Source organism: Taudactylus pleione, unplaced genomic scaffold, assembly GCF_031769625.1.
Source record: "Taudactylus pleione unplaced genomic scaffold, aTauple2 ptg000205l, whole genome shotgun sequence".
Classification (NCBI taxonomy): domain Eukaryota; kingdom Metazoa; phylum Chordata; class Amphibia; order Anura; family Myobatrachidae; genus Taudactylus; species Taudactylus pleione.
The window spans coordinates 7,384,870-7,502,270 of record NW_028284607.1 but is presented as its reverse complement, the minus strand read 5'-3'; the positions used below and the strand labels follow the sequence as shown (position 1 = coordinate 7,502,270).

At 43.2% G+C, this 117,401-nt stretch overlaps 1 protein-coding gene across 2 annotated transcripts; it reads right to left on the bottom strand.

Annotated features, from left to right (window-relative positions):
- Positions 1-8,559: 8,559 nt before the first annotated feature.
- SPPL3 (signal peptide peptidase like 3) lies at positions 8,560-87,471 on the bottom strand. Of its 2 annotated transcripts, none has more exons than XM_088477928.1 (11): positions 87,179-87,471; positions 38,738-38,815; positions 36,536-36,624; positions 21,352-21,489; positions 21,196-21,274; positions 20,600-20,712; positions 19,486-19,592; positions 18,685-18,848; positions 17,467-17,666; positions 10,106-10,215; positions 8,560-9,692 (listed from the first exon to the last, which is right to left on the bottom strand). In XM_088477928.1, exons 1-11 carry the CDS (start codon positions 87,199-87,201, stop codon positions 9,621-9,623), a joined length of 1,173 nt encoding a protein of 390 aa, XP_088334054.1. In that variant the 5' UTR covers positions 87,202-87,471; the 3' UTR covers positions 8,560-9,620. The 2 variants fall into 2 exon arrangements, with proteins under 2 accessions (XP_088334054.1, XP_088334055.1); XM_088477929.1 differs by having other exon boundaries at positions 21,352-21,471.
- Between the last annotated feature and the right edge of the window lie 29,930 nt (positions 87,472-117,401).

The window sequence follows — 117,401 nt, the reverse complement described above, 5'->3', positions numbered from 1 at the left end:
GTAGGCCACGTTGGGGTCCCTTGTCCTGGCTCCGTACACTAGAAGTTTGTGGTGTCTTGAGGCCATGAGATCCACATCGTGACGGCTGAGGAAATCCGCTTCCCAATTGAGAATTCCTGGAATTAACACTGCAGAGATGGTGTTCGGTCCATGTGAGAATGCGGGACACTTCTGCCATTGCTGCCGACTTCAAGTGCCTCCTTGACGATTGAGGTAGGCCACTGCCGTGGCATTGTCGGACTGTACTTGTACTGGCCTATTCTGAAGGATAGCCAGAGTGAGAGTTCTGTAGATTGCTTGGAGTTCTAGGACATTGATTGGTTAGACGGCCTCGGCTGGAGTCCAGTGGCCCTGGAAGGAGTGCTGGCCGGTCACCACTCCCCACCAGCGGCGTCCATGGTTAGGAGAACCCATTCCAGGATTCGAAAAGGGGCATCCCTTGTTCAAGTGGACAGTCTGTAGGCTAGGGACAGGTGAACCTCTGGGGGGTGGGTAAGACATCATCTGGGATCTGAGTAGATGATGCAGCCCATTCCACCTGGAGAGGCTCAGGTGTTGTAGGAGCCTGGAGTGAAACTGAGCGAACTCCACCATGTCTAAGGTGGACACCATTGATCCCAGGGCCTGCATTGCAGAGTGAATTGACACCCGGTGCTGTAATACTGATATTTTTTTGTCGTTCGGAAGATTCTCTGAAGCTGAGAGTCTAGGAGGGTTCCCAGATGTACCATTGTTTGAGAAGGTGTCAAGGAAGATTTTTTTCCAGTTGATCTGCCAACCGTGCGTTTGTAGAAAGGCAATGGTTCTCTGGAGATGGCTGTGAAGAATTTCTGGGAAGCTGGCCAACAGCAAGAGATCATCTAAAGATGGGAGCAGTCTCATCCTTGACTACGAAGATAGGCTGCCATAATCTTGGTAAAGACCCGAGGAGCCGTTGAAAGGCCAAAAGTTAGAGTATGAAATTGGTAATGAGAAGGCGCTATAGGTACATGTAAGCAAGTGTCCTGAATGTCCAGAGACAACATAAAGTCCCCATGCCAGGATAATAGAGCGGAGGGTTTCCATACGAACCTGGGCACCCTGATAAAACTTGTTCAGAGACTTGAGGATAGGCCGATGAGACCCGTTGGGCTACTAAACTAAGAAAAGTGTAGAATAGCAGCTCTTCACTCGCTGTGCGGAGGGGACCGGGGGAGATAGGGAAGTCCGCCTCAGGAAGGATAGGGCATATCTGCTGGTGACCACTTCTCTTACCCAGGGGACCAGGGAGAGGCCCGCCTCGTCAGGCTGAAGGCTTGTCCTCAGATTTGGTAAATGGATGTCTAGTAGTCCGGGTCTGTTTAGTCCTAGGCTTGGAAGCCTTAGTTGATGCCTTGAAAGGGACTGACATTTAGCTTTTCCTTGAGGACGAAAAGATGACGTCCGAGGCTTGCATTATATGCAGAGAGCAGGAATGCCGTCTTGGAAGCTGCCAAGCTAGTCACAATATTGTCCAATTCTGGACTAAACAGGATATCTCCTAAATAAGGCAGAGACTCCAAAGCATTTTTAGAGTCGGCATCTGTCTTCCATGAGCGGAGACAAATACAGCGGGCTACTACAGAAGTGACAAATGCCATGGAGGCTAGAAGAGCTGTATCCATAGCTGCTTCACCCAAATAGGAGGCTGCATCTCCAATGTGAGATATGGAGGACAGCTGTTCCCTCAAAGCATCATAGGGAAATGTTTTTTTCTAGGGCCCAACACTCAGTAGCCCTACCAGGACGAGTAATAGCTCCTGCAAGAGAGAATATAGATTTTAGACGAGATTGCAGTAGCGGGAAGAGGGTAAAAGGAACTTAAATGTTTAGGCAGCTGAAATCTTACTCTGCATATTCCATGCTTCACACATATGATCAGATAGCTGATCAGGAGTGAGTAAATTCTGGTAAAATTACCTTCTGTTTAAGGGATGGCTGTTTTGCCTTAGGAGCAGTTTCTGTCTCTTCTATTTGAAGAATAGATTTTACAGCTCTTAAAAGTGCAGGTATATTCAGTTTAGAGTAGGGTTCCTAGTCTCCCGAGGGGAGTCAGTGAAAGAGGTCTGCATTTTCTGCCTCCCCAGATGATAAAGCAGAATCTGATAGCTGGGTGGACTGGGAAGATAACAGCACGCTTAGTAGGTTTACTAGATAAGGATCTCTTTTTGCAGCATTTGCTGAAAAGCTGCAGCGGTACAAAATATGTACCCATGGGGGAGGCAAAGGATTTGTAGGGAGTACCTGCTGTGGCCATCCCATAGGGCAGTGATTCCCAACCTCGGTCCTCAAGGCACACTAACAGTCCTGGTTTTAGTTATATCCATGATTGTGCACAGGTGATTACATCAAAATAACTGAGGTACTAATTAAGTCACTTGTGCTCAAGTATGGCTATCCCTAAAACCTGGACTGTTAGTGTGCCTTGAGGACCGTGGTTGGGAACCCCTGCCATAGGGGGAGCTACCACTGGGACCATTAGATGGTCCCCAATTTTTGCCAGCACTTGTGAAAAAGTAGTCCAGGGTGGGTCCTGAGGAGAGGATGCTGGGCTGTTGGGCCCGCGGCAGTATAATACGATGCACAAGACCATCCTGAATCCTCTGTGTCATGCCTGCTGAGCAGGACTTACAAGACACCAGAGTGGGAGGAGCAGGCTGCTTGTCAGTCTTGCCTCTGCCAGACATAAATGCAAGAATAATGTAAAACACAATGTGGTGCAATGAGCAACTCTGCTGTATGTGTAATATGGCACAGTGTAGTGCGCAATGGCGATATATAGTAGTGGATAGCCCTCACAAATATATGGAGATGTGAGGTACAATGAACCCCCTATACCTTTAGTAAGCCATGGTCATAGTAGAAGAAAAGGAAAGGTATAAGCTGACAGTGATTGAAAAAGGAAACAGACAGCAGCGCTAGCATAAGTCACATACAATATAACTGCAGTGGGCACTAAAATCAACTACACAGACCGCAGTGGCTGGTAGGCTATAGTGCTGTATAAACTGGTCCTTGGGAGAGGTATACAGGGAGATAGGATCCAGCATTCCCGGAGGCCTAAATGCAGAAAATGGCTGGTGTGCATCTCTGAGGGGGTGGAGGGTAAGGGAGGAGCAGCAAGACCACAGTGGAATGATGCCCCGAGCTGGGGGGAGGGCCGCAGGGAGAGCACCTTCTCCCCTATGCTGACTTTAACCACCAGGTCCCCTCGCCTTACATATGCCCTGCACCAGGGAATCAGTATAATGCGACTCAGACACGTGCAGATTTAAAACATTGGTCGTTTGCGTCCAATGCTGCATCCACCTCCGAACAAGGCCCGTTATATGTGTATGGGAATGTAGTGCTGACAGTTAAGGTACTGAAGAGGAAAAGCTACTTATCACCATTTGGAGATGGAGAGGTTTAAAAAAAAAAAAAAAAGATAAATCTCTATTCTCCAGTTTATATATATATATATCACTCCCAGAGAAAAATATTACATCAGTGATTCCTCCATACTTTTCACTGCACATATATATATATATGGAGAAAATAAATCACATTTTCCAGCTATTATGCTGGAAAAATAAGAATTGTGTTTATTAAATATCCCCCTATGTGCTGCAGTTACCTGTACTCCACATGCATTAATAGTTATGTATTAAATAATGAGGGCACATAGCGCCCATCATTTTAAGCACTACTGTTTTAAACATAAGAATTGACGTGGCTAGTATATGTAAGAATGGTCTGCAGCACTGACCGTTCCCATTCTTACCTTTATTGATTTTACCATCTCAGAGTGGCATTGGTGCAGACACCTCTTTTCTCCATCCGGTAGCCATCTTTTTTTTGTCTTGTTAGGAAAGTTTGCTGTGTTGTGGGCGTCTCTCAAAGATAAACGCACCTGCACAGTGCTAACTCAAGCACCCAAAGGGAGAGCTGAAAGTGGGTGGGTGCAGATCACCAGACAGGTGATTTAACACTCTCCCACTTCAAAACCAGATAGATTAATAAATGCAGCCGTTATCAAGACCCGTTTCACCATGATCTGTAGGCAAAGGGGGTCAACACAAAACAGCCGAAGCCTGCTGCTTAATCTACCCTCGGATATCACTGGGGACAGGACTTGGCGTGAGGAGATAAAAGTTTTGTTATATTATGCAGAGGGGCTAGATTAAAGCATACATAAAACAAACAAAATACGAGGGGTGTTTAAAATGTAATGCCTAAATGCTCATAACTCTGAAATATGCAATATTTATTTGAAACTTTGTCAGTTTATAGCTTAATATGTCTGCTAGCTAGATGAAACAAAGAGCAGTCATTGAATTTCTGGAAAAAGAAGGCTGCAGTGCTACAGAAATCCACAGAAGACAGAAAAAAGTGTATGGTGAGCGTACAATTGACTATAGCAATGTCAGAAGGTGGATGAAGTGTTTTCAATCGGGAGAATCGTCCGTGTGCGACAAACCTCGTGGTGGCAGACCATCAACTGCAGTGACAGCAGAGAACCGACACAAAGTCGATGCCATGATTCAGAAAGACCATCGTGTGACCATCAGAGATGTCAGTGATTAACTTGAATGTAACCATGGCACTGTAAAAACACTAATCAATGATTTGGGATATCGTAAAGTGTGTGCTAAATGGGTTCCAAAGCAATTAATCAGGGATCATAAGGCCCAGAGGGTGGAAGTGTGCAATGACCTTTTGACCAACTTTGAAGCAAACACTGAGACGTTTTTGGAAAATGTCATTACAGGAGATGAGACCTGGGTATTCCTTTATGACCCAGAAACGAAGGCCCAAACAAAGCAATGGAAACACCCAAGTTCACCTAGGCCAAAAAAGTTTAAATCACAGCGATCCGTAAGCAAAGTCATGGCCACATTCTTCTGGGATAGCCAAGGTGTTATTCTCATTGATTACTTGGAACCAAACCAATCAATCAACAGTGATCAATACATTATTACACTTAAGAAGCCATCCGCAAAAAAAGGTAAACAATTCCACTGTTAAATGTCATCTTACACCACGACAATGTCAGACCTCACACTTCGATGGCAACATCTGCGTCCATTGCCAAAATGGGGTGGGCAATAATGCCACATCCACCATACAGTCCTGATTTGGCCCCTTCTGACTCATCTGTTTGGCTCTCTCAAATACTGTCTCCGGGGTCAACATTTTGAAGACAGAGGTTGTTAAATACGCCATACGTTCCTGGGTCAAACACCAACCACTGGAATTTTTCCAAAGTGGATTCACAGCTTGGGTTGAGAGCTGGAGAAAATGTTTGAGGGCAGATGGTGAATTTTTTGAGTAGAGTCATTCTGTTACTAAGACTTCAAAGTATTTTACTGCAGATTTTCAAATCTGTATCTATAATAAATTTTGAGTTGTGAGCATTTTGGCATTACTTTTTGAACAACCCTCATACATTAGTTTTTACAATCACCTTTCATTTATGCATTGTGGTCAGTTAAGTTAGCTGTAAATTTATTAAGAGCACTGGTGTATATATCTGAAAGACACCAGTATGCTGCAGCTATCTCAGGACAGCTGTGTCTTACACCAGTACCCTAATTAGTAGAAATGTGCTGCCCACTTCTGTCTTTTATTATATATAATTATTATACATGGTTTACTGGCACCTGTACACAAGTTCAGTTTCTCCTGTATTTATCTTTTTAGTAATACTTTATCCCCCAAAATAGGATGGGTACTAACCAGCGGCAGCTCCTACCCGCTTAGAGGAGGGGGGCTGCCACCGCTGAGAAGAGCAGGAGACTGAAGAAAAAAACACTCACCACCGGCATCTGCAAAATCGATCTGACAGCTGCCAGGACCAGCGCATGCATACATCACCAGCTTCCAAAGGACTGCATCTTCTGCAGCCCCTAGGAGCAGAGTTGGGCTGGCTGAAAGACAGTAGAGAGTAGCGGCTTCCTACTGGAACCTAATAGCAGCCCGGACTGGCAGTCCCAGGGGGAGGCGTCTCCTTCCCTGTGTATCTTGACTGCCAGTCACAGTGTAGCCAGTGCTGTCACAGACTGCACTGATTACACCGAGGTGGCGGATTTTACTGGGAGGGCAGCAGCCCCTAGGTAAAATCTGCAACTGTTACTAACTGTACTGCATAAGAGGTTACAAAACTGTAGGACAGACTGCACCACTACAGTACCCAAGATCGGAACCAGTTATAAGTTTACCAACAACCCAAAATCATTTAGAATGTATCGGCCCATTTCTATTTCTTGTTATTACACGTGCCCAGAGACTAGTGTATGGATTTAGTAGTGTGGAAATGGTAGCAGACAGCCATAACTTGAAGTGAAACCACACCTATTTTACATCAACTGTTTTGGTACACAGTGGCCCCAGATTTTAGGACATTTAAAAGCAATTTGCATAATACAAGACAAAAATGTTACACTAATCTTGCATTTCAGAATAAATGCCTATAAAATATAAATGCACCTCTGCATAGTTTGCCCTCATAACACACAGCCTGCAGTGTGTGACTAAAGGACTACAGAGAATGGGAGAATAAAGTACAGAACTCACCAACATGCAGTGCCAGCACAGGCCATGAGATTTGCTGAGCAGGTCTCCACTCCATTTTATCATGCATAGTTCACTTTTTGCCAACTATATATAATTGTGTAAATAGTTGGTATTGTAATTTGCCATTACTCAAAAGTGCATGGAATAATGCATGTTGTATGGCGATTACTTGAATGTTCTTGTTCCTTCATTAAAAAATTAAATATGTCCCAAGTGATAAGCACACAGGAGACAACATAAGTTGCAGACTACATAGACCAATTGGTTCTTTCAGCTGTTTATTTTCTGTGTAAATTGCCTATGTCACCAGATACACTAATCATGACAATTTAATGTAAGTTTTATTTTCACCAACTGTTCTAATTTGGAATTTTATTTAATATAATGGTTTAGTACAATGTGTCTCCCATAACAGTATTCAATAAGTTTACTATAAAGCCTTCTGACCCAGTACAGAAAACTTTTACTTAGGTCTGCAGATTGTTTAGAGAATGGACACGTGCAAAATTGAATTCCATATTATGACCTATACAGGATTTTCAAAATAGAAAAATAAACTGGCTATAGTCCACCCCACGCATGTGCATTAGAATATTAGATCTGCTGGAACATGTTTTATACAACAGCTCAGTACTATAAAACAGACCTTTGATTTCCATAGAAGATATCTTAATAGATACAGCGTTTTGTAACTTTTCACACTTGAGATGGTTTTCAAGTGGACACCTCACTGATACCCCTTTTCCACTAGCAGCAAAAACCTGTGTTATTGCACATGAGCGTGCAGCAACCAGAATTACTGTGCAGTGTAAAAGGGCATGGTTGAAATAAGCGCATTTCAACCCTGGACATGAGAAGAGTTGAACGCGTGTTCAACCCTGCTAGTGGAGCATTGTGAACAGGTTACACCGGGTCGTGTGCGACCTGGGTCTCGTTCTCTGCATAGGAAAAGCCGACGCTTGGAGATGAGTTGTTCAAGCATTGGCTCATCGCGTGACGTCGATGGAGTCACCCAGGATGCCGGGTCGCACCTAGGATGCGTGTGAACATAATCCTGGTTGCGACCCGGCCAACAGATGCAAAATAGGTATGAGTGCACACATCTGGATGCTTCTTCTTGAAGATTGGTCTGCTTTATGTTCCTGTTCAGAAGATTAGTCACTGGTGGCTCTGTGTAGTCACCTGGCTCATTCTAACTTGGGAACAAGTGTATTTGGAACCTTTTAACTTGCATCCAGATAAGTTGATTTAATTAGTGTTTTGATGTACATAGATATTGGATTTAATGATATACTATATCTGCTTGGTGCTTCTTTTCGAGACCCTAAGAGATTTGGTATAAAAGTCTATTAAGCTACAGTGAACAACTTCAGGAAACAAGAGAAACAGCTAAACCTTTACAATTGTTAATTTGGTGTGAAATTACTATTACCTACTCCAATACACGAATGATACATCTATAAACAGAATTGTCCTACTAGATGCACCTACTGTATAATTTACCATTGCTCATAAGTGCATGGAATAAGGCATGTTGTATGGCAGTTGTTTGAATGGTCTTGTTGCTTCATTACAAAATGAAAACATGTCCCAAGTGGGAAGCACACTGGAGACGATATAAAGTTGAAGATTACATAGACCTGCCGGTTCTTTTCAGCAGTCCTGTTTATTTTTCTGTGTAAAATTGCCTATATTTCTCCTGATAAACTAATCAAGACATTTCAAAAGGCAGGGTTTTCATTGCCTCATTGTTCTAATTTAGAACTATACTATATATATATATATATTTAACTTTACATTTTTTATCAAACTCTTTGACCCAGTTCAGAAACCTTGTTCTTCGTACCATAAATGCACGTTTCAACTTTCCAGGTCAGTATAAGAGCAGGATAATGGAGAGTGTCACCCCACATTATCATTCACCTGCTAATGGGGCAGCAGGCTCAAAGGAAATGAACAGTAATAGAGGCAAAACATACAGCACCATATTTGGAGGTTTTTGTTTAGTTTTTCCCCACAGATGGGGTGGTCACATGAGGTTCAGAAATACAGCAGATAAATGAAAATACTAATACAAAAAAAAAAATAGAAAAAGAAAAATATGTATTTACAGGAAGGTAACATTATTAAGATGGAGGGAGCGATGAGCGCAGCAAGTCTGACATGCAAGAGTCCGGGGGTACCGCTAAAAAGGCTGCGCACAAATGAAAACAAAGGTTTGGGAACATTTCATCTGCCCTAAGGTCACTACATTGATCAGAACCAAATACAGTCACTAAAACAGCCCATGAGTACGTCAGAACGAGCACACAATACACTGGATTGGAACGGAGGCTTCACTTTGCTGGGATGGATTAGTCTTCTAAAGCCAAAGATGAAAGTGCAGGACATGCGACAGAATACAGAGCAGGCCTGGCCTGATCTGGCCCCTTATTCTGTGAATATTTAAACTATCCATAGAAAATATATATATATCATCATCTCAGACTTGCCCTCTGCAACATGAAACGGGTGAAATGGAATTAAATACGACAGACTATGTATATACTGCGAGTAACTCACACACTGGCTGAGATCTAAAAAGTCACTTCACACCACAGAAGATATTTAACTAAAAAACAAGAACAAGGAGGAGAGCTGGTAAGAGGGCTGCACTGCTCCCCCATTGGGTCTGGTCCCGCAGGTTTCCTGAAGCGGTAATAGTCCTTAGCTCTGAGGCCTTTAGAGTCACATGGTATACAGAGCTGCTCGCAGGCCAGACCGTAAAGGTTTCCAAGATTTACACTCCGAATGACCTCACAGACTCTCAGTTGGTTATATTTAGTCCGTACTCTGCTATTCCAACTGGATTTGAGGTCACTGCTGAGATCATGTTCCAGGGTTTAGGATCTCACGCAGAGGGCTCTCTATAAATGTTCTTTTATTTTACACAAAATCAGTTTATATGAGGTCCTTCAGTTGTAGCTGTGTCCATTACACACCAAGTTTATCCAGAATACAGAAAGCCAAAAGAATGGTCAGGTTTGGCTTTGTTTCTTCTGTTCCCATCATACCTCAAGGAAGCGGGAGCTGCTGGCCTTGGTGTGGAATGGTTCTGACCACATTCGGCGAAGGTCTCCCTGTGAGAGAAAGTACAATCAGCACTGTGTAGTGTCCGCTTTATAAGGAAGGAGGGGAAAAGCCTTAAATGTGTGCTGAAATACTGTAAAGTATGGGGATGGCCACTGGCGTTAGGTTAGTACAAAGGATACTGTAGCAATAAAACAAAAAAAAGTACACTGTCAAAAATTATTGTACACATTGGGGAACATTCTAGGAAAATAATCCAAACTTAAAAATCATGATGAAAATTACATGTTTAAGTTGTTTTTGCCATGATTTAAAAAAATAAATAAATAAATAAATAAATTTTTTTTAAAGAAGAGTGTGGCATATTTTGTATATTCAAAATGTAAACCAAACATAAGATATGTAAGTGGAAAAAAACAAACCAGAACTATAGTAATAAACAAAAAAGAGGAACATAGTATACCTTTAAGTAGGCCATAGTGAGAAGTGGTAATAAAGTAAAGGGAACCAAATACAGCAAAGCAGGCTGGGCAGCTCTGTGTATGCGGGAGGCCACTGTCGCTGTTAGCAGTCCTGTTAAGTAATAAAAGTAATGTTAAAATACAGTTTGTTTGTAGATGGCCCGCAAACCAAATTCAAGGTTGTCCCACAGGATAAACGAGAAAAAAAAAAAAAAATATATATATATATATATATATCCATCCATATCCATGCAAAATGTTGGCACATCTTTAAACTAGAGTTTCTTTTCATATTACGTTTGCTACATAGTTGATTGCAAATTTGTGTCAATTTGTTCACCATTTCACATTTAGAAAATATTACTGCAGTGTCCTACAATGGACTTAAATTGGTTTTCCAATTGAGCAATTCTTTTAAATAACCAATTCAACCACATACTATTTGCTGCACTTAATGTCTTATTACTTATGCTGGGCATACACTATACAATTATCTGTCAGATATCTGTCCAATCTGGCTGGTTGGAATGAAAACCTGGTAGTGTATGGGAGCAAATGAGATTCAACCATCAGGTCCCAAACACATGAAAATGGACAAAAAACGATTGTTCAAACTGGTTAAATGTTTGATTTAACTAATTTGTCTGCCAAACATTTTTGACTGTTTTCCAGTGTTCATGAGCAAATGGTCAATCATTTGCTCCCATACATTACCAGATTTTTATTCCAACCAGCCAAATTATACAATTAATTACCTGTCAGATATTTGTCCAGTGTATGCCCAGCATTAGACCAGTGGTCTCCAACCTTAATTGGGGTGGGAGTTACTTGAGAAAAATGAGATGTCTTGAAGAGCTGCATTTTATTTTTGAAAACGAAAATCTGTCTAATAACCAAATTTTTCATAGAGAAACCACAATGTATGTATTAATACAGTAATATTTATCACTGTATTAATAAATGCATTGTTTTTCTATGAAAAATTTGGTTATTAGACAGATTTTAGTTTACAAAAATAAAGTGTGGAGAGCTGTCAGCGGGGATCAGGGGGCTGCTGGATGGTTTGTGCAGGCAGGACAGTGGATGGCCAGGTCCCACACCGCCTTTCAAAGTGCCCAACTCTACTTCTGATGCTCAAGAGCTGTCAGGGGGCTACGATTGCCAGATGTTATTAACAGTATGGGGAGAAATCTCTCTGGCTTTAGAGAAACCTGAGCAGCGCATAAGCAATTGGCAGAAGTCTACATACATATAAATATACTAGATGTTCAGAATCCCAGATTTAAGGTGCATACACACTGGGCGATAAAGTGGACGACCGAACGATATCGTTATCGTTCAGTCGTCCACTTTATCGTCCATTTTTAACCCCAAAAAGATGAACGATAACGACGAAGCGCGTTCCCGCGGGTCGTTCGTCATTATCGTTCATCGGGCTGACATGCAGGCCAACCTGACGATCTCGTCAGGTTGCTGCATGTCAGGGAATGGGGGAGAGAGCCCGGCGCTGAACGATATCATTAATGATATCGTTCAGCAGCTGTGCTCAATGTCATGAACGACATTGAGCACAGCCTGCCAGGGACACACTACACGATATCGCTCAGGGAGCATATCGTCTAGTGTGTATGCACCATTAGTTTCAGGTCATGTTTGAAGATAATTTTTTTTTTTTTTTTTAAATCCTTTGGGGTCAATTCAATTAGGAAAGGAGCAAGTTCCCATTGCAACAGCATAGAAACGTAGGCAACAGCAGCTGAACTCAACCCCTTGCAGCCCGATCTTACCTCAGACTTGTGGATTTTTGTATGCAATCCTATGGGGGATGTGAGCAAATATCCACTAGTCTGACAGCACCCTAAGTCACCTGCCTAATTTAATTAACCCCTTTGACTGTTGGATTGAGCTTCAAAGTTGTGCAGCAGTATACGTATTAAGGATCCACACATACCACCGTACCAAACACCTACAATAACGCTATTCATTACACAGTGGGGGGGGAAGCTATGATGATAGGTCATTGATCAGATGGGCTAGGACAGTTGTAGCCAACCCTGTGCATGTTTTGCAGGTCTCCTCACAGAATCACAAGTGACATAATTAGCTCCACCTGTGGATCTTTTCAAATGTGTTAGTAATGAATACACCTGTGCACCTGCTAGGTGGTCTGGAAAACGTGAACTGTTGGTAGCTCACGAGGACAGAGGTTGGCTACCCCTGGGCTAAGACAAAGCAATCTGCAGCAAATAGTTATCAAGGTTCCGCCCACTTCACAAAAAGGAGCAGCGAGATTCAGGAGGGTGGTCTCCTGTCCCAGAAAGTCTATGGGGCAACATCAATTAGCGCGGGATTTACCTTGCGACTAATTACCGGCTTGAATTCCTGTGGCGTGGGGAAAAGATATTCAATTAAATAGCCTTTTTCCCGCGTCATAAAATTGGGACTCGCACGCAGAAACACTGATTCTGCGTAAACTGCAGAATCAATGTGGTTTTTCCTCGCACGCAAGGCCGATTTGGTAGTTTTGATACGGATTTTACCTCGCACCTACATGAGGTGCGAGGTAAAGGCTGACTGCGGGGTCTCGCGGACTCCTGCGTGATGAATCCTCGCTAATTGAATAGGTCCAGCGCGACAATTAGCCGCGGTGTTAATCCCACAGCTAATTGATTCTGCCCCTATTTCTACTGCAGATATTAGTGGAGAGTATGCAAGCACGAACACGGGCTGATGGTGGGGCAAATATAGGTTCTTTCATCTATGTCACTCTGTCGTCCTCTTCTACTCCCTCTGTCTCTTTCACCAACAGCTCCCAACACCTGCTTACAGACTTGGGACTCCTTGTAACGTCCTCCTCGAGTGTCCACTACAGTTATAGCTCCTCTAAGGAGAGTGAGGGACAGGACAGGGCTGAGAGGGGGAGGATTGGCTGATATTTTGTCAATCCCTGTGAATGTCAGGATTCTCGCTATGCATGTCATAGACACAAGTTTACACATTTGTAGATAAAAACACACATTTACTATTTTTCAATTGTGTAATATATCATTTGAATATATGGTATTAGTTACGACTATTTGGTATATAACACTGATGTTGGGCAAGATACTGTATGGTCATTAGAATTGCAGAGTTGCCACATTTCATTACATACTTGCAATTAGCATGCTTTGGTATATTACACAGACATGTGATAAGATATTGCATGGTCATTAGAAGTGTTGAACTGACGCACTTTCAAATTATACTTCCATAGATAAATTATATGAATGTGACTGGTTGTTGGATATCTTTTAATCTGAGTTATTATCTTATTTTATGCTTAATTTTCCCACACACAGTAAACAAGGACTATTTCCTTGTTGTCATGATCTTTATTTGTTTCAGATTATCTGCAGTCTTGACCTTTAAATGCCATCCAGGTCACTTTCCTGGAGACATTTAAACATAAATGTTGAGTCAGTTGTGTGTCCTCTGTTCATTGTCATTTTAAAGGCCATAACACAAATTAACCTACATATAAAATGTAAGTGCCCCAAACCCAAGAGTACGGTCTCTCTTCCTTTGTCTGTACATACACACATTTACACTCAGTGTATTGTGATAGAGCACAATATTTTAGTCTTTCATTTTCAAATTATTATTGTAGCTCCCCTCCCAATCCAGCTTGTGCCAGGTGATTAATTACTACGACCTGTAGATCTATTGTGTTAGTAAATTAACACAAAAGGTCTGTGCCCCAGCTAGAAGATCTGGAAAACAAGCACTGTTAAGAGGGGTATCCACTTGCCGATTTTCCAAAGCGATTGCACGATAACTATGTCATTATTGTGCAATCGCTCGCAAATCGTGCATGCATTGGGCATATTTTGGTCGGAAACAACCAGCGATGCATGTGCCCGCTGGTAGTTTCCAACATCATCACCCGTACATGCTGACGATCCCGTCAGGTTCAGCATGTGCAGGGATGATGGATGTGCCTAGACTGAACGAGTGAACATTCAGTCTAGCACATCATTAGACATGGAAACGACAGCACGATTACAATGTCGTAATCGTGCTGTCGTTTCCATGTCTACTAGTGGATAAGCGGCTTTAGGGTTCCCTGGGGACCAGGCTTGAGAAACACAGTTTTAGGGATTACTTGCCTTTAAAAACCTTGGGCAGGTAAGATTAAATGCAGTTAAAAGCACAGCAATGATCATGTTAAGATGTATTGCAATACACAGTACTTACAATACCTGTTTTTAATACAGAGCACAGCTTGAAGTAGTTTGTGGCCGGGGACCCGAGCCATGCAGGGCGGCACCATCAAGGAGATATATGTCAGCGCCGTGCGCACTTCTGGGTTGCATATAACGCTAATGCTACGCCAAGTATGTTTAAGGATGTGAAACTTTAATAAGTTATATTTAATAGGGGGCACTGCCATACCAAAGGGATTAATATTAGGCATGTGCACCTGTTGTATTGATTATGTGTATCGCCAAATTGATTACATTGCTTTGTGACACTCTGACATAGGAAGTCCAATTGTTAAATAATATGCCCTCAGTAAAGGGCTTTTAGTGTTAATTGCCCAAACACACATTTCTTTAGCTTGAATGCAGTTTCCGGTGTGTAGATGCTAGTGTGGAATTATCCCATTCATAAAGTTATGCTGATGCAATTACATTTGTGTAAATCCAAATAGAAAAAGTGATGTGTGGCAAGTATAGAGGATGAACTTTCAACTGAAGTTATACCTACATTTGGAATACATTGTTTCCTGATGCTAAATTTTAAAGGCAAGATTTGTGAGCTTATCTTAATGGTTTAAAGAGGCCGGGGCTGGCTAGTACCCTGCTGTACTGTGGGTCTTTACAGTATAAGAGGGTCGGATGAGTCTCTGAAACATACAGTGGTGGCCAAAATGTCTGACTTTTGGAAATTTGAATGGTTTTCAACTTTGACTGCTTCTAAAAACAGTTACACTTTATGCAGTGCAATGATTCATATATCAAATGAAAGGACATTTTATGCTGAATTCAACACAATAAACACAGATCAAATATTTGCATTACAAGGGAAGTTATGCAGTGAAAACAACACTTACGCTGAAAATCCCTGTGTACTTATAAAGAATACCCAACAAAATACTGATAGGACAGTAACATTTTTCAAGACAGCAGCACAGCGACATGGCATGGAGCCAACCAATGTTTGGAGCTCTTCCTTCTTTATTATGTGGTGCCATGAGACAATTATAGCCTCAATTGTCTCTTATTGGAAGGACGCCTCAGATGCACCAGTTTTTTTCAAACAGAACTACAAATGTTCTATGGGGTTCAGGTCTGGGCTGTTTCCTGGCCATCCCAGCACCCGTATGTCATTCTCCGTGAACCACTGTTTGCATATCCGTGCAGTGTGGCAGGGAGCTAAATCCTGCTGGAAAAAAAATGGGGCATTATCTGGACAAAGATCCCTGATAGAAGGTAGTAGTTTTGATTGTAGGATGGTGTCAATGTACTTTCTGCTGTTCAGTGTGCCATTTATGACATAAAGGCGGCCTACAGCATCTGCTGTCATACATGCCCAGATCATAACACTTGTAGGATTCTTTGTCGTCGCTTGAATGTAATCTGGACATACCTCTTCCCCGATGCGACGTCTCACATTTTCTATCACTACCAAAAATCAATATCTTCGTTTCATCACTCTATATCACTTGTTTCCACTGACCTTCTGTCCACGCAATGTGTTCTTTTGCCCACTGTATTCGTTTCTACCGCTGCTTTTTATTCAACAATGGCTTTATTCGGGGAAACCTACCTATTAGGCCAACCTCCGTTAGTGTAAGAACGGAACGGAGAAGACTAACAAAACCACCAGTTACACTCAGTTCATCCATCTGTCCCTGACATAAATTTGTTTATTCTCCTATCGACAGCTGTTGTGCACTTTTTCCGGCCTTTTCCTTCTTTGTTTTGTATAGATCAGTGTTGGCTAACCTTGACACTCCAGCTGTTGTGGAACTATATATCCCAGCATGCCCTGCCACAGTTTTAGCATGCCCTAATAGCAAAACTGTAGCAGTGCATGCTGGGTTATGTAGTTCTATAACAGCTGGAATGTCAAGGTTAGCCAACACTGGTATAGATAGTGTTTCCTGATAGCGTAAACAAAACTTTTACTCCTGATGTTGTCACATTCCCACCAACTTCTCTCGCAATTGCTGCATACCAAAGATCATTTTCACGTAACACCACAATCCTGGATCTCTTCCTGGGTGACCAGTCACCACTTTGCCTGGACGACATTGTTGTATTTGTTTTTTACACCGTCAATTGCACTAAACAATACACACAAACATCCAACCGTAATTGCACTTCATTAACCAACTTTATTCTGCCAAATTAAACAGCCAAACTGACCTTTCCCACCTTTAAACATGACCTTGTACCTGCTCATAAACGACAGCTGATAGGTTCTCAGAACGATTCCGATTGGCTGGTAGTAGCTGTTACTACAATCCGCTTCTTGAATCTCACGCACCTGTGTTTTACCTGACTGAAGGTAGCATAACTTCCCTTGTAATGCACATATTTGACCTGTTTATTGTGTTGAATTCAGCATTAAATTTCCTTTCATTTGATATATGAATCATTGCACTGCATGAAGTGTAACAGTTTTTATAAGCATTCAAAGATGAAAAACATTCAAATTTCAAAATGTGTGTCTGCAATTTTGGCCACCAGTGTATATACCATCTTGAACATAGTGTGTATCATGTAAACTTCTTATCACATTTGGATGCTGTGACGTTCCTAGCACCTTCAGCTAGAAATAAACTGGCTTTTAAACAAAAAAAAAAGTAACTTTACTGTAGCAAATACACATCTTCTTGCTTCGAAGATGCCTACATGTTTTTATGTATTGTGGCTACTAGATAAGAGCAAAACGGTCATCTGTTCTCTGGCTGTCCTGAGGTTGAAGCCAGATAATAGAATATAAATAAGTGTTTGTGCAATTCTAATATTATATCTACATACACTATTTTCTTGGACCTAGGCATAGGATTTAACGGTTAGGAAGGTTGATTCAATTAGCAGTCAGGAGAACAAGTTGTCGTTGCATTCTCTCACCCTGGACCTGCGGATTTTAGTACGCAGCCCTAAGGCAGTGAACAAAAATCAGCAAGTTTGGAGCTTCCATAAGTGTGGCATATAGCTGCACTTACTCACCCGGACTCACAGGCAATTCTCTTTGAATCAGCCCCTTGCAGTCTGGTGGCATACATGACCATGTATTTCACTCCTACTACAAGCAGAAACTACAACCGCACATACTGCTTAACAAGAACAAAATATGTTGCGATACTCACCCACAAAGTACCCAATAAGTGTACAATGAAAGTAGGAGACCTTCTGCATACGTCCAGAAATATTGGCCGGCCCTTGTGCGCCACACGAATCAGTGGTCGCCTGTTTTTTGTAATTATCATAACGTAGAACGAAGCACAGCAGCAGGCCCGGCATCACAATATCCCCTATCCCGAGCATGGAGAAATGACTGCCTGTAGAACTGCATATAAACCAGCATTAACGCCTAAATTATTGTTCATAAACAAATACATCCTAACAGATTAGCCATCACACACCTACATGGTCTACATAAAGCATATACCCACTTGCGATTTTTCACATTTCCTCAGGTGAGCTAGGCTGCAGTTGTCTGAGTATTGGAGAGTGCCAGTATCGCAGGTTCTCTCAGCCACGCTAGACAGGTTCTAATGAACCTAGGAATCCTAAGTGGCCAAACACTGCGGCAGAGCTTAATGAGTCAATGCTGCATGCCCAGGATCTAGAACCTTCTGCAACCAAATTCCACTCTGAGAGAGAGCTAGACATCAGTAACAAAGTCCTGGAGTTAAGCTTAAGCTTGGTTGGAGGAACAGAATTAGATCCCTCAGCACAGGTCAAGTTGCCAAGAAATGCTGAGCAGTCAAGGACAACTGTAACAATTAACAAAATATCCAAAACCTCAAGGATAGGCAATAGGCGGGGGGGAGAGATCCTATACATGATATATCCTTGAGACATGTGTGTAACCTCTTGGAACAAAACTTCTAGGATTTGATTGAGTCAATCAATGCAATTAACAATTTGTTGCCATAACATGAACAAGCAAGATCTATCACTGCGCTGTGACCAATAGATTAAAAGCTCACACTGTGATCCACCTCCTGGCTTTTACACATTAAGTCAGTGACTTGCCAGTTACCCAGCATCCCTGATAGACCAGTGAGCATCCAGAAAGGATTCAACCAAACTATCCAGCAAAGAAGTGCTTTAGTTAAAATAAAAGTAAGCTTCCCGAAACCCTCCTACAACTCTGGTGTGCAAATAACACCAGCTAACAGTGACTGGTGCTGCACCAGTAAAAGCAGATTTGAGATATCAGTGGTAAAAATTCCAAATAAAGAAATTTAAAATTTTGACCCGTAAAAAAGGGCGGTGCATACTGTTCATAGTCATAGCATAAACTTTCCAATACAAAGGAACTGTACCATTTACTATATGTAGAATCAGACATTTCTTACCTGGGGAACACTAATTTCCCTGGCAGTGACAGCCTAGGTACATCTCTTCCTACATTAGGGCCAAGGTGGAGCTTCCTAGACAAAACGTCCAGAGGATTGTCAGCAGGCTGGGTTGCCACTTTCACCATAACATTACTATTAAATATGTAGGCGGAAAAGAAGACCTGGGGAAGAATAGGAGACGTATGAGCAGAAAAACAAGGCCTAAGGATTTAAACGCTTTGCTTGTACTTCTTCATTCATAAAAAGACAGGGAAAATACACTCCAAATGCTCCTGTGACCAGAAGCCTTGATCCTAATAAACCGTTTTCTAATAATGTAACATATACATCTTTTCTCCAGTAATCTTGTATCTTTTTTTCTTTACTGCCCATTAGTGTCTTTGAATAATTTTGCTTTCTTGCAGGCAATGAATTAAACTACATAGCTCATTAACATAACTACAAAGCCGAAAATATATATTAGAAAGCAAAAAAATAACTTCCATTCTACAAGATTTGCTTGTTAATTGGACAGTAACATGAATGGGCTGTAATCTGTAAAACCTTACATTTGCATGCATTATACTGTACTTTAAGGGTCATTCCTCTGTAGCAAGGTACAGAATGAGCAAAAGATTGAAATGACAAAGTTCTAATTCCATAATAAAACACGTTTGATGCGGATGCTTAAACTTAGAAGCTAAAGTTCCACTTCAGATGCGGAATATGCCGACACAGTCAGGTGCGCACACTTTGTTCAAATAAGTTTCAGAAAACATTTCATCAGCAGGTACATAAGTAATCTACACTGCGACTTACCCAGAAGACATCATATATGAGGAGCCCTGATAGCAGGAGACAGGATACCTTTAGGCTAGGTAGACGCACAAAGGCAATCATCGCTACACAGAGTCCCATGGCAAGTGCTGGAAAAGGACAAACCATGCTTATTTCAATAGTAAAAATACTTTCTATTTAATCAATACTACAACATTGTCACCATGAATGTTATAACAAATGACTTTGAAGAGGGAACATACATATCACACCTTAAACAAGAATATATACCATGTGAATTCTTATAAATCAATAATACAATCATCAGTAAGGAATTGGAGAACACCAACTATGGGCCATATTAAATTAGTTTTCATACGCGATAAAGTTTTGCATGACGGAATTGCCTACATTTGGGGATCGATGTACTGCCCGATTAGTCCTAATAAAAAAGTTTGGGGTACTTAAGTTCGCACAATTGCCTCCAATTAGCGTCTCTGCACAAGTGGTGAAGAAAAGCATTAAGCAGTATTAAGACAAAATAAGTAGTCCTGTCAAATTTGGGGTACCTGAAAATGGGTGCTAGCATCTTTTAATGTCTGTAATGTGAAGTATTAATAAAAGTGAAATTCCTCCCTCATAAAAGCACCTGCAATCCCAAAAACACTTGACCCCTTCTTAGAGCCCCCCCACCAACCTTATTTCGATAGTTTACAAACATGTCCCCCCACTTTGTGAATTTATCCCCTTTTTTAGGGATTTTTAAACTCAGTTACCCTTTGGGGCTGTCCCAAGGGTTCCAAGTGGTTTCCCCAACTTTGCACCCCTAAATAAAAAATTTGCACTTCTTTTCTCCTGCTATTCTGAGACCAATATTTTTCGCCTATTACATTGCATTGACTTTCCGCGTACGAGAAAAGCGGATGGAATTGAATACGGAGACAAGTCCCCGACAGGTGAAAAGTCGCAATTGGCGATTCTTTTTCGGGGATCTCGGCTATTCACTTCTAATTGAACACGGCCCTATGTTGTTCAAGATACCTGGAGGTTCTATAAGCTGTACATAATCGCTGGATTATTGCTAATGTCACAGAACTTCTTGGTGACTTGTAATGTACCTTTAGGAGACCAGACAAGACTCTAAATATTAACTTACCATCCATGAGCAGCCAATGGCCAGTGAGCACCCAGATAAGAACTAGCATTACAGAGAGAGAAAAGGATAGCAGCTCTGCAAGTGTAAAACGACCACAGCATCCAAAAGAGATCCTGCAAACCAAAAAAAAGATAAAATGAACAAAACCTCACCAGACCACCCCGATAACACTACTTGCTGTGTACACCACAGACATCTTAATTTGATGGAAAAAGTAAAAAAAAAGTAAAAAGCAAAGTCTCTCTAAACAAATAATCAAATCTGAGTTAAACATTGTGATACATTTGAGAGAACAAGGGTTTGAATGACAATAGCACCCTTGATAATAAATAGGAATTTGTTAAACAAAAAAAAATCTCTTTGCAGTATGTTGTGGCTCATTTCTGTTTGTTGTCACCATTTCAGTCCTTTTTGTCTATTAAATAAAATGGGCATGCACAGTGCATCAGGTTTTTTATTACCTTTTTTTTTTAAACAAAAAACGGTTTTAGGACTATTTATAAAGCAAAAATACTAGGAATCAGAATAGATGTGGGTTTAGTGATTAAATAGGAAAGCATAATTCAAGTATAAACAGATGAAGAGCGTATACTCACTTATTCTGAGGAGAGCAGGGTCTGGTTAAATACTGGCACATAGGAAGCAAGAGAAATGCAAATGCTATCGTTGCAAGAACTGAAAGAGAAAAGGACCATTAGTACCACACAAGAACAGTCTCAGTGGTTACTGCACAGTGACAGAACAGCACTCACCTGCAGTGCAAATCGTGAACACCACCTGAACAGAGTCAAAGAAGAAGAACATGACCAGGAGAGACACTGAGGCTCCAATGGGAAGGAACAACGCCTGAGTGGAATCAATAGTCTGGATACCTGCAGAGAAGAGACTGTCTGTAAAGAAAGGAATTTATTAAGGGGCACTAGAAAGTCACTAGGGCTTATTTACGAACATGGCATTTCGGTCCAAAATTTACACAGAACAGCAAACAATCAGCATCGCTCTTTTGTTTATAGCACAAAGTTAAACAATGAAAAACTATGGGTTATTGCATATTATGCATCTAATAGCAATGTTAGTAAATGAGCCCTCCTATGTACCTACCACTATTATTATACTTAGCCCCCTCCTGTGATGACCCCCAAGCTAAATAGAAAGCCTGCTACAAGGCCTAGAAATTGTGTACTAGGTAACAATCAAGTTCAGTCTGCCAGGAGAGAATGTAATCCTTACCCACCAACCAGAAGGAGAGTTAAGGCCCCCCACCAGCATTAGTAACACAATATGGCATTACTACAGAACTGGCATAATGTAGAAATCAGGAGTCAGCTGGAAGATGTGCAACCAATCAGCAATATAGCTGTAACGATCAAAAGCCAAGTAGTAATTATATAGGGGTGCTGGTTAGCTGGCTCCTGGGATTTGTCCAGCTCTGCATAAGAGAATTTTAAAATATCACCCATATTTAATTGACTAATATAAATAGTAGAAAGAACAAGCGAGTAACACATATTGACTTAAATTACCAAGATAATCATTACAACAAGAGGCAACCATTTTCTGCTTTAATCAGCAATTATCGAGCCCTGGCACTCCCAACAATGTGCTTGTATTCATAATTCTCCAGCATGTCAAGTCAGGAAAAATATTCAATAAAATCAGTTTTATTTCATGTGGAGGTTTGTTAGGACAACTTTTTGGCTGTATTTCCCCTTTAAAGTCAGTGAAATTATAAAAGGTCCCTATGTTTTTCTTTTAAAGGCTAATTAAAATTACTTACAGTAACTATTGCTGAGAAAATAACTGATTCAACTGCTAACCGAATAATCTAGTTGAACTTCAATCAGCACTGAACAAACCCAGGTCACTGGTGCAACAAAGAAATGCACACACCTGACAAACAGTGCATGACCGCTCTCTGTGTACACCTCCTCTGGATTACACACCCCTGCCCCTGTACTAACAGCAGACAAGATCCATTACAATTGGCTCCAGAAGTTTAAACCTCCCATGTACTGTGTTCTGTAATACTGAATATAATGTGACATGACATTCATATGACATTTAAAAGTTTATAGCCTCCTGCATTTATCCTCCTGGCTATTATAACCATTTATTTATACTCCACATTTATGCTAACTGACCCCAATGTGCTCCATACACTATATACACAATTGTAGCCATAAAAAATAATAAAAATAAAAAAAACAACATGCAATACTTTGAGAACATTAAGGGGTCTATTTACTAAGCAGTGTTAGGACACAGTGAAAACTGATAAGATGCCAGCCAATCAGCTCCCAACTGTCATTTTTCAAACACAGCCTGTGAGATGACAGTTGGGAGCTGATTGGCTGGCACCTTATCACTCTGTCTCCTAACACTGCTTAAGTAAATAGACCCCTAAGTCACAAGGAAGCCAGAAACGTATAGCAATGAACATTTGGGCACGTACAAGCCAATAAAGGCAGCTGAAGGTGGAAACTCCCTTTAACCGCTGCCATATGTCCATGCCAAAATTGAACTTCAGAAGGCACCACAATTTTTCCAAGTTATTGTTTATACTGGAAATATATAGCATTCTGAGCAAAATATATTTAATTTTTGTGCAAATAATTGCATCTAAAGCCAAAAATAAAAAAATATGAAAATCTGTTTGTGCACTGTTTTTTTTTTTTTTTTTTTTTTATACTTTTTACTACTTTGAGGGCGATTCAATTCAGTTGAATAGCGCCGGGAGGGAGCTCCCGAAGCTATTCAGTTCACTGCGATGTTTACTCCGACGGGAAACAGTTAGGTCGGAGAATGCCGGTTCTCACAACTTCATTTGAGTGTTTAGCTGCAAGAACCAGCATTCTCCGACCAAGGGCCGTATTCAATTAGCAGCGAAAAGTCAGAATCCGCTGAAAAGTATCGTGGATGACGTCATATTGCCAGGTGGAAAAGTACCGCCGTATTCAATTGCAAAGACTTTTCGCGTTAGCAGAAAGTCAATGCAATGTAATAGGCGAAAAAGATTCACCTATGAATATCAGGCGGAAAAAAGTACTGAATTGAGGTTTTGGGGTGCAGACTTCGGGAAACCCCCCTGCACCCTTGGGACAGTCCCCTAAAGATAAGCGGTGTAAAAAAAAAAAACTTCCGAAAACCCCCAAAAAGTACTTTCATTTTGGGGGCGAAAAAGTACAAGGTTGGGGGACAAACATAAAAACTAGCAAAAGACTCCTGGGGTGTCCCCAAGGACTGGGGAGGTGTTTTTTGGACTGCAGGCGCATTTTTTTAAAAAACCACTTATGCGACTTTAAACCATGCTTGCACCCATTTTCAAGTACCCCAAACTTGCTGGGACTAGTTATTTTCTCCCCCAAAAACTACTCAATGCTATTCTTCACCACTTGTGCAAAGACGCTAATTAGAAGCAACTGACAGCACTTAAGTACCCAAAATAGCTTCAGTAGGGCTATTCGGGGACATCTATATTGATCCCTAATGTTATTGCATCTTTTGGGGGGTGTCAGGACCGATTTTTAAATTTTTGACAACAGCCTGTTTAAGTATCGCCGGGATGTGTTTTCGCATCCTTTGGAATAGAACAGGGCGAATAGCGGGGGCGCACCCAATAAGTTTCTGCGTCCAAAACACACGATGTAGGCGGAAACTAGATTCCGCCATCGGCGACAAAAATATCGCAGCAAATTGAATACGGCCCTAAAGTGCTAACCGCAATGCTGTTAGCCACAAAACACCCTGGCGGCCGGCACTTTAGTCAGATTTCTCCTTGCACCCTCAGGAGGGTGCGAGAAGAAATCATTAGTCGGACTAAACAACTCGCTGAATTGAATAGCTCCGGAAGCTCCCTCCTGGCGCTATTCAATTCCTGGTGAATTCAATCACCCCCATTGTTTTTATTCACTTTTATGATATCATAGCAGACAGCCCAACTGCTCTAACACTAGGCGTGCTGTGGTAAAGATATGTTGCCTCAAGGGGGCGGGTTAGAGTTTCTAGGGGGAGAAAAAAAACTTACGGTAATGCTAGAGCATCACAGGGACCAAGAAGCCTAAAGAAGGTTAGTGACCACTGAGCCACCAGTAACCGTTTCTCAACAGTTCATGTCGACATATGCGTGTAGACATGATAAATGTCGACAATTCGACCTGATTGTTGACAAATTATACCACACCCTTTTTAACATCACTGCTTCATTCTCCTCGTTACATTTGGTACTTTTACTGAAGTAATTATAGAAGTTTTCAGATAACAAGGGTAATAAATAAAAAATATGCTGCTAGCTGTCAGTTGAAAAGGACATTGGAACACTGACCTTTGTTTAGCTTAGCTCTCAATATGACAGCATCAGGGTCTCCCTCCTTCACAAGCCTACTCTTTTTCCCCTACGCTATAGTCCCTATGGAGTGGTTTGAAACCCTTCCCGCAGGTGGTACTAGAAGGGATCAAGCAACAAGGTACAGACTCGTTAGCCTCAGTAGGGTTCTGAAGCCATGCCCTTGATTTCACCTATGACTCGCTTCAAGAAGGAGGTTTCAGTTATCAAAGATCGCCCGATAATTGTAGCGTGTGGGGGGGCGACCGAGGGTTTAATATTGCTCGGTCGGGCATGCCGGATTGTCCAGCATGCCCGTCCGATGCGATATTTCCCGTTAAACTGTCGGCCGCATCGGGCAGTGTATGCCCAGCCGCGGCTGACAGACAGACATTTCCTGTGTTCCCTCCTACGGAAAGAACAGGGAAATGTCTCCTCCCCCGGGGGCGGAGCGCGGATGCCGGGCTGATACACAGAGAAATCTCACAGTGTATGCCGGCGACATCTGGGGCTGGCCAGATAAAATGTCTGTCGGTCTGACAGACATTTTATCTGGCCGTGTATGCCCAGCATAAGGAATGTACAAACACTGCCACTGTATTATAACGTTCTCATGTCAAATGACTGTTAGTAGACAATGCCTTTCATCCTTATTGCTTTTCAGATTGATTCGACTTCACTGAATGCAGAGATTTTGTTTCAATAGTTACCCACTATGGAGTTATTCTACCGGTGTTGACTTGTTTTTAGATAAACTTCTGGCTTAAAATTCTCTAGCTATAGCTGGTTTTCAAAGCCTTCTTACCAGATTCTTATAGGCGGTTTTTATTTTTTTACAGCATTACTGCTGTAACTAGCATTAATTCTACTGTAATTGCATTAGGTTCTCAATGACTATTTATTTTTGTATTACTTGTGCCGTCATTATATATGTCCTCCCTTCCTTCTGAAAATTGGTAAGATGCTGTAATTCTAACTAGTAGAAACTTGGTCTAGACCAGGCTCCAATTCACACCAGTATACATTTTATACTTTTTCTGCCAAACTACCTTTGTGATGGAGCTCCAGTTTCCATCTGGTAACTATATGTTTCATTCCAAATTACTGCACTCCCTCGGGTATGGTAGGATATATCGACATTCATATTGTTAATATGAGAATTTCGACATGGTCATAATGTCTACATTGACAATGTCTACTGAAATGTCGACATATCACTGATGGCCCAGTGGTGACTTACCTGCTCCTGGCGGTTCCAGCCGTCATGTGACCATCACTTCTAGATCAGATCTCAGATGCGCCATCATTCCGGTGAGTATTCCTCATGTAACCCTAATCCCTCCTCCTCCCTCTAGTACCCTAACCTCCCCCACAGCCTAACCCGAATGTCGACATTCTGAGAACGTCAACATTTTAACAAAGTCGACATAACTGTCGACATTGTGTTGACGGCCTGATTACATCCCCACTCCCTCGTCCCTTCTTTTATTCTGTACAAGTTCACATCTCAAGAGACTTCAAACCACAAAGCATGACTGATCAGCTTACCAAATCTTTATAATTGTACAGTTAAATCTTTTTCTTCAAGGAAAGCAGAAATCGTGGCTGTCCAAGATACCCATTTTCCTCTGCTCTAGTTTACTGACCACAAATATCCCTACCTGCTACACAACATGCAGAATCAAAACAGGCTTTTTACAGGGGAGGGTCAGTTTATAAAACAGGGATTTATTTTACTACTAAGGGGGTACCATTACTAGTATTTATGACCACCGGGGGACTCTACTGCCAATGGAGGGGGTGGGAATTACATTTTTAATGGGGTGCAAAAGACCCCCTAGATATATTTAATTGTTTTAATTTAAAAAATAAAAAGTATTTTATTAAAAATACTTTAACATTTAAATAGAAAATATGCGATATGGTTAGAACTTACCCTTGTTATCTCTATTTCTACGAAGTCCATAGGGTTCCACAGGATAGCTTGGGGCATAGACGATAGCGGCGGGCAGCTCAGAGTTAAAGTTTTGAGCCTCTAGGATGCACTGGGGTCCCTCTCCTATACCCCGCCCCCGAGCCAATGCATCTCAGTTACGTAATAAGCCATAGGCCGGAGGAGGAAAAGAAAGAGAAGAAAGTTCTGGAACACACAAGAATCACATTCTCACCAGAAGGAGACAGAAAAACCGGTGACCAGCTCAAAACCCATCTGCAGTACAGGTGCAACAGGGCGGGAGTCCTGTGGAACCCTATGGACTTCGTAGAAATAGAGATAACAAGGGTAAGTTCTTACCCATTGTCTCATTTTCTACTTCAGGGTCCATAGGGTATCCATAGGATACCTTGGGGATGTCCTAAAGCAGTATCCTTTAAGGGTGGGGACGCTCCTGTGCTGAAAGGAGAATCTGCCGCCCGAAGGAAGCATCATGAGAGGCGATGGTATCAAATGCATAATACCTTACAAAGGTATGGACAGAAGACCATGTGGCTGCCTTGCAAAGCTGAACAGCTGAGGCCCCACAGGCCGAGTAGAATGAGCCTTAACAAAGGATGGTACAGGAAGGCCCTCATGAATGCAAGCCTCAGAAATCGCCGTGTGAATCCATCCTACCTAAGTCTGCTTAATGGCAGGCCAACCCTGCTTACGGAAACCATAAAGGACAAACAAGGAGTCCGACTTCTGAAATGAATTGGTACGGTCACCATAAATCCTTAAGGCACGTACCACACCCAAGGAGGCCTCACCAGCAGAGAGGTCTGGGGAATCAAAGGCCGGTACTATAATTTCCTCATTGATGTGAGGCGTTGTCAGACTGTACCTGCACGGGTTTTCCGTAAAGAACAGGTCCTGCTTGCTGGAGAGCTTTGAACACTGCCCAAAGTTCCAAGATGTTTATTGGAAGCGCAGATTCTGCTGGTGTCCACCTGCCCTGGAACAAATGTGGACCAGTCACTGCTCCCCAGCCTCGGAGACTGGCGTACGTTGTCAGAAGTACCCAGTTCGCCACCCAAAAGGGGCGTCCCCTGTTCAGATGAGCCATCCGTAGCCACCAGGCCAGAGACAGACGCATCTCCGGATGAAAGCACCATGGTCTGTGGCTTTATCCGATGGGGCAACCCATTCCATCTGGAGAGGATCAACTTCTTGCAGAGGTTTGGAGTGAAACTGGGCATATTCCACCATGTCGAACATTGACACCATGGAACCCAGTAACCTCATCGTTGAGTGAACAGACACTCGGCGGCTCTGAAGGCAACTGCATACCTTTGCCTGTAATGCACAGATCTTTTCCTCCGTCACAAAGATCCTCTGTTGTTGGGAGTGCAACAGGTCTCAGAGATTGAGCATCCTCTGTTAAGGAACCAGGGAGGACTTCTTCCAGTTTATCAACCAGCCATAATTCTGCAACAGATATTGTCAGTTGCAGATGGTGCTGAAGAATCTCTGGAGACACTGCTAACAGAAGGTCGTCCAGATAGGGCAACAAGCAGACCCCCTGCATCCGCAGGTGGGCTGCCATGACTGCCATGAGTTTGGTAAATACTCAAGGCGCAGTGGCCAGACCAAAGGGCAGTGCCTGGAACTGGAAATGATAGTTTAGCACTGCAAACCTGAGGAATTGTTGGTGTGCTAACATAATAGGGACATGCAGGTAGGCGTCCTGAATGTCCAACGACACTATGATATCCCCAGGCTCCATTGCCAATATAATGGAACGCAGAGTCTCCATCCTGAACAGAGGAACCCTCAAGGACTTGTTAAGGGATTTGAAGTTGAGGATGGGCAGGTAAGACCCATTGGGTTTCTGCACCAGAAAGATTGGAATAGAATCCCGCGTCCCTCTGGGGTAACGGAACAGACACTATAAATCCAGCCTGGAGCATAGAGTACAACACTTTCTGGAGTTCCCGGGCCTTGTCCTGATCTGACTGAAGGCCTGTGGTGAAAAACTGTCAGGGAGGCCTTTGCGGGTAGGAGAGGGCATACCCCCGAGAGACCACTTCTCTTACCCAAGTGTCCCCGGTAGTCAGGTACCAGCACTCTGCGAACTGAAGAAGTCGGCCTCCCACTTTGGGGTCCCCCAAGAGAAGGCTCGTCCTGTCAGGCTGAAGGCTTATCGTCCGACTTGGGAGTAGGATGTCTTGTACTCCAAGCCTGCTTCTTTGGCTTGGCAGATTTCCTGGTCCCTGATTGTCTTGGAAAACACTATCTTGGATTTACCCTGGGCCCTATAGGGCCGAAAGGACGAAGTACCAGACCCTGATGGGACTGCAGCTGATGGCAAACATGCAGATTTAGCTGCTGCCAGCGTGGCCACAATTTTGTCTAGATCAGGACCTGTCCATTAAAGGGCAAACATTCCAATCCCTTCTTGGAAATCAGCATCCGCTTTCCAAGAGCACAACCACAGGGAGCGGCGAGCCGCTACTGCTGCTGAGGAGATTCTGGACTTGAGGAGACCTATATCTAGGGCTGCTTCATTAATGTACGTGGCTGAGTCTCTGAGACTGCCCACTAACTCCACCTGCTCAGCTGAAGTCAGTGTCCAGAGATGCCTCCAAGTTATCTGCCCAGCGCTCCATGGCTCTGGCCACCCAGCACACGGCCATAGCCGATCTGGAAGCCCCCCCAAGCAAGGGAATAAATGGATTTTAGGCATATATCCACCTTGCGATACATAACATCCTTCAAGGAGGACATGGGCAATGTTGCACCTCACTAGGCGTGTGACATGAGAATCCACCTCTGGAGGGGTTTCCCATTTGGAAAAATAATTATCCGCAAATGGGTATGCAAAGGCCAAGCATTTGTGAGGCTGGGACTGCTTACCCGGATTTTTCCACGCCTCCTCTAAATGATCCACTAACTGACCAGATAGAGGAAATACAGTGGCATCTCCCTTAATATCCTTAAAGGCGGCGTATTTGGATTTGGCCACGTGGGGGATCCTCATCCTCAATAACCAAGGCCGCACGGACTGCCCGTATAAGGCCAGGTATATAGATTTTACACGTAGACTCCTTAGCATGAAGGGGCTCTTAGTCTGAAAAGTCAACAATCTCACCGTCAGACGTCATGTCGTCATCATCATCATACTGAGCCGTCTGACACACTTAAGGCCGCTTAGATGGCCACAATGGTGACTCCCCTTGTAAAACGTCCGCCAGGTGCTGTACCATATTGGACGGTGAATTCACCCACACAGGCTCCTGAGAGACCTGGGGGAGGGGGGGGGGGGGGAGGGCGAAACCAGGAGACACTGAAGTACCATCAACCGCCTGGGGAACCCCTGCATGGGTGAAGAGACTACTGCCTGCTGCGATAACCCCACCTGGGGAAACGCAGGGGGCGTCGCCAACTGGCCCACAAGGGTTGTAAGTGTCTTAGTAAAACAAGCCCAGGGCGGTTCCTGCACAGGCTCAGTGACAGAAATCGGGCGTGATATGAGATAACATGCCCTACATAATCCCTCAGCGTTCCCATCTCCCTCCAGCTAAACTGTACCACATGCAATGTACAGTTAGTGAAGAGGATAGTCCCGTTCACTCCCAGACATGATGAGTGTAAACGGAGTGTATGTGACTCCCCACACAGAACAATACTTTTACTGTGAGGCAATGAACACCCTGCAACACCGCACAGGCTTTAGCAGAGGAAAAACAGGGATAGTAAAATGGCTGACAGTCAGAAGTGAAAGTACAGGCAGACAGCGCTAGCATATAGTCACATACAATGCAGAAGATAAATCACCTGCACTACAAGCACTGTGATCAACTACGCAGACCAGAGCCTGGTAGGAAACAGTGCTGCACACTCTGACCTTATCGGAGGAGAGGTATGCGGGGAGACCCGGACCGCGATGCCACCTTTACCAGAACTCCAGCAGCGTTTGCACACTTCCTTGAAAATGGGCGCTGAGGGGAGTCGGGCCCAGGGGAGGGACGCTGACACAGCCCGCTAAAAAACGCTGTGTAAAGGCACTTGCAGCGGGGGAGGCATCGGCTGCGAGACAGGGAAGGCGTGCTCCCCTGGCATGCTATTAACCCCTGGGACGCTGGAGCATTTCCACACTGCTGCAGCCCGCTGTCCCTGGTGGTCTAGTGGAAAGCACAAGATCAGTACCTGGCTCCACACGCAGCCTGTCCCCAGGGAGCCCCCTGCCAGAGAACCAAAAATACTGTGAATCGGCAGGTACCCTCCGCGGGACCCCGCCGCTTACCTGAACCCCTTGAATCCTGTCAGTGTCAGGGATATTCCGGGGTCCCTGCTAGCTGTGACCCCAGAAACCAGCCAGCATCCCCGGATCAGTACCAGCGTTCTGGTCCGGCGGGGTGAAGGAGCGACAGCATAATCTGTGATGACTGTCCAGCAAAGCTGCCTCGAAATAACTTCAGGGGCTTTTAACAGCCCCCCTCTGAAAATGGTGATCCGACTCAGAGCCGGGCACCTACGAAACTGAGATGCCTTGACTCGGGGGCGGGGTATAGGAGAGGGACCCCAGTGCATCCTGGGAGGCTGAAAACTAACTGAGGTGCCGATGTCTGCCGCCATCGCCTATACCCCAAGGCATCCTGTGGATACCCTATGGACCTTGAAGTAGAAAACCCAACAATTTCTCAACGGTTTTGTGGGAAAAAAAATGTGTCAGTTAAGTGGCTAAAAGCAATGAAGTCGATATCCTCATTGATGTGAAATGTCCCTTGAGAGGAGAAAAAAAAAAAAAGTACATAAGTCTAGGTACTACTTGATGCTAGCATGGTAACTGGGCCCTAACAATAGTTTCCTTATATGCAGTCAATGCGAGCCGAAAACTGGCGTTTTCCGAGATCATAAACTGAATACAAGACCTCTTACTCCACCAAGTCCATTTCTATTTCCTCCCTTAAACCATCCTCTGCCTTTCCCCAAATATTAGCTGAATGTGGAACATGAGATGGTTGGAGGGCCTAGCACTAGCAACCTTAGTCTTCTCATCTGCACAAAATCCATGCCCCGGCATTAACCTTCCATTGTCCGATAAATGGTCTATATAGTGAATTGCTGATATGGTTATTTTAGCCATTACATGGCCAGACTGTGTACCCCCTAGTTTGAGGGTGGGAGCTCACTGCTAAAGATTGTCACGCTAGGTCACGGGAATTAGCTGAATATGTTTTAACAGATGAAGCGTGAATACTCTCAACATCTATAAAACAAATTAAGAAAGCAAACACAGAAGTCCATCTTTCCTATGACAAGTATTAAAACTTCAGGACAAAAAAAAAACCCAACAGACCAACGTCACCATTAAAGTGGTCCATAAAAATCTGTATATGCTCTCTCATCACTCAGATTCAAAATGCAATTGTTCTCTTTAATCAAATTTCAAACACTTGGAAACAGAGCAAATCTTCTTTCACTTGCATAAACTTAGGGGGAAGAAAGCAAAGAATGAAACACTTTGCCAATTTACAGGGTACCAAACTTCTCAATCCTTTAGAAATTACGAATCATTTAGCTATATATAAATGAATGGCTTTATAATACTAAGAAAGATGGCTCATAACTCCAACCCACTGCAGACTATCTATATATTCCTTGAGTCACTTATCTTCCCAACCTTGCCTTTGGAAGACACAGTAGCCCTCTGCTCTATTTGCGTGTACAAGGAATTGAAAATGCCAAAAAAAAAAACGCTCTGAAATAGTATAAAAAGCACCTGGTCCACATGAATTTAGTATGGTTTTTATATCATTTTTTGGGCCTTACTAAACTATTTAATGTTACTACTAGTGACTGCGATTTTTCTAAGGAAATGTTTAAGGCCCAAAACATCACAATAGTCACCCAGCAAGTAACTGACACAATGTCAGTCCATCTGCACCATAGCCCTGCTTAAATCAAATATATTAAAATTGATAAAAATAACAGCCTTAACCCACTTTATACACAACCCCTTCAGCTTGTGCAATTGGGTTTGTATCCTCAACTATCAAAACATACAACGGATCAAGACATTATAGGCTGTATATAGCCATTTGGCTGCAAGAATTGCGTTTTATTAAAAGTGGGTTTTGTTTTTTTTAAAGTGTTCTTTAAATTTAAAGAGAATTTCAGGCTTACACAGGACTTACATAATAGCTATATCTGGGCCAGGCATTGAAAGACTGATGGAACATTGATTTATCCTTTCATTTGGAGGTAATTATATTGAGCCTTGCATTGCTGAAGATTTGCTGTATACAGAATTAATAATATTTGGGTAATTACATGCGTACTCTTGCACTGCTGAATATGGATTATTTGCCAACATTTATATCTGTAATTAGGAATTAAAATAAAGCCCCATTTTAGTTCAGACTAAAGTGTTGGTAATCTGCTATCTCAATATTTACTGTGTGGTTTATTGCAGTCTTTGAAATTGGGAGATGGTCTTTGTGCCTTAATTGGAAGTTTTGAACACATGCATAGTAACCATTGTTAAGGAGAACATCCGAGGTTGTGTAGAGTTTTATTTTTTTTAATTAGAAGTGTTTTTTTTTTTTTTTTTTAAAGTGTTCTTAAATTTAGAGAGAATTGCAGACTTACAAAGGACTTAAACTGGAGGAAAACAGAGGGAGAAAACTCAATCTATAACCACTACAACTGTGAAACTACCAGCAATTCCAATCTGCCTTTTGCCCTCATACAAACTCGTCTGCGTATTTAAACGGATGTGTTCATGTTTTGCTTGTGGTTGTTGCCTGTGTGGGAGATGTTGTTCAGTGAAGCATTGTTTATTGTTACATGCTGACTGGTTTTTACTCAAACACAGTATAATTTGCTCTTCTTTGAGCACTAAACCAATTTGCTCATATGCTGGCACAGGGCTAAATCAGACTTATTATAGCAGAATTATTATTCACTCTCTCTACGTGCTTGTGCGTGTGTTAAACAGGAGGAAAGCAGTAGGAACCTGAAATCTCTACTACTGTAAAACTACTTTGAAGAAACTGCGCTTTGGCCTCTCTCAAATTCAAGCACCTGCTTAATCCATGTCCTGGACACTACTTAATGGGCAGCCTGCTTGAAAATTGCAAGGAGATCAAACACTCAGAGGTGTATCAAGCAAGTGTTAAGTGTTTTACCCCAACGGCTCCTGCTCTCCATCCTGGACCTCGGTGACCTGGCCGTAAGCATTTGTCTATATATCCAAACTCTCACTCTAATACCCTAATCCTAACCGTTAACACTAATACCCTTAATCTTAAACCTTAACATTAATACCCAAAACCATCACAATTAATCCTACTACTGTAACACCCAAACCCTGACCCTAATATTCTAACATTAATACCCTAAACAAACCCCTAATACAAGTCTACCCCTAACCCGAATAACCTTAAAGGGTAGACTAGATGGGCCAAATGCTTATCTGCCATCAAATTCTATGTTCCTATCCCCACCTATATATAACCTCGGTGCAGCTGCTAGGTGACAAGATTAGAACATTAAAATTTGCTTCAATGCAAATTATGTCCTCTTAATTGTTTGCCCTTTATGATATTCTCTGGGACTACTCCGAAGTCCTACTGTAAACTGAACGCATCGAAATTGAAACCATAGGGGGCTTATGTAATAGCCTGAGAGATGCAGCCTCTGGCAAAATTCCGGAGAGTTTGCCTATATTTTCTAAGTGGCAATCATTTAAAAGACAACATTGGCAGAATATCACTAGAGCCTGAAACTCGCAGGCTATTACAGAAGTACCATAGATTTTGAATTTGCTCAAATCACTCTCAATTATGCTCAGATCTTCATACAACTATAATTGGTGTTCTACATCTTTGATCTGATATTTGGGGTTTCATACTGCCCCAAAATAGTTGACAGTTTCAATTAACTAAACCATGAGCCGGTTATGAAGTCTCATGGCTTGGATGTATAGCAACTACAAAATGGATGCCGGACGATCTTGTATCGGTTCCACTTTACCCCTTTTAGCCACGTGACAATACAAGAGACTAACTACAGTGTATTCCTTCAGATCCAAATTAAAAGGTCAAGCTCTCAAATTAACTGTTTATATGAAAGCTTGACTACTTTACAAAAAACAGGACTAGCAAGCTCTCTCCCCTCAGAATTCAACACTTCACCTTTAATCACTTCCCAATATAAATTCCCTTAGTTGCCTAAAAAACACAGATTGATGCACAAGATCAATCATTATATGCATGGTATAAATTCACCATTTACTACGCCACTCCTCTCTTCCCACCTATTTTCTGGCACTAAATGAATTGTCAGTTTACACTGTCCAATTTGTATACTCAAGGGATACACTTTCAAAAATACTTAAAAAGGATTTGTGTGTCCTGTAATTGTGTTCAATGGCAAATCTTTAATTTGACAGAAGGGAAGTTATAATATGTCAGCAGCAAGAGAAATGAAGAATTGTGTGACACTGGTTGTATCCAGAACAGGTTTTTACAATGGATGGTTCTGTAACTTAACCCAACACACTGCAAAATAAAAGGTCTATAGCTTGCAACAAAAGATTGTACAATGCAGGTATGTGTGCCTTATCTAATGTACAAGGTTGTACACTGCACTATTGTGTGATTTTATACACTAGAACTAAACCTGGCAGGAATATGTGAATATCTATTGCACAAGAAGGTAGAATGATGTGCTTAGTAATTGGATGTAATGCACTGCAAGGCAGTGTGTCCATTTAGTAATACAGGTTGAGTCTCCCATATCCAAATATTCCGAAATACGGAATATTTTTGGCATGACTGAGATAGTGAAACCTTTGATTTTTGATGGTTCAATGTACACAAACTTTGTTTAATGAACAAAATTATTAAACTAAAGTAAAAAATGACCTATAGGCTGTGTGTATAAGGTGTATATGACATATAAATGAATTTAATGTATCTACACAAACTTTGTTTGAGCCACAAAATTATTGAATATATTGTATAAAATGACCTGCAGGCTGTGTGTATAAGGTGTATATGAATCATAAATGCTTTCTGTGTTTAGATTTGGGCCCTATTCCTAATGCAATTATTCCAAAATACGGAATATTCTGATATCCAAAATACACTTGGTCCCAAGCATTTTGAATATGGGAGACTTAACCTGTACAAGACTTCACACTGAGTTTACCAACTGAAATTAGACTGTACCCTTTAGGATTCTTTAATTGCATCTAAAAGGCATACGATTAGTATACCCTATGTATTTATTAAACCAAATTGTACGGTGCATGAATATGTGATTATCTTTTGCATGCGATTGAACACTGCAGGTTTGGGCTGTGTGATTGTATCCATTAAACTTCAATTATACAATTAAAAAATGCTGTTTATAAATGCAGTTTTATAGTAGGGCCAGTAAAATAAATATTTTCAAGAGTTGGCAACCCCAGCAATGATCCCTTATATGTGAGACTGGAATCGCCAGAAATCCTAGGTCTACAGCCCTTTCAGTGTAAGAATTAAAAATGTGAAAACCTGGCTTTACTTCAGCAAGCGTGGAGTTAAGTGTGTTGTCAGAGCTGAAGATAAACATCACACACACAATACTAAAGTAATCTACATTGGTATAGGTACAAGAAAGTGGATGGTAACAGGCATGTATTTCTTACTATTATTAGTGTTGTTCCCACTAAATGCTCCTTGAGAACTGCTACTGTCCTTCTCCTTGTCTTGATTTTCAAAGTCCATATTAAGAGACCTAAAAAGGAAATAACCACGGTCACATTTCTGAAAGATATATAAAACGAACCACAAAAACAATCATGGCCAAGCTGCAAATCTTTGTTGTAATAAAGGACATGTTCTGGGCAAAGTTTATTTATTCTGTAGTAGAGTAATACTTTGATCCATTAATAGAAAACATCAATATCAATTAATGTACAGGATAAAACGGAAATCTCTAAACCCCCACCATTACATCTAGAAAGATGGGGCACCTTCTTTGAAAGACATTAGATTTTATGGGGGCACCTAGTTTGAAATCTCATGTCTGGCAATTAGTGTGAGGAGCTTCCTCTTCAAACAGCTATTGTCTGGCGATCATCAAGCATTATTGCCCTGTGCTAAGGAAAATGCACGTTTACAGTAAATTGGCAGGAGGGCACTACTTGCCCCATCATGCCTATAGCTGCACCTGTACACATTACAGCACCCACATATGAAAGAGGGAAGTCCCACATTTCAAATTAAGTGACCTCTTAGCAGCTATTGGGGTAGATGTATTATAGCGGCACTTAACGTGCCACTATATCGCTTCCTGCTTCGTCTCTTTACCGATGCGAAGCAGGAAGCACTAACGATGAGATGTATAACTCCCCCCTCCGGCGCTACCCACTGGAGACTGCTGCGCATTAGCCTAGTGCTGATGCGCTCTGTCTCAGTCCTGGCCGAATCTACTGAGCATGTGCGGGATCTTGCAAGTACCGCAAGATCCCCGCGTGCGGCCTGGAGCAGGCATCAGACGCAGCAGGGACAGTGCTGTCCCTGCTGTGGGGATAGGGTACCGCCAGGCTGTAGCAGTTGATAGCTACAACAGGTCGGTCAGGCGATCTGACCGTTCATACATGGCCCAAGCTAGGACCATGTACGAACGGACAGACTGCCCGACAGTTCGGCCTGCTGTAGCCATCGATAGCTACAGCCTGGCACTGCCCTGTTCCCATAGCAGGGACAGCGCTGTCCCTGCTGCCAGCTCCAGGCTGCCCCTGTCATTTACCGCCCAAACCCCGATCATACATCGGGGAGAAGCAGTATCAGCACACATAACGTGCGCCGATACCTATTCTGAGCATCATACATCTCCCCCACTGTCTGTTATCAGCAGAAAAATTGCTATAAATGATCCCCACATATATGGGGAGGAACCTTGTTTAAAGGAGGGTAGTCTAATCTTTCAATGTGCCCCCTTAGTAGTTCTGGTCTGGTAATCACAATTAATTCTTAAACATCTTTAGCAGTTCATTTGCAGAAAAGGGGTTACCCATAGCCTCAGGAAAGGCATATATACGTATGATGGTTTTTTAAAGACACGTTAAACATTTCTAGTTTTGTAACCTGTGTTTGAGGCGAGTGGGGACAGAACAGCATGTAGACAGGCAGAGCATTGAAAACACACGGGACGATGTGATGTATGAACAATATTGGTGAAAGATTTCCCTTGGACTTTCTGTAGTGCAGGACAAACTATATTTGGTGTACACACTAATAGATATCCATTATAGATATGTCAGTGAAGTCATCCTGCCACATCTCTGAACAGGCAATTCTTGATGATATTGTCTCGTGTGTATGCCCCTTAAATATGTAAGCGAGAACAGGTTGCTCATGGGAAATGGAAGCAAGCAGGAATTCACAGGCTGAGTTAGACAGGGGAAAAATAGAGAGTTCCCCAACAGAAACTAAAAAGCAGGCCAGTGCCCAGGGAATTCCCATCACTGCACAGGTTTTACACAAGACTCCTGCATTTAGGCAATACTACCAATACTCAAACAGCATACACCACCTATGGGACATCATTTCAGTTCACAACTTACTCAATGTATTTCTTATTTCCGGGTAAAGAGTTACTATGTAGTGTCATAAGATCATTACAGATTAAAAGTCTGCGTACAATTGCAACCTGGCCTGTAAATACTTTATGTATTTTTTATTTTGTCAACTGTAAATGTTTTTATTTCAAAATACAGTTTAAATGTTTTTATTTGAAGATACAAAGTAAAGTTGTTAGTATTTCATTTTAGTAATAAACCTGGGATTTGTCTTTGTAAATCATAAAGAAATAAACTTATGTTCTACTATCTTCAAGCACTTACCTGAAGCTGCCATAGACTATGAGGAGGATTGAGATAAGGAACGTAGAAACTTGACTGGAATCCACCAAGGAATACGCCCTGCAGAATGTAGAAGCCACAGTTCAGTATAACCATATAAATTCATTTAAAAATGGAATCCTTTGATATTGTGAACACCAACACTGCAACAATGCAGTATCACTTAATTGATATGGGGCTTTTGATGTAATATAAGGAAAACAAATGCTAAAAATAAATCCTTTTGAGAAGTACTGCATAGCCTCCATGCCGGCATGCACAGTAACATGGCTTATTTCCGCTGCTGGAGGAAAGCTGTGAGGATAAGCAGACAAAGACAGCAACAGTGGACAGTCCAACAAGTAGTCAGGTACACAGTCTGGCATTTTTTTTCAACTGGACCCAGAGTACAGAGGTACTTCCAATTTAAATTCATGCACAAGAAAGTCTGATGAGGCCTTTTTTTTTTTTTTTTTAACAACTTTAATAGACTGCTATGGCCACATTTGGACGGAACGTCGCATATGACAAATATGAAATGTGCACACCCTATATACCAAATAAATTAAAATCTTCACTTTAATGGTTACACAGAATTCTGGCACAGAAGCTACATACCAAAGGGGCCAATTCAATTCTCTGGAAGCATGAATTTGCACCTTAAAAATCACCCACATTTCAACTAAATTTCAAGCTCCCACAATTCTCATTATTCAATTGTAAATGGCCATTCACGAGGATAGCGATGATGTAGAGTGTTAATTCTACAGTGCGCCATTTGTGAAAAGTGCATGAAGGAGTGGGAAAACCACCCTTAACCCCCAAAAATGGAAAATAAGATAGCAGAACAGTGGTTAGTGGCTATAAGCAAAGTATTGGATGTACTAAAAAGGGGGTAGATTCAATTTGAATGGGGTCGGGAAGGAGTTTCTGGAGCTATTCAATGGTCCCCACTTAGTCAGGAGATGCCTGTTACATCGCCTTAAGACGGATGTTTAGTCACTCTAACCAGCGTTCTCCAACTTAAAAGCCGAACACGATGCTGTTAGCACTTGCACCAAGCCAGAAAACAGCATTATGGTTTTAGTTTAGTCTGATTTCTGCTTGCATGCCAAGAGGGGGTAAGCAGAAATTCTCTAAGCAGGAGTTTACAGCACAGTCAATTGAAAAGCTCTGGGAACTCCTTCTCGGCGCTATTGAAATCACGCTGAATTAAATCGCCCCCAAGGTGTCAAATGTTTAAGTTTGACTTATTTTAAAAATGGTAGAAAAACAATAGCCACCAAGTGGTTTTTCAGCAAGTAAAGTCTCAGACATTTCTGGGCCCCCAAAATACTTTAAAGTGATTTTTCAGTGTTTTTAGAAGAGTTTGCAAAATGATGGAAAAAACACTGCAGAATTGAATCACCCACAGAGGCACATAACATAAAAAGCCTTATAAAAAGGACTAAAGGAGCCCAAACACGGTGCGATGCACCATGTAGTGCGACTGCCGATCCGTCGGCAGATGAATCGTGCTGTCACCGCCAGCAATCGTGCGGTCCCTGCAGACCGCACGATATGCCGGCTTCCCCCTTCTTCATCTGAATGGGATCGTACATCGCATCCCAGATCAGACTGTTTTGCAGGAAGATCTGGGTATGCAATATACAAACCCGCGGGAGCACACAGCACGATATCGTGCCCATACACGGCACGATATAGCACCTTTACGTGCCGATCCGTCAGATCGGCACGTATAGCGTGCTGTGTATGGGGGCCTTAAGGGCTATATTTACTGAAGTGAGGTTTTTTTTAGAAGTGGAGATGTTGCCCATAGCAACTAGATTCTACTTAACATTTAACTAGCACCTTCAAGAAGATAATAGCTAGAATCTGATTGGTTTCTATGGGCAACATTTCCACTTCTAAAAACTCTCACTTTAGTAAATTTACCCCCATCTATACAGGGACATCAATGTGCATCTGAAAGAATTGAACAACCTATGCTAAACCGCATTTAAACAGTTCATTTGCATAAGTACATTTATAATGCGACTAGAGAGCATTTCTATACACAAACTGCTTTCTGCTACTCATTGAACTATGGAAAGTTCTTCACAAGGTAAATGTGCAATGAATGCGTGATTTAAATGGTATACCAAAACATGTATAAGGAGTTTCCATTCCTTTAATAGACAAAAGGTGCATTGAATGGCGGTGAAAGACTTAAGCGGCCCATACAAGGTGTGATTTTTTTGCACGATGTGGACGATTTTAATCGATCATGCACATAATGTGTTGATTCTGTATGTTTACGTGGCCGATGCGCGTCCCCGTGGTCCTATAGCACGATCGTAGCATTTTAAATGTATGCTGAGCAATTAAACCACACCAAAATATAAAAGACTTTTACCCAATGTGTATCAGCCATTACACAAACAGAAAGGCTGTCCAGAAGATCATATCATCGTTAGAACATATTCACAGTATTACCACAACATATAGCACACGAGAGTGCTGCAATCAAGTCATAACCGTTCCATGGTTACCCAGGTCAAGAAAATATAAGTTCTTCTAATAGATGTTAGAACCTGTAAAACTACATGTGTCAAACTAAACAGCATGGCCGAGCTGCACCTGTATATTTCCGACCACCCAGAAGTTATACTAAAGCTGTCATACAAGTTTCCAAACATAATTATAATAGGCAGTAGCCAGACTAGTTTAGAATGTCTCACTGTCACAAGCTGGCTGACGAAAATATGTTGCAATTTGTGGAGCCAACAGCCTATGCTTGAACACAGGTGTAGATATTCTATAGCATACTTGTCTTCTATCTAAACTGGACTAGACAAATATACAGTTCATTGGGAACTACTGAGGCATGAGGCACAATGCACATAGGCTGAGTGGCCAAAAAATATCAAGCAATGTAAATCATGGTACATGCAATGTATATACACACACACACGATGATTTCACATAGGAAAGCAAGTAAGCACCTTAAATACTTAGAGGGGTATTCAATATGAAACGTAAACTTAGCTGTCGAAGTTTACGTTTCATATCGGAGTTTTTACCTGCGTTAAAGTATCGGGCGCGCACCCGCTTATCCCCGTATTCAATATGAAATTAACGAAAACGGGAGTCTGCGAAGTTGGATTTGCGTAAAGTTACGAATTTTTCCTTAAAAAAAATTGTAGGACCCCCCTAAAGTTGTAAAAACATGGGGGATCACTATGGGTACCCCCGTTTTAGCCTTTAAATGAAAGTGGGGGATTTAAATAGCCGCAGCAGGTGTTTTTTCCCGACATTGAAGAAGTGATGCAGAAGAGCACTTAGGTTATTTTTTTCGTTTTTTTAAGTGGTCCCATCAAATTTGGGGTACATGAAAATGGGTACTAGCATATTTTTAAGTCCCTAAAATAAGTTTTTAAAAATTCTGCATTTGTGCACCTGCCGCTATAAATCTATTCTAGAAAACATCTGCCGCATACTTGCAGAATAGCCCTGAACCTATTTCCCTATTTTTAAACAATTTTTTCCCATTTTTTCTTTCACCCCAATTTTTAAATAAATTTTTTGGGGTGTCCCTATTTTTTTTCCCAACTTTTTTTTACAGTTTTTTTAAATGTCATTCCCAGGGGTGCAGGCTATTTTTTTTTAAGCCTGCACCCCTAAACCCCAATTCTGCACTTTTTTTCGACACCTATTCAATGGTGAAAAGTTATCACCGTTTTTTATCAAAGACTTTTCGAACCTGCGATAAGTCTTTGAAATTGAATATGGTGTAAAAGTAAAACCTGCGATAATGACGTCATACGTGCAATATTAACGCAAAAACGATGTTTTCGCTCCCGTATTGAATACCCCTATTAGAACTTTATAGAAAGCAGAATTAGCAAACTTACTGTAGACAAAAAAATAAGTTAGCAAAATGTTTAGTAAAATAGTTAGAGGACACAGGCTGCTGCTTCCACCCACATATATGCAGGCTTAGTCTGCCATTCACAGACAAAAAGACAAAAAGCACCACCCAATCCTGTCCCTGAACTCCCAATACAGGTCAAAGGGATTTTAATAACTGGTTTGCAGTCTTAGGGCTATTTGTGTGCTATACAGGCAGAGGTTTCCACCACTGAGTGGCTGTAGAAATGCCAGGCTGAGACACAGGGCGCTCTGTCAGGGCTGGACAATGAGGGCATTCTCCTCTGTTCCCCACATCAGCCAGTGCTCACACTGCAGCACCTTCTACAGACAAACTAAGACCAACTAGAGCTCATCACCCCCAAAGCACGCAGTGCTCATCTCACCATTCACAGCTGTCTATTAGCACTTGTGTCTGAGAAAAAATAGTGTAGCAAAAGTTGTGCAAACTCAGTTTGGCTGAGGTGAAAGGGCTACAGGTTTGAAACCTGGTACATGTACACGAGGTAGACACTAGTGCTCCTGCTGGCACACGGCCATGAAACAGCAGGTGCAGCCTGAATTAATATTTCCCACAAATGGGTATGCAGGAAACATCCCACAGAAGGATTCAAACTGCCCATTGTGGTTCATTAGAGCAGCATGGAAGCTGCTCTATACAGATCATGGACATCCCATACAGTTTACAAAGAAAACCGCATGAAACATCTATTCTGCCATTACCCTTCAATAATGTTTACAAAGCAGAACAGTCAATGGTTCTACAGAATGGTTGGCAACACCATAGAGGTTAGCATGACTGCATTGCAGCACTGATGTCATGAGTTCAACTCACGGTCATAGCTGTTCTGTGGAGCTTGTGTGTTCTCTCCATGTTTGCACTGTTTTCCTCTGGGTGCTCCAGTTTCCTCACACTCTCCATAAACACACTGGTAGCAGAATTGGCTACTGACAAAAAATTAACCAAAGGGTGTAATGTGTATACATGTTATAGGGGGATATAAAATGTGAGCTCCACTGTGGCAGGAACTGATGTGAATTGAAATATTCCCTGTAAAGCGCTGCATAATGTGCGTGTTATATAAATAACGGTTAATAAACAATACTACTTCTATAAATTTAAGTCTTGAGCCACAAGGCAGCAAAATGCTGCTGACAAAATGAGCTATAAACAGAACTCTATTTTCTGGTTACACTTACAGTATATACCATTATGCTGCGTACCAACTAAGGACCGTATTCAATTTGCCGCGATAAGCCGTTTTTTGGCGAAAACTTTTCGCCGGTGACGTAATTTCCCTAGGCATAAACTTATCCCCAGATTCAATTCCAAAGACACTTCGCCGATGTGGAAAATCAATGCATTGAAATAGGCGAAAAAGATTTGCCTATGAAACTAGGCGGAAAAAAAAGAGAGCAGAATTGGGGCTTTGGGGGGCAAACTTGTGGGAACCACCCTGCACCCTTGGGACAGCCCCCCAAAGGTAAACTGTAAAAAAAAAAAATACTTTACACCCCAAAAAAGTACTTTCATTTTGGGGGAGAAAAAAAAAAACTAGCAAAAGACTCCAGGGGGGTCCCCAAGTATGCCCCAGGTGTTTTCAAGATTGCAGGTGTTTGTGGCAGGAGGATTTTTAAAGTTTTTTTAAATCACTTTTAACAACTTCAAAACATGCTAGCGCCCATTTTCATGTACCCCAAATTTGCTGGGACTACTTATCTTCACCAAAAAACACTGCTAAATGCTATTCTTCACCACTTATGCAAAGACGCTAATGAGAGCATTGAAGTACTCCAAATAACTTCAGCAGGCCTATTCGGGTGTATATATAGTGATCTCCAATGTCAGTGCATCTTTTGGCGGGTGTCAGGCCGATTTCCAAAATCTGATAGCACTTTTCGCTAGTTTCTAATTCGCCGGGTTCCGTTTTCGCTGATTTGGAATTGAATACGGGGATAAGCGGGGACGAGCACGAGACTTTTTCACATGCAAAACAAGCAATGTCAGCGAAAAGCCCGGCATGCGAAAAGTCCAGGTCTTTTCACGGCTAATTGAATATGCCCCTATGCAAGAACTGCAGGGGCATATTGCCCAATACAGCTACATGAGGTGGCATTTGAACTGCTGCTTAGAACACTTGTCATTAAAAGTGAGACCATCTGTGAGGTTCCTTCTATATTTTTCATTAAAACCCACCACATTGAGAACAATGTCCAGCAATTAGAATCCAAGAGGGTGCAAGTGTCCCAAATCTACTGTATACAACAGTGGCAACACAAAAAAAAAATATATATATATGAAAGAATATCTTTTGGTGCAAACAAAATTAATGTGCTTATATATTATTTTATAAGACTGTCCCTTATATAGGGTAAATAATATGTATACATTAACTCTTCATACATATCTTACTTCTGATTGTGCTTTCAGGGGTGCAGGGTTAGCTGTGCTCACAGTGATCTGTTTGGGGAATACTGTGATGTGTGTGACATGTCTCTCTGTACACAGAAAGAGTACTTGGTTTGAAATACTTCTAAGAAACCCTTATTAGCCTTAAAAATATCAGGAGCTAGAAAGGTCCAAAGACTGCAACCTACTCAGGCTTCTGGCCCAGACTGTCACTTTAAACTGGACATACATTAGACTGGTTTCTTGGATAGCTGGATACAAACTGTCCAACTAAACGGTGACTCCATACACCTGAGCAAACCATCTAACTTCTCCCCAACTGAAAGTTTGCAATGTCACAGGCTGGTTAGAATTATAGGAGAAAGAAAAAATAATTGTCAGCCACACACATTCTAACCTGTACTGGCAAATTCATACAAGTGCTGGTTACCCCAAACTCAAAAGAAACCAGCATGGGGTCCTCTCTGAAGTTAAGGTAACCAGCACTGGGCTTTTACAAGGTTGGGGTGACTGCGCCATAGAGGTCCTGCCACCATTCCTTTAACCAACCCCAGGACAGTTGGTAACAGTGCTGGCTTTACCTGGAGAGTACTTGGCCAACTACAGATGATTGCATGGCCTGGCTACAAAAGATGCAATTAAAAAGTTTAATTTGAAAAAAAAATACTGATACAAGTTTACTTTAAGCTAGAGATTCCCAAACGCGGTCCTCAAGGCACCCCAACAGTACAGGTTTTACAGAAATCCATAATTGAGCACAAGTGACTTAATTAGTACCTCAGTCAATTTGATTGAACCACCAGTGCACAACCAATGATCTCTCTAAAACCTGCACTGTTGGGGTGCCTTCAGTACCACATTTGGGAATCTCTTCTTTAATAAATTTTTTTATTTCATACTTACCGGTCCCATTGTCGTGAAGTAATCCAAATCAACTCCAGAGCCTTGTAAAGAATGAGTACCCCCAAAAAATATAAACTCGACCACTATGCAGCAAGCCGTGCCCGAAATAGACTAAATAGTTCCAGCCATCAGCGTCCCGGCGGTCAGTATACCAGCTCCGGAATCCCGACTGCAAGTATTAGGTTTAGGGTCAGGGGTTAATGTTAGGTACTAGGGGGGGGAAGAGTTTTGGTTAGGCTGAGGGAGGGGTGGGTTAGGAGGAGGGTTAGGGTAAAAGTTAAAATACCAAAATCCACCGGAATGCAGCTGTCAGGACAAACTGGCTTTTGTGGTTCCACAAGGGCACTGGCAGCCATTTTTTTGGCAGCCAAGTCATGCTAGGACCTGTAGTTCACCAAAGAAAATGCTTTTTTTTCTCTAGTTTTAACCACTTGTAGTCCTTAGTGAGACCCTCCCTGGAATACAGAGAAGAGCTATTGGCACCATGGTTAGTTATATCTACTCCACTTTTGCAGGCTTGGCTTTATGGGATTGCAAGCCCTGTAATGAAATGGCCTGGGGCTGGTTTGGAATCATGGTGGGAGGACACCACTACTGCATTGGAAAATAGGTGCTGCATTGCAAACTAGTTAAAGTGTTTATTATGTAAATAGTGTTCTGCTTGAAGAAATTAACTGTGGGTGGTATATTATGTATGCAAGAATGACGGGTTGGTGAAAAGTAGTGAGCGTAAAAGGGGGATACGCCTAGGTATTGCAACACATCTCACATTTGTAAATATATGCACCAACCAAGTCTTCCCATGGAAATTGCCTTCTGGCTGTTACCACAGGAAAGATTTCCCCGAAATGCATTACACTGATTCAACACAGTATGCGAACATAAGCATAGTACAAACAAAGCCAGACCGTAATTCCTGAAAGCAGGTATACTCAACAGGACGTCCCACACTTCCTGGCATCAGAATTAAAGGTTTGCTTTGAGAAGTGCTTTAGAAGTTGTGACTTTCACTTCACCCTCACAAAACAAGACAAATAAAATGCAACGGCTCAGGTATGATGCATGTGCAGTTCACAGGCAGAGCTTACAATCACACAAACAATAGAAAATAGAGCCTCCACTGTTTTCTTGTGAATAACAGCCTGTTTTAGTGAAGAGTGTGTATTGCACGGATGTAACCATTATGTAAGGCTGGAAGCAGTAAAGAAATACTAAAGTTATGACAGTACACCTATACCATTTCAGCGAAGCACTTTTTCCACAGGCCGACAAGTTAAATAAATAATATATATATATATATATATATATATATATATATATATATATATATATATAATCCAGAAAAAATCAGCCCGATTTGAATACGATTTGTATTAAAGGCGCGATGTTTCGGGGTGCAACCCCCTTTATCAAGCCACAACAGACAGTACTATCTGTTGTGGCTTGATAAAGGGGGTTGCACCCCGAAGCGTCGCGCCTTTAATACATTTTCTACTCATTCATGACAGTCTCTGAGTGCCGATTTTTTTCTGGATTTCTATTTTTGTTATATCGGGCACCGGAGCAGTTGGGATTTATTCTTATGCCATTTATTTAGGAGTGCCAACAAATAACTGACTTATAAATAAATTGTATATATATATATATATATATATATATATATATTATATATATATATATATATATATATATATATATATATATATATATATATTGGTTTTTTTATTTTAGGACCTTATTAAAAAATAAATATATATGACTAAATGAAAAGCCATATTACATGTTTTAACCAGATAAGCAGACAAGATGCTTCAGAGAAAATGTTATTGATATTTTGTGGAAATAGATCACTTCCTATAGGGGACTTTAATGCACAGCATGGTCTGCAAAAGAAATGAGTCAGCATGTATCAAATTTGTAAGAGATACTGGTTTTACTTTCACATTTTCTTTGGCTCACTCATTACAAATGACTAGGCACACTGCCAGCTTTTATAACACTGCTGTGAGGCTTTTGTTACAATCAGGAACAGTGTTAACCCTTAAGTCACATTGGTTGATAACCAATTTGATCACCCAAATGTCTGTGCTGAGAGATGGAGTCAGACAGACAAATCACGTCTTCCATATTAAAGCAGCTGCAAGATGGCAGCGCACACACAAGCCAATAGTAAACATTCTTAAGCTGGCCACATACTAAACCAACTTACATCCAACCATCAAACTAGTTGATTGGTTGGAATGAAAATCTGGTAAGGGATGAAAGCAAATGACAATCAGCAATTTGCTCCCAAATGCCGGAAAATTGCCAAAAACTGTTTGAACAAATTGTTTAGATCAAACATTTAAGAAACTTGTCTGAATGACCATTTTCATCTGTTTTCTGGCATTTAGGAGCAAATTGCTGATCATCAGTTACTCCCATACGTTACCAGATTTTCATTCCAACCAATCAACTAGTTGGCTGGTTGGACAGATAATCTTTAGATGTGTGGCCAGCTTTAGCATTGCTGCCTCCCAGCACTGTATATAGAGTATCTATTGTGCTCCCCCTATTAGTGTATTAGTGATGTCCAATTACTGGTATCTACTTTAATCCCTATCAGTATGATCTAGTTGACTGATAATCCTATGGTATAGGTGAACACAATGAGTATGGTTCCTTATGATATAATGATGTGCTCTTATGCAATACAAAGTTGGAAATAATAGGTAGGTAATGATCATTTAATGTGGTAAAAGTATACACATGTGGAGTAGATGTTGCTGAACTAGATAACAGATTAGTGGGTAAGGTTAAATGCTTTTCCAGCGCTAATACAGGTGATGATCAGCATACAGTACTTCCATAAAATACTTCCATAAAAGTTCGACTAGTGAGTAGGTTCAACAGGTGGCGTCTCAACCTGTGTTAATCCTGCTCAGTCTCTTCTTAAATGAGGGAAAAAGTGGGGGAATATTGGAAAGGATGCTTACACTTTGTGGTGCTTCACAAGTGCGGGGTACCTGAATTCCTAGAGTCTCTATTTAAGGCCTTCTGGAGTTTATCGGGTTCCTCTCCAGGGACGCAGCAAGTGGCACATATGTCCTGATGGTCTGCTGGGCGTCGACCTGGTGTGTAGCTTTGCGGTGTTGCTGGTGGGGGATGAGCCGTGTGGCTGCTGTGCCTTCCTCTCCTTCACTTGGTCTCCTGGGTGTTGTAGCGCTGATCCTTCGGCTCCTCTGTGCTTCCGGGTAGAGTGCGCTCTAGTGGCAGTGCGGTCACGTGATGCGGAGTTTGGGCAAATTTGCGGTTGTGCAGCAGTTCTCAATGGTCTCAATGTGGGTCCCCAATGCGTTTCGGCCCTTTAGGCCTTCCTCTGGGGGTGTATTATCCTCTAAACTGTTAATGTCTTTAATTTATAGGGCAAAGTGTCTTGATTGGTTTCAGTTTTCTTCTAGCAGGCATTATTGTTCCTTATGGTCTTTTGCAGTGGCCATTTTGTTGAAGTTTATCGGCATGGAACAGGTTAATCGGCCATTTTGGGTGGGGTATTGCATAAAATAAATGGTAGGAATTCACATGTTTACTGTTCAGTAGTTATTTGTGTTGTAGTTAATATGCATAGCTATTGAGTGTAATAAGTAATCCCTTTTAAATAAGAGGATATTGGATATTTTTCATGATGTGCACTGGGCTGGGGCCATGAGTAGTATTTCAACCTGGGCACTGTGTATTCTCAGTGGGCTTCCTCTGGGCATTCATTTTCACCATCAACACTTTACATCAATGACAGGAAATCAATGGAAAAACCAGCGATGTGAACACATGAATGTGGTGATCCAATCATAGGGTGCGAATCAATTTTTTTTTTTCAGCTGCTGTAATTACTGGGCACCCAATGTAGCAAATTAGCTGTTTTTGGACGCCCAATTAGACCGGGTTTAGTCGGTCTAATTGGGCTAAACCAGTCTAGTCCTGGTTAGCGCGACCAAGCGGCAGTTTGGGTGCCCAAACCACGGACTTATCGCACATTTCTGCTCACCACCTCAGGAGGCTGCAAACTGAAATTACTTTGCCGGCGGCTATCGTGCCAAATCAAAGCAACAATTGAATTGCTTCATCAGGCACCCATCACTGACAGCTGCCAGCGCAAACAATTGAATTCCCCCCATAGAATAAAGAGGGGGAGGGAGACTAAATGGTACGTGGTATGCAATGGAAAAAAAATAAAAATAAAAAACAGCCTTGTCATCTGATTATAATTGAAACTGTTCGCAGTGTGTTGAGGCAGATCGGACATTGTTAATTTTTCTTGGCTTATTTTAAGCTCTTTGAATTTCTATTTGCATTAATGTTATGTCCACCCACATTGTACATTATGGAATGCATATTTTAATTTACTTTTGTTAAAGCACATTCTCCATCACATCCTTGCTTCTGTTGACTGCATTATAGCAGCACTCCATCATAGTAAGCAATGCCAGCATTACAGACAGGACTCTACATTATCTAAGCAGTGGCAGGCATAGTTGCCAAGTCAACTTATAACAAGCAGACTTCGGCTTTTTTTTTTTTTTTTCTCCAAGCTGCTTATTTTTGGGTTTATATATATATTTTTTAAGGTAGCTTGCTTTCAGGCTTGAGTAGCCAGGTACCACTAATAAGGTAAGCACTAGTAACATATCTGATGCACCCATCAATTTACAGCCATGGCCAAAAGATTTGAGAATGACAAGTATTGGTTTTCACAAACTTTGCTGCTTCAGTGTTTTTAGACCTTTTTGTCAGATGTTACTATGCTATACTGAAGTAAAATTACAAGTATTTCATAAGTGTCAAAGGCTTTTATTGACAATTACATTAAGTTTATGCAAAGAGTCAATATTTGCAGTGCTGACCCTTCTTTTTCAAGACCTCTGCAATTCACCCTGGCATGCTGTCAATCAACTTCTGGGCCACATACTGACTGATGGCCGCCCATTCTTGCCTAATCAATGCTTGGAGTTTGTCAGAATTTGTGGGTTTTTGCTTGTCCACCCGCATCTTGAGGATTGACCACAAGTTCTCAATGGGATTAAGGTCTGGGGAGTGTCCTGGCCATGGACCCAAAATTTCAATGTTTTGTTCCCCGAGCCACTTAATTATCACTTTTGCTTTATGGCAAGGTGCTCCATCATGCTGGAAAAGGCATTGTTCATCACCAAACTGTTCTTGGATGGTTGGGAGAAGTTGCTCTTGGAGGATGTTTTGGTACCATTCTTTATTCATGGCTGTGTTCTTAGGCAAAATTGTAACCCACTGCCTTGGCTGAGAAGCAACCCCACACATGAATGCTCTCAGGATGCTTTACTGTTAACATGACACAGGACTGATGGTAGCGCTCATCTTTCCTTCTCTAGACAAGCGGCTTTCCAGATGCCCCAAACAATCTCAAAGGGGATTCAGAGAAAATAACTTTACCACAGTCCTCAGCAGTCCAATCCCTGTACCTTTTGCAGAATTATCAGTTTGTCCCTGATGTTTTTCCTGGAGAGTAGTGGTTTCTTTGCTGCCCTTCTTGACACCAGGCCATCCTCCAAAAGTCTTCGTCCTGTGTTTTGGGCGCCCATTATTTTTTGCCCATGTCACACCCAAATGCACCAGGTGTAGCTGCATAATGCTGTCCACCACACAAGAGATCGCGTCCAATCAGGACAACAATAGAATAGCTCAGTCAGGTGCACAAAAAAAACAATTGAATTCTCCCTATAGTGTCATATGGCTGCGAGTAAAATTATGTAATGGCAATTTAACAGATTTTAGCTTTTTTAAATGCATTGAGGACATTGGCTCATATTAAAACATTGTGCTAAACAGGCTACATGGCGAGGGCTGGTACTATACAAGAGGTGGTGCAAGGCAGAGTCCAAGGATAATGCCTCTACTGACTGAACAGTACTCTCCTGTTCACACACAGAATACTAACAGTTACAGAAAATGAAACCCAGTATACAGCGGTGCTCAGTGGCCAACAAACAGTTTCAGTCAACATGCAGTTCTCTGGCCATTCTATGCCCCAGACATGTAAATGCTGAGACTTGTACTCTTGAGGTATTTATAGGTTACACACAGTGGTGGGCAGTCTGACTCTTTAGTGGTTGTGGAATTACATGAGTTGATAAAGCCAGCATACAGCCTATATAATAATATAATGAGCCCTGGCATAGGCATGAGTTCCTTACTGAACGGAAAGATTACACACGATTATTAGATCACCTGCTGCTTTTTGATGACAGATCCACTTTAAAATTGTCGAGAAGCCATTATTAGCAGCTAGTCAACAGCTATCACCTCCCTACATGGATGAATGTGAGACAGAAATCCACAAACACGGAACTTTGATTAGTTGCCAAATATACTGTACATGTTGTCAACCAATTACAGTGTCAGAAGCAGGACTATTTTTCTGGAAAAATAGGTTCAGGAACTGCGGGTTGAGCTAATAATAATAATAATAATAATAATAATAATAATAATAATAATAATAATAATATACACACATACATACATATTGGATGAGAGAGTTCGGTTTTACTCAGATCTAAAAAAAAATGCATTTTATTGGCTATCATGTGTTTAGGATAGCCAATAAAATATATCCGAACTACTTGGAACTTGTGATAATTTTGGCGTAAAGAACCAAGTAAATAAACCGAACCCGCTCATCCCGACATTACATCATAGTTAATGAGAGGTTCAGGAACGAAGTTTAAATATTTAACAGAGCTATTGTGAAAAGTCTGGAGTCTTAAGATGCACATCCACTAGACGATGCGGTACGACAGTGCGATTAAATCATTGTAATCGTACCGTCGTTGCTGTTCCCCTGCAGTGCCTACACTGTAAGACTTGTCGTTCAGTGTAGGCACCCTCCATCATCTGTGAACATGCCCAATCTGTCATTATCGACAGATTGACCGGAATTGTTAACTCGATGATTGATGTCGGAAACGACCAGCGGGAGCGCGCATCGCTGGTAGTGTGACATTAGAGTGCACGATTAATGAGCGATTGCACGATTACGATGTCGTAATCATGCAATCGCTTATTAATATTGCCTAGTGAATGTGCAATTTTTATTGACTGTGTATTTTATCTTTGTGCATTATATTAAAATCAAAAAAACGGATGGAAGTCCCTTCAGTGTATGTACTTTAGCATCTGAAGCCACCTTCTATATAACCATGAAGAAAATCAGCATCCCCAGAGCATCAGCACACACACACACACACACACACACACGAGAAGTCACACCTGCACAGTAAATAGCCCAATGTCCAGTTTAAAGAACATGCTAATAGCCAATAAATCTTAGGCCACTTACCACTTCAAAGCATACAAATAAACACAATATTTTAACTGCCTAGTAAGGGACTATTATTAGGCACTGTATGGTTAACTTCTAAGCTTAAATCTGTTGCGTCAATCATATGGTTAGATTGTTAATTTTTAACTAAGGAAGCATTTACAGCAGGTAGCAGCTTGTAATAAAAGCAAATTGTCATTGCTCAGTGACACTGAATACTTAGGGCGGTATTCCATTGTTTTAGCGCGCCCGATCTCCCATCTACACTGATGGGAGGTCGCGGGGCACTATTCAATTGATGCCGATTATTGCGCCCATAGAGGTCAAGTTTAGCCACGTAAAACGGATACCCCTGACCAAAGTGCTGGGCGCAATCGCGAAAAGTGCCATTTTGACGGCCAAACGTGTCACTTTTCGCCCATTTCAGCTCATAACTCCCTGGGTGGTACGCCAACAGCTAATAGCACCAGTCAGGAGTAACAATTGAATGGCGCTGACTGGCGTGAAGCGGGGTAGAAACAATTGAATACTGCCCTTAAAACAAAATTATATGTATATAAAGTGTATACGTACGGAGAGAATCTACTGTAAAAGATCTTTAGGGGTCAATTAAAAAATTTACGATTTGGGTCCTGCAAGCCGTTCTCACAGCAAACTTGCACTGCAAATGCATTGGCAATTCGATTCCAAACTGGCACTGATTTTTCAGAGGAAATTCAAGGTTGTGAGCACCCCACTGAGGTGAAAAGGTAGAGCAATTATGTCAGGACACAGTGAAAAAACTCTGGTAAGAACCTCCCAATAAATAATCATGCACTTGAAGGGGTTTAAGTAGCATACATGTCCATTTTCAGGTGTATTTCTCTAAACACCACAATAATGGGTTAAATGACGTGGGGGACAGGTACAGTATGTGGAGGTGTAAATGATGTGTGACAGGAAAGTGGAGGTATACTGATGGGAGAGGGGTTCTAGAACTTAGAAATGAGAGGTAAAATTGTTGAATCCAACTTTCTACAAAGTTGTATAAAACCACTGAATATACAGACAACTTTCTGTACCCCAAATCCTGGAAAGAGTTGCTGAAAAACGGGATGTAGTTACCATCCCGACGGTAAGCGTTAAGCTGGGCTCATACGTTAAGATTTTCAGTCCAACCATCCAACTAGCTGATTGGTTGGAATGAAAATCTGGTAATGTATGGGAGTAACTGATGATCAGCAATTTGCTCCTAAATGCCAGAAAACATGAAAATGGTTGGACAGACAAGTTTGTTAAATGTTTGATCTAAACAATTTGTTCAAACAGTCTTTGTCCATTCTCCGGCGTTTGGGAGCAAATTGCTGATTGTCATTTGCTTTCATACATTACCAGATTTTCATTTCAACCAATCAACTAGTTGGATGGTTGGACAGAAAATCTTTACGTGTGGATGCACCATTAGAGTTATGGTGCACACACACGGACAGATATGTCAGATGAACGATTTGCAAACGATTTTTGACTATTAAAATGAATAGAGATTGTCCAAAACTGACTGCAAACACATCAGATGTCAGATATCGTTATATGACAAACGGGAATGCGCATCGTTCATCGTTGCCCACTTCAGATTTTCCTTCAGATATGAACGACTGAACAATATTTAAAATAGTTATCGTTCAGATCTGAAGAAAAATCTGACCGTGTGTATGCACCATTAGGCTGTAGGGAGGGAGGAATAGGGTTAGAGATAGACTGCGGGAATGGTGGGTTAGGGGGTGAGTTAGGGCAGTTACCCAATTGGGTGATGATGCCTCTGTCTGTATTCGGACTGCCAGCGTCCCGACCACCAGAATCCCGTACCCAACCCTTGAAAAACACTTGCTTGCTACCATTTTTCAACCATTAACAGAAAATGCCTCTTAAGAACCTCCAGTATTTTCTTTATGGCCACTAACAACCTTCCATATGGTCCTGCTATCTCATGGCCATTTTTGGGGGGTACAGGATGATTTCTCCACATTTTTATGCAGCAGACAGTAGAAAGGTGATGGTAGAAGTGAGGGAAGAGGGCCCTGCTCATGAGAGCTTACAATCTAAGCCAGTTTGAACATTTGAAGAGAGGTGGAAAGTCTGATAGGGAGAGATTCAGTGGTAGGGAGCAGCACAAGCAAAATCTTTAGGAGGGAGTGGGAGGAAGAAATCGTTTTTGTGGAGCAAAGTCGGCAGGAGAGTGTGTGAAGGGAGACTAGTTAAGTTGTAAATAGTTTGACTTGGATTGGGAAGGGGAGCCAGTTTAGGGCTTGTAGGAGAGGTGAGGCAGACATAGCGCATTTGGACAGACTGGAGAGGAGAGAGGTGGGACACAAGGAGGTAGAACAAGAGGTGGCTACAGTAATTTAGTCTACAGAGGAGTGTCTGGGAGGTAGGACAGAGCACAGAAATTGGGTGAATTACTCAAAAAAAAAAAAATGTGTTTGCATCATCTATGATAGCATTTCTATGGACTCAATTCAATTGAACGCAAATTAAACAGCGCCGGGAGGGAGCTCACGGAGCTATTTAACTTAGCGCGCCATTGGTTCGGAGAATGCCCGTTCTCCCGCCCCTCGCCCCTTAAACAGGGTGTTCAGTCGGAAGAATGCCTGTTCTCACGACTACCCATCGCAATGCTGTTTCCGCAGCAATAAGGGCAGAAAACAGCATCGTGCCTGTACTTATGGCTGTTCTCTGCTCGCACCCCTGGAGGGGTGCGAGAAGAAATCCTTGACAGCGCGCTGAATTAGCTCCCTCCCGGCGTTATTTAATTTGCGTTTAATTGAACGGAGCCCTATGTACATTAATGTGGGTTACTACAAAGTAGCTCCCCAAAAAAATTTGGAAACACACAGTATAAATATAATTGTATGACATACAAAGGATTAAACGGCTAATAAAACACTTTCTTGACAATGCTTATAAAAAAAAAAAAAAAAAAGGAGAAAAAAGGACAATGCTCAAAGACAACAAATCATCAAGAAATTGCAAGTGTTTCCCCCTCTAATTGTGGCTGCTTTCAGAAGTTTTGAATATATAAAAAGAAAAATAGCTGCTTCAAGTTTCAGGAAATTGTTTTCCACCACACAAGTGCTTTGAGGTCTGTGGGAGGAAGCACGGTGCCACATGCGGACCTCCTAACCAAAGCGGTTTCTCACCTTTGACCTGGGTTTTTGATACCAAAGAGTGAGTTCAGTGCAGCAAGATAACAGGCTAGTACATGTTTGCATCATCTACCCAATATACTAGTCAGTCATAGGTTAATGGACTGCTTGGGCAGTGTGTATATAATCTGATCACATGTACTTCCGGTTGAGAGCCAAAGGGGTCTATGTAGGGAATTTGTATGATTTACCGCCAGACCCACGGCCGGCGGTTGGAATCCCGACAGCGGCATCCCGGCAGAGGAGGAAATCCCGATCGTCCAAGGTAAGTATTGTCTAACCTAAGTCTACCCCTAACCCTCCCTTAGGGGTGGGTTAGGGGGTAGATTTCCCCACTGCCTAAACCTAAGTCCCCTGTGGGGGGTGCCTAACCCTAACCTGCCCTCAAGGGTGCCTCTCCCTAACCCCCCCTTCCCATAGCCTAAACCTAACCTCCCAGGGGGGTGCCTAACCCCAAGTCCCCTCCCGGGAACCCTAAACCTAACCCCCCCCCCCCCTACTAACCGCGCTCGGCGCCCCTTCGATCGGGATGCCGGGCGCCGGTCTCCAGGCGTCGGTAAAATGACAGGCGTCTAGATTTAGATGCCTGTCAGTTAACCCTCACCGAGATTAAGCAGTCAGGAAGCCGGCTTCCGGGATTAGGTCCGCCGGCTTCCCGACTGCATACCCTATGTAGTAAGCCTTGGAGGGAGATAAAGTACCAACCAATCAGCTCCTAACTCATTTTTCAAACACAAGGGCCCATTTATCAACGAGTTTACTTGCTAGAGTTACTACAGATACCCCATAGTCCTTTATAAGAATTTGAAAAATTCAAAAAAGCTACATGTCTACAATGTCCTGACCGTCTCAAACAGCAATCAGAAAGGGGATCTACCCAACAGCACACCCATTTCCTGCAGCTTCAAGACAAGGTAGCCAAAATGTTGATTTAAAGGAACAATAGGACTACATCCAGCTATGAAGAATCAGCCAGCCAGTCACAAATAACAAATGCAGCATCTGATAAGACAGAAGTTTCAGCTATTCTAGATCCAACAGTAATGTTAGCATATAAGAGGGCACAAGGAGTTTGTTATGTAAAGGAGAAAATAAATAAATATGATAGTAATTAACTGGCGGTATTCAATTGTTTCGCCTCCTTAAGCACCCGACAGGAGCTATTCAATATTTGCTCCTGTCGGGTGCGATCAGCTGCCGAAGCACCATTCCAGCTCGCAGCCTCAGGGGGGGTGCGAGCTGAAATGGGCAATAAGTGAGCTGTTTGGGCACCCAAACAGCACTTTGAGATAGTGCCCAGCACTATGGTCAGAGAGCAGTTTTACGCGGCTAAACTCAACCACTATGGGCACGCTCAGCGCGAAAATCAGCAACAATTGAAAACCGCCCCGCGATCATCCGTCACTTTAGACGGGAGATCTGGACCACGAAAACAATTGAATAGCACCCAAAGTGTCACTTCTACAATAGTACAAGTCAAGGAAAATCTAAAGACCTAATTTTTATTCCTTTGTTAACTGAAACAAAGGTGTCAATCCAATCATCTGCGATGTCCCGGCTGGGGCGTAGCCATCCCGGCAACAGCCGTACTTTACGGCAGCCTGTACTCATTCAAAAGTTTTCGCAGCCCCACAGGGCCACTAGCAAAACTGAGCGAATTTGACCTGAGTGCGAACCACGAGGAATGCAAGATGGTGCCGAAGTTGTGCCAACTCGCACCATCGCAGCTAACTGGATTGACCCCAGAGTGCGTTAGTAAAGTTCTTCAATCCCATGCCTCGTAGATGAAGTGTTAAACACCTACCCAAAGCAAAGTCTACTTTGGTATGTGTAAAAATATATTAGTTGTCACCGTTGGACACAAACAAATAGGCCTATATAGGAATGTTGAGCAGGGCCTGTACCACGGAGACTATAACATCATGTGTGGGTTCACTGAGGAATGATGGTAAAAGTCTAGGAGAGCAGCTTCAATCTAGAATTTTCTAACACCTTTTTTTTCAAAACTTGAGTGGAAGCACAAAAATAAAGTAAGTGGTATATAAATGTTCTAATACTGTAAACAAAATACACATATTAAAGTCAGTAATAAGGCTTTATTAGTGGAGATAGTCAATTTACACCTAGACTCTGCACCTTGCATTCAAATTACAGGAACACATGCGTTTTTAATTAAGAACCTATTAAGATGTAACTGAATATTATACTTCCTATGTAACAAGAGATGCCATCCAGGGTGTGACTGTATAAATGTATAGCAGAACTTGTTAGGGAAAAGTAACAATATACGTGTACAGTGCATCTGGAAAGTATTCACAGCGCTTCACTTTTTCCACATCGTTATGTTACAGCCTTATTCCAAAATGGAATACATAAATTTTTGTACTCAAAATTCTACACACAATACCCCATAATGACAACGTGTACATTTTTTTTTGTACTTCCGTATCTTTGCGGCCCCTGGTTACGCTACTTGCGTATCTTCACTATTCAGTGAAGATACGTAAGTAGCGTAAACTTCAGGAAATACTATTCGGACCCTTGTGTGCTCGCTGCGGGCACGGGTGCTCGCTTCATTCGCCACATGGATTTATTCCCCCTCCATGCCACTTGGATGGTAGGGAATGACGTTGGACACTAGCTTATAAGCTTGTGTCAAACGTCATTCCCTACCATACAACATCATTCCCTACCATCCAAGTGGGCATTGAGGGGAATAAATCCACGTGGCGAGCAAAGCGAGCCAGTGTGCCCGCAGCATGGCGAGCGCAGCGAGCCCGCAAGGGTCTGAATAGTATTTCCTGAAGTTTACGCTGCTTCCGTATCTTCAACACACATCCAGCAGGGGGCCGCAAAGATAAGGAAGTACCTGTTTTTTTTTTTATTAAACAACAAAAAACAAACACTAAGAAATCACATGTACATAAGTATTCACAGCCTTTGCCATGAAGCTCAAAATTGAGCTCAGGTGCATCCTGTTTCCACTGATCATCCTTGAAATGTTCCTACAGCTTAATTGGAGTCCACCTGTAGTAAATTCAGTTGATTGGACATGATTATGAAAGGTATGCACCTGTCTATATAAAGGTCCCACACTTGACAGTGCATGTCAGAGTACAAACCAAATATGAAGTCCAAGGAATTGTCTGTAGACCTCAGAGACCAGATTGGCTCGAAACACACATCTGGGGAAGGGTACAGAAAAATATCTGCTGCTTTGAAGGTCCCAATGAGCACAGTGGCCTCCATCATCCGTATATAGAAGTTCGGAACCACTAGGACTCTTCCTAGAGTTGGCCGGCCTTCTAAACTGAGCGATCGGGGGGAAGAAGGGCCCTAGTCAAGAGAGGTGACCAAGAATCCGATGGTCACTCTGTCAGAGCTACAGCATTCCTCTGTGGAGAGAGGAGAACCTTCCAGAAGGACAACCATATCTGCAGCAATCCACCAATCAGGCCTGTATGGTAGAGTGGCCAGACGGAAGCCACTCCTTAGTAAAAAGTACATGGCAGCCCACCTGGAGTTTGCCAAAATGCACCTGATGGACTCTCAGACCATGAGAGACAAAGATTGAACTCTTTGGCGTGAATGCCAGGCGTTATGTTTGGAGGAAACAAGGCACCGCTCATCACCAGGCCAATACACTCTCTACAGTGAAACATGGTGGTAGCAGCATCATGCTGTGGGGATGTTTTTCAGCAGCAGGAACACAGCGAGACTAGTCAGGATAGAGGGAAAAAGGAATGCAGCAATGTACAGAGACATCCTGGATGAAAACCTACTCCAGAGCACTCTTGACCTCAGACTGGGGCGACAGTTCATCTTTCAGCAGGACAAAGACCCTAAGCACACAGCCAAGATATCAAAGGAGTGCTGCAGGACAATTCTGTGAATGTCCTTGAGTGGCCCAGCCAGAGCCCAGACTTGAATCTGATTGAACATCTCTGGAGAGATCTGAAAATGGCTGTGCAACGACACTTCCCATCCAACCTGATGGAGCTTGAGAGGTGCTGCAAAGAGGAATGGGCGAAACTGCCCAAACATAGGTGTGCCAAGCTTGTGGCATCATATTCAAAAAAGACTTGAGGCTGTAATTGCTGCCAAAAGCTGCATCACAAAGTATTGAGCAAAGGCTGTGAATACTTATGTACATGTGATTTCTTAGTGTTTTCTTTTTAATTAAATTTGCAAAAATCTCAGAAAAACTGTTTACACAATGTCATTATGGGGTATTGTGTGTAGAATTTTGAGGACAAAAATGAATTTATTCCATTTTGGAATAAGGCTGTAACATAACAAAATGTGGAATAAGTGAAGCGCTGTGAATACTTTCCGAATGCACTGTCTGAATAGTATACATAGATGCACATTTAAAGCACACTCATGTACCTAGAAAAATGATAATTTAAAAAAAAAAAAAGCAAAGAAAAGAAAAAAGTAAAAAAAACATCAACATGCAAAGTGAATTTCTGAGTAAACACTTGTGTACTGCAATCTGCCTATGGTATATTATCTTCTCTAATTTTATTGTATGTGAAACTTTATGGGGTCAGTTTAATTGCATGCTGCGGTGCGATGTACAGTATCACTAGTATATACGGTAGCCCAACATTGTGCAGGTGCAAGACAAAGTGCACAATGTATGGATGACGTAGGACGACATTGCTAGTATTCACACACGGTACGAATGGGACGTTGCATACATTGCATGTAATTGAATTGCCGCTTAATGTGCGGCCTATTGGATCTCAAAGTCATATTGTGAAGAGAACTGTGTAGCTGTCAGTATTTGTATTTAGAACTGAAAGTATAACGGAATAGTTTGCTTATTTACTATATAATGTATTTAAGTTAATGATAAAAGTGCATTAATTTGGACAACCAAAACAGATTTGCAGGGTACTTAGTGAATTTGCCAAAAAGATTTGTTTTACCCAAGTAATATAGGCATGGTCAAAGGTGGAAGCGGTGCAAGCAGCAGTCACAAGTCTCACATTGGATTGCCCTGTGGGTATCAGCAGAAACTAAGGATTGCTGGTTCAAGGGGATTGGTCAATATCCCGGCAGCCGCGATGCCGGAATCCTGACTCCTCTCAATCCAGACGCTGGCATCCCAACCGCCGGGATATCGCAGGTAAGTAGCGGGGTGGGAGTGTTAGGCACTAGAGGAAGGGTTAGGAACTAAGGATGGAGAGTTAGGTTTACGGTGCGGAGAGGGGGAGGTAAGGTTCAGGCACTAGGGGAGAGGTTAGGCAACAAAGAGGGTTAGGGTAGGGAGGGGGGGGGGGGGGAGGAGTTAGCATACCAAACAACAAGTGTCGGTATGCTAGCCCTGTCGGGATGCTGGTGTCGGAATTATGACAGCCGGGCATCCCATACTCAACCCGGTTCAAGGCTATGGTACGGAGGTTGCACGGATGAGGTCTTACAACATTAGTATAGTTGCAGAAATGTAAAGTAAATAAATAATCAGTTATCCCTTTATTAATATGCCCAAGTAATTATTTCTTCAACTGGAATGACATAAGACTTTCTTTGTAAAAGTTGTTCCTTTATGTGCCCACTATGGTGGTCACACACACTGTGGGATCTACACATTTAGCATCAAAGTATTTATAGGACGTCTGGCCATTATTCTTAATTTTACCCACTTGGCCTAATTGCTGCATCTCTACGCTCCCACCCTCTCCCCAGCTTGTTGCATTGTAAGTTAAATGCAAAAAACATCTTCACTTGTTATTCAGGGGAACAAAGCCTAAATATTTAGACTAGCTAATGAAGTTTCCAAATCTCTGGCAGCATAAGGGTCAATCACCGTCCCTGGGATTTCTTAAGTCTCATTTCAGAGGACAAAGCTCACTCAGAGTAAAAGCTAACGTGAAGAGTGCAATATAGGAGATGTGACATGCCCTTTATTACTAGGAGGCCTTCAGCAATGACCAATAGTATAAAGGTTAAGGGGTTTATTTACTAAACCTTGGATGGAGATAAAGTGGACGGAGTTACAGTACCAGCCAATCAGCTCCTAATTGTCATTTTTCAAAAAGCCTGTGACATGGCAGATAGGAACTGATTGGCTGGTACTTTATCTCCATCCAAGGCTTAGTAAATAGACCCCTAAGAACCAAATGAAACATGTATAACCTGGTTATTGGCCTTAAATAATTCTCTATGGAGCTCCTAAAATCATAGGCACAGGTTAGAGAGCCAAAGTAAATAGTGTAACCAATTTTGGGGGCAATCCAATTGTTTTGTGGGTGGTGATAATGGGTATCAGATGGAGCAATTCAATCGTTTTTGGGCTACCCATCCATTATCACGTAAGCAGCACCCTAAAGCTCTGTGTTTAGCTGAACCCATCTAGGATAATGGGTGCAACATGATAAATGCCATTTGGGCGCCCAAAAGCAGGACTTTCACACATTTCTGCTCGCCACCTCAGGCGGCCACAATCATAAATGTAGGTGCCTGTGGGTTTCGCGCCCAATCGGAGTAACAAATGAATTGCTCCATCAGATCCCAATAACTTAGAGTGCCAAAAAAACTATTGAATCACCCCCTTAAACTATACCACCACTTATCCAGTATGGAGTATGCCCACTGATCTTATTCCTAACTTGCCCAACAGTCTGTACCATCTAGCTCAGTGGTCGGGGAACAGGGGTAAATTACCCCATTTGGGGTAAAACTGAAATTCCTGGGGGTAATGGACGGACAGCCGGGCATGCATGTGAATCATTTCGTGCCCGGCTGTCCATTACCCCCAGGAATGTAGGTCACTGGCTGCACCCGGCGTCAGTGACCTCCAGCCCGGTGCCATAGGGAGGCTCTTAGCCGGGCACCCGCTGAGATGTTATTACCAGCGGGTGCCCGGCTCCTTCCCTGTAGCGCCACGTTAGCTGAAGGCTGGAGTTCTCTTCTGAACTCCAGCTTCTGGCTCTCTCCATGGGAGAGAGAAGTCATGATGTCTCTACCATAGTTCCAAGGAGCAGCCGGGCGGACAGGACGGCGGCGGATGCAGGAGCGGGGATTAAGGTAAGAAGTTGTTTTTTTTTTGTACAAGCGGTGCTACAGGGGCATAACTACGGGGCCACTGCTACAGGGGCATAACTACGGGTCCACTGCTACAGGATTTCCTTCCTTCCACTTCAGGGGGTAACATCGGCATATCTAAGTATATTTTGGGGTAAAAAGTAAAAATGTTTCCTGACCCCTGCTCTAGCTCAACAGGATGCAGTTTAACTTCTGACTCCCAATATCCCTGAAGGGCACCTTGGAGCATATGGATAATGGGTTAGGAAACCAGGGACAATGCCGAATTTGGTGCACATGCTTCCTATATCTGCCAAAAACTAAGCACTTTAATAGGAGACTGTAAAGCTGAGTGAAGGTTTGAAAATTAGCTGGACTTGCACATGAATGGGAAAAATAATTGAAGGCATGGCTGCCAATCCTTGAAAATATTTTACTAACAGTTTCTTTAGAATAATTAATCAACAGATTCAACAAAATTGATAGTATGTGCCTATTTTTTCAGGTGAACATTTAACAATATGGAATGTGAGGAAAACCCGCACATAGCATCCTTTGCACAGCGTTTAATTTGCCTTAATGCGTGTCAGTATATATAACAGTTGTAATTCCCACTAAAAGGAAAACTAAAAATACAAAAAGTAGACAAAATAGGAAAAAATACATCTTGTAGCATACACAAACATGTACACTTACCAGTTCTATGCAATAACAAAATTATACATAAAATCAATTTGCTTATTTCATATTGCATATTTCACTGCAAGTGCATTTACCAAACGGTGCCCTGATACAATATTGCCGCAGTAGCGCCAGACCGACCATCTCAGTGCACCAGGACCTGTGAGACTCTACTAGAGACAAATCTTTTTTTGCTAGAATGTGCGTCTTTAGGGCCTATCCATTAGGCGACCTGAAAAACTGAACATCTTGCGTTCAGTTCTTCAGGTCGCCGGGTGCGGTGCCCGCACTGAACAGCGTTCACTGAACGTCATTCAGTGCAGGAGACTGACCTATCTGCGAACATGTGAAACCTAATGATCGTCAGGTTGATGAACATGTTTCACAGATAGTCTGGGTCGGCAAGGACCCAGCGTGCACGCGCATCACCTGGGGATATTGTTAACGATTGCGGGAGCGCATATTATTCATCGCTTAGCGCATACACACTGGGCGATTTGAACAATATATTATTCAAAGAGGTCTATCGTTCATAAGTATCGTCCAGTGTGTATGCGCCTTAAGTCCTAAAATTACATATATCTAATATGTAACAAAGTAAATTGGTTATCATTTTGATAAAAAAAATAAGCTAAACTACAGTAACCCAATTTGTGAAAAAAATATAAGATGTGAAAGTGTGTGCAGTACTTAGTTTCCCATGATTGTCTCCTCTCATAAACCAGCTAGTAAGGGGAAAGGGGCTGCACCATAGCCAGTGACACCTCATACTGATGTTGAAATGTGGAACTACTGTCTGCCACAGGGCAGCAATTTAATCCCAATTATTTCAAGTTAGCTTTTGCAATGTTAAACTTATTATCATGCAATAAGAAAACCCTGATACCAGTTAACCTTTTGTCAACCACTAATGAATTTATAGGTCTTGTCAGTTTTATAAGTAGAACTACACGGTATTCAATGCAGCAATGCTCGGCTACGCACACAGTGGGTTTTTGACGCTAATTCAGGCATCACAAGTTTTCCCTTACATCTCTATAGAGTGCAAGGGAAAACTTGCGATGTGGGCAGGCGCCATTTCTGCAGATTCCACTCACAGCTCTCACTGGCTGCCTGCTAGATACAGTCTCACTTCACCTACAGCCAGCTTAAGTAGTGTTCACCATCTGTGTACACCAAGTAGGAAAACATAACTTTGGGTGATATGGTACACTAGTGGAAAGTTACACAAGTATAGTGTGATGGGTACTTTTTCCATTGAATAACCATACAGCTAAGAAATGTGTCAGCATTTTAACACTAGTTCTAAATACAGTCTGTAAATGGTTAGTGATTTTACACTTGTAGAAAAAGCCAGTGAAGGACTAGTCTACAAAGCTACAGTTAAAGAGATCACAGAAAGATTAACAGACACTCGCCTATATTTTCCCATAATCCTACCATAAATTACACTGTATACATAATTTTTAATAATTACAATACAAGTAAATCTCTCTGGCAAAGGTTTAACCAGACATGAAAATTCACCATCTGAGAGAAACAGCGTTTATCTTATTCAGTAAGGGATACAACATGGCTCTTTTCTTTTGACTGTGGAGCTGGCTTTGGATTGGCATTATTTTCATGGTCCCAAACAGTCTCCTTTGTACTGCTACTCAAACCTCTGTCTCCTCTCTCCCACATTTCCAGAGTTATTCACACCTACTGTACCCAATATATATTCCAGTTTGTAACACCTGGGACAACTTAAAAGTCAATGTGCCCATTAACCAGATGCATTATAACGAATGAACTTTGTTTACTAGTTGAGAAGGGCTGTCTCCAAACATAGCAAAACACAAGTTCTCCTCTAAGGAAACTTAATGTTTTTGCCATTTACAATACGACATGGAGAAGTTTGTTCTGTTTTCAACAAAATAAATGCAGCTATTTTAAGTTAATAGTTTAGTTTATAGACTGTCTGTTTATAACTACAATGTCATCTGACGTCATTACCACACCTCTACAGAATAAAATGCATACCTTTAACATTTTATCAGGTGCAAAGCATAATTGTACTATATTATCATGTACACAAGTTACTAAGTTTTGCTGACGTCTCAGCTAAGCCGGAAAACTAAATTTCTCCTTGCACACTCAGGAGGGTACGAGAAGAAATAGTTTAGTCGCCCTAACAGTGCGCTGAATTGGATAGCTCCGGGAGCTCCCTCCAGGTGCTATAAACATAGCATCTCTGACCATCAATGCAGCAAACATGGTTTTATTCAGCAAAACTATAAAAACACAAACACGGGAGGAAGTCAATTCAAAGCAATGTGCCGCAGCAATGTCTCACTACGCACAAATCGGTAATTTCTGATAGTGCCGACATTGCAAGTTTTCACCCACACAGCTTTATGTGGTGAGAGGGAAAATTTTTGACACATATTGGGGGCAATCCAATTGTTTTAAACTAGGCTTTTTTGGGGGGAATCAGTCAATATCCCGACCACGGGGATTCCGGCGTTCAGAATGCTGGCGCCAGCATCCGGACCGCCGGAATCCCGAATTTAAGTAGCGGGGTTGGGAAGAGGGTTAGCGTTAGGGGTTCGGCACTAGGGTAAGGGTAGGGTTAGAATACTTACCAACAAGTGTCGGTATTCTAACCCTGTCTGGATTCTCTTGCGGGGATCCAGATCGCATCCCGTACCCATCCCATTTCTTTTGGGTGCCCGATGGAATAATTGTTGGTCTGCTCGGGTGCGAATAGCTGCGGCAGCTCATATTTCTGCCCACAGCCTACCAAGGTGGCGAGCAGAATGTGCGATAAACATACACTTTAGACGCCCAAAGCAGTTCTTTAGAAGGGTTTAGCCCTAAAAAAAAAAAAAAAAAATAGCTGTCCACACAATTGAATCGCCCCCTCAGAGTGATAAATTAATAAGTGAAGCAAAGTTAAAAGTTTGTACAGAATTAAATATATAAGTAATTATAAAGTATGTCTAGCAAATCCTCTCTATACATTTATATACATACAGACGTGGGTAAATTTACATTTTCTGTGAACAATTCCTAACATTCTAAATGAACTACTCCAGTGGTTCTCAAACTCGGTCCTCAGGACCCCACACAGTTCACGTTTTGCAGGTCACTCAGCTGGTGCACAGGTGTAATCATTACTCACTGACACATTTTAAAAGGTCCACAGGTGGAGCTAACTATTTCATATGTGATTCTGTGAGGAGACCTGGAAAACATGCACTGTTTGGGGTCCTGAGGACCAAGTTTGAGAACCTGTGCACTACTCTATAGATCATGAGCAAGTACAATTACCTTAAGGTGTACATTAAAAAGAATGAGGATGATGGACTCCTTACTTTTGATAACCCTTTGATTTCCCTCCCTAACCTTTTCCAGCAACGCTTTTAACATTGTCGTGCTATAAAGCCAACAATGATAAATCAGAAGCTCTGCCTCTACTTGAAATCAAACTTGGATCTTCTCCAACTCAATTTCCGAATATTCTCCTTTATTTATATGGCGCCACTAGTATACCGCAGCGCCTTACAAAATATGAAAATAGGTGAAGAAATCAGTGACTTACAATACAATACAGGACAAGGACATGGTTTCTACACATGATCATAACAAGCCCTAGTGGGGAGAAAGGAGTAGATGAAAGTATAACTAAGGAGAAGCACAAGGGGTAGAGGGCCCTGCTCGTGAGAGATTACATTCTAATGGGGGAGAGGCAGACAGATGAGGTAGACAGGGAGGAAGGAGCACGTAGCAGCGGGATAGGACGAGAGCTCGAAGGCTTTGATGAAGTAGTGGGTCTCATGAGCCAGTTTGAAGATTTGTAGAGAGGTGGAGAGTCTGATGGGGAGGGGAAGTCACCTTCAACTGTTTAAACAGGGGGTGTTTTGATTTAGGGGCTGGCTCGTCATCCTCTATAACGAATACTGATCTAACCGCACAAACCAAGGCAGGAATATTAATCCTTCATTTAGGCTTCGCCTCTTGCCGAGGGGACTCAGGGTTAGATGCATCAGCCACCTCTCAGTCATCAGAAGACATCTCAGACTCTGATAGTTGTGTGGACTGAAATGACAACACAGAACACTTAGCTGGTCTAACGGGCTTCTCAATCTGCAACATGGTCTGAAGAGCAGTAGAGGTTGTTGTTAGACTCTGTACTGAGTTAGAGAAAACGTTCACCCATGGTGGAGGTCCATCCTGTGGTAATCCTATAGAGGGAATGACCGCCTGATGTGGTACAGGAGGGGTCTGCATAACCAGAGGTAGTCCCTGTGAGGGATGGACGAGCTGCTGTGGAACCCCCATAGGAGGAAAAACTGCCGGGACTGCTAGGTGGTCCACAACAGAGGCTAGTATATGCGAAAGTCGCCTAAGGTGGCTCCTGTACTGATGTTGGGGGGGGGGGGTTCGAGGAACCTGGCGGTTTATACACCTCACACAACCCATCTCGAACCATATCCTCCTCACTGAAAACTGCAGTACATAATCTGAATGATTGCAGCATGGGTACAGGAATGTGTTCATTGCCCTTGTCATACATGTCTGCAGGGTAAAATGATGCACAATATGGTACTGAATACAAAGCATCCACGAGTATGTATAAATACTAACAGGGCGTAAAATACTGGTCCTGTCTTATAGCTGCAGGAACCTGTTTCCCAAATATGGCACAGTGCAGTACACAACAGTGTGTGACAGACTAATTAATATATATATATACATACATATACATATATATATATATATATATATATATATATATATATATATATATATATACACACACACACACACAGTCAGGTATGAGCCACCCTAACACCTGTATTGCAGAATGAGAGAAAAGGGTATAGCCATAAGCTGACAGATAGCATTAGCACAAGTCGCATACAATGCAGGATAGATGGTGCAAAGTGGCACTATACTCAACTACACAGACGCAGTGTCTGGCAGGAGATAGCGCTACATATGCTGACCCTGGGGAGAGTACGCTGACCGTGTGGAGAAGTATGCAGGGGGACCGTACCACGCATAGTCCTGGGAGAACTGCGACTGCACCATAGAAAATGGCTGCTGGAGACTTCAGAGGGGGAGAGTCCTGAGGAGGGGAGCAGCTCAGGGAAGCTAGACCGCAGAGGAAAGGCGCGCTGATCTGAGGGGAGGAGCCGCTTAGACAGGGAAGCTGTCTCCCCTGGCCGGTTATTAGCCCCTGGGATGCTGGTTTCCCGCACCAATATGTCCCTTGTGGTCCAGTGCCACCGGAGTCTCTGTCCACACCCAGCACCTCCAGTCTGTCACCCGAGACCGTAGGTATCAACTGCCATAACATAACCCGCCTTACCTGTACCCTGATGTCTGGGTGCAGTCTGGGTCCTCTCCGGGGTCCCTGGTCAGCGTTGAGTCCCGGAACGCCCGCCGAGATGCCCAGATCAGTATTGGCGTTGCGGCACTAGAGGGGTGACGGAGCGGCACCGCAGATGTCCCACGCTCTATACTTTGTAAAAGTAAAATAAAATCAGCTATAGGGGCTGAAGAATAGCCCCCCTGCAAAATGGTGACCCGACTCTGGCTCGGGGTATAGGGAGAATGGACCCAATGCATCCTGGAAGCTGAAAGCTTTAACTGCGTGGTGCCCGGATTGGTTCCCATCACCTACACCCCAAGGTGTCCCTGTGGAGCCTATGGACCCTGAAGAAGAAAGAGGTTCTAACTGAATAGCCCCAGGCATTAAAGTCAAAGGCTACCACCCCTTTTTTGTTAAATCACCGGGCTAATTGAATTAACAGAACACAATCCAATACATCTGAACTAGTCAGCCTTTGAGGCCAATGGCACACAAAAATTATGAAACAACAAACCAAGAAATGGAAGGGCTAGATGAATTTCTAGCTCACACTGCATACTGGCCTTTAAGTCCAGTATGACAAAACAATGTAATTTTCAGCCTCCATATGCATGACTCGTTATCTGGTAGCCAGAACACAAAGCTTGTGGCCAACAATGTGGTAAGTAGGATGACTGCTCCAAAAGTCATGACCTCCCAAAATAAAAACAAATGTGGATTTCCCTTTCCCATTCATTTATTTCAGAAAATAAACTTAAGTCAGCTTACACTTAACACATGCAAAAGGATTAGCAACAGCTTGGACATAGATAATAGTAACAAAGGTAAACAGGGAGGATTCCGCACAGAAACATAATTAGAATTGTTATGACCAACCATCTATGTCTATAAAAAATTTATACATCCCAAAATTGTTGGTGGTGCTCCCACAGCCCAAATGCCCCCACATATGCCAACCTCTTCTTGGGCAGGTGGGAGCGGGAAATTGTCTTTGGCGACCTAATGGATAAATACACCCAATTTGTTGGCGGATGGTGGCGCTACATAGATGATATCCTTATGATCTGGGAAGGTGAGGAGAATCTACTCTTGGAGTTCATTCAGGAGCTGAATAATAACGATCTCAACATAAGGTTGACTCATCACTATAGCCATGATTGGGTATCATTCTTAGACCTCAAAATTTATACAACTCCTGAAGGTGTTATTCACACTGAACTCTTTCGTAAAAAAACATCGACGAACAGCCTCCTGCATCAGACAAGCGCACACTTCCCGCCGACAGTTGAAAATCTACCTAAAGGCGAATTTTTACGTCTTAAACGTAATTGCTCAGAGGAATCAATATATAAGACCAAAAGTTTGGAACTCTCAGAATGTCTGATAGAAAGAGGATACAGCAAAAGATGTATTACAAAAGCAAAGGCTAGTATTTCCTCCATTGAAAGGGAAGCTATGATCTTCAAGAAAGAGGAATATTGTACTGGAACCCAAAGAACCAATAAGGAGACTGATACTGTACGATTCATTGGCAATTTTAATAGGGAGTGGAGAACTATCCAGGACATCATTCAGAAACATTGGTCAATTCTATTATTGGATGAGGATCTATCTAAAATATTAGGCACCAAAGTTGCAATGGGCTGGCGAAGGTCTAGAAACTTACGTGATAATCTTGTTCAGAGTCATTATGTTAAATTCCCTAAGAAAGAGAACACCATACAAGGTTCATTTCCATGCGGGACATGTAAAGCATGCCAGTACATGATAAAAAGTGATAGGGTCCAAGATAAATATGGCAATACCTCCTTGATTAAAGATTTTATTAATTGTAGTACCATGGGGGTTGTGTACTGTTTGACGTGCAGTTGTGATATGAAATACGTTGGGATTACAACAAGGAACTTTAGACAACGTATTTTGGAACATGCTGGGACTATCAGAAATGCTCGGTCTGATCTTACGAAATTTAAAAAATTGACCTCAGTTGCAAGACACTTTCACCTGTACCATAATGATAATACCAATGATTTACATATTTTTGGTTTGGAGAAAGTAACACTGGGAATTCGTGGCGGTGATCTCATGCAACAACTAATGAGGCGAGAGAGCTACTGGACATTCAGATTGGGTGCTTTATCCCCTAGAGGAATGAATGAATATATTAAATTACAGTGTTTTTTTGTAAACATATCTTAATTCTTGGCAGTACTTCCTTTTTATAACTATTCAATCTTGCGATTTTTATTTTACAATGATGCGTATTTACTATTTACACTGGGCACAAATTTTAACTAATTTATTCACTTTATTATAGTATTCCATATATTATTCACTCAGTCATTAAGATTGATATTATACCATTTTAGATAATATTTATTATTCTAACCTTAATCAATATTTATTACATCTTTCACTTATATTGGTACTCTTTATAATTTTTGTACCATCATATTATTAGTCCTTTCACCTATAAATCTCTTTTTTCACATTTATTGGTACAATTATATTTTTATTTTTTATATTTATTATTTTTTCTTGTACCATCATAATATTTCACTTTTAGTGTTCACTCTTGATTTTAGTGTTTGTTTTATACCAGAGAATCTGTTTTATTAAGATACATTATCACTCAATGTTATGATAATATCGCCGTTCTGTCTATGTGATGGTTCCCTTTTAGATTTAAAAGCCCTGATCACAATATAAGTCACTTGCACTTAATAATACTAGCAGGCGGTATATGAATATAAAATTTGGTCCTTTATGACTTTATATACTACCTTCCCTATTATAAACCTAGTTTTTTCCCACCTTTTGGAAAATCTGTGAATATCATCATATATTCATAACTTGATTTTTAAATACAACCTCGTTTATTTGTAATCTGCATAGGATCGCAGTAGAACTCCGTTTAATTGTGATTTGTATGGGAGTTTAGTTTAATTATATGTAATATTAACCATATTTACTATGATCTTTGGATTGAACTTACATTGTTCAATATATTAGGTTTATGTATAAATGTCCAATTTATCTAATTTTGAATATCAGGGCTTTTTTTCCTGACTTGCAGTTAATTGGCCTCTGAACTACATATCCCAATAGGCACTGCGTCTATCAGTATTAATTGTGTTCATCTATGATTTAGGTAGAAGCCTAGTATAATCTGATGTATCATTAGTTATACTAACTATGACCTTTGGATTGGACCTACATTGCTCAAAATAATAGTATTATATACAAACATCTGTTTTATCATTGTTTTTTTCTCTGATTTGCTGCTATCGGCTTTTGGACTACATATCCCAATAGGCATTGCGCTTATTTGGGATTATTTGATTGGTCTATTTCTCTCTGAACCTAGCGCTAACTAATTGGATTGGAATGAAGCCTACTGCACTGTGATCAGTGCATCAGCTGTGAGCCGCGACCTTGGTCGCGGGCTAGTGACGTGTACTAGCTACACGCTTAAATGGATTACCATCTGCTTAGGTATTACATAAGGTGATCAAGCCTCGATGAGGGCGAAACGCGCGTCCTCCTTCTTTATATGACAGTCTGCTGATATCCAGGACAGCCCAGTCAGTGCACGGACTGGGCTCCGTTGTTTTTTCCCCCCACTGGTAACGTATAAAACTGACAGATTACCATGTCTGGCCAGCTGGTTTGACTTATGAAGTCATAGCTTACCTTATATTGAATATCTCCTCTCCATAGTTATCTCTTTATTGCTACTCTATACAACCTATCCCTGCTACTTAGTTCACTTTCCATCTAATGTAGCTATTTTTCTATGCATCCCCTTTTTCTTATGGGTGACATGTAAATAGGATACTGAGGCTGTATGCTACTTCGCCTCAGCATAGCAATAACATGGGAATTTGATTGTTTATTCATAAGAGATTCATAAGAGATTCATCTGGAAAAGGAGTGTTAGTTGCAGCTATCACAGAATATCACTATTATCTATAACATAACTTCAATGATGTCTCATTTTTTGTGATGATTGCATTTAGTACATGAATATTCAATGTGCTGTGTTAGGCTCTGTTACTTCATTTGTCACCAAGGGTAGAGTTCCTATTTTCTATGTGTATATGGAACTCGGCATTATAATTTTAAGACACAGTTATCTATGTGGTGTTATTTACAAGCTATATATGCTTATGCTATATATGCATAACTGATTGCATCACAAGTAAGGCATGCCTATGCATCACCTGTCTTGACAGCAACGAACTATCAATTGGACCTCTCTGTTGAGATTAGTCCTACATTTTATAATAGGCTCAGACCGTGTGCATAGGGTGAATCCCCATATATTTTCAGTAGCGATGGTCTACAGTCATACTTCACTGATTATGCCCAAATCCGTCTGATCTTGGAAGCGATCCAGTGATAGGCCTGATTAGTATTAATGTGGGGGACCACTTAAGAATACCAGGTTCTGTAGACATATATTGTACTGTTTAATGGGGATCATAAGACTGCATACTGTGTAGCCTATATACCGACTTCTATGGTATTTTCTGTGTCATTTCATAATTAAGCATAATAACTGGTACCCTTTATTTGGTGTGGGGTACTCTGCAGAAATTGTCCACTATATTTTCGCCAACAACATTATGTATGTATCTGGTATGTTTTTACTATACTAATAAAAGTTATAGTTTACTCATGAATTCTTATATAAGTGTGCCCCAAGAATAGCCTTACTTTTTCTTTGTTCAAATAACACAGATAATAGTACTCAGAAATACAGGTATTTAAATGTGCAGCTGGAGAAATTGAAAGTGTCGACCGAAAAAAATTCTGTTTCCCCAGATTTACCTTTGGAAACAAAGTGAAACCTCAAATACATAAATATACTACTGTAGTTCAGAATACAGCACAGGCAAAGCCTACCCAAACTTCCTCACCACAACAAGAAGTTGAACTACAAATAAAGGGAACTATATGACTGCATTTTTGAGTCAACTTGTTTTAGGTGACTGAAAATACACAGTTAAGTCAATCTAAACTATTTCAAAACTTGCAATAAGAAAATAGAGAGGAAAATTGTAGCTATGTAGGAAGCAAATTAAACACTAAATTATTGCATTATTACTACCATGATTACTGTAGTCCGGTGGTTCCCAAACATTTTTGAATCACAGCGCCCTAGAGTATCAGCATTGTTTTCATGGCACCCCAAAGCCAAAATTTACTTGTTGAGTTATTCAGAAAAAATGTAGTAAAATAGTAAAGTGAAGTACATTGTGCTGACCTGTCATTAGGGTCAGTTATGTGGTCGTGGTCAGGTTTGCGCTTCTGTTTGTCTACATAATTACATTAACCATAAATAATTTGATTTGGTGCTGGACCACCAAACTGAGGCACCCCTGCAAGTGTCCCGAGGCACCCCAGGGGTGCTGCGGCACACAGTTTGGGAAACACTGCTGTGGTCAGTCCTCTGCCCTACCACATTTTGCTATATGACAACTGTTAATCTGTGCTACAATGTTCCGCTACCCGCAATACACCCACTGCTTTCCATTTTTCTCCACACAACCCCATCACTCTTCCCTCTTGCCATGTCCCACTTCTTTCCAATCCTACTTGCTCAATATCCTTACCCACTTCAATTTACCCTCCAGCAACTGCCTGCTTAACCTCCCATGCTACCTGTCTGGAATTCCAAATTGCCTCAATGACCCCTCCATTAGAATGTAAGCTCTCACAAGTTGCTCCTCTACCCTATGCCTCGCCTGTCAACTCTGCCATCCTTGTTTGTCCCTGTCATGTCTTATGCTGATATTTTTTTTATATGCGATACGATTTGTTCTGTTTAATTTATACAAGCAATTATTGTACTCAACTGTACACACACCTAGTTATGTATACTGTTTTTATATTTGTTATTTAAGGATTGTCTAACCCAGTCTGTGTTATAGTAATGTTTTGTACCTATGCTACTTACGCTATGGTTAGCTGTTGGGCATTGTACTTGTGTTTTTTGGGCAACTATAATGGGCGCCCGTCAGAGCAATTCAATTGTTTTGGGTGCCCATTGCGCTCATCACGGCTAGACCTGTCTAAAGTAGTGGTTAGAGACTCTTCACACATTTCTGCTCCACACCTCAAAAGAAAGGTGTGCAGACGCTCCAAAAACCTCTGGATTTCTATCATTTATTACTCATGCGGTTTTCTTTGCAGTGTGTTGGAGAAAGTCTTTTCTGTAGCCCAGAGTAATCCCCTCCCTTTACAAGCACCTGTGAAAAACCATTAAGCTGATATGAGCAACCACAAAATAAATAAATATGTATATATATATATATATATATATACATATATATATATACATATATATATACATACATATATACACAAACACATATATATATATATATATATATATACACACACACACACATACATACACACACACACACACACACACACACACACACACATATATATATATACACATATATATATATATATATGTATACACACAGTCAGGTGCATACATATTGGGACATTGACAGAATGTTCATATTTTGGCCTCTATTCACCACCACAATGGCTTTGAAATGAAACAAACAAGATGTGCTTTAACTGCAGACTTTGAGATTTAATTTGAGGGTAATTACATCCAAATCAGGTGAACGGTGTAGGAATTACAACGGTTTCTATATGTGCCTCCCACTTTTTAAGGGGCCAAAAGTAATGGGACAAACTAAACAATCCTAAATCTAACTTTCACTTTTTAATACTTTGTTGCAAATCCTTTGCAAGCAATTACAGCCTGAAGTCCGGAACGCATAGACATCACCAGACGCTGGGTTTCATCCCTGGTGATGCTCTGCCAGGCCTCTACTGCAAATGTCTTCAGTTCCTGCTTGTTCTTGGGGCATTTTCCCTTCAGTTTTGTCTTCATCAAGTGAAATGCATGCTCAATCGGATTTAGGTCAGGGGATTGACTTGGCCATTGGATAACATTCCACTTTTTAGCCATAAAAAACTCTTTGGTTGCTTTTGCAGTATGCTTCGGGTCATTGTCTATCTGCACTGTGAAGCGCCATCCAATGAGTTCTGAAGCATTTGACTGAATATGAGCATATAATATTGCCCAAAACACTTCAGAATTCATTCTGCTGCTTTTGTCAGCAGTCACATCATCAATAAATACAAGGGAACCAGTTCCATTGGCAGCCATACATGCCCACGCCATGACACTACCACCACCATGCTTCACTGATGAGGTGGTATGTTTTGGATCATGAGCAGTTCCTTTCCTTTTCCATACTCTTCTCTTCCCATCACTCTGGTACAAGTTGATCTTTGTCTCATCTGTCCATAGGATGTTGTTCCAGAACTGTAATGGCTTTTTTAGATGATGTTTGGCAAACTCTAATCTGGTCTGTTTTTGTGGCTCACCAATGGTTTACATCTTGTGGTGAACCCTCTATATTCACTCTTGTGAAGTCTTCTCTTGATTGTTGACTTTGACACATATATACCTACCTCCTGGAGTGTTCTTGATTTGGCCAACTGTTGTGAAGGGGTTTTTCTTCACAGGGGAAATAATTCTTCTGTCATCCACCACAGTTGTTTTCCGTGGTCTTCTGGTTTTGCTGAGCTCTCCGATGCGTTCTCTCTTTTTAACAATGTTCCAAACAGTTGATTTGGCCACACCTAATGTTTTTGCTATCTCTCTGATGGGTTTGTTTTGATTTTTCAGCCTAATGATGGCTTGCTTCACTAATACCCCTTTTACACCGGAGCTAAAACCCGGGTTTTTGAAGGGTTAACCCGGGCAGCTCCCCGGTGTAAAAGGGCAGAGGGTTGGATCGCCGGGTCGAGTGACCCGGCGATCCAACCCAGGTAACTAGCAGGGTTTAACACGGGCGTAGCCCGTGAAACCCTGCTATGGGAACAGCGCACTCCGGGTCACGATGACCTGGAGTGCGCTGCTAGCCGGCCGATTGGTCCGGCTTCAGTGGCGCTTGGAGATGATGTCATCTCCAAGCGTCCACTTTCACTCCGCAAATGCCGGGTCTATGCAGACCCGACTGCGGTGTGAGCGGCGCTGACTCGGGAATATCCCGAGTCAGCGCCGGCAAAATTCCGGGTCTGATCCGGAATTTAGGTGGAAAAGGGGTATGATAGTGACAGCTCTTTGGATCTCATATTGAGAGTCGACAGTAACTGATTCCAAATGCAAATGTCACACCTAGAATCAACTACAGACCTTTTACCTGCTTAATTGATAATGAAATAATGAGGGAATAGCCCACACCTGTCCATGAAATAGCTTTTGAGTTTATAGTCCCATTACTTTTGGCCCCTTAAAAAGTGGGAGGAGGAGGAAACCGTTGTAATTCCTACACCGTTCACATGATTTGGATGTAATTACCCTCAAATTAAATCTCAAAGTCTGCCGTTAAATCACATCTTGTTTGTTTCATTTCAAAGCCATTGTGGTGGTGAATATAGGCCAAAATATGAACATTCTGTCAATGTCCCAATATTTATGCACCTGACTGTATATATACACACACATACAGACATACAGTATATGTGTAGGTATATATTTATATACACACACACACCTGTGTTAGTATGTGTATATAAATATGTATGTGTATATATAGTGTGTATAATATATACACACACAAAGTATGTGTGTAGGTGTATAAGGTCTTAGCGACTGACGTATGTAAGTAATGAAAATCTAATCAATTACAAGAGATAACATATGAGTTAGCGTTCCCGCTAGGCTATTTTAGCGGGGCGTGGGGCCCTGCCCTCCTTCTGGAGGGCAAAAAGCACCCTGCCCTCACAGTCTGCTGGTGCAGTCTTCACCCGCGGGTGGGAAAATGTGCAGTGACCTGGTCACTGCCGGTGAATAGACGCCGGGCGTACATGCGCCCGCCATCTATTCTCTGTCAGCAGCGCTTGGCGGCTGCCCGGCGTGTCCGTAAGTGCCGGGCACACCCCCAAGAGTGACGAAAAGGGTGACGCGTCTTATACACGTCCCATTTTCAATGGCCACGCCCCCTTTTCAGAATGCGCGCGCAGAAGTGTCTTCTCTAGCTCTGGTACCCTGCCTGCCGTCGGAGCTAGAGTGTAAACTAAGTGTTATATAAATCATATAAAACAAAAGTGAGGGAAACTAATTTATTACATTAAACAATATATAATGCTGAGCCTAAATGTGCTCAAAAAGGCTCTATCAGTGACCCTTTTAGTCTATATAGGTACAACAAGTGTAGTTAATGAAGTGCAAAGTGCTTACGAGTTAAAAACTGACCTTAATATACATTAAATACATACAGAGTTCTGAATATAGTGACGATAATGATAATAACAAATAGTAAAAAGCAATGGATATGAGCACAGTAGAATGAATGAATGAAATAAAAACTCAGTTTTTTTTTTTAATTTACTGTGCTCATATCAATTGCTTTTTACTATCATCACTATATTAATTCAGAACTCTATGTATTTAATGTATATAAAGTTTTTAACTATTTATAAGCACTTTGCACTTCATTAAATACACTTGCTGTACCTATATAGACTAAAAGGGTCACTGATAGAACCTTTTTGAGCACATTTAGGCTCAGCATTATATATTATTTGTTTCTTTGTTATAGGTTTTATGTAATATATGGATATTAGTTTCACTCACTTTGTTTTATATGATTTATATAACACTCTTATGTTACTTATTTATCTCTTGTGACTGATTGGTTTTCACTACTTGCATACGTCAGTCATTAAGACCTTATACACCTACACATACTGTATTAAAGGTGCAATTCCAAATTCCAGCTGACACTCTTGATGTAAAGGGAGAACGTAGCACTCACAATTTTGCACAAATCCATCCACATCGGTTATAGTTTTATCTTTTCACTTAAGTTGGCACCGGTACCGTGCGCGCACGCGTGAATAATATAAATATATATATATATATATATATATATATATATATATACACACACATATACACACCCCGATCGGTCATAATGTTAAAACCTCCTGCCCAATAGTGTGTAGGTCCCCCTCGTGCCATCAAAACAGCTCTGACCCATCGGGGTATGGACTCAAGACAACTGAAGGTGTCCTGTGGTATCCGGCACCAAGACAATAGTAGCAGGACCTTTAAGTCCTGTAAATTGCATGGTGGGAACTCCATAACTCTGATATTTTTTTTTTTTTTTTTTTTTAACAGCAGATGTTTGATCGGATTGAGATCTGGGGAATTTGGTGGCCAAGTCAATAACTAACTTTTTGTTATTTTCCTAAACCCATTCCTGCTGAAAGAGGCCACTGCCATCAGGAATTACCATTGCCATGAAGTGGTACGTGTCAAATTAATACCAGGAACCAAGCAGAATATTGCCCAGAGCATCACACAGCCTCTGCCTACTTGCCTACTTCCCATAGTGCATCCTGGTCCAATGTCTTCCCCAGGTAAACGACAAACATGCACCCCGCTGTCTGCATGTTTCATCAGACCAGGCTACCATTTTTAATTGCTTTATGGCAAAGTTCGGACACTCATGTGCCCATTTTAGGCACTTTCTGCTGCGGACAGGGGTCAAAATGGGCACTAAGGACCTGATTCAGACCCGCTAGCTCGCTAGATAAGTATGAAAATTCAGCAAGGCAGGCGATCGCACGGCAAGGCATTAATACGCCCACTATATCTTAGCTTGCGATTGCACTGTGTATGCAGATGCCCACCAGCATGTTTTAAGATGCGCAGGTAATCTCCAGGAAGTGTATGCAACCATCAGTAACATTGAGTACCATCGGATGCGATCGCAGCACTTGTGGTTGACCATACCCTGCCGTAAACACTGCGAGCGCTTTAGTGTAAACTTCAGTCATGTGACGTGTACTATGCCACTAACTCTTACTTATGTACACCTCTGAAACGGCATTGAAACGCTCAGGCATGCCTGTGTTCTCACCTCCACTCCCCGTTTCTAGCGGCCAGCCCGTCACCACCCACAAACTGCTTCTCCTGTCACCCACTCTGCTGGGCAGTTTATGCGCAGCGAACAAACGCTTAATGATCTCTCGCACTGGTTCGCGAAGGAACACTGCGATGCATAAGCATGCGCAGAAAGCAAAACAATCGGCTGGCTGCTTGCGAACGCATCTTAGCGAGCGGATCTGAATCAGGTCCTAAGACCGGTCTGCGGCTATGCAGAAAGCTGAGATGCACTGTATGTGCTGATACCTTTCTATCATAGCCAGCAGGAACTTTTTTGGCAATTTAAGCTACAGTAGTTCTTCTGTGGGATATGACCAGAAAGGATAGCCCTCGCTGTCCATGTGGATCAATGAACCTTGGGCGCCCATGACCCTGATGGCAGTTCACCGGTTGTCCTTCCTTGAACCACTTTTTGTAGGTAGTAACCATACCAGGAACCCCTGCCTTTTTGGAGATGCTCTGATCCAGTAGTCTAGCAATCACAATTTGGCCCTTGTCAAAGTCGCTCAGAACCTTGCGCTTGCCAATTGTTACTGTTTCCAACACATCAACTTTTAGAACAGTGTTCACTTGCTGATATATAGATATACATATATATCTATATAACAATTTTTCATTAATGTGGTTATAAGTTAGGAAACCGACATGGCAGAGGGAAATGACATTTTACAACAATTTGTATTTTAATCATTAAAAAATATTCATAGCATACAAGATCTTTGTTACAAATTGTTTGTTTTCATACTATGCCTCGCCCTTGATACAGGACTCACCTTTGCTATACAATTACTTTGTGAAGAGATGAGTAATTACTGTTTTAATATTACCTGATTAACTGTGATATAAAACATCTAAGCCCAATGCAGCTTAGCATGTCACATCAAAGCATATAAAGCTTCATAACTCATGTTTCCATTCAGAAAATCACACCCAGTAATACACAGGATGGAGCTAATATTTTCAAATTTTTCATTTTTAAACAGGTAATCAGCTTTATGCAATCTCACATGTCCAAAGGTACATACACACTGGCATCTGGGCACTGATTTCACTCTGCATTTAAAGGCATCATGGTTACAATTTTTCACAGCTCCAAGGATGAAAGTAGCAACTGAGGTTAATATCTGTGCCAAAAACTAAACCAGCCCATACAAGGTGCGATTTTTTGCACGATGTGTACGATTTCGATCAATCGTAACGATCAATCGTGCACATAAGTGTGTTGATTCTGTGTGTTACAATGCTGATGCATGTCCCCGCAGTCATAAAGCTGGATCGTAGATCTTACTGCAAAACTGTAACATTACGATCTATTGTGTACAATGTGATACACATGTATGCATCTTTTCGTATAATGATCGTAACGATCAATCGTACACCATTTGACAACATCGTATGGAGAGTTTCAAGGGAAAAATTTCAAGGGCAATCTTACCAACATAAAATCTCACCGTGTAGGGCCGGCATAAAGCTGGCCATACCATCTTTCATCCAACCAGTTGATTGATTGGAATAATAATCTGGTAATATACGGGAGCAAATGCTGAAAAACAGACTAAAATGGTCGGTCAAACAAGTTGGTTAAATCTGTTTGATTTAAACAACTTGTCTGAATGACAATTTTTGTCCATTTTCCATGGTTTGTGAGTAAATTGTCGATGGTCACGTGCTCCTACACATTTCCAGATTGTCATTCCATTCAACCAGCTAGTTGGATTAAAGTTGGTACAGTGTAAGGCCAGCTTCAGACTTGTGCAAGTAGTACATGGAGCACAAGTGTTCTTTGTTCCATTTTCAGTAAATTAAGCACTTGAAGTTAGTCAGTATTATTAAAGTAAAACTCAAAAAAAAGAGGGTTATCTTCAACCCGGGCTCCTACTGATTGCAGCATCTAAACTTAATGCACCCATCAGTGGCAGAACTTCTGAGTGATGGGCCCAGGTGCAAAACTTTGCTTTGGGCCCCCCTCCTCCGCCCTACTCCAAATTCAAAGTGCAGTGGGTGACAGGGAGAGGTAAGTGGTAGACAAAGAGAGGCAAGAAGGTGACAAAGAGGGTGACAGGGAGAGGGAAAAGGCAGTGGGTAACAGGGAGAAGCAGTGGGTGACAGGGATAGTTGACAGGTAGAGGGGACAGGGAAAAGCAGTGGGTGAGAAGGAGAGGCAGTGGGTTAAAAGGGAGAGGGTGATAGGAAGAGGACATGCAGTAAGTGAAATGGATATGCAGTGGGTGCCCGACACAACACACTGTAGTGCCCGCCACACTATGCCACCTGTAGTGCCCACCACACTGCCACCTGTAGTGCCCACACTCCAGGTAAGAGGAGCATGTGATGGTCTCCTCCATTCAGAGCTCAGCACATGGTCCTCTGATCCCACTGCGGAGACTACTGAGATTTATTACCCAGTAGTGCTGAGCCTGACTTCACTATATGCCCTGGTCCTCTCTGCATGTAGATGCTGCCAGCGGGCCCAGTCACAGCCCTGATGACTGCCCGGCAAGCAGCAGCACTGCAGTCTGCCATTTACAAACAACGCCGGGCAGTGAGGACCCCTATATTGTGGCGGGCCCCGATGCAGTGTAGTAGTACCGGATCACCCGATAGGTCGGACAGCTTTAGTGTAATAAATTGTATAAATGTGCAGGACTCCTGTGTAGCATATGTTGCTCTATTTCTATAATGGAACTACCATTGACCAAGATACAAGTATATTCACACACAACTAAAGTGCAATTCAAATTTTTTTTGAGCGGCTATAAATTACTGGGCACTCAACGGAGCAATTCAACTGCTTTGGGAGCCCATTTATTATCTCTCGTCGCGCCCAAAAGCACCGTTTGTAGAAGTGTCAGGTATCGCAAAATACGCGCTACAGAAAACTGGGGACCCACTTGTTAAGTCTCATCGGGTCCTGCAGGACACGCTGGCGCTGTGTGAGCTGCAGTAGCGACTCCCGACGCGGCGTCACCCCAGCCACTCATTTGATTATAATGAAACTGCAGAGGGCACTCGCCACCAAGGCAACATATATGGATAAAGTTGCTGTTTTGGTTCTGCGCAGTGGATTTTTCTCAGGAGACAGACATCAGGCCATCGTCCCAGATATATACACCATAAACAATCGATTACAGCTGCTATTAATATCTTACTAACAGCTGTTTTAGATGCCATTTGGACCACTGGTTAGCTTGACCACACAAAGTGCATCATCACGCAGGGCAACAGCGTGCACTCCACCTTGGAGTGTATTTAATAGAGGTGTTGGGTATTACATATCACAGTATGGGGACGTCTAGCTTCCATGTTTTTCACCTTGAAATGCAAGGTACAGAGGAAATAAGGGATCAAAAGTACCCAAATTTCACTTTTACAAACTACTAAACATGCATGCTATATTATAAATATAGGTGAGATAGTTCGACAAAAAATTCCAGTAAGGACCTAGTTTAAACTTATTGATGGAACTTTACCCTTAAGGATTACATAGGACAATGACAAAACATAAAGGAATGACACACAAAATAAAAACAATATTACACAAACAAAAAACAAGGAAAAAATTACAAAGAAAACAAATAAAAAAATCGATGGAGTAGCTCACTAGCTCATATAAAATACTGCCCATAGTACTGCCTGCAACTAACTCCCTCCTTACCCCCCCAGTAGTGTGCCAGCTACCATCGACCCTTGCCTCCCCCTACCCAAAGCACTGGCTGCCCCTAGGCCCCTCCTTGCCCCCCAGCACTGTCAAAACTACTGTCTGCCCTCACCCCCCATAATATGTGATTGGACCCAGAAACAGTGGATTAGGACCCCAATTTTTTTAAAGTGAGGGGTCCATGGGACCCACAAATTTTTTCGCTGTGTGTAAAGCGGCTAACTTTAGATGGGGCTAAATAGCCACTTTACGCGGCTAAATAGCCCATCTAAAGTCCTGGTTAGGGCACTCAAACAGTCGCCCAAAACGAGGACTTTTCACAGAGGACACAGGAGGGTGTGAAATGAAATGACAGCACCCATTGCACTCACGACCAATTGAAGCAACAATTGAATTGTTCCGACAGGCACACAAAAAATGAATTTTCCCTCAATGTGTCAAAAATAATAAGCAAAAATAGACTTGGTACCAAGAGGTTTTCAAAAAGGACCAGTTGCCATTAACAATCCATATAAAACATGAATGCGTTTAGTGTGCAAACACCGCTTGCACTTGCTGTTGGGTGGGATGGAAGTTTCAAGGTCAACAAGTGAATGAAACTGGCAGCATCTTTTCACAATACCAGTGTACATGCTTACAAAAGCTTGATTTGTTTTATTCTCAAAATCCGTGGGTAAAGGTGGCCATACATGGTGCAATTTGTAATTGCATCTGAAGTCGCATACGATTTCCCTTGAAAATTCTTCACTTCAAATTCTGTACGATTTGTGTTTAAAATGCAACGATTCCACATAAGACCATACGATTTGATCTATCGTACATGATTTGAAATCGTATCGTATGCAGCAAAATGGTGGCGGGGAGTGGCCAGGGACATCACAGATCCTACATCGGGTGCAGATAACAAAAGTACATACGATGTATGTCACATCGTACACGACCGGTTGATATCTCTCTACAAAACCATCTGACCTGCGATCCAACTAGAGGACGGTGGGGACGCGCATCGGGGTCGCAGAACACACAAAAAACACCTATTTTCATACGATTGGTCTGTACAACCCATCAAAACTGTCCATATCTGGTATAAAAAAAATAAAAAAAAAAAACAACGTACTGTGTATGGGCACTTTTAGGGACATTTAAGACAGTACAAAATAATGAATGACAATCAGTAAATTAATGTATAACTCCAGAATCAAAAAAATGTGAAAGTAGTTAAGCTCAGAACACACTCCTCCCAAGCTACCAAGTAAGCACAACATACAATACATGGCAGACTGAATATTGCTATAAAAAGCAAAAGGTGGTGGGTGGTACACAGAAAATAGAACGATAGGGATTGATAATAATGCTACAGGCGAACAAGTACAAAATATATGGGCTATACAAAGTTAGAACTGAAACTCAATAATTCCATCTTTTATGCTGGTTGGAAAAGAAGATTAGCAAAATCTTGATTAATAGAAATGTTGCTGGAATAAAATACTACTAACCAAAAAAAAAAAACAACAGCCAGAAATGTAATTTACATACGAGTACAACACATTTCTGAGATGTTCTGAACTTTAATTTTTTTTAAAAAAAAGTTTCAACAAAAAATAAATGTAGGCAAATATAATTCCTAGGGGCAGATTCAATTAAAAGCGCTAATTGTCAGACCTACACTTTTAATGTAGCGCCACATCCCTGTGTTAAGCCCTCAGGCACTACGAGGAAAACTCTGCATTATATGCACCAGAAAACCAATAGATTCCAGTACTTAACACAAAATCTATGGTTTAACACACATTATCCACGGTTCACCACTTGAAGAGTACTAAAAATTGAATAACTCAGGTTGTTAAATCAGGACCCTTACCCATGTGGTAAACACTACAGGTTAAGCACAGGGCAGCACAGACGGTGTAATGGTAGCATTACTGCCTCACAGCACTGAGGTCGTTGGTTCGATACCCACTACGGCCCTAACTGTGTGGAGTTTGTATATTCTCCCTGTGCTTGCGTGGGTTTCCCCCGGGTACTCCGGTTTCCTCCCACACTCCAAAAATATACTGGTAGGTTAATTGGCTCCTAACAAAATTACCCATAGTGTGTATGTGTGTGTGCACATGTGGTAGGGAATATAGAGTGTAAGCTCCACTGGGGCAGGGACTGATGTGAATGGCCAAAATATTCTCTGTAAAGCGCTGCGGAATATGTGTGCGCTATATAAATAACTGGTAATAATAATAATAATAATAACAAATTTGCCCCCAATAACATTCCAAAGTATCTGGCTTGCAAGCTGGTACTATTAAATGAGCCAGTATGAGTGGTGGTCACCTAGTTTTACAGAAAATACCTTCTATTGTGAATCGTTTTATTTTTCATTTGCAATATATAGATAATGTATCCAATTTATTGCAGCTAGTAACCAGTCCTCTATGTACTATATATGCCATACACTCACAAGTTACATTGAGGTCTTCCATCCAAAACGGGGAGGGTTGTTTAAAGCAATCCACACCAATCACATCTACAGACAACAAGGTGAGGAGGAAGCCAGCACCGTGAGACCTGGCACCGAGGCCGGGCATTGCTGGACACCAAAGTGCAGACGTCCTTACATATAATGTACACGGGCTCTTCTCCATGGTCCCTGTGCCGCGGCCAGCGGGGACAATCAGCACAACAATCTCCATTGTACAATGAGCTGCTGCTGCCGCCGCCATCCTCCACACACCGGCCTGGCCAGCGCATCCCCCCACACCGTTGCCAGCACACACACACCGGCCACCGAGGTACCCACAGCCCGTATCGTCCAACCATCCACCCCCCCCGGCCCCTGTGTACTCCCACTGCGATCCTGCACATCACCACCTCCCCCCTCCCCAGCCATTCCCTCCTGGGCCCAGACAAAGCCCGGCAGCCAGACTCCCACCCTCCTCACCCACAGAGTACAGGCCACACCGATTACCCACATCCCCCCCACCAGCCTCTCTCACCACGAATAGGTCTGCTCGGCCATGGCGGCGGCGTCTCCTCCGGGGGGGGGTCAGGGCTCCGGCCCAGTGTTTGTCAGCGGCGGTTCTGTGTCTTCACGCACAACATGGCGGCCTGGCTCTAGTGCGCGGTGGTGCAGGGATCCCGGGGAGATGGGCCCATGGCCGACGGTAAGACGAAGGCAGCGAGCACCGGACTAGCACTGACGGACTAGGGATCGCGGCTGCGCGCTCGGGACTTACTGCAAGCACGGTGCGCGATCCCGCTACGCTCTCTGAGAGTGCGCGCACACGCGATACGCAGATCGCATCACGTGTTCGGAATGGGCGTGGCTCCATGGCAAACCTCACTCCCCATTACGTCACTCGACAGACCCAATACACACAGCCCAGGCACACACACTGCACAGCTGAGAATAGTCACCATGAAATAGAGAATATCATGGTAACAATTACTGTAAGTGATTGCGAAGGCTTTAAAGGCCCCCATACATCAGAGATGGATTGTAGCAATCGTGCAATTTGCAGTCGATTATGTATAAAAATCTGCAACATGTTGGATTTCACAGATCGATTGGGGCTGTAGATTGCTAGTGTATGGATATGATCAGCAGATTTGCCGACCATTACCATGAAAATGATGGAGCAAGATTGCCAGATCTGTGTTTGCTGCAATCGATCTGCAAATCACTGAAAAAGATCTGTAGTGAATGGGCGCAGATTGCTCGATTGGGAAATCCTAACATCGGGCAATAAATCTTCAAATTCTTCAATTGTGGTTTTCAGATTGCTGATCTATGGGGGCCTTAAGTGAAGGCCCCCATACATCAGAGATTGATTGCAGCAATCATGCAATTTGCAATCGATTGTGTATAAAAAAATCTTTCCCTTTTTCAATCGATTGTGGCAAGTCTGCAATCTGCAATCGATTGAAAAAGGGAAAGATTTTTATACACAATCGATTGCAAATTGCACGATTGCTGTAATCAATCTCTGATGTATGGGGGCCTTTACATCAGAGTCCAATCAGTAAAATGCCCGAGGCTGGATTATTCACAGAACTCCAAGGTGACTTATAATATCAATATTAAGGTCCCCATACATCAGAGATGGATTGCAGCAATCGTGCAATTTGCAATCGATTGTGTATAAAAATCTGCAATGTATGGGCTTCACAGATCGCAGATTGCAACCAAAAAGTGATTGGAATTGTTTAATCAGATTGTCCAACATGTTGGATTTCACAGATCGATTGGGGCTGTAGATTGCTAGTGTATGGACATGATCAGCAGATTTGCAGACCGTTTCTAGCAAAATGATGGGCCTTTTAAGATTGCCAGATATGTGTTTGCTGCAATCGATCTGCAAATCACTGAAAAAGATCTGTAGTGTATGGGCGCAGATTGCTCGATTGGGAAATCCGAAGATCGGGCAATAAATCTTCAAATTGTTCAATTGTGGTTTTCAGATTGCTGATGTATGGGGGCCTTTAGTTTACAGTAGATGTCCATTATAATGCATATTATGCATAAGCCTTAATCTAGGTGAGGTGTTTAAAGGCCCCCATACATCAGAGATTGATTGCAGCAATCGTGCAATTTGCAATCGATAGTGTATTAAAATCTTTCCCTTTTCAATCGATTGCAGAATTGCCACAATCGATTGAAAAAGGGAAAGATTTTTATACACAATCGATTGCAAATTGCACGATTGCTGCAATCAATCTCTGATGTATGGGGACCTTAAGGCCCCCATACATCAGAGATTGCAAATTGCATGATTGCTGCAATCAATCGATTGTGTATAAACATCTTTCCCTTTTTCAATCGATTGCAGAATTGTCACAATCGATTGAAAAAGGGAAAGATTTTTATACACAATAGATTGCAAATTGCACGATTGCTGCAATCAATCTCTGATGTATGGGGGCCTTTAGACACAGACCCCTATGAGACAGCTATGTATGAGCTAGAGCACCCTCAACATTTGTGCTGTCACTCCCAGCAACAGTTTTTATGTATGGCATTTTTCATTTGGGAAACACTGTGACAAGAGCGCCACCAATAGTTTTTAAAAGTTGTCTCCTACGTATACACAAACTGACACAAGACTGACGACACGACCGTGACTGACACACAGACAAACGCTGACTCTGAAGGCCTCCACACCCGGTACGATTTTTACACGATTTGGCCGTTTTGGAACAACCAATCGTTTAAAAGGTGCTGTGTGTGGGCATGATAACTATGCCGATGCGGGCTCCCACTGTCGCTGATAGTGATTGCTGATCAGTTGAACCTACAGAAAGATATCGACCTATGTTTCACGATTTGGCACACATCATTCTGTGTATGCACACTGAACGATGGGATGGCAGACACAGATCTATGGTAGCATGGATGAGGGAGATCCGTGCTACATGCATCTGTGAGACAATGAAACAGATGCAGGTACGGATCAGGGAGATCACTGCTACATGCATATGCATCTGTGTGTCATTGACACAGAAGCACAGACGGGTTCAGTGAGACCCGTCTGCTTCTGTGTTAAAAAAAATTAAACCCGTTAAAAGAAAAAAACAGTGTGCCCTAGCCCCCCCCCCACCCCCAAAAGAACAACCACCCACGGGCTTTTAGTGACTTGGATGCTGGTTGTGCAAAATACTGGCGTAAAACGACACAGGGGTCCCCTGTATTTAAGCACAAGCAGCACCGGGCTATTTAGAACCAGCCCTGGTTGCCAAAATACAGGGGACAAACGACGTAGGGATCCCCTGTATTTTGCGCAACCAGCACTGGGCTCTGATCCGGTCCTGGTACTGGAAATACAGGGGAAAAAATTAGTAGAGTTCCCCTGTAAATTCCAGAGCCAGCACCAAACTTTTTCTAGTGGGGGGATTCTGCATGAATCGAGTCATATAGCCCCGCCCCCTATTTAAATTAGACCCAATTTCGGCTGTTCATGAATCCACTTCATCTCGGCTCTAGCTAATGTGGCTTTAAGATCACCCTGTCTAAACTTTCTTTCCACTCCCTCACGATGATTTTAAATAATTGTGTGCCCTGGGCTCTTCGGAGGAAGTTACATTAATCTATTTTGTTATTCACTTCCTTCTAGATTACATTGGATCAAGTCAGAAACAAGTACAGGTAAGCATTATGCCAGGGCCGATGCAAGGTTTCTATGCGCCCTAGGCAAAACTTCACCCTAACGCCCCTGCTCCCTTCAAAGCACTCGTCCAAGCCATATACATAATACCACACTTTTGGTCACAATATTTCTGTGGATACTGTGGATTTCCCTTACATCCTGAAAGACCACTCCAACACTGACTACTTGTACTTTTTATCTCTGGCAGTAATTTGAGAGCAGCTACTAAACACTAGACCACTAGACTCAGCAGAGAGAGGCATGTTACCATTATATTTTTGTACATATAGTAGCCCTATGGGGCTGCGAACAAAAATCTGCAGTGCATAGAGGTACCGCAAAAGCGGCATACAGCACTTACTCGGCTGCAAGGGAAATCGCAGCTACAGTAATTGGATTGAGCCCTATGTGTGTGTGTGACAGTGAGAAGAGGCTAAGCACATATGCAGGTTATATATATTGTATACATCTGGAGATGGTGTGTCCCGTGCAGATTACACTTTTGATAGAGGGACACATAGGGGGTCATTCAGACCCGTTCGCGAGCAAAGGACGCTCGCAAATGGGTCGATGTTGCCCCACTGCGCATGCGCACGACGGAGGGAGCTCCGTCGTGCGCATGCGCGAGACCCGGACTGCGACAGCCAAGCTGTCGCTCCGGGTCTCGCACCAAAGGGGGCGTTCTGTCGATGTTGATTGACAGCACGCCCCCTTTGGTGGGCGTGCCGGGGGCGTGCCTGCCAGACGGAGGCGTTCCCATGGGAACGCCTACCGTCTGAAGCCGGCCCCACTGACATCACTAGTGATGTCAGTTGGAGTGATTTTGGCTCTGATAGAGCCAAAATCACTCCAGGGCTTGCGGCAGCGAGACCCTACCGCAGGGTCTCCGTCGCAAGCCTGATGGTCGCGATGGTCAAGACCATCGCGCCCATCATCATGGACGCTCGCTATAGCTGTGGGTGGTAACCCACAGCTATGCGAGTGTCCATGAGGACGCTCCAAAAAAAGGTAGGAGGGCCCTGATTCAGAACGAGCGCTCTGGTCAGAGCGTTCTGCTCTGAATCAGGCCCATAGACACAAACTCACCTGGAGATGGGGATGTCCAGGGTCTTCAATGGGGACAGGACGAGGCACTGGGGCGTAATGGGGGCTGGGACAAACAGATGACTAAGTGGGGGAGATGGTGCGTGCATGCAGGCAGCAGAGATGGACCGAGAGAGAACAGGCTAAGCTGCTGACACTGGGGACCCCTACAGCAGGCAAGCAGATAGGAGCAGGAAATAAGGAAAGGGACGGGGATATGCAACAGGTTACGGCAGACTGGTAAAGATGGGGGGTAATAGTTCAATACTGATGCACTACACAAAATAATAAGGATGTGGAAAGGTAGGGAGTAATGGAGGCTGTGATTCAGAGGCTATTAGCGGCAGATGGTATCAGCGGTAGATGGTATGCAGGGGACATGCTAGCACCTGGCATGGCCAGATTAAGCCCTGAGGGGGGCCCTCCTCCTCATTTCAGGACTGCCCCTTGACTCTGGTGTGTGCTTCCCCTCCTGCATCTCCATGAGGCAGCAGCATAGGTCCTACCTGCACTCCTGCAGCTGGGGGATGGTGTTTGAGGGGTGGCAGACAATGGAAGCTCCTCTCGGGCAGTGCAGGGACCAATTCTGCAAGTCTCCAGTCTCCACTGCCATCAGCAGCTCTTCTAGTAGCAGCACAGCAATTGATGCTGGAGGTTGAGGCTGGAGACGCACAGAAACATTCCAGGACAATAGGAGGACCGGGAACAGAAATCTATGGACCGAGTACACTAATGTTTCTCCGACTTCGACCATTGGAGTTTGGTTACCATCATTGTGAATTATTTCTCAACCAACATCAGTTCATATCAGCATCGGTTCCAACCGATCATCTCTAATAAAGTCATTATTGATTTCTACCAACATCGGTTCCTACCAGCCATCTCTCATAAACTTATCATCAATTCCTTTCAAGTTCCAACATTGGTTCTTACCTAACATCATTAATAGAGTTATAATCATTTCCTATCAAGCATTCACTATCCAGTGCCAACATTGGTCCTTAGCAATTGTCTGTGCTGATCCAGTATATTCTTCTATGGACTTTTACTATTAATATCAAGTCATCTACTCTTGTGGACTATTATCATTGTCTAGTGGTTCCTTCATCAGTTCCTCCTGACATCACAGTCATCACATCTACCTCCTTTTCCTCTATGAGAAAGACCTGGGTCCAGCCACCCAGGTTTGTGCACTCCTCTTCAGTTACCCACGTCTGCTCCCAGTCAGATCTAACCGCAGGCGTGACACATAGCCTCAATTACAGAGTATATACTGTCAGCCCTCCCCCTGTGTGTCTCTATAGTGTAAGCTAACCCTGAGTCTCTCCATAGTCTCAGCCTCCCCCTCTATGTGTCTCTATAGCAGGGATGGGGAACCTCCTGCCCGGGAGCCTTATAAGGCCCTCGGAATCATTTTGTCTGGCCCTCTGAGCTTTTTTCTGTTAGCCTCATTTGGCTAGCATAGTGCCTAGAATGGCACCCTGCAGCCAGAATCTATGCAGCAGTGCCACCTGGATCATCCTTAGGATGCTTCAGACGGTCACACCACTGCCCTTACAGCTCCCCGCAGCTTCCTCAGGATGCTCCAGGCATTGCTGTAATCACCTGCGATTGTGGCCCCACCCCCATGTGAGGTCACGTGGAGGGGGCATGACCTGAACCAGGCCTGCAAATAATGTTATATATATCAAAATGGCCTTTGGCAGAAAAAAAGTGCCCCACCCCTGCTCTATAGTGTCAGCCCTCCCCCTCTGTGCATCTCTATAGTGTTAGCTAACCCTGAGTCTCTCCATAGTCTCAGCCTCCCCCTCTGTGTGTCTCTATAGTGTCAGCCCTCCCCCTCTGTGTGTCTGTCTAGTGTCAGCTAACCCTGAGTCTCTCCATAGTCTCAGCCTCCCCCTCTGTGTGTCTCTATAGTGTCAGCCCTCCCCCCCTGTGTGTCTCTCTAGTGTCAGCTAACCCTGAGTCTCTCCATAGTCTCAGCCTCCCTCTTTGTGTGTCTCTATAGTGTCAGCCCTCCCCCTCTGTGCGTCCCTATAGTGTTAGCTCTCCCTCTCTGTGTGTCTCTATAGTGTCAGATCACCATCTATGAGTCTCCATAACCTCCCTGTGTCTCTTCCTCATTTACCTTTATTCCTCCTTACAGCGGCTGCAGGCTCCTCACTGACAGTCTCTCTTCCTCAGCGCGCTCATGACGTTACACACGCAGTGCAGGGTAGGGGAAAAAAAAACATTATTGTGCCAGGTCACGTAATCCCGGCCCCGATTACTGCAGCAGCGCAGGCACAGGGGCAGGGGTCCGGCCATAGTCAGTGCAGTGAGCGCACTGTTCCTTTCATGGGAGGAGGGGAGGGCCCTTAATCCGGCTCTGGCGCCTGACTCCGTCTCATGAACGGTGCAGACAGAAATTTGGTGTAGGCTCGGAGAATCCCCTCACTTGTCTTCCTTTGATGCGGCCCTGACAGAGCCTGGGGGCAGGTGCTAGCCTGATACATCAGCGCTGACAGCCCGGGTTGTGTGTGAGGTCATGTGTAGGGTTGAACAAAAAAGTGGCGGCTACTGCTGATTAGACCTGCAGCCTACATCAGGTCCTTTTTTTTTTTGCTGATTTATCGGTGCCCTCCAGGAGCCAGCGCTCTAGGCAGCTACCTAATGGTAGCGCCAGCCCTGACTGAAGTGCCCACACATTATGCTACACTGTAGTTCCCCCACATTATACCACACTGTAGTGCCCACATATTATGAGACACTGTAGTACCCACACATTATGCCACAGTATAGTGCTCACACATTAAGCTGCACTGTTGTGCATCCACATAATACCATACTGTGGTGCCCACACATTATGCCACACGGTAGTGTTCACATGCCACACTGTAGTGCCCCTCCAGATTATGCCACATTATATCACACTGTAGTGCCCCCACATTATGCTAAACTGTAGTACCCACACATACCACACTGTAGTGCCCACACATGCCACACTGTAGTGCCCACAGTGTACTCACCAAAAGCACACCAGCCTCGGGCATCCAGCATAGCAGCAGTCACAGCCTCACAATGTGTCACTCTTATGAGGCTGTGCTGCTGCTGATCTTCATGGGTCAGAGGAGCATGTGATGGGCTCCTCCAGTTAGAGCCCAGCACAACCTCCTCTGTAGAGACTACTGGGATTTATTACCCAGTAGTGCACTGCAGTGCTAAATCTGACAGCACTGTACTGATGCTCCGGCCCTTGCGTGTAGCTGCCGGCTGGGTCAGTCACAGCACTGTTGACTGCTCAGCAAGCAGCTGCACTGCAGCCTGCTACTAATGAATGGTGCCATAGGCCACGTCCTCCCGCATTAGAGGGCGTGGTTAGAAATCACCAGGGCCCTCCTAATGCCCGACAGCCCAGTCCGAGTCTGCCTGCCCCTAATTAAGCTGGTGCTTGGGGAAACTGTGAGAGATCTCGCAGAGGGAAACCTGTATATGTGCAATATAGATCCTGCAGGCCCATGCGCAGGTCACAATAGGAGTAGTACGCAAACCATCGGGTTTGCGTACTACTCTAAATCAGGCCCTTATTGCTTTGGAAGCTGTACTAGAGGGGGAGAAGGTGGCTGAAAATGATGGGTTATCTCTGTATAGTCTTTCTGTTTGTTGTGCTCTCTTGTACTGTGTTACTGTTCATCTTCTGTGTTATGTTATAGTGGTTTACATGTTCTGGTCATAATAAGATATATCCCATAACCTTCCTTGTTGATACTGGAACAGAGAAGCATATTCTACAACAAGAAGTAACAACAAAGAAAAACAAATAGTTCAATTATTCCTGCTAAAGGTGGTTATACACAATATGAGTTATCAAACTTTAGTACTTAGGGGATGTTGCAGAGTTCAACATACACCCATTTGTGGAGCATTTGTGGAATGATGGCTGCCTTGTCAAGTTCAGCTTAAAATTAAATCATAAAATAGAGAACACACACTGTAGCATCACAATTTTATAAATGACAGAAACATTCTCCAAAAATAGCCGCAACCAAGTATGCGCTAATAATTGTCACAGACTAGTACAGGCGATGTAGAATCATTTAGATTGCATCTACTGTACACTTAGGACCAAAGAGGCAGAACTAGATTGTAAAGGGTCTTTCTCATGTAGGTAAAGTTCAGTGAGGGTGTTCACACAAATGTAGACTTTGCAGACCAGGGGCTCTATTTACTACAATCCGCATATTGAATGCGGATTGTAGTGTGATATTACAGAGTGAATTCGCATTGCGAATTCAGGCAATATCACAGGGATTTACTATAAATCCCTTGCAGGGACAAAGCTTGCGATAAAGCTCTGTCCCTGCGGATCCCATCCGCACTCTAGTCGCGGTATTTTTGGAAAAAATACCGCGACTAAGAGCCCGCGCATGCGCCGACCGACCACCGCTACTACCCCCCCACTGACGCTAAGCCCCGCCCCCAGTGCTAAGCCCAGCCCACCGCGATCGCGGACCCCCGCAACCCCCCCTCCCCCCCCCGCAACACCCCCTCCCTTCATTACACTTACCTGCATCCTCCTGGCCTCCGGTGATCTTCTCCGGGCTTCCCGATCAGGTGATCTCCCATACTGCACTGGGGCCCGATCACCTGATGACCGGGCCCCAGTGCACTGTGGGAGACCAGCTGACCGGAGAGGAGCCATCACCGGAGGCCCGATCACCGGTCCCTGGATTCAGGTAAGTAAAAAAAAAAATGTTTAATTTTTTTTTTTCTTTTTTTTACAGCCACCAGCTTGCGGTCTGCTTAGACCACATAGCTGATTACTGGTACCGGCTCCCGGCTCTGCTCTCCCCGTTAGAGCAGAGTGGGAGCCCGGTAACCGGGGGAGACCCTGGATAACGCCACCTCCAGGTGGCGTTATTATCACAGGGCTTCCCCCGGTATTTTTTTACAATTTATTTTTAGTAACTATGGTCGGATCACATTTCCCATTACAATTATGGGAAATGCGATCTGCTTTACTAAAAATAAGTGATACTGGGGGTTGAAGTAGAATTTTACTAATTCTACTCCAATTGCCCTATAGTAACTACAGGTGAAACTAAAATAATGTGAAAAGGGTGTGAAAACACCCTTTTTCACTTTATCTTAGTAAAACTAATGTTAATAAATAGAGCCCCAGGACATAAGCAAACATATGCATGTTTGAAGGCATATCTTTTGCACTTAATGTAGGGTTGTGTTATGAACTGCTAGCCTGTCAAGAATTCTGCAGTGCCATCAGTTCAGTTTAGTACCACTTATTCTGAGTAAATACACAGCACAAGTTTTCACCAGTGACCTCTGCAAGTGTATGTGGATTTTGCTGCAACACTGTGCAGGTCAAAGCTCCACAGGAAGCACTCGGAGTGATGGGGGCGAGATGAGCTGGACTCCTAATTACTAAGAGGCTGATTTCAAGGATGTAGTCAAACAGGATGGATCTTGGCAGGGAGTAGTAATGTTCAATCTGAGATCTGAGTTTAGAAAGAGCAGAATGATGGTCAGAAATGAGTCCGGGTCAATAACAAATATCTTCAGGCAGAAAGTGGGTTCATTCTCCCACACAGGGACAGGCAATATCACCAGCACTGAGGTAAAATGTAGAAACTATAATTATTCAGTGCTGGACCAGTGGGATAACAGCAACAAGCCAGACCCTCCAATCAGAGCTCAAAAACAACTGTGCAAGACAGAACAAAATGTCACAAGAAATAGACTGGAAAGCACTTATTAGCGAATAGTTGCTAAGAGTGAATGGAACAGAAGCGAGAACAGTACTACAAGGTCACAGAATGCGGTCTGAAACACCAACAAAAAACCATGCTATCTACTGAAATCCAGAAGTAGTGCGGATAGCCGTATACTAAGTAGAACTATCCACTTGAGGAGGGGTGTACGGACCCCTATACTGGGGTTTGTGAGAATTACCCTTAAGAAAATCTCTCTTCAACTTTTCCACATGTACATTCTGAGCTGATTTTTCGTCAGTCCTGGACCCTTCCCATGAATAAAGCTGCATACACATGTAAAGATTTTCTGTCCAATCATCCAACTAGTTGATTGGTTGGAATGAAAATCTGGCAACGTATGGGAGTAACTGATGATCAGCAATTTGCTCCTAAATGCCAGAAAACAGATGAAAATGGTCGTTCAGACAAGTTTGTTAAATGTGTGATCTAAACAATTTGTTCAAACAACAGTATTTGTCCATTTTCTGGCATTTAGGAGCAGATTGCTGATCACCAATTACTCCCATACCTTACCAGATTTTCATTCCAACCAATCAACTAGTTGGATGGTTGGACTGAAAATCTTTACGTGTGTATGTAGCTTTAGATAGTATAAATGTCCCAAGTGTTTTTAGAGTCAGTTATCTTCTCAACCTCATACTCAGGCTGTCTGTTGACCTAAACAAAGATCGGTACTGAAGAGTTTTTGCAAGAGGACCTATTAACGTATACGGTGAACAGTGGAATATGCTGAGTATCCTCAAGGAAGGTGAAAGGCCAAGATGAAAACTAGCATCTCCACTTTTTGATGAAATTAAAAGGATCTATATATTTGAATCCTTGCTTGAATCTCTCTTCAGTTGGATGTTACAAGTGGATAGCCTGTACCCACCCACCTTTGTCAATGCTGTTTGAACTTCTCCCCAGATTCTCTTCAAATGAGCTGATATTTCCTTAATGTTGGGTTAGTGGACTTAGTAGATTATAAGCATTACCCACTGTCTTCCAACCAGTGTTGAAGGAACTGCGATAAGGTTGGAACATTCTTTCATATATTGAATTTTTTCATTCTTTCATAATTTTGGGGCATTGTCTTGGCACTGCCTATACAGATCACTGCCTTTACAATACCTAGTGACCCTTTGGTACTTTTACTTCATGGGCCCTTATGTTCAGCGAACAAATCTACATGTAATGCTGTCAAATTGTGTATAGCCAGAAATTGGGAGTCTCTCAATCCTCGTACCTGTAACACACTTATGAATAACAAATTGTGTGCTCACCGAGTGTGAAGGTGTTTGGCTCCCCTATTCTGTCCTGCAGAGTTCACCAGGCTGCGGCTTCCGACCAGGAAACGGGCTGCATGGGTACCGCCATCTTGTATCTGCCTGCATCTCCGGTTAGTTAGTACTAGGGGTGTGCACCGGCCACTTTTCGTGTTTTGTGTTTTGGTTTTGGATCTGGATCTTTCTTCGTGTTTTGGATCTGGATTGGTTTTGCCAAAACCACCCTTCCGTGTTTTGGGTTCTGGGTTTTGTGTTTTGGATCTGTATTTTTTATTTAAAAAGCATAAAAACAGCTAAAATCACTGAATTTGTGTGTTTTTCTGCTCCTATGCTATTATTAACCTCAATAACCTTAATTTCCACTCATTTCCAGTCTATTCTGAACACCTCACACCTCACAATAGTGTTTTTATATCCAAAACGTTGCACCGAGGTAGCTGGATGACTATGCTAAGAGATACGAGTGGGCGGCACAAACACGTGGTCCATCTAGGAGTGACACTGCAGTGGCAGACAGGATGGCAGTTTGAAAAACTAGGCCCCAAACAGTACATACTGCAAAGACAAAAAAGAGGTGCAAGATGGAATTGTCCTTGGGCCCTCCCACCCACCCTTATGTTGTATAAACAGGACATGCACACTTTAACAAACCAAACATTTCAGCGCCAGGGTCTGCCACACGACTGTGGCTGAAATGATTGGTTCGTTTAGGCACCCACAAAACAAGCTGGCAATTAATCTGTCCCTGCACAAACTGGCTCTACGGAGGCAAGATGTCGTCCTCATCCTCCTCATCCACCGATTCCTCACCCTCTTCAGTGTTGTGTACATCCTCATCCTCACAGAGTATTAATTCGTCCCCGCTGGAATCCACAACCACAGGTCCCTCTGTATGTTCTGGAGGCTGGTCTCCCTGGAAGAGTTGATAATTCATTTTATGAACATCATCTCCACATTTTGTGGAAGCAACCTCCTACGCCTTTCGCTGACAAGGTTCCCGGCTGCACTAAACACTCTTTCGGAGTACACACTGGAGGGGGGGCAACTCAGGTAAAATAGAGCCAGTTTGTACAGGGACCTCCAAATTGCTTCTTTTTCCTGCCAGCACAGGTACGGACTGTCTGACATGCCTACTTGGATGCTGTCACCGATGTAATCCTTTAACAGACAGACGCACGCTTGTCGCTGCTGCTTTAAGGATGCAGGTGCGTCTACAGCCCACACATTTCACAAAGACAGAAAAAAAAAGAAGAATATTTTTATTGTTTGTGGAGCGCACTTTGAGGGTTACACCACCCTTTAACAGACAGATGCACGCTTGTCGCTGCTGCTTTGAGGACAGTATCATATGCAGTGACAGTAGACTTGTCAGAAATTGTTGGCACGTCCTTCAGTCCGGACCAGATGTCCAAACCGGCCCTTGACTTATGACACAGTTTTTTATTTTTTGGAGCACTTTGAGGGTTACACCACCCTTTAACAGACAGACGCACGCTTGTCGCTGCTGCTTTGAGGATGCAAGTGCGGCTACAGCCACACAATTCACAAAGACAGAAAAAAAAAGAAGAATTTTTTTATTGTCTGTGGAGCGCACTTTGAGGGTTACACCACCCTTTAACAGACAGACGCACGCTTGTCGCTGCTGCTTTAAGGATGCAGGTGCGTCTACAGCCCACACATTTCACAAAGACAGAAAAAAAAAGAAGAATATTTTTATTGTTTGTGGAGCACACTTTGAGGGTGTCACCACCCTTTAACAGACAGATGCACGCTTGTCGCTGTTGCTTTAAGGATGCAGGTGCGGCTACAGCCCACACATTTCACAAAGACAGAAAAAAAAAGAAGAATATTTTTATTGTTTGTGGAGCGCACTTTGAGGGTTACACCACCCTTTAACAGACAGACGCACGCTTGTCGCTGCTGCTTTAAGGATGCAGGTGCGGCTACAGCCCACACATTTCACAAAGAGAAAAAAAAACAAGAATTTTTTTATTGTTTGTGGAGCGCACCTTGAGGGTTACACCACCCTTTAACAGACAGACGCACGCTTGTCGCTGCTGCTTTAAGGATGCAGGTGCGGCTACAGCCCACACATTTCACAAAGAGAAAAAAAAAGAATTTTTTAATTGTTTGTGGAGCGCACTTTGAGGGTTACACCACCCTTTAACAGACAGACGCACGCTTGTCGCTGCTGCATTGAGGATGCAGGTGGAATCTAGACGGGATTTGGAACTGGGGACACACTACCTCCATCAATTGTCTAAATCCCACTGGACTAATGGCGGATACCGGACGCACGTCTAACACCAACATAGCAGTCAAGGCCTCAGTTATACGTTTTGCTTCAGGATGACTGCTGTCGTACTTCATCCTCATCGCTAGGGACTGTTGGAGGGTCAATTGTTTAGTAAAAGTAGTGGTGTTCCTACTTCCTCTCTGGGATGATGAGCAACTCCCAGCAGCAACAACAGCACTAGGAGGAAGTGGTTCTTGATCTTTCCCTATTTTATTTTTATCGGAGAAAGTTTGGTCCTCCATTTATGTTATATTGTGCGGCTAAGGCGCACACAAACACAGAAAATAATTTTTATTTTTGCTGGAGAGTAGTGCACTTTGTGGGTTACACCACCCTTTAAGAAATGAGCCAGCCGGCTCTTTACTTATGGGACACAGGCGCACGCTTGGCGCTGCTCCTTTGTTGATGCACGTGCAGCCACAGAGCACACAATTCGCAAACACAGAAAAAAATTTTTTATTTTGTTTGGAGTGCCCTTTGGGGGTTACAGCACCCTTTAGCGGTCAATCCAGCCGGCCCTTTACTTATGACACAGGCGCACGCTAGGCACTACTTTGTTGATGCACGTGCGGCTACTGCGCACACAATTCACAAACACAGAAAATATTTTTTTATTTTGTTTGGAGTGTACTTTGGGGGTTACAGCACCCTTTAACGGTCAAGCCAGCCGGCCCTTTACTTATGACACAGGCGCACGCTTGGCACTACTTTGTTGATGCACGTGCGGCTACTGCGCACACAATTCACAAGCACAGAAATTTTTATTTTTTTTTAGCACTTGGGGGGAGCACCCCTGACGGACAGAGCACCCCTGGACAACACTACAGCACCCCTTTAGGACTGGGACACTGCACAGGACTTTGGAGTGGACACAGCCCCTAGGACAACTGACTGCACAACACAGTCCAGCCAGCCCCTATGGACATTGAAGTAGTGGACACTGCCCCTATGGACAACAGCAGCACAACACAGCCAGCCCCTATGGACTTTGAAGTAGTGGACACAGCCCCTATGGACAACAGCAGCACAGCGCAGCACAGCACAGCACAACACTACTCTGCACTACACTACACTACACAGCCCAGACAGCCCTAACTCCCACCCTCCCTCTTCACTGTCCACAGAAAATGGCGCCGACGCGGGTACCTTATATAGGGTCCAAAACCCGCGAGACCCGGAAGGCGGGATGATGACGTTTTGCCTCGATTTCAGATCCGAGTCAGGCGGGAAAAGTCGAGCCTGACTCGGATCTGCCTCGGATCGGGGGGGCTCGGGGGGGTTCGGATTTCAGACATCCGAACCTGCTCACCCCTAGTTAGTACAGATTCCGTATTACTCATTACAGGGTCACTGACAAGTCAGATCTCCGCCATCAATGGCAAAACCATCGTCTATTGGTAGCAAACCGTTGGCCATTCCTTGTTCTGTGTTCACAACAAAATCATACAGTGGCCAACACATGTAGCACAGTGCTGGAGAGGACGAGTTTACTTCCAGAGTCCACTAAGGCTAACATCACTGTTGTGTCTAGCTCTACAGCCACTCAAAACAACCAGAGTTTCCCAGCTGCAGTACTAATAGCACAATAGACAGGGTAAACCTGATCAACACAAGACAGAATGCAGTCCATGGGCTCATGAAGCAAGGGACATTGGGTCTGCAAATGACCTACATCTCTGCAATGAGTCCTATTTTTTAGCTAATGTGCTATGTATGGATAAGACCATGGCTCAGGGAGTCAAGAAAATGGTCACTGTAGGAGTGTTTTTTTTAAATTAAAACATTTAAATTAATGTAGCTCTGCCAATCTCCCAGTGTGACCTAGACATACTCAAGTGCCTCTTATTGCTCACCTTCAAAAAATTGATTTTAATTGGTCTTTGAGGTTTGGAAAGCGTGCATTTACATGCAATTCTGTTTAGCAGAGAGCCACAGAGGTTTTTTTATGATAAAAAGACTAAATTTTAACATTTTCCATGGGTAGGCAGCAGTGCTTAAAGAGGTGGTACTCCCCCCCCCCCTCGATTCACATTACACTACATGGTAGTGTACCTTATTCATGTATGACAAACAGCAGTGCCCCTTTTTACACAATGCACACATTTGTGTCCCTTATATAATGCCCACAGCAGTAGTGCCCCTTACACATAATGCCCACAGAAGTAGTGCCCCTTATGCAAATGCAATGCCCATTGTAGTGGTGCCCCTTATGCAGTGCCCCGAGTAGTGGTAGTGCCCCTTATGCAGTGGCCCCAGTAGTGGTAGTGCCCCTTATGCAGTGCCCTCAGTAGTGGTGCCTCTTATGCAGTGCCCCCGGTAGTGGTAGTGCCCCTTAGGCAGTGCCCACAGTGGTAGTGCCCCTTATGCAGTGCCCACTGTGATAGTGCCCCTTATTCAATGTTCCCAATAGTGGTGCCCCTTATGCAGTGTCCCCAGTAGTAGTGCCCCCAGAAGTTATGCCCCCTATAGTGTCGCTTACACAAAAAAAAACAATACTTACCTTAAGCCCCGCTCCTGCATGCCTCCAGTCCGCCTGGTTGCTTCAAGTCCTCTGAACTATGGGAGAGACGGTCTCTCTCATAGTGCCCATGGGGGCAGCGGAGCCAAAAGCGTGAGAGTGAACTCCCGTTCCGGCCCACTTTAACCCCTGGTAGGCAGAGATTTAGTGTCAACCTGTCATTTACATCTTTCACTTTATGCAGCAATGCACATTTATAGGTGTAATTCTACAAATCTATCTGGAACACCCAACTGCATGTAAATGACATAACATATGTAATAAATACAGTGCTGTTCAATAAGGAGGGGAAATTTCTGAAAGTAGAAACTCCTTTTACAGTAGATATACAGAAAAGAAAAACATTGCACTCATTTAAGGGCTGATTCGGAGTCAGGAATATAGCAAAAAAAAATGTTTAACTTTGTATCTGGAAAAAAATCATGTTGCGTTGCAAGAAGTGCAAATAATTATTTTTTTCTGTACAGGATAAATGCTTGCTGTTTTTTTTGCATGTAGCGGACAATTGCTGTACAACTTTGTCTTTACACTGCAATTTAGATTTGCGTTTGGACACTCCCCTCCCAAATCTAATCTCTCTGCACATTTTACATCTGCCCCACCCACAGTACAGCATGATTTTACCAAGGTGCAAAGTTACTTGCTCTATTCTGTTTTGGTGTCAAATCACAATCAGCCCCTTAAGCTAGCTACGCACTGGAATGATTTTTGGAACAAACCGACAATCAGCACAATTTTTCTGCAAGTGGAAACACCCGATATTGGCGGCACCTACTATACAATTTATATGATAAAACGCAAATTTTCAAGCACATAGATTGAGAATTTGCATATGTCCATCCACAAGGATGATTATGTAAATATAAAATATATCACAGGTTATATGGTTAGATTATTATGAATGCCCACACACTTTACAATATCGGAACCTCCTGGCCAATATGTTCTGGCCAGTCTGACCGATTCAATAATCGAAGCCAAGCATTTTTGGAATGTTTTAGCAGTATTTGGCCAAATCGCTCATGCCTACACACTACACCAGAAAAAAGATTGATCCCCCAATTATTGGCAAATTGGCCTGATAATTGTAAAGTGTGTACCTAACTTTACTGTAGCCAATCATTTGTGGCTCTAGGTCAATTTGAATTTGACACTGTTTTTACCTCCAAATAAGTAAGGAAATGAAGGACCAGAAGTTTAAATAAATAAATCATTTAGCAAATACACATAGAAATACTGTTTTACTCTTTTTGTTTTTCTTTTAGTTTTTGTAATAAGTGAAAACTGATTTCTAGGATTGTAGCTAGTAGAATAAAATGTATAGTGTCCCAAATGCATTGTCGTTACTTCATCATAATAGTGCAAAGTTTGATGTGATTACTTTGGCTTTAGTACCAGATGGTGATTACTAGGGGTGAGCTGGTTCGGATTTCTGAAATCCGAACCCCCCCGAGCCCCCCCGATCCGAGTCCGATCCGAGTCAGGCTCGACTTTTCCCGCCTGACTCGGATCTGACATCGAGGCAAAACGTCATCATCCCGCCTTCCGAGTCTCGCGGGTTTTGGATCCTATATAAGGTACCCGCGTCGGCGCCATTTTCTCACTCGGCTGTGGATAGTGAAGAGGGAGGGTGGGAGTTAGTGCTGTGTAGTGTAGTGTAGTGTAGTGCTGCTGTTGTTCACTACTTCAAAGTAGGGATGTGCAGGCTCGGATAGGTTCGAGTTTGCACGTGGAGTTCGGATTTTTCCCTCCAAAAAAACGGAACTCAGAACGAGGCAAAACGTCATCTTACATGGACGAACATCATCATTCCTGGTCTTTTGTCCAGGAATGATGATGTTCGTCCATGTAAGATGACGTTTTGCCTCGTTCTGAGTTCCGTTTTTTTGGAGGGAAAAATCCGAACTCCACGTGCAAACTCGAACCTATCCGAGCCTGCACATCCCTACTTCAAAGTCCATAGGGGCTGGCTGTGTTGTGCTGTGCTGCTGTTGTTAATAGGGGCTGTGTCCACTACTTCAAAGTCCATAGGGGCTGGCTGGACTGTGTTGTGCAGTCAGTTCTCCATAGGGGCTGTGTCCACTCCAAAGTCCTGTGCAGTGTCCCAGTCCTAAAGGGGTGCTGTAGTGTTGTCCAGGGGGTGCTCTGTCCATCAGGGGTGCTCCCCCCAAGTGCTAAAAAAATAATATATTTTCTGTGTTTGTGAATTGTGTGCGCAGTAGCCGCACGTGCATCAACAAAGTAGTGCCAAGCGTGCGCCTGTGTCATAAGTAAAGGGCCGGCTGGCTTGACCGTTAAGGGTGCTGTAACCCCCGAAAGTACACTCCAGTCCAAACCTAAAAAAAAATTATTTTCTGTGTTTGTGAATTGTGTGCGCAGTAGCCGCACGTGCATCAACAAAGTAGTGCCAAGCGTGCGCCTGTGTCATAAGTAAAGGGCCGGCTGGCTTGACCGTTAAAGGGTGCTGTAACCCCCGAAAGTACACTCCAGTCCAAACCAAAAAAAAATTATTTTCTGTGATTGTGAATTGTGTGCGCAGTAGCCGCACGTGCATCAACAAAGTAGTGCCAAGCGTGCGCCTGTGTCATAAGTAAAGGGCCGGCTGGCTTGACCGTTAAGGGTGCTGTAACCCCCGAAAGTACACTCCAGTCCAAACCTAAAAAAAAATTATTTTCTGTGTTTGTGAATTGTGTGCGCAGTAGCCGCACGTGCATCAACAAAGTAGTGCCAAGAGTGCGCCTGTGTCATAAGTAAAGGGCCGGCTGGCTTGACCGTTAAAGGGTGCTGTAACCCCCGAAAGTACACTCCAGTCCAAACCAAAAAAAAATTATTTTCTGTGTTTGTGAATTGTGTGCGCAGTAGCCGCACGTGCATCAACAAAGTAGTGCCAAGCGTGCGCCTGTGTCATAAGTAAAGGGCCGGCTGGCTTGACCGTTAAAGGGTGCTGTAACCCCTGAAAGTACACTCCAGTCCAAACCAAAAAAAAATTATTTTCTGTGTTTGTGAATTGTGTGCGCAGTAGCCGCACGTGCATCAACAAAGTAGTGCCAAGCGTGCGCCTGTGTCATAAGTAAAGGGCCGGCTGGCTTGACCGTTAAGGGTGCTGTAACCCCCGAAAGTACACTCCAGTCCAAACCAAAAAAAAAATTATTTTCTGTGTTTGTGAATTGTGTGCGCAGTAGCCGCACGTGCATCAACAAAGTAGTGCCAAGCGTGCGCCTGTGTCATAAGTAAAGGGCCGGCTGGCTTGACCGTTAAGGGTGCTGTAACCCCCGAAAGTACACTCCAGTCCAAACCAAAAAAAAATTATTTTCTGTGTTTGTGAATTGTGTGCGCAGTAGCCGCACGTGCATCAACAAAGTAGTGCCAAGCGTGCGCCTGTGTCATAAGTAAAGGGCCGGCTGGCTTGACTGTTAAGGGTGCTGTAACCCCCGAAAGTACACTCCAGTCCAAACCAAAAAAAAAATTATTTTCTGTGTTTGTGAATTGTGTGCGCAGTAGCCGCACGTGCATCAACAAAGTAGTGCCAAGCGTGCGCCTGTGTCATAAGTAAAGGGCCGGCTGGCTTGACCGTTAAGGGTGCTGTAACCCCCGAAAGTACACTCCAGTCCAAACCTAAAAAAAAATTATTTTCTGTGTTTGTGAATTGTGTGCGCAGTAGCCGCACGTGCATCAACAAAGTAGTGCCAAGCGTGCGCCTGTGTCATAAGTAAAGGGCCGGCTGGCTTGACCGTTAAAGGGTGCTGTAACCCCCGAAAGTACACTCCAGTCCAAACCAAAAAAAAATTATTTTCTGTGTTTGTGAATTGTGTGCGCAGTAGCCGCACGTGCATCAACAAGTAGTGCCAAGCGTGCGCCTGTGTCATAAGTAAAGGGCCGGCTGGCTTGACCGTTAAGGGTGCTGTAACCCCCGAAAGTACACTCCAGTCCAAACCAAAAAATAAATTATTTTCTGTGTTTGTGAATTGTGTGCGCAGTAGCCGCACGTGCATCAACAAAGTAGTGCCAAACGTGCGCCTGTGTCATAAGTAAAGGGCCGACTGGCTTGACCATTAAGGGTGCTGTAACCCCCGAAAGTACACTCCAGTCCAAACCAAAAAAAAAATTATTTTCTGTGTTTGTGAATTGTGTGCGCAGTAGCCGCACGTGCATCAACAAAGTAGTGCCAAGCGTGCGCCTGTGTCATAAGTAAAGGGCCGGCTGGCTTGACCGTTAAGGGTGCTGTAACCCCCGAAAGTACACTCCAGTCCAAACCAAAAAAAAAATTATTTTCTGTGTTTGTGAATTGTGTGCGCAGTAGCCGCACGTGCATCAACAAAGTAGTGCCAAGCGTGCGCCTGTGTCATAAGTAAAGGGCCGGCTGGCTTGACCGTTAAGGGTGCTGTAACCCCCGAAAGTACACTCCAGTCCAAACCTAAAAAAAAATTATTTTCTGTGTTTGTGAATTGTGTGCGCAGTAGCCGCACGTGCATCAACAAAGTAGTGCCAAGCGTGCGCCTGTGTCATAAGTAAAGGGCCGGCTGGCTTGACCGTTAAAGGGTGCTGTAACCCCCGAAAGTACACTCCAGTCCAAACCAAAAAAAAATTATTTTCTGTGTTTGTGAATTGTGTGCGCAGTAGCCGCACGTGCATCAACAAAGTAGTGCCAAGCGTGCGCCTGTGTCATAAGTAAAGGGCCGGCTGGCTTGACCGTTAAGGGTGCTGTAACCCCCGAAAGTACACTCCAGTCCAAACCTAAAAAAAAATTATTTTCTGTGTTTGTGAATTGTGTGCGCAGTAGCCGCACGTGCATCAACAAAGTAGTGCCAAGCGTGCGCCTGTGTCATAAGTAAAGGGCCGGCTGGCTTGACCGTTAAAGGGTGCTGTAACCCCCGAAAGTACACTCCAGTCCAAACCAAAAAAAAATTATTTTCTGTGTTTGTGAATTGTGTGCGCAGTAGCCGCACGTACATCAACAAAGTAGTGCCAAGCGTGCGCCTGTGTCATAAGTAAAGGGCCGGCTGGCTTGACCGTTAAAGGGTGCTGTAACCCCCAAAGTACACTCCAGTCCAAACCAAAAAAAAAATAATTTTCTGTGTTTGTGAATTGTGTGCGCAGTAGCCGCACGTGCATCAACAAAGTAGTGCCAAGCGTGCGCCTGTGTCATAAGTAAAGGGCCGGCTGGCTTGACCGTTAAAGGGTGCTGTAACCCCCGAAAGTACACTCCAGTCCAAACCAAAAAAAAATTATTTTCTGTGTTTGTGAATTGTGTGCGCAGTAGCCGCTCGTGCATCAACAAAGTAGTGCCAAGCGTGCGCCTGTGTCATAAGTAAAGGGCCGGCTGGCTTGACCGTTAAAGGGTGCTGTAACCCCCAAAGTACACTCCAGTCCAAACCAAAAAAAATATTATTTTCTGTGTGAATTGTGTGCGCAGTAGCCGCACGTGCATCAACAAAGTAGTGCCAAGCGTGCGCCTGTGTCATAAGTAAAGGGCCGGCTGGCTTGACCGTTAAGGGTGCTGTAACCCCCGAAAGTACACTCCAGTCCAAACCAAAAAAAAATTATTTTCTGTGTTTGTGAATTGTGTGCGCAGTAGCCGCACATGCATCAACAAAGTAGTGCCAAGAGTGCGCCTGTGTCATAAGTAAAGGGCCGGCTGGCTTGACCGTTAAAGGGTGCTGTAACCCACAAAGTACACTCCAGTCCAAACCAAAAAAAAAATTATTTTCTGTGTTTAGCCGCACGTATATATCAAATCGATATAACATAAATGGAGGACCAAACTTTCTCCGATAAAAATAAAATAGAGAAAGATCAAGAACCTCTTCCTCCTAGTGCTGAAGCTGCTGCCACTAGTCATGACATAGACGATAACATGCCATCAACGTCGTCTGCCAAGGCCGATGCCCAATGTCATAGTAGAGGGCACATACAATCCCAAATGGCAAAGTTCAGGAAAATGACCTTGAAAAAGACATTTAAATCAGCTGAAGAGAAACGTAAACTTGCCAATATGCCATTTACGACACGGAGTGGCAAGGAACGGCTAAGGTCGATCCCTAGTATGTTCATGACTAGTGGTTCAGCTTCACATGACGATGGAAGCCCTCCTCCCACTAAAAAAATCAAAAGAGTTAAGCTGGCAAAAGCACAGCGAAGAACTGTGCTTTCTAAGAAGATATCACAAATCCCCAAGGAGAGTCCAAGTGTGGTGGTGGTTGCGATGCCTGACCTTCCCAGCACTGGACGTGAAGAGGTGGCTCTTTCCACCATTTGCACGCCCCCTGCAAGTGCTGAAAGGAGCACCCACAGTCCACTTGCTGATATGCAAATTGAAGATGTCACTGTTGAAGTACAACAGGATGAGGATACTGGTGTAGCTGGCGCTGAGGAGGAAGTTGGCGAGGAGGATTCTGATGGTGATGTGGTTTGTTTAAATCAGGCTCCGGGGGAGACAGTTGTTGTCCGTGGGATGAAAAAGCCCATCACGGTCATGCCTGGGCAGAAGACCAAACATTCCACCTCTTTGGTCTGGCAATATTTCTATCCAAATCCGGACAACAACTGTCTTGCCATATGTACCATATGTAAAGGTGAAATAAGTAGGGGTAGGGACGTCAACCACCTAGGAACATCCTCCCTTATACGGCACCTGCAGCGCGTTCATAAAAAGTTACTGTCAAGTTCAGAAACTTTGGCTAAGACCGTAAGCAGTCCAGGGACACCTAAATCCCGTTGTCCTGTTGTATCCAAGCGCCTGCAAACCACACCGTCAACTCCCTCCTCGTCAATTTCCTCCTTAGTCAGGATCGGAAGTAGTCCTGCAGGCCATGTCACTGGCATGACTGACTCTCCTATCTGGGATTCCTCTGGAGGATCCTGCATTGCTACGCCTACTGCTGCCGCTGCTGCTGTTGCTGCTGCTGGGAGTCGTTCATCATCCCAGAGAGGAAGTAGGAACACCACTACTTTTACTAAACAATTGACCCTCCAACAGTCCTTAGCGAGGAGGATGAAGTACGACAGCAGTCATCCTGAAGCAAAACGTATAACTGAGGCCTTGACTGCTATGTTGGTGTTAGACGTGCGTCCGGTATCCGCCATTAGTGCAGTGGGATTTAGACAATTGATGGAGGTAGTGTGTCCCCGGTTCCAAATCCCGTCTAGATTCCACTTCACTAGGCAGGCGATACCGAGACTGTACAGAAACGTCAGAAAAAGTGTCCTCAGTGTCCTGAAAAATGCCGTTGTACACAATGTCCACTTAACCACGGACATGTGGACAAGTGGAACAGGGCAGACTAAGGACTATATGACTGTGACAGCCCACTGGGTAGATGTATCACCTTACGCAGCAACAGCAGCAGCGTCACCAGTAGCAGCATCTCAGAAACGCCAGCTCGTTACAAGGCAGGCTACGCTGTGTATCACCGGTTTCAGTAAGAGGCACACCGCCGACAACCTCTTAGAGAAACTGAGGGAAATCATCGCCCAGTGGCTTACCCCACTTAGACTCTCCTGGGGATTTGTGATATCTGACAACGCCACCAATATTGTGCGGGCATTACATCTGGGCAAATTCCAGCACGTCCCATGTTTTGCTCACACAATAAACTTGGTGGTGCAGAATTTTCTGAAAAGCGACGGGCGTGCAGGAGACGCTTTGGGTGGCCCGAAAAATTTCTGGCCACTTTCGCCATTCAGCGACTGCGTGCCGAAGACTGGAGCGCCAGCAAACACTCTTGAACCTGCCCCGCCATCACCTGAAGCAAGAGGTTGTGACGCGGTGGAACTCAACCCTCTATATGCTTCAGAGGATGGAGGAGCAGCAAAAGGCCATACAAGCCTATACATCCACCTATGACATAGGCAAAGGAGGGGGTATGCACCTGACTCAAGCGCAGTAGAGAATGATTTCTGTGTTGTGCAAGGTTCTCCAGCCCTTCGAACTTGCCACACGTGAAGTCAGTTCAGACACAGCCAGCTTGAGTCAGGTCATTCCCCTCATCAGGCTTTTGCAGAAGCAGCTGGAGAAAGTGAAGGAGGAGCTAAGACGGAGCGATTCCGCTCGGCATGTGGGACTTGTGGATGAAGCCCTTCATTCGCTTTGCCAGGATTCCAGGGTGGTCAATCTGTTGAAATCAGACCACTACATTTTGGCCACCGTGCTTGATCCTAGGTTTAAAGCCTATGTGGTGTCTCTCTTTCCGGCCGACACAAGCCTGCAGAGGTGCAAAGACCTGCTGGTGAACACACTGTCAGCTGAAGCGGAACGTGACACGTCAACGGCTCCTTCTTCATTTTCTCCCGCAACTGGGGCTGCCAGGAAAAAACTTAGGTATCCTAAGCAACCCGCTGGCGGTGATGCAGGGCAGGCAGGACCAAGTTTGGACATCTGGTCCGGACTGAAGGACCTGGCAACAATTTCTGACATGTCTACTGTCACTGCATATGATACTGTCACCATTGACAGAATGGTGGAGGATTACATCGGTGACAGCATCCAAGTAGGCATGTCAGACAGTCCATACCTGTACTGGCAGGAAAAAGAGGCAATTTGGAGGCCCCTGTACAAGCTGGCTCTATTTTACCTGAGTTGCCCCCCCTCCAGTGTGTACTCCGAAAGAGTGTTTAGTGCAGCCGGGAACCTTGTCAGCGAAAGGCGTAGGAGGTTGCTTCCACAGAATGTGGAGAAGATGATGTTCATCAAAATGAATTATCAGCTCTTCCAGGCAGACCAGCCTCCAGAAGGTACAGAGGGACCTGTGGTGGTGGATTCAAGTGGGGACGAGTTAATACTTTGTGAGGATGAGGATGTACACACTGAAGAGGGTGAGGAATCGGTGGATGAGGAGGATGAGGATGACATCTTGCCTCCGTAGAGCCAGTTTGTGCAGGGACACATTAATTGCCAGCTTGTTTTGTGGGGGCCCAAACGAACCAATCATTTCAGCCACAGTTGTGTGGCAGACCCTGGCGCTGAAATGATTGATTTGTTAAAGTGTGCATGTCCTGTTTATACAACATAAGGGTGGGTGGGAGGGCCCAAGGACAATTCCATCTTGCACTTCTTTTTTTTCTTTGCATTATGTACAGTTTGGGGCCTAGTTTTTCTAACTGCCATCCTGTCTGCCACTGCAGTGTCACTCCTAGATGGGTCACGTGTTTGTGCCGCCCACTCGTGTCGCTTAGCATAGTCATCCAGCTACCTCGGTGCAACCTTTTGGACATGAAAACACTATTGTGAGGTGTGAGGTGTTCAGAATAGACTGGAAATGAGTGGAAATTAAGGTTATTGAGGTTAATAATAGCATAGGAGCAGAGAAACCAACAAATTCTGTGATTTTAGCTGTTTTTATGCTTTTTAAAAAAAAAATACAGATCCAAAACACAAAACCCAGAACCCAAAACACGGAAGGGTGGTTTTGGCAAAACCAATCCAGATCCAAAACACGAAGAAAGATCCAGATCCAAAACCAAAACACAAAACACGAAAAGTGGCCGGTGCACACCCCTAGTGATTACATATGCAAAGTAAACACACATTCTCCAACTACATATGAGTCAATAGCAGCTGTATTGTCCCTAGGACAGGGTGTGTTGCCAGTATTGTGACAGGTTGCAGTTGAAAATCAAAGTTTGTTCAGTAATGATCCCTGCTAGACTTGGAAATAGTACTCAGGTTCTATATGTATTTGAGGGTACCAGTATGGGTGTTATGATCAGTGAGAGAATTAACCCACTCTCTGTTGTGAGAGTTTTCACATTTCAACATTCCAACATTAATATCAGTGATTTTTTTTATGCGGTACACACACAGATTATACCTTTTTTTTCAGGAGACTTAGGGCTCTATTTATTAACATTATTTTTACTAAAATAAAGTGAAAAAGGGTGTTTTCACACCCTTTTCACATTATTTTAGTATCACCTGTATTTATTACAGGGCAATTGGAGTAGAATTAGTAAAATTCTACTCCAACCCCCAGTATCACTTATTTTTAGTAAAGCAGATCGCATTTCCCATAATTGTAATGGGAAATGTGATCTGTGTGCAAGTTACTAAAAATAAATTGTAAAAAAATACTGGGGGAAGCCCTGTGATAATAACGCCACCTGGAGGTGGCGTTATCCAGGGTCTCCCCCGGTTACCGGGCTCCCACTCTGCTCTAACGGGGAGAGCAGAGGCGGGAGCCGGTACCAGTAACCAGCTATGTGGTCTAAAGAGACCACAAGCTGATTGCTGTAAAAAAAAGAAAAAAAAAAATTAAACATTTTTTTTTTCACTTACCTGAATCCAGGGACCGGTGATCGGGCCTCCGGTGATGGCTCCTCTCCGGTCAGCTGGTCTCCCACAGTGCACTGGGGCCCGGTCATCAGGTGATCGGGCCCCAGTGCAGTATGGGAGATCACCTGATCGGGAAGCCCGGAGAAGACCACCGGAGGCCAGGAGGATGCAGGTAAGTGTAATGAAGGGAGGGGGGGTCGCGGGGGGGGAGGGGGGGTAGCGGGGGTCCGTGATCGCGGGGGCGGGGCTTAGCGCCGGGGGCGGGGCTTAGCGTCGGTGGGGGGGGTAGTAGCGGTGGTCGGTCGGCGCATGCGCGGGCTCTTAGTCGCGGTATTTTTTCCGAAAATACCGCGACTAGAGTGCGGATGGGATCCGCAGGGACAGAGCTTTATCGCAAGCTCTGTCCCTGCAAGGGATTTATAGTAAATCCCTGTGATATTGCCTGAATTCGCAATGCGAATTCACTCGGTAATATCACACTACAATCCGCATTCAATATGCGGATTGTAGTAAATAGAGCCCTTTGTATTTTCAGAAAATACCATTAGTCTTTTTACTTCATCTAACACAGCAAAAAAAAAAGTTTTAACCCAAATGGCCAAAAGTGAAACCTCAAGAAAGGGAACCAAAAGTAAATGTGATTTTTATTCTGTCTTGTAAACACCACAAATAAATTCTTTGTGGCCATTGTTTCTCCAGTAATTCACCTATCCAACATAATAAAAGGCAGGATTCTACGTGAGGGTTTTAAAAGTTTGCACTTAAAATGTAAATGCATTTTTTTATCTTCAACTTTTCACTTTCTTGATTTAAACGCTTACTATGTGTAGGAAGAAATCATTTATTGAATAAATATCTTATCACATAGACCCGATTAAACAGAGCGATTCATTGTTTCTGTGTGTGTGAGGGGTGTATTCATATTATCTGTTATATGCTGGTCAATGATGGTCTCTGCATTATCTGGTGGTCACTGTTATGCCCTTGCATTATCTAGCGGTCACTGTTATGCTCTATGCATTATCTGGCAGTCACTATTATACTCTATGCATTATCTAGCGGTCACTGTTCTGCTCTATGCATTATCTGGCAGTCACTGTTATGCTCTATGCATTATCTGGCAGTCACTGTTATGCTTTATGCATTATCTGGCAGTCACTATTATGCATTATCTAGCGGTCACTGTTATGCTCTATGCATTATCTAGCGGTCACTGTTATGCTCTATGCATTATCTGGCGGTCACTATTATGCTCTATGCATTATCTGGTGGTCACTGTTATGTTCTATGCATTATCTGGCGGTCACTGTTATACTCTATGCATTATCTGGCAGACACTGTTATGCTCTATGCATTATCTAGCAGTCACTGTTATGCTCTATGCATTATCTGGCAGTCACTGTTATGTTCTATGCATTATCTGGCGGTCACTGTTATACTCTATGCATTATCTGGCAGACACTGTTATGCTCTATGCATTATCTAGCAGTCACTGTTATGCTCTATGCATTATCTGGCAGTCACTGTTATGCTTTATGCATTATCTTGCAGTCACTATTATGCATTATCTAGCGGTCACTGTTATGCTCTATGCATTATCTAGCGGTCACTGTTCTGCTCTATGCATTATCTGGCAGTCACTGTTATGCTCTATGCATTATCTGGCAGTCACTATTATGCATTATCTAGCGGTCACTGTTATGCTCTATGCATTATCTAGCGGTCACTGTTATGCTCTATGCATTATCTGGCGGTCACTGTTATGCTCTATGCATTATCTGGTGGTCACTGTTATGTTCTATGCATTATCTGGCGGTCACTGTTATACTCTATGCATTATCTGGCGGTCACTGTTATGCTCTATGCATTATCTGGTGGTCACTGTTATGTTCTATGCATTATCTGGCGGTCACTGTTATACTCTATGCATTATCTGGCAGACACTGTTATGCTCTATGCATTATCTGGCGGTCACTGTTATACTCTATGCATTATCTGGCGGTCACTGTTATACTCTATGCATTATCTGGCAGACACTGTTATGCTCTATGCATTATCTAGCGGTCACTGTTATGCTCTATGCATTATCTGGCGGTCACTGTTATACTCTATGCATTATCTGGCAGACACTGTTATGCTCTATGCATTATCTGGCAGTCACTGTTATGCTCTATGCATTATCTGGCAGTCACTGTTATGCTTTATGCATTATCTTGCAGTCACTATTATGCATTATCTAGCGGTCACTGTTATGCTCTATGCATTATCTAGCGGTCACTGTTCTGCTCTATGCATTATCTGGCAGTCACTGTTATACTCTATGCATTATCTGGTGGTCACTCATACTTGCCTACTTTTGAAAAAGCATTTCAGTGAGATTGTGAAAGCGACACCTATAAGCGCAGCAGTAAAGTGGGCATGTACTGCTACATCTGAGATGTGTGCCATAAAACTGATTTACATCCAAATGTAACTGAGCCCCAAAGCAGTTAGTAAGAGCTACGTGTGGATGTAAACTCACTGATACTTTTGAGAAAATGCATGTAGCCATAGGGATCATTGTGCCATACCCAATGCAGGTACATTATACTAAAGATTCCATTAGAATGTATATATCTGTGTTTTTTTTTTATATAACAGCTTCATAATGGGGGTAAGGTGCAATCAGGGAGATTGATAGGCTCTTCAGGGAGGCAGGGAGATTGCTACTATTTCAGGGAGTCTCCCTGACAATCAGATAGAGTCGGCAAGTACGCGGTCACTGTTAAGCTCTATGCATTATCTGGCGGTCACTGTTAAGCTCTATGCACTATCTGGCGGTCACTGTTATGCTCTATGCAGGGGCTGGCTGGCAACTTTTAGCCTGGGGGGCAAATGGTATGCAGGTGGCCCTGGCAGAGGAGTAGCGTGTAGCCAGGGTGCCCAGAGCACGTGCGTGCTACGGCGCCCTCCCCCCTCAAGTGTTCCAGGGAGGAGGCAGGTCCATATGGGATTAATGTAAAATAAAAATAAAGATTAGGGGCAGCCCCCTTTAGTGGTGCCCATATACAGTAACCCCCTGTGCCCCAGGAGAGGACCCCCTTTTGCACTCCTCCAGTAGTGCCCCCAGTAGTGATCCCCCCTATGCAGTGCCCCTTATACAGTTCCCCCAGTAGTGGTCCCCCCTGTGCAGTGCCCCTTGTGCCCCCAGTAGTAAGCTCCTTATATAGTGCCCCCAGTAGTGGTCCCCCCTGTACAGTGCCCCTTGTGCCCCCAGTAGTAAGCCCCTTATATGGTGCCCCCAGTAGCAGTACACCCCCCATGCAGTGCCCCCAATAGTGGTAACCCTTATCCAGTGCCCCTTAAATAGTGGCCCCAGTTGTAGTCTCCCCCCTATGCAGTACCCCCAGTATTGCCCTTTATAAAGAGCCCCCAGCAGTGGTCCCCCGATGCAGTGCCCCCAGTGGTAGTCCCCTCCCCCCATGCAGTGCCCCTAGTAGTAGTCCCCTCCCCCCTATGCAGTGCCCCTAGTAGTAGTCCCCTCCCCTTGTAGTGCCCCTAGTAGTAGTCCCCTCCCCTTGTAGTGCCCATAGTAGTAGTCCCCCCCTTGTAGTGCCCCCAGTAGTGATCTCCCCCTTGTAGTGCCCCCAGTAGTAGTCCCCCACCCTTGTAGTGCCCCCAGTAATGACATCCCCCTTGTAATGCCCCATCTTGTAGTGCCCCCAGTAGTGTCTCCCCTCTTGTAGGGCCCCCAGTAGAGGTCTCCCCCCTTGTAGTGCCCCCCCCCAATAGACACATGTAATATAAAAAAAAATAACCACTTACCTGAATCCCCGCTCCCGTCACCGCCATCCGCTCCTCCGTCTGTCCTCCCAGGCCGGCCCGTTCTGCATCATG

What these genes read in the sequence shown, in the direction of transcription:
- SPPL3 (XM_088477928.1), bottom strand. Translation starts at nt 87,201, where the DNA reads ATGGCCGAGCAGACCTATTCGTG. An exon ending in TGGGAACAACACTAATAATA is followed by an intron (nt 21,490 to 36,535) that starts GTAAGAAATACA and finishes CTTTCTTTACAG; the next exon opens with ACAGTCTCTTCTCTGCAGGT. An exon ending in GTTCACGATTTGCACTGCAG is followed by an intron (nt 21,275 to 21,351) that starts GTGAGTGCTGTT and finishes TTTCTCTTTCAG; the next exon opens with TTCTTGCAACGATAGCATTT.